The 123,212-nt window shown below is 35.9% G+C and overlaps 2 protein-coding genes and 1 non-coding gene across 7 annotated transcripts; all 3 read left to right on the forward strand.

The window, feature by feature from the left end:
• Positions 1-2,606: 2,606 nt before the first annotated feature.
• On the forward strand, positions 2,607-2,680 carry TRNAF-AAA (transfer RNA phenylalanine (anticodon AAA)). Its single transcript has one exon. It is a non-coding gene; the product is annotated as a tRNA-Phe (tRNA).
• Positions 2,681-21,583: 18,903 nt separating this feature from the next.
• On the forward strand, positions 21,584-22,540 carry LOC134364133 (C1GALT1-specific chaperone 1-like). The gene has a single exon (XM_063080058.1). It carries the CDS (start codon positions 21,584-21,586, stop codon positions 22,538-22,540), a length of 957 nt encoding a protein of 318 aa, XP_062936128.1.
• Positions 22,541-29,136: 6,596 nt separating this feature from the next.
• On the forward strand, positions 29,137-120,927 carry GLS (glutaminase). 5 transcript variants are annotated; one of them, XM_063093453.1, is made up of 18 exons: positions 29,137-29,740; positions 42,704-42,800; positions 43,159-43,280; positions 48,108-48,237; positions 48,545-48,624; positions 50,985-51,148; positions 60,941-60,999; positions 69,003-69,035; positions 69,124-69,182; positions 73,268-73,334; positions 73,895-73,945; positions 76,485-76,661; positions 81,242-81,373; positions 82,361-82,453; positions 114,615-114,676; positions 115,539-115,615; positions 115,706-115,769; positions 118,293-120,927. In XM_063093453.1, the coding sequence occupies exons 1-18, from the start codon at positions 29,355-29,357 to the stop codon at positions 118,447-118,449; spliced, it is 2,010 nt and encodes a 669-aa protein (XP_062949523.1). In that variant the 5' UTR covers positions 29,137-29,354; the 3' UTR covers positions 118,450-120,927. The 5 variants fall into 5 exon arrangements, with proteins under 5 accessions (XP_062949523.1, XP_062949545.1, XP_062949535.1 ...); XM_063093475.1 differs by lacking the exons at positions 114,615-114,676; positions 115,539-115,615; positions 115,706-115,769; positions 118,293-120,927 and adding an exon at positions 100,559-100,717; XM_063093465.1 differs by lacking the exons at positions 114,615-114,676; positions 115,539-115,615; positions 115,706-115,769; positions 118,293-120,927 and adding an exon at positions 86,005-86,112.
• The last annotated feature ends 2,285 nt before the right edge of the window (positions 120,928-123,212 follow it).

Below are 123,212 nucleotides of genomic sequence, written 5' to 3' on the forward strand. Positions count from 1 at the left end.
GTCTCAGAAGAACCACACCCAGTCTGAACCAAGGATGTGCATAGAAGACAAACCAGTCTTACCTGCCTGTCTTGTGACCAAATATACAGCAGCAGGTTGGGCTCACTGCATTTATACGTAAGAATTCCACTCCCTCCACTGCCAAAGTGTATTGAGGACAGTGAGTCCTTATAGCTCTGTGAGGCAGGTAGTATTATTATCCTCATATTTCACCAATGAGAAAACTGTATTTCAGGTCTTTTTAAGCACCAGTTGGGGAATCGGCTGACTGCCTGAGTGAGTCATAGTCCAGATGCTCAATCCTGCAGCCACAAGAGCCCAAGACAATTACCCAACGTTTCTGGCACTCCTTGCTTTAACTGTGCCCAGCACACACCCTGAATATTTGATAATATATGCTTAAAAAATAACTCCATATTGTACTGATTATCATACAAATATCTGTGTTAATGAATGTTTCTTTTCAGAATCTGAATCATGAACTCTCATTTCAGTGGTGATTTTCACCTTGGCCTTTTGTGCCAAACTAAGGAAGAATAAGCACAGATATTGGAAGGGGCCAATTCATTCACCCTACAGGACCATCCTCCCCACACAAATTAGCCAAACACCAAAATCTGCTGTCACCTCATCTTTTAAAATGAAAGCTAGAATTGAGGAAAGCTACCACTGGGGGGCAGTAAATATCTTATCACATGGTAGAACCAGGGACAACAAATTGGTGGCCAGCAGCCATCTTTTGTTTGATTCAAATGGTTTGTTGGCTCATTCATTTAAAATCTGAGCCAACATTTAATAATCAGGAGAGTCCACATAAAAATATGGGGTATGAGTTTTTCTTGAAAAGTTAGAAGATCTAGCAATTACTGGCTTTGCATTTCCTCAAGGTAACAATTGGCTGTATCTGAATCTACCTGCCCCATTTGGCACTCTCCATAGCTCCACGGTTCACATAATATATGCACTTGAGCTTACACCCAGCCTGCTGCAGGTTACCTGCCTCGGTGGCATTTTGAGTTTGTAAGCCCCTCATCTAAACAATCAGGCTATGGCAGGAAGTATAGTTACAAGAATTGTATGCATTGTTATTCTAGACTTCCTTAAGTAAAAATGTTAACTTTGTTATTAAAAAACAACATGGCACCAAGGAATACAATAATTAAACGTTAATACAGAGATCAAAGTATTTAAAAATGAACAAATTTTTGGTATACTTTGATATATTCTTTGCTAATGCTTAACTACTTTTTTTTTTTTTTTTGACAACTTGCTGGTAAGGGGAAACCAACCCTTGACCTTGGTGTTACAAGGCAGCGCTCTAACCAATTGAACTAACCGGCCAGCCTGATGCTTAACTACTTGAAATCAACATATTCTCACTCTGTTGTTATCCTCTGATTGATATAGAGATTTGTATATTCATCCTGAATCCACATCCTGGAGAATTCAGGACCCTCCTAGAGACGCTATATATTTACTTATCTCAAACCATTTGGGCATCTGGTCATTGTCTCAGCTGCAGGTAAAATGATAAATTGTACATCTTCCGGGAGGAGCTTGCGTAGACACAGTTTCTCAACTTCTTATCTATTTCATTCTCTAGCAGGTGGTAGAAACTGCTGGAGGGGTAAGAAAGAGAGCATCCTTTTCCTATTTCCTTCTCGCTCTTCTCTGAGTTCACTCACAATCAGAAGCAAGCACAGAGAGCAAGTGATGGCCTCCAAGGTCAAGGATGGCCTCCAAGGTCAAGGATGGCCTTGGTGGGGAGGGTACTTCTCTTGCCAGACTCCTAGATTGTCCTACTGTTTAGGGTCAGACAAATTTCTGGTTGCAAAGAGAAGTTACTATTGCTCTATAGAGGTAGTTTGGGGTGGAAGAAAGCTCAAGCTCTGAGTCAGAAAAGTTTGGCTTCAGTTTTTACTCTGTTATTTACTGACTATCCCAGGACAAATAATTCTTGGATGCTGAGGTTCAGTTTTCTTGATGATAAAATACAGATAATAGTGTTTACTATTAGTATTTCTCCATGTAAAGAAACATGTTGTTGTAAATAAAATAATACATATGATGAAAACAAAGTGCAGAACACCTTATAATAAAGGGAGTTACAATTTGAAAAATGCCTTGGAGGCAAATTGACCTAAAATGGCCACTTTTCTAGTCCTGAGGATTTAGTAATTTAGGATGTGGATGAACAAGGTCCTCATCCTCATAGTGAAAGAATTTTAAGCAAGAATTAGCAAGTCCTTAAAATTCTGCCAATTATTTGGTCTTAACTTTATTGGACATACACAGTGAAATGCACCAAACCATAGGACTCCTTTGTCATATGGAATCTTTCATTGATCAGTAATCGAGCAGGCAAGTTGAACTTCAGAAATATGGCTTTTTAAGTACAATCTCTATCATCAGCTCAACTATAACCAGACTTAAAACTTGGATGTTGTAAAGTGAAAGACAATGGTTTAGAATTATAAAGATAATCAGTCTTCCAAATTTAGAATGTTTCTTAGTTAAAATTTTGACCAGATAAATATAGCTTTTCTTGCATTGTATTAAATATATAATCATAACTTTAAGGATTTCTATATAAAACCATAGTTGATGGCTGGTTAGCTCAGTTGGTTAGAGTGTGGTGCCAAAAACACCAAGGTCCAGGGTTTGATCCCTGCACCAGCCAGCTGTTGAACAAACAAACAAGAAAACAAAACCCATAGCAAAATACATTATGTTGCATTGCTGGGAATCAGTAATTACCCTCTCACCCTTCCCCATTTTAAACATGTAAGGAGACTGAAACATGCCATCTCATGATAGAGTAAAATATAATGGTGTGTCATAAAAAAGTCCTGTTGCCAAAGGCTGATATCTAAAAGTTATTGCTGAGATATTTAAAATCTTGATTTTCCAGAATCCAGGAAGCCTGCCAGCTTCTGGGAAAATGTGTAAATTTAAACCCAAAAAATTTCATTCTTTTTGGAATCCAAATCTTTTTGGACATTCAAAATACCAAAAAGCTCTTTCATATTGGTGAGGCATCAAAAGGAGACAGGCAAACCAATGTGTTGGAGGATTTGCCCTTACCTCTCTGGGTCCAATGTCCCCTCTATCCCCTCCTTGGTGACATTGAGAACTGGGGAAGGGAGAAGCCTGCCTTGCTGGCAGCTTCCTTGACGGATGTTTACTGTAGCTCAGACTTTTCTGCCTTGCTTGAAACTACCTCTCAAGAGAGTGATAAAGGTAAAAATAAAATATCAGCATTTCACATCTGATTCATTTTTCTAGTAAAACTGAAATTGTTATTGTAACCTTGGTTGATCAAGTCTTGAAATTGGTTTATATTTTCCATTTATGTTGTTGATCTGATTCTCCTTTCCCCCTCATTCTTCATATCCAATCAATCAGCAAGTCCTTCTGATTCATGCTTCAACATGTACCAAGTGTGTCCATCTTTCTCCATTTTCACTCTTGCCACCTTAATCCAGTCCGTCACCATCTTTCACTGGGACTTCAGCAGTAACCTCCTAAGTAGAGTCCTTGATTCTACTTTTTTGCCCTTTGCAACACATTCTTCTTCCAGGAGATCCATCGGATCACATGACTCTCCTGCTGAAAGTCCTCCGGGGGCTTCCCATCCTGCAACTGCTCACCAGGGCCTCTTCCTCTCCCCTGCTGCTATGAGTCAAATGTGTCCCCGAAAAGTTCATATATTGGAAACGGGATCTCCATTGTAACAGTGTCAAGAGGATGGGAAATCCAATTAAGGTATTTGGAAATTGAGGCTGTTAATTGGTGATTAGATTATGAGGACTGTGCCCCCATGAATGCATTAATCCATTCGTGGAGTGATGGATGTGGTTCTGGTGGCTTTAAAAGGAGAGCAAATGAGAAGGTTAGTTCTCTTGCTCAGCCCGTTCTCACCATATGATACCCTGGTCACCATGGGACTCTGCAGAGAGTTCCCACACAGAAGGCCCTCACCAGATGTGTTCCCTGGACCTTGGACTTCCCAGTCTCCAAAACTGTAAGAAATAAATTTTATTTCTTTATAAATTACCCAGTCTAAGGTGTTCTGTGATAAGCAACAGAAATGGACTAATATACTTGCTTATTGTGTTCTGGCCACACTCACCTTACTTCCGCTACTGAAGTATACCGAGCTGGTGCCTGTCTTTCACTTGCTGTCCCCCTGCCGAGAGCATTCTTTGTGTGGTATCTCCTTCACATCATCCCAGGTCTCACTTTAATGTCGTCCACTCAAAGACCATTCTCTTGTGTTCAGTCTAAAGTGATGCTCTCCCACCCTGAGTACCCACCATCATGGTTCATTTTCATCATGAAATTACTTTGTTGATTTCTTTGTGTACATATCCATCAGTGTTTCTGCCTCCATATGGTGTGAGCTTGATGAAAGAGGGATCTTCCTCTTTTGTTCACATCTGTTTCTTCAGCACATGTGACATACTAGTACATGGTATAGATTCAAAAATCATTTGCTGAGTGAATAATGAAAACTAAATTTTATTGTTTTCAAGATGCAATATCTCTCAATTTAATCCAAAAATGAAAGGCTGAATGTCTTTGAATTGTCACCTTGTTCTATCTTCCTGAGTTTAGGGGGTAGAAAAAAAATCATTTTGTAGATCACATTCCATATTTTGGGAATAGTTCACAGATCCAGGCTCTACAGAAAATTTATTATCAACCACCTTCTCTTTTAACTTATTATTTTCAAACCTATAAAAGAGTTGAAAGAAAAATACAAGGCACACCCATATACACTTCACTTAGATTCAACAATTATTAACACTTTGCCACATTTGCATACTTTATCTCTCTTTCCTCTCTCTATACACACACACACACTTCTCTACATCGATTATTACAATGATGAATTTAAATGGTAATTTTTCTGTTTAGAAATCATTCTTTCCATATTTCTTAGCTGACATTATTCATAACCAATGAATATTTTTGACACTGGAGCATATGGAGGTAGGTTTGTATTAACAATGAAGTGTATTCGGCAAAAATCCTTCTAGTGGTCTTGATGTACATTTGAATCAACCCCATTAGTGCAGTCCCCAAACAGAGCTAGTACATGGAGCTCAAAGCCTTGAGTACTGAAATTCACCACTGTTTAGAAAAACTGAAATTCTGAAATAACCATTTTTCTTCTTTCAGTATAACAAATATAAAAGTGTCCCTAAATTATTGTTCTTATTCTAATCATTCCATCTGGTCTGTAGACATTTTAAGCTATTTTCTTATTAATATTACAAACATTACAGGGAAGAAATCGATAATATGTGTTTGAGATAAGAAAAACACTTTGAAACAGAGAAAAAAACAACAACTAATTTTAAATTTTAAAAACACTTTCAAATGATCCAGAGAACTGAAGAGGAAAATTCAGAGTCAACATTTCATTATTGCCACTAATGCAGTCCAGATATTTCCAACAGGCCGATGATCCACACATAATATTTTTAGTTATAGAATGTTAAGTAGAATATTTTCCCCTGGAAGGTTTGATTAACTAGTTATATATTTTTTTGCATGGGTTAGTATTAGAATTAGTTTGACTGAGGAAGTTATCTGGAAAAAGAGTCAAGATTAGCCAACCTGGAACTTGAAATCCTCTACAGATAGTTTATAAGACTGATAGTATAGAAATTACTTCTTTTCAGGGATTTTTAATACTGGATTTGCCACTTATCAAATGACATACACTTGTTTGCTTAACCAGTGAGATAATTACAAATAGTTCTAAAATGTATTTATTCATTCATTCATTCATCTAACATGAATGGAGTTCTTCTACTATACCAGTTACTAACTAGGTAATGGGAATAGCAGAACACCCTGGTTCCTGCCACCAAGGGCCCATCAGTCTCCTCTGGCTATAAGGAAATCTCTCCCTAAGAAAGCAGGATGGGGTAGAGTTGAGAGTGTAGGAAGTGATTAAAAAGAGGGCAGAAAAAGAATGCTAACAAGTCAACAAAGAGTCTATAAGGATTAATAGAAAATGCAGATTGACCTTAAAAGTGAGAAGACTTGGACCATGAGATGTAAGAAGCTAGGGGGACTGAAACCCAGACCTAATTTCGCTTGTCAGACCTCATGTCCTAGACGGGGAAGGGGAGCCTTATTTGCCACTACACACAGGCACCTTTTTCCAATTCGCAGAAATACACTGCATCAGATATATCTGTGTCCCTGGATCCACAGGTGTGCCTTTAAAACTAGAAAATTAAGGAAAGTGATGGTGGATAGTGCTTGTTTTAGTCTGTTTGTGTTGCTATAACAGAAATACCTGAGACTGGGTAATTTATAAAGAAGAGAGGTTAATTTGGCTTACAATTCTGGGACAGCTGCATTTGGCACGGGCCTCAGGCTGCTTCTACTCATGGCGGAAAGTGGCAGGCAGCCAGCGGGTACAAGCAGATCACATGGCCAGAGGAAGCAAGAGAGAGAGAGAGAAGGTGCCAGGGTCTTTTTAAGCAATGAGCTCTCACGGGAACTAATGGAGCGAGAATTCACTCATTACTTCCCCCTCCCCCAGGGAGAGCATTAATCCATTCATGAGGGATCCACCCCCATGCCTCAATCAGTTTCCAACACTGCCACATTGGGGATCAAATTTCCACATGAGTTCTGGAGAGGACAACACATCCAAACTCCGTCAGTGCTGATACTCTGCACTCCATCAAAGGTCTTCTTGACAAATTTCTCACATGTACAGAATTCAAGAGTACATTTTCAAGACTTCCAAGTGTACATTTTGTGTTTTATAATAAGATATAGCAATAGGTTTTTAACATGGAGCTTAAATTCTTCATCTACCTTAATGGCTCAATATTTGATGATGAAACAAAATACTCATGTCTCATTCACCTTTGCATCATAACATCTTAAGAATCATCTTGTTATCATCACTATATAATATACAAGAAAAAACCAAGTTCCAGTGTAATCCATGGTCATTTGTTATTTGAATAAGATTATTTTTATTTACTTTGATTCAAATCTTAAAATTTATGGTTCTACATAAAATAACAGAAAGCGGCCTAATCTTTTCAAGTACAAAGTGCCGATATGGAGTTTAAAGTCCACTTCATTTTCATCCAGGTTCGATTTCCCCTGAAACACTTCATGTTCACCTCATGTTCAGGCTCATGTTGTAAAAATTGCACTGGGAACCTAAAACACAAAACAAACCACGTGTGAGTGTGCATTTTATTGAACTTAGAATTTGATAGCTTTCTGGCAAGCCTATCTAAGACACAGTATTGTTGTGATTCCTGAACTGTCAAAATGTATTTAAGTGTTCATTGTGCAAAGCATTGTGGAATTAAGCAGATAAAAGAAAAGGTGCTATTTCTGTCTTCAAAAGAAGAAGGTTATTTTGACATTGAAATATTTCTTTTCAGAAAGCTCACAATGTTTATTTTCAGAGAGAGACAGTATGGGTAGAATATGGGCAAAATTGCGTAGCTCCCCTCTTCTGTTTTGGTATCTCTTTTCAACACCCAATAGCCTTTCCCGGTCTCTCAGACTCCTTCATGACTCACCTCCAGAAGTTTTCCTCATCCCAATTCCTACTTTTATTAGCTCTTATCAAAATTACTTGCTTATAATCTATTTTCTTAGAGACCAGTTGCCAAAGTGACGGCTAGCTAGTCTGGTGAACTAATCCATGCTAAGGCACGTTCTACTCATGATTTTATCCTTTTGAGTAACATATTACATTTTAACCGTGTTTTCAGAGACGATATCTTAATACATAAGAATGACTCTAATAGTGGGGATTTTCACATGCATGATGGGTCTTTTGGTGTCCCTCAAGTACATCAGTTGAGGGGCTGTCAACATTGTCTCCAACCACTAAATCCCAATAGCATCTCCCCTCCCCCATCCCCACTGCTCAGTCACTGTGACAACCAACATACCTCCCACACGTTTCCAAATGTGTGTAACAGCCCTAATGAGAACTATTAGCCAACTCTTTTAAAGACAGTTAAAACCTTCTCTATGGGAAGCACAATTTGCCCCATCAGCCTCACCTTCAAAGGGACTGAGTGACCTTGAACCTCCAGTGACCAAATCTTGGTTCAAGAGTACAGTGTATTTGTGGGAAAAGGCAGACAAGAACTTTCCTTCTCACATCCACATCCTCTAGCTAATTCAAGCCTACTATCTTACCATGAGTCAGAAATTCAGACTAAAAGAACAAGAAATGTGTCTGAAAGTAAAGGCTTTTTTAGGATGGCAGCTTCGTGAGGAGCAGTTTCATGGTTTGACATTGATCTTTCTAATATTGTGACAGCATCCTTTAAAGAAACTGTTCCCTTCGGGAGTAGCACAACTTCAGAATTCCATCTAAAGTTGAAGTCATATCTGTCTCATGATCAAAAGATCATTTGTAAAGGATCATACATAAAGAAAAATCACAATGGAAGTATTATGTTTCACATGTCACAGTAACACACTAAAATATTTATTTTAAAAAATTCCTTGCTTGATGATTTTTAGTGAGTCAATTTGTATTTATTTTCACATCCTGGAATTAAATACTTTTAAGATACTGGTGTGAATAAGAACTACATATCATCATAACAGAATGCCTTGATCATTTATGGTGAGTAAGTCAAAGTTTCAGAGGCCATAAAGAGTTTCATTGAAGGAATAAAGTCCTTTTGTTTTCCTTTAGATAAGATATATGTGTAGACTGTCAACATTGCTATTTTATTAAATAATGCTCAAAAAAACATGATTAACAAAAATAGCATATAGAGAATAATGTTAAAACAATTTATTTAAAAAGTAAAATATACAATATCTATGGGAGCTTTGAGTGGATGGAAGGTGATATGCTTTTGAGCATATCAATATGTTTCAGAAATATTAATGGGTTATTCCTAAAGTAAGGATTAAGTTTGGCTTCCATTTTAAATATTACACATTTGGTACATAATGATATTGATCTGGTATGCAATAAGTGGTTAAATTGTTAGTTATTTTGATAATAAAGTCAATTATATTTCTTCCCTAATGATCTATGTCAGATGCCAATTTAGGAAAATAAACTCACTTTATTGTGAGTTTCAGGAATGCAGAGGCTGTCCAGATATTGCTCTCTTTATTCTACATTTCTGAGCACAGTGCCTAGCATGTAGAAGGCCCTCAAAGGGATGAATAAGTTGGAAAGTATTCACTCCTTTCTTCTAGTGCAACAGCCACAGTCCTTAGTGATTCTCCCACTGAACCACACTCAATACAACAAACCCTGACTGCTAACAATCACAGCTCTCATCATTATGCTTATTATATGCCAGGCACATAATGGCCATGAGTTCATTTAATTATTAAATCGATCTCATGATATAAGCATTATTATCAACATTTTCAGATGAAGATACAGAGTATTAGAGGGGTCAATAATTTGCTCGAGACAACATGGTACCAAAATGCAAATCCAGGTCTCTAAGATCTGGGTCTGTCTATGGAGTGCTTATTCTGAGGGAGGCACTGCACTAGGAGGGAGGGCTAGAGACTTCCAGAAGATTAGCCTCTGCCCTCTAGTGAGGGAGAGGGCCATGTAAACAGTCATTCCATTCACTATTAAATGGGCTATAAGAGAGGAAGTAACAAGGCAGCAACTAGCAGAACTTAATAAGGAGGGAGGAGCAATTACCTGAATTTAGAGACATTGCTAATCCTACAACGATGGGAGAACGATAGGGTTTATATGTTGGTCTCCCTGGATTTCTAGAGGCAGGTAAGTTATGCAAAGTGAGCAAAACCATCCCAACTGGGTGTAAAACAATCCTGTCTCCAGGTCCTAGTTTTCTTCAGGTGATTTTGCACTGCTCACGACTGTTCAGCGGGCTAGCAAGTGTGTATTGGACTGTGTTGTTGAGCCTATACAATGTTGACCTTGAATGTCCCCAACACAATTCTTGCATGATGGATGTACTTCACTCCCATTGATTTGGAATGCTTCTCTCTGTTATTTCTGAGAGTCACAGAAGGGGTGCCTCGTATGTAGAGACAAGTCAATTCTTTATTCTACTACTTGGATTCCCTCTTGCCTATGTCCACTGCAGAGGAAGCTTCCTTAAAGAACCTACTGCCACTGCTGTGTAGTATAAATCTGTTAAGCAGTGTATTATCCATGCCAAGGATGCCCACTCCTAATTCTGCCAAAGCAGCTTTTACCCAGCAGAGCCTCAGGAGGTGGGGGCTCCTTCCACGTCCTCCCTGTGTGGTCAACTGGGCTCCAAGACCCTGTTGCTACTACCTAGTGTCTCTCACTAGATTTTCCTCTCCTCTTCATCATCTTTAAGCAAAAACTTCTCCCAGCATTAAGAAGTGGCAGTTCTCTGTGTGTTCTATCTCTTGTTTATACACCCAAGAAAAAAATGTTTTCTTTTCCTACTATTAAAATACAAGTAAACACACATACACACTCATAACAGGGGACATGGAGACAGAAGTCTGGCCCAAAACTACACAGCCATTTCCATTACCAAACCAGAATAAAACCCTGTTTTGATTAATGGTACTTGCCTTGTACTTGTGTAACTAAAAGAAACCATTCTGGCGGATTTTTTTTCTAAAACAAAGATACAGTTTACATTAAAGATGAATAAATATTCATTTGTCGAGACCAAAAACAGAAAAAGAAAAAAATCACAAGTTTTAAAGTTCAGTCTTAGCCTAGACACCCTATTACATATAGGTGAAGAAATTGAGAGTTGGAATATTAAATTTGGTGGTTAAAATCATACAGGTAGTATAGAGTCAGGGTTAGAATCTAGGTTTTCTGATTCCCAGTCTAAAGTTCTTTCTTGGGGGAGGGAGTAGGGGAGGTCAAGAGAGGTGTAGTCTGATACTTTTTCCCCTGCAGGAGAAAGAAGAATGGATTTCTCTGTCCTTGGTTAGTTTTTGGTCATTTTCTAGGTATGTGTCATTTCTGGCTCTTGCATTTTCAACACAGCCAACTCTTGCACACTGAGCTCAGTGTCTCTGTGGTTTTCTGGAATGCTCAACATGGGCCTCTTTCAAAGGGAGAATTGCACAGGCTGCTAAACATTGCACAGCCTGCCTCATTCTAAAAATATGCTGTCTGGTTTGAAATGGTTAAATTTTTATTAAGACTCCTTCTATTGTAGCTTGAATTGTATCAATTCCTTTCACTGTTTTCAACTTCCTGTGTTCTGATTCATCTTCCTACCTTCATGTTTTCATCTTTCAACTAACTGTTGTATGCTCCCTATAGCCTAGAATTATTTACCTATGCTTCGTAATAAATCAATTTCTCCAGATTTTCATTACTGTTCAAACCCTTTCCCTTAGTGTGGTTGCCTAGATATATTGCCAGAGGGCCTGGAACATGGCTTTGCCAGTACCAAGTGCAATATTAATATTCTCCGCCTCCTCCCTCTCTCTGGTCTAGGGACGGGCTCTTTCCCCTCATCTTCATTGGGGAGCAGAAACCTATACATCTGCCAGTTTCAGTAATGCTCTTGGCTGCTCTGAGTGTGATGTGGAAAAAAATGTTGGGGGGAGGTTTGTAGCAGCTGTTTTACCACATTCCCGTAAAAATGCCTGCAAGCACAGACTGCTCCTCTCAAGGCACAAGAAGGCCTTCTCCTGTCCTGCTAAATCTGGGGAGGAATTCTGTCTACTCACTGCCTAGGCTGATCCTGTTAGTACACAGGGTCTCAGACATTCGTATGGATGAGAACCACATGGGAGGGCAGTTTTGGATTGAAGCCCCAGGCTCCAGGACTCTTTTTTTCTGGGGCACAGCTCAAGAACCCTTCAGCAGCATTCCAGGTGATTCTGATGAAAGATATCTGCAGAACATTCTTTGAGGAATACTAATTAAGGCTTTATTATTAGTAATATTATCCTTTAAAAAATCTTTTTCTTTTTCTTTTAGACTGTGGCTGGCTAGCCAGTTTTAAAGAATGTTACAGAGATTAATAGATGAGAAAGTGGACCGGATTTCTCAAGTCCGTTCCTTTCCATCTTTATGATTCTATGATTCTGCACTTTTTAAGACTATATATAGTACATGTGAATCCATGGAATTTAGGATTTCTTGGTATCTTTCTCTCCTTACTGAAGATCCTGCAAGATGAAGGGTTATGCTAAAATACAGAATATGTGGGAATAGAAGTTTGGTAACTTCCTAGAGATATTCTTTGCTAACTAAACAAAATCATAGTTTATAGTCTATGATCCCTCCCTGTTGTCAGCTTCTGGGAATAGTTTGCTTGGTTTTACAAGATTAGGAGTGAAGCTTGTAGTTTCTGTAAATAGGAGAAGAGGAGGAATGTGCCCTGAGAGTTGAGGCAAGCCATTGAAATTAAAGGAGAGGATTTGGAACATAGATACAGGGCAGGGCTCCCTCTTATGGGTTGAGCCAGCAGATCTTATGTAGTGTGACTGTGGAGGAGGCTGGACACTTCTGTATGAAATTCCTTTACAGAGGTTAAGGTGTGAGGAGGAGTGACAAAGCCTCAAATTCTATAAAGATGAAAACTTAAGATATATGCATGGAAGATGGTTTCTTCAATTCACAGTATCATATATAAGGGATTCCCATAAAAATTTCCAGAAAGCTATTTTTAATGTGGAGGGGAAATTGCCATAGAAAGTTGGAGTGAAGGGAGAAAAGAACGCACATGAACTAGGGAGTATAAAAATAAGTCTTTTTCATTGTGAACTGTTGCAACTGTTCTTATTCTGTTTACCTTATTCAGGAGGCAAGACACAGAAGAATTCTAGAGAAAAAGATCTGATTATGTGGCAACCTCAACTAACAGAAGGATAGAAATTCTGAATAACCACACACAATGAATTATCTCACAGTGGCCCCCGGACAAAGCAGATGCCACTTCCTTCTCAGACCTCAGAGACAGCCTTAGGTCTTGCTATTAGACAGCAAATATACGTTCAAGTACATGACAAAATCTCTCCACAAACTTCCTCATGAGTTACATTTTACAGGCAAATAGAAAATTGTGGATTTCTGAACAAGGATATTCTAAAGGAGAATGAGATACTGGGCTGGGGAGAGGAATCTTTAAGAAAAATCAAAGCCAGATAGGAAGGAAGAATCAAAGTGGACAAGAAAATTCAAGAGAAATTCTCTATCTAGACAGTCTACAAAGGCAGAGAATGCAAAAGAGATGGCATGCAGCACAGTGCCTGGCACTTAGGGACATTTCATAAGCATTCATGGAAGGAAGAGAGGAAGGACAGGGTTTCCTAGTAAAACTTCCTATGTTGTTGGAAGAGGTGGCTACAAAATAAGCACTGTTGTGATTAAAAGGCAGATGAGACAAAACTTAGAATCCAAACAGAAAAAGATATTGATACTTCCTTTCAGAGATGAAGCATGACTCAGGACAGGAAAGTAAAGCAGGCAGCTCATCACACTGGTGAACGATCCAGAGGCACATGCAACAGAACAGAAGTGTGCTGCAAAGACTTGCCCGGCAGGGACATCTCTGCTGAGAGCCTAGTAGAGTGAATGCCTTGAGCATATACATGTGTTTTATTTCTTCTGATCCTTCTTTTTCAAGTTAGTTCTCTCATGCCCCTTCCCTTCTCTCAAATCCCTCTTTCTAACATAAAGTTTAGTTTTGCTCCAGAACCATCCATGTATGTTGAAATGCAGTGGACAGGGTGGAAGAAAGGAAGTGAGTTAAAACATTTCTTTCTCTTTTGCTCCTGGATTTTGGCTTCAGACAGACCCCCAAAATTTTTCATCAGATTGGCTGGGACAGTGTCTCCAATTTTTCATATGGGAGGCAAATCTTTGGCTATATATATGCTGGTGGACTTTACTCGTTGGAAAATCTTAAGCTCCAGCAATGAGCATTTCCTGCCTGCTTTCTCTATGGCAGACTGTGGCATTGAGAGCAACAGCCACAGTATCCTTGCCTTTGCAAATCTTACAGCCCCCTGAGAGAAATGGTCACACAGAATTATTCATTTGCTTGAAAGAAAAGGACCGGGTGCTCTGAGAGTTCTTAACAAGGAAGCATATATGCAGAGGTGACATTTAAGCTGAGACCTGAGGAGCGAGTAAGATCTCGCCAGTAGCAAAGAGGAAAGATGAGGGTTTCAGACAAAACGAACAGCACGTACAGAAGCAGTGACAGTTTCCAAATGACAATTTAAGAGGGTCTTAGAGGCAGCAATTTGACCGAGTGATGAAGCTGTTTTTGCATAGCATTTCATATAAGATTTATAAAATATTAATTGTGCATATCAAAGAAAGGATGGGCTTGATGCATGCTATAAGATAAGAGAGAAAGCTCCCTAAATCTCCTCTTGTGCTGCTACTACGCAGGAGCCATGAGATAGGTCTGGCATATTTGAAGATTTGAAAAAAAGGCAATTATGGCCAGAACATAGAACTTCAGTGGGAGACCGGCTGAAGATAAAGCTAAACTTTAGGCAGAGGCAGAGAGGCTTTGTAGAGTAGGGTTATGAATTTTTAATTTTATCCGAAGTGTAATGGGAAGCCATTAAGGGTTTTAAGCTGGAGAGTAACATGATCCGATTTATGTATAAGAAGATCACTTTGGCTCCTGAATAGAAATGGATTGCTAGGGACAGGGAGCCAACATCTGTTGAGTTCTGTGTGTGCTTGTCCCTGAACAATATACATGAATTACTTCATCTAATTCTCACACTAGTTTTGGGAAGTGTGTGCTGTTGTTATTTTCACTTTATAAGTGAGGAAGCTTTGACCCTTTGAGGTTATATAAATTGCCCAGAGTAAAACGGGGGAAGCAAGGAAATGAGTACAATTCCTTCTATTATTATTGTGCAGTTAATACATGGGGCATGCTGTACATCCAGTAAAATCTCAGTGACTGTTCTGTTGTAAAATTCTGTAGGTAGGTGACGGTCATATTCAGAATGCAGTGATCAGGGGAGAGTTAGTACATATTTTTTCAGCAAGGAAGTTCATGATCCCGGCTGCTCATATGAGAGATACTGAATTTAGCCATTATGATCGAAACCATTATAGAATTTTGCTCTTAAAACCTCTCTTATCATTGTTACATGTGTGAAAGAACTCTTTCCATTGTTTTGATCTTTTTCTTAGGTTTTTTGTTTGTTTGTTTTCAAGAGGTGGTTGCTAGGAGCGAGAGTTTTATTATTTAGCGATAAGTGGAACCTAGAGATCCTGTTCCCTTAAAAAGAACAAAACAAAGAGACAAAAACACCTCTTATAGTAATTGACTTGAAAATTATTTTTTTTGACACCGTTTATATGGTCCACCTGCTTTCTGTTTACTTGTGGTTATCTCCTTTTTCTAATGACTCTCTGAAAGCACACACTAAAGTTTGCACCAAAACACTGTCCTGGAGACTGTTGGAGGAATCTGACCGCCAGGGTTCCTCAGAGCCAACAGCTGTCTCTAATGACGGTGAGCACGTGCACTCTCAGTGGCTACAGAGTGCCTTGCCATCGGTGTGAGTGATAGCCGGGTACAGAGCGCATGAATTACTCTCACATACAGTTGCTTTTATATTCTCATAATGTCTACCACTGGGGGGAAATCCACCAAGATTGAAGTTTTACCAGACAAGCTACAGAGACTGTTCCATACCCCGGGACAAGTTTCCACCCAGGACCGGAGGTTCTTGATAGTTTTGGGCCCCTTGGCTGTGTATCCCTTTGCCCTCTCATAATGTTTCTTAACATTGTCTTTGACTATTAACATAAAAGTGTTTACCCTTTACTGCTCTTGCAAAGCTGCCATATGCTAGGCTGTTTACAGCTTTTGTCTAGTCACTGCATTTAAAATATTCTTTAACACTGTTTGGTATTGCCAGTGTGACACCTACAATTTCCACGGTGTCTGTTAGGAAAAAAAAATAGATGAGAGTTCATCAATGAGTGTCTAATAATCTCCAGATAAAAGCCACAACTGCATGTAACCAGTGCTCAGAATCACAGGCAGCACCTTTGAGGTCACTTAGGCCACGCTTCCATTTTACAGTTGTGGGAACTGAGGCAGTGACAGGTCCAGGGATTTGCCCAGGTCAACCAGCTAGGTAATAGTCAGGCTGGAGCTAGAAGTCCAGTCTCCTGACTTCCCATTCAGATAATTTTTAGAGAATATTGTACATTATTAAACTTTTAAATAAACACATAAAAATTTACTCTTTGGAATTGGACTTAAAATTTAACTGGAATTCTCTGTGTACTAGGACTTGATTTTCCTCCTGACATTTGGGCAGATCCTAGCAAGTGTAAACATTCAAGTTACTTCTCTTGGCTCACTTCACAAATTATTGAGGAAAAACTGTGAGTGTGAATGAGATTAAGTTTATCTCCAGAATCACCATGTTTGCTTCCATCCTCTCTTCTTCCTTTCTTCAGTGTTTCTCTCAAGTTTCTGGTATCTTAAGAGATGCATCCCAATCTGTTCATGGGCCCTTGGCCTTACTTGCTTACAATTTAGGACAACCCTTCATGTCCAGACCTTTCCGTACATCATTTCCTCCTCTGCCTACATAAACTTACCTACCCAGGCTGGCAGGTTAGATCAGTTGGTTAGAGTGTAGCCTTGTAACACCAAGGTCAAGTGTTCAGTCCCCATACTGGCAAGCCACCAAAAAACCCCCAAAATGTAAACTTAGCCATACAGTATATACTACCTATACAGTATACACTATCCCCTTAGCTTCTCTTCTCAGGAGGATGTTAGTAAAGGAAATCTCCTGTTGTAGTGGGTTGAATGTTCCCCCAAACTCACTGAGGCTTGAATTGTGTCCTTCAAGTTTTATGTATTAGAAACTTGGTCCCCACTGTGACTGTTGGGAGGGTGGGAAATCCAATTATGGTAACTGAAAGGTTGGGCCTTGGGGAGGTGATTAGGTTGTAGAACCATGCTGTAGTGAATGGATTAAAAATGGTGATCGTGGGAGTGGTTTGGAGGGCTTAAAAAGAGAGTAAATGAGGAGGTTATTCTCTGGCTCTCTCTGCTCCACCATTTTTGCAATGTGATATTCTGCTGTCACTGTCACCACCACCAAGGCTCTCACCAGGTGTGTCCCTGGACTTTGGACTTCCAGCCTCTGAAACTGTCAGCAATAAGTTTCATTTTCTTACAAACTACCCAGTTCCAGATATTCTGTTATAGGCAACAGAAACAGACTAATACACCTGTTTTTGCCTATCATGGGATGTCAGGTTCTCACTATTGCAGTCACTGTCTTGGATTAAGACATTATTTCTAGAAACCTCTGTTAAAATGCAATCACTGTTAGCTGGGAAGTAAAATGCATGAAGGCAGTACTTCCTGCTGGAATTCAAACCTAAACCCTACTCACTTCAGATTGTAAGCATTTTCCTTTGTATCATGCCTCTTCAAATGGAAATGTAATAGCATCTAGTGCCCAATACCAAGTCTAGCCAATATCTACAGAGGCTGTAGATGCCTCTGGATAATTTTATCTCTCTCTGGAACACATGGGTCAGTGGCTATGTTACTGTCAGGTTAAATAAAGGATGGATATGAAGAGATCTTTTTCTTTACTCAAATTACATTTGTCAACTTTAACAGTTAGTCAGAAATGGCATTCAATAGAGAAAAGCATAAAATTTGTTTACTTGAATTCACTGATTCAAATATTTTGAACACACACTTTTAGGTAAGTGGTCATTTTATGGGCTCATCTTTTTACATACTGCCAATAGTTCTGGCTTCTCTCTGATCCAAGGCTCTTTCTCCTACCTTCCTCTCATATTAGATACATTGGTTGGTATAGGATACATTTTGCTGTTGTAACAAATAACCTCAAAATCCCAGAAGCTTAAAATGGCAGTTTCTTTCTTCGTACTCAGGGACCCAAGCAGACAGGGCAGACACTAGCTGTAGGCATTAACAGTTATAGTGGCAACAGGAAAGAGAAAGCAGAAAATTATGCATTGGCTTTTAAAGCTTATAATGACATTTCCTGGCCAAAGCAAGTTGCATGGGTACATCCAACTTCAAGGGAGCTGAGACGTGCAGTCCTACGCAGGAGGAGACTGGAAATGTTTAGTGAATAGTGCTAATAATACCACATCAGATCACTTGTAATTTCCTGAATCCATTTAACTTGACTCATTTTTGTTCTTGAAAGAGTGCCCTTGAAATCCCTATACAACTGGATTTCAACCTAGCAAATGTCACTTCCTTTTTGGACTATTTCCTAATATCCCTGAAAGAATTCATTTTCATATCATTTTATCCATTGAATATACATATATAGGTAATGATTATAGCATCCAGAATGCTGTATTTTAATTAGGAGTTTATATATCTGTGTCTTGTCTACCTCCTCAGACCTAGAGACTGTATCACTCATCTGTGCAATTTTAGATCCTACCATGGTGGCTGGCACAGGTAGACAGTCACTAAAAACGAGGTGTCCAAAAAGTCCTTTTGCAGTTTGAATTTTTAATAAATTTCCTCCTTTTTAAAAATGCAATAGAGAAGGAATTTACTCGATTCAAATAAAATTGTGAAAGGTTTTTTCTAATACATTTCTTCCATTTTCCAGTTAATAAACTCTTATGTTACATTAAACAGCCTCAATTATGTTACTTTTCATGTTTGACTTTTCAAGTCAAAGAATTTTATTTACTTTTAAAAATCACACTTGTGGATCATCTTGAATAATCCAAAGGTTTAGCTAACTGTGCCTGCATTCTCACTAAGCTAAAAATGGCTGGAATGGATTAGTTACTTTAGACAGAGCATTGCAACTCCAATTTACTAGATCCTCATTATTTCCTAATGTTTTACACCTGGTCTGCTTTATTCAGGTAGCCCTCCTAGTCCCACACTTGGGGAAATTACTCCTAAAGATTAATTTTTAAGAGCCTTTGGGTGTGTTTGCACCTATAAACATGTCTCTCATAGGCATTTCTCCGATAGTTAAAAAAAAATGTGGGCAAGGGCCAGATCTAGCTGAAGGGTGTGTCTTCACCAACTCTATTAATTAGCTGCGTGACCTTATTAACTTATGATTTCTCTAGCCACAAAATTTAGCAATTGACACCTGTCCCCAACAAGGATGTTACAAAGATTAATAGCTTCTTTAACCTCAGAGGAAGGAAGGATATATTTTTTATCCATATTTTATTAGTGAAGAAGTTGCTTTCATATTTATGTTTGAGATAGCAAAGAACCAAATAATTCTTTTCTATAAGTTTTTCAGTTAAATGTAAGCCATTCCTATCCTTTGTAAAACCTTTAGTTCAAGGACAGTGTCTGTTGAATTACCTCTTGAAAAATATTTACAAGATAGCCGTATTGTTTACTAGTGCTATCATCCAGCACTGGTTTGGCAAAATTAAAGTTTAAAAAGAGCCATTAAAAATTTAGTAATATATTTCTAATATTTTCTACACATAATAATTTTTAGAAAACTATAATGGCTTTCGACATTTATAAAGCTTCTTTTCATTTACCACGAAATATTTCAGAGAAAAAGAGAGAATATAACAAACCATATTTGCAATATTTGCCTCAGATTTTTAAAAGATTTAAAAAATTACTATTTGAAGAAATTAATCATTATATAGTAGACTTCTGAGTACAACTCTTCAATCCCATTCCTCGTTATATATATCCAGAGATAATAAACCACTACATTGGATTTAATGTTGATCATTCCTATGTACGTTTTAAACTTTTAAACCATATATGTATAAATCTATAAATAATATATTGCTTTGCATATTCTAAAATTTTATAATCATGGTATTATTATATATATATCCATCTGTAACTTTTTTTCCCTCAACATTGTTTCTGAGACTTATGCTCTTTAATACATGAAACTAGGGATCATTAATTTTAAATAATGAATAATGTGTGTTACTCTGTTATGTAGAAATATTGTTATTTTAATCCATTGTCTTACTGATAAACATTTAGGTTGTTTTTACAGAGTTTTTTAACATATCACACTGTTTGTTGTACTATCTAGGGTCCACATGAATAAAGCTCTGCCTCAGAACACTCCACATCGTGTTGTACCTATAAGAAGCAGCTAAATTACAAATCAACCCTTGTATTTTGTAGAGTTGTTTCTAGTACCTTATAATTAGACAGAGGAAACCAGAAGCTTACCGTAAATGTCAGATGCTTGAAAAGTGAAGATATAGTTTGAAGGAACCAGTGCTTTCCAGAGGATGAATACTGATTCCTCTTTACCCTGGTACATCAATCTACATTATTGTGGATACTGAATTCTGGATTTAGGTACAGAATAATTTCAGTGGAGTTCAGTAACTGGTTTCTGAGTTTGTAATATAATCTTACCATAGGATGAGTATAAATAGATAAAAGTCCTGGCTCATTTTTATTTTTTTTTTTCAGGACTTGGAAAATGTGACAAATTTTAGATGTTGAACCAACATTAGATTTCTTACTATAAAGCCAACCACAGCATAATTGATATGGGCCTTATACGTCAAACCACTGCTAATCTTCTCCACTTAAAGTGTCCAAATACATATGGTATATTGAAATATCAATTAAATGTTTCCTACCTGGACTTTGGTTGTAATTGACCCTGAAAGAGAATGCCGATTCGGACAGACAGTCCTCTCTATCTGCTCAATGAATTCAGTTTCAACTGCTCTGTAGATCAACTGCTTATCTTTTAGAGTTCTCAAATAGTTTTTATAATGCATACTGGTCTCCTGACTGCTACATCTTTTTTACTCAAGGTAGATGATACATCAGTCGGCTTAAGCTAAGTCATTCTGTGGTAATAACCCCCATATCTAAATGACTTAAAATAAGGTTTATTTCTTTTCATATCATTTGTCAATCACAGTCATCTTTAGCTTTGTTCCATCATTTTGGGACTCAGGTAAAGAAGAATCCCCTCTCTGGGACATGTCATTCTTGTCCCAAAAGGCAAAGATAGATGACAGAACGAAGTGATGACTCAAATTTCTGCTCAGCAGTGGCATATCACTTCCTTTCACATTTCATTAAACAAATCAATGCCAACTCTGCCATCAAACAAGGAAAGAAGGTAAAGTCCTTCCAGTGGGAGAGACAAAAATATTCGGGTATAGTAATACAATCCGCCACAGAGGCTGTTTTTATTAAGCAGGTATGCTTTTGACTTTTGGACTGTTTACAAAATCAAATTATTTTTAGGTTTTGCTAATACAACAATTAAGACTTCCTATCTCTGGGATGGTGCTTAGTCTGATTTAATTTTTTCTATGAATCCACAGAAAAATAAGAATTAAAATCACTTTGAAAAATTAACAATGTTACTGTTTTTGTGTTTCCTCTCGCCATGTGATCTGCTTGTACCCGCCGGCTGCCTGCCACTTTTCCGCCATGAACAGAAGCAGCCTGAGGCCCGTGCCAGATGCAGCTAGCTGTCCCAGAATCCGAGGCCAACGAGAGGACACCGCCTGAGTCTAGAGCAGCCCGGCGTAACCGAGTGGCGCGCGAATGTGACGGGAAAGCTGTGCGCGGCTGCGCTTTCCTGCCCCCCAGACGTTCTAGCCGCGGGAAAAATGCTTTCTGAAAGCAGCTCCTTTTTGAAGGGTGTGATGCTTGGAAGCATTTCCTGTGCTTTGATCACTATGCTAGGACACGTTAGGATGGGTCATGGAGATAGAATGCACCACCATGAGCATCATCACCTCCAAGCTCCTAACAAAGAAGATATCTTGAAAATTTCAGAGGATGAACGCGTGGAGCACAGTAAGAATTTTCGAGTATACTGCATCATCCTTGTAAAACCCAAAGATGTGAGTCTTTGGGCTGCAGTGAAGGAGACTTGGACCAAACACTGTGACAAAGCAGAGTTCTTCAGTTCTGAAAACGTGAAAGTGTTTGAGTCAGTTAATATGGAAACAAATGACATGTGGTTAATGATGAGAAAATCTTATAAATATGCCTTTGATAAGTATAGAGACCAGTACAACTGGTTCTTCCTCGCACGCCCCACTACGTTTGCTATTCTTGAAAACCTAAAATATTTTTTATTAAAAAAAGACCCATCACAGCCTTTCTATCTAGGTCACACTATAAAATCTGGAGACCTTGAATATGTGAATGTGGAAGGAGGAATTGTCTTAAGTATAGAATCAATGAAAAGACTTGACAGCCTTCTCAATATCCCTGAAAAGTGTCCTGAACAAGGAGGGATGATTTGGAAGATATCTGAAGATAAGCAGCTAGCGGTCTGCCTGAAATATGCTGGAGTGTTTGCAGAAAATGCAGAAGATGCTGATGGAAAAGATGTGTTTAATACCAAATCTGTTGGGCTTTTTATTAAAGAGGCAATGACTAATCACCCCAACGAGGTAGTAGAGGGATGTTGTTCAGATATGGCGGTTACTTTTAATGGACTGACTCCTAATCAGATGCATGTGATGATGTACGGGGTATACCGTCTCAGGGCCTTTGGGCATATTTTCAATGATGCATTTGTTTTCTTACCTCCAAATGGTTCTGACAATGACTGAGAGGTAAAACAAGAGCATGTATATGATCACCATGTAGTACATGTGTTGTCATTATTTGTAGTAATGACCACGTAGCCAACATAATGGTATGTTTTTTGTTTGTTTTTGTTTTCTAATTTGGTGGCACTGGTATAATCACACATTAAAGTTTAGTAATACATTTTTTAATGGGGTGGTATTTTTTTCTTCAAACATATTAAAATTTTAAATGTGTTGGAACAAAATGTTTTAATAATAATACTTTTGCAAATAAAGGATATATTTATAAATACTACATTTATGTGATAAATTCCAAGTTATGAACATTAGAAATTTGTGTGGCACATATTTTTACTGATTGGTTAAAAAATTTAACATGTCCTTTTAGCTTTCTAAGATATTCAAATTAAATATCTAGTTGTGAATTTGTGATTAAAGTAGAACTTTTAACCACGTGTTTCTTTACTTCTAGTGTTGATTTATGTTCTAAGCCTCCCCAAGTGCCAATGGATGTCTTCTCAAAATATACAACCAAGCAACTGAGGAAATGACCCTAACCAGTGTTAAAGGTGAAATCTCTCCCTGAGAGAAAAAGTGAAAATTACTTATACAGGCTAAGTAATTTTCCTGGGAGCTGATTTAGTGGCATTCTACAGCATACACAATTTCAGTGTAACTCTGTGCTTCCATATGCAGATACTGAAATTGGAGTGGTGACTATGAAGAATGTAATGTCATTTAACTGTTGTTTCCCAGTTAATCAAGCTCCCAGCTGCAACTTGAGTAAAAATGTATCAGTTGAGATTTATTTACTCCTGCTGGGTAAATGAGTTAGGTGGAAATCTCCTTTGAAGAATTTGTTTTAGCCAGCTGGCAGTATTCACTTACCTGAGTTGTCTGTCCTGGTTTTTGTTTACTTGTTCAACTTCTGAGATTTTTTTCCATGTTCATGGTTGCACCACATCTAACTGTTTTTGGTGTGGAAGCCCTAACTTCACCATCCACCTTGGATTACCATACTATTTGCTTAATTTTAGCGGCTACCCCAAAACTTTACCCAGTGGTGGATGCAATAGTTCCTGTGCTTATAAACATGTGAAATACTTAGAGCTGACTTGTCCTATAATCTGGCCAGTACCTGCAGTATTAAGTCAGATCCATAAGCCCCCATAGGGTGTGAGACCGTGATATTTTAGAGACCAGTGTTTCCTGTAACTGGCCTCATGATGTTAATGGTCTCCCATAGCTTTAGCAAGCCAGAAAGATAATTTGCTCAAGAGGGCCTTGTGCTTCAACTTACTGATCCTCAGAGTAGTATGTAAAACCCTTTGTTTTAATTTATCTGATTTTCTTCATTGGGGCTTTTGGTTAAGATGAAGGTTGTTAATTTTGAAGAAATTAGGGTTATTAGTGCGCAGTCTATGCAGTATAATTTTCTGTGTATATACTGAGTATCTATGAGCCCAACACTAGGCCTGGTGCCTTGTGGAAAGCAAAAGGACGCCAAACTCATGTTTCATTACAGGGAGACAAATAATCATTTCGTAAGCTTTGCATGAGCAATAAGACAAACCATAGTTTATTATTAGAATATGGTGGTCCTTTTGCCTTAAAATTCCTGGATTTGATAAATGCTATTTCTTTTAACCTACATAATTACCATTTCTTTGGTAGTTTTCATTGATTCCACACAAGAATAGCCACACTGCTTATGCCATTCCCTTGGCAATTTGGCAAAAGCCCTGGTAGAAAAAGGACTTAATAAGACTGATTTTAGAACCCCCCCCCCCGCTGCCCACAACCAGGCACACCGCCAGTGCCTCGGGGCCCACCTGGGGACCCAGGGCATGGAGCCAGGGATTGGACCCCCCCACACACAACCAGGCACACCACCAGCGCCAAGGAACATGCCAAAAACATCACATCCATGTGGGTGGCCCACCACAACCACCGCAGTAACCACAGTGGCCGTGAAAGTGGCTAGATGTCACAACCACCACACAGATGGTTCACCAGCCACTGGAGTGCATTGACACAAGGAGAGTCACCAGCAGAGACCAAAGAAAGGAAGAGGATGTCTCTTTCCACAAAGCCCATTCCAGAGTGACAGAAGAAGCATCTGCTCTATGATAATATTGGGGGACCAGAACACACCTTTCACCATTGGATAGATCATCTAGGCAACAGATCAACAGAGTAACCATTACTCTTTCAGAGGGAGAGAAGAAATCTAGGGTGGTGGGAGAGGGGAAGGAGAGGGGGATAGGGAGAGATTGAACAAGGGGCATAAAGAATAAGTACAATTTGTAACAATATACATACTAGTAATACTGATTTGATCAACATATGTCAACATTGAATCCCAAAATATGTATAATCAATTATGATTCAATAAAATATAATTGTAAACATTAAAAGAATTACCAATATTTGGAAGCCACATGAATATAATTGTGGTCTAAGTACAAACAATATTAACTTACGAACTCATTGAACTGAAATCTTTACCATATCACTCTGAATGTAGGAAATAACTGATTCCCTCCTTACCCCCATTCCGGCCATCAGGGGATCCTCAAAAAGAACTTCATATAGTTAGTATTTTAAGCCAGATCATTCAAATATGCTGCTGAAATTTGATAAAAATCTCATCATTTCTGTGTCATGTCACAACGAACAGATGTTTAATTTATTTACATAGATGGCAAGTAATAGATGTTTAGATTTAATTGCTATATGTTAGGATATTTGTATATAATGTAAACCAAGGCCTTCTTTTCCCCCCGTGGTGATTCTTCCTCTTTTAATACTTTTTGAAATTTATTTGTAAATAGCTGGTACCTTGGGTACTGAGCTCAGGTTTCTTAATCTTTCTTTGCAGTAGGCAGGCCCTTTCTATTTTAAGATACTTTGGAAATTTTTGGTTTGTTTTCTAAAAATGAGGTAAATAATCTCATTTTGGGGTGCTTGCTTTTTATTAAATGGTATTTTATCATTAGGTGGTTTAAAACAATCCCCAGTTTGGCTTTGCAATAATGGAAATGATAAATGATTACACTGAATAACAAAATGTACTCACCCGTGGGAGGGTGATAATAATTGCTGACACCTATGGAGTGCTATGGCTGTTGTTCTAAGTGCTTTTATTTACATGTACTGTTCATTCAATCCTCACAATAACTCTTCGAGATAAGTACCAATATTATCCCTATTTTATAGATGAGGGATTTACAATACTTGTTTCAATACACATCTAAATTTTGTAAAAAAAATAAGTCATGTTTGGCAAGGTTTATCAGTGAGGCTAGGAAGTTGACCAATTAAAGCAGGAAACTAAAAGAAGAAAGGAAAATAGTAGCAGAAGCTTGTTTAGAGGTTTCCTGAACCTTACTCTATTCTCCAAATGGAAGAATTTCAAGCAAAAAAGGCTTAGACAGTTCTTTTAAGCCATTAGTCAAAGAAGAATTACTGTCCGTTTAGCTCTAGGTCAACAAATAATAATCTTTCAGTTTTTGTGAAGGATAAGATCTGAAATTTATGTATGGGTTAATTATGATTTTGAAACATTATCCTTTCCTAATGTTCAAAAGAATATAGAAGCTCATAAACATAGAAGCTCGGGGATCATTCTTCTACTTAGAATAGAAACAAAGTGCATCAGTTCCAATTTTTCCTTATGATGGTTGATTACCTCACAATAGCTATGAGACTACAACCCATTGTAGGATTGCTGCACTGAGTAGCAAAGAGGAAGTTGCAGAGTAGCTCTGATAACCCAGCCACATGTTAAACTGGAGAGCCTTTTTCCATTTGTATATATTTTGGTGGACTATTGCATAAAATGTTTTTCTATAGTGATAGAGTCTGTTTTATATGATGATATGATTCAATTTAACATAACTGAAACTCCAATTCATGGTTCCAAAATTGTGTGATTAAAACATCATTTAAAAAATTATGTAAGGGTGCCAGACCATGGCTTACTCGGGAGAGTGTGGTGCTGATAACACCAAGGCCATGGGTTCAGATCCCAAATAGGGATGGCCGGTTAGCTCACTGGGTGAGCGTGGTGCTGACAACACCAAGTCAAGGGTTAAGATCCCCTTACCAGTCATCTTTAAAAAGAAAAAAAAAGAAAGAAAAAAAAAAAAAGAATTTCCATAGGAAAATTAGAGAAACTAAGAAAAAAAAACTGTGAGGATAACAATAACTGGATTTGTCAGTAGCTTGGATATGGTTGAGAAAAAGGAGGCAGCAAAATTGGTAACTAGCTGTATCTAAGAGATGGGACAATTTTAAGGTTTGCAAGTCATTGATGTAAGGGTTAGGTAGGGTTAGGCAGTATTTGTTACCTTTCCTCCAAAACTTGATGTTCATATATCATTAGCTTGACTCATCAGTGTTTTTGTGACAAGTAACATTAAGTAGTAATAAAAGCCATCTGGGACTGACTGGGTAGCTTAGTTGATTAGAGCGCAGAGTTCTTAACACCAAAGTCAAGGGTTTGGATCCCCACACAGGCCAGCCCCCCTCCCCCTGCAAAAAAAAGTAAAGTAAAAGCCATCTAAGGAATTTGCAATTTTCTGCTTTTTTTAAAAAAAAGGTGATTGAGTGCTTTACACATGATAGCTTTTCCCATGTTCTTCTAATTAAAGAGTAGATAGAAAAAAACTTAAACACGGCAAGGCTGTGACGTGCCAAAAGTCACTTAACCTGTAGGTACAGCCAGATTTCCTAATTATGAATCTAATACAATATTTTAAGATTCATTAGATAACTAAACTTAGTAATCAATTAATGACGCATCTGATGTAGGCCCTTCCCTTTTCATAAAAATTATCCCATTAACCTTCGTAGATCTATGCATTTAAACCTAATTATTTCAGGAAATCGTCTAAAAACGTTTTTGTCCTGGAGTGGAATGCATATGTAGGCTCAAGGAATAACTCAGTTTATCAGATTCTTGGTCCTTTTTCCACAGATCCAAAAAGATAAATGGATAAAGTGATGCTGAGATGAAATGCTTTAGAGAACAATTACTCATTCTGATGCTCCTATTTTGAAACAATGAGGCAGTTGGTATTTTATTTTATTTTATTTTAAAGTTGGGTGGCCCTTATTTTCAAAGAAGGAAACATGTTTAAGTTACAAAAATATGCTTTTCTTTATCATAGTGAAACCACTGACTTTAAAATGGTGTGTCACTCTTATGAAAAGAGTGGAAGAAGATATTATGCAGAAATGAACATGTTTGTATAGTTTCTGAGATTATGGTAATTTAAAATTTTTTACATTTTTTCTTTAATGCTGTCATATCATCTTTCCAAGAATATATATATATATTCAAACACCCTCCTTTCCTTGACTTAGTCTGAATTAGAAAATTGATCTGGTCTAGCCTTTGATTAACTATATCATGTCTTACTTATCACATAGCTTAAATCCAGGTGTTACCTGGAAACGTTTTACAACTTGTCTTACCACAAAAGAATTCCTCTGACTTTGTTTCCTAAAGTCTCCCCCAAAGCAGTTTACATTCTAAGATGTTGTTGTGGAGCAGATGAGCGGGAGGAGGAGAGGGGAAAGGGGAAGGAAATAGGGTGTGAGAAGGAGGAAGGAGCGGGGGCTTGTTTGATGAGCATGGCACCCGCCACCTCATTCATGCAGGGGAGACAAGGGGGCTTCCAGCCGTGGCTCGGTGGTCGTCGCTGGGCTGGTTGCGTGGGGCGAGGGGGGAGGGGTGGCTGGGGCCCGGAGCGTGAAGCAGATTTTAAGATGGAAATTCTAACATATTTTTTTCCAAGCCAACCAGCGTTAACGGAATCATAGCCGTTCAAAATATTTAAGAAGTATCAGTGTGCTTTTTTTTTTTTTTTTTTTTTTTTTTTAATATTTTTAAGAAAGGAAAGCCACCGAATTCTGGATAGCCTCCCTCCCGCCCCCCCATGGTTAAGTCGCATAGCTGAAAGGATTTTGCTCAGTTTTTCCAAAACACTTCACATCTGGGTAGTAGCCAGCCATGGAAAGTTTCAAGCAAATGTTGTATTTGGCAGAGGGATGAAGCTCGTCCGAGGCTACCTTCGCGGGACCGCGGCCCTCGGAGGAGTCGCCACCCGGCCTGACCAGATAGCTGGCGGCCAGCTGCAAGCTTGGACCAGCCGAGCTCGGACCTCCCGGCCAGAGGCCAGCCCGGCCAACCATGCTGACCGCCCCCCTTGGCTGCAGGGGCTCTCGCCCAGTAGCTTCCCCGATGGCTCGAGGCCCGAATCCAGAAAAAGTCCACCCGCTTCATAAATGACTAGTCCCCTGCATCCACTAAGGTAGCCTCGGGGTTGCCCGGCTTGAGGGAAAGTGCTATTCTGGAGTCCGGCCAGCACCCGGCCTCACACGTCAGCTTGACTCCTCCCCCCGCTCCCCACCAGTTCCCCGCCCTACTCTCCCCGCACCCGGCGCCCAGAGAAATTTGACAGCCTCAATCTCCAATCAGGAGAGAGGTCGAGAGTCTGAGCCAATCGGAGCTGGTAGAGGGGGCAGGTCGCCGGCTTCCTCCCGCCCCCGGGTGGGTGAGAGCTGAATGTCTCCAGCCCCCCCCTTCGCTTCAGCCTCAGTGCGGAGCCCTCGGCTGTGTGAGGAAAAGTAGACCTGGGCAGCCGGGAGTGCAGTAGCAGGGGCGGCTGCGGGAGCCAGAGCCGGAGCTGGAACTCCACCCTCGTCGCTGCCCTTTCCTCTTCTGTCATCTTGCCACCCAGCGGGAGACCGCGCTCCCCTAGGCAAGCGGCCGCCCACACCAGAAGCATCCTCCGCCGCTCCAGCCGGCGCTGACGGACCCGGCGGCATGATGCGGCTACGTGGCTCGGCGATGCTGCGGGACCTTCTCTTGCGCCCATCCGCCGCCGTCAGCGCGGCTCTGAGGCGGGCACAGCCCCTCGTCACCTTGTGCCGGCGCCCTTGGGGCGGGGAACGGCCGGCCGCGGGCCCGGCGGCCGCCGCTCGGCTCCACCCATGGTGGGGCGGGGGCGGCCGGCCAGTGGGGCCCCTCGCGCGGGGCCTGTCCAGCTCTCCCTCGGAGATCTTGCAGGAGCTGGGCAAGGGGGGCACTCAGCCGCAGCCCGGGGCGTCGCCACCCGCCGCCCCGCCGGCGCCGGGCCCCAAGGACGGCCCCGGGGAGACTGACGCGTTCGGCAACAGCGAGGGCAAAGAGCTGGTGGCCGCAGGCGAAAAGTGAGTGTCTCCGCGAGGCGGAGGAGATCTCGTTCCGCCAGGGACCCTGGCCCCGGGGGGGCCTGCGGTGGGGCGGGATGGGAGCGGAGGTTCGAGAAAGGAAGAAAGAGATGCAGGGCGGCCTGCGCCGTCTGCGCCACGTGATGAGGCCCGGCCTCGTCCGTGCCGCTCCTCCGGCCCGCGCTTCCCTTCCTCGCCCCAGGCGCGGGACTCCCGGGTGGGGCCGCAGTGGAGCCCGAGGGGCTCGCCTGCCCGGCTCCTCGGCCCGGAGGGGCATTTGCCGAGCCTGCGCCGCGTGCTCCGCCACCCGGCTCACGGCTGTAGCGCCCGTCTGCCCTCCCAGCCCTTCGTAGGTGATGCCGCAAGAACATCACCGAATGACATTTAGCAGTCGGGCGTTGAGCAGAGCCTGTACCTTCTGACTCGTCGCTTTTCCATGCGCGAGTTTCCGCGCTGCCTGCCCTCTCTCGGTCTCGCCACCATCCCATTGGAAGCCAGATGTGACCGAGTGTTCTTAATATTTCTTAGGTGGCTCCTTCAGGCGTATGTAGAGCCATCTGGGGCCCCGGAAGCAATGTTTAAGAAATGAGATTAGGAGGAATAGGGTCATGTGGCCGAGAAGATGAGGCACGCAGTACAGACCACCTGTTTCCACACGGGACCAGCTTTGGCCTGCCCTGATGTCTTCCATGAGATGGACAGGTTTTTAAAAAATAAAAGTCAAGTAGCCAAGACGAAATGTGACATAGAACTCAATTCAGTGAAAAATCTGAGTTGAGTAGGTTTGTGACTTAATTGTGATGGGATATTGACTCATCCTATATGGTTATAGCACAGTAGTTTAGTCTCAAAACAAAATTGGTTTTTCTTAAACAAGATACGAAGCAGTTTCCTGAATATTTTTGTCTTGTGTAATGTAAGTGGGCAAACTTTGTTTTCGCAGTATGGGTAAAAATTTACCTGTCTTCTTTCTGTATACCCTACTGTTTTTCAGACGTTGTGCTGACATTATGTGACCCGTTTTGCCTCCCTTTTACTTCTGTTGCTATTTCCAACCCTAGGGTACCTTAAGTCAAACTGAAAGTGTCATTCTTATAATTTCAATTTCGGGCCTGCTTGATATTTCCTGTAATTGAAGTAGGGACCTTCCTAAAACATTCCAAGTTAAAGTTGTTTTCTCAGACTGAAAAATATATTTAAAAAATCACTTGGTGATGGGCAGAATTTGTGGTATTCTGTGATAATGGTTTTGTGCCACAAAGTAGCCTTATGACCACGGGCAGGTCATTTAACATCTTGGATTAAATGGTCAAATCCCTTCAAGTTCTAAAAAGTTAGGCTCTTGTTAAATTTGTACCTCTCTCTAATGTTTTAGGGCCTAGAATGTGTACGTTTAATCTTATTTGGGACTCGTTTACCTTAATAGCGGTTTAACAGGCATGTAACAAGAGTTTAAATACAGGTACCCAGAGTTACAGAATTGCAAAATGCAATCACTACCATTTAGAAGTTAACCTTAAAAGCTACAGGGTGGGAACTGCTTTCTATTGAAAATATGTCTTCAGATATGTGTCTCTTCAGTGGCTCTAGTGTCCTTTTTTTCCTCTTTTGTCAAATAAGAAATTGAGCTTTGTAATTTACTTGTTTCCCAGAAGTTTCTGGTTTCATTGCCTTCTTAATAAGAAATCATCTCTTAGCAATGTCCCCAAGGTTATGAGAAAAGCATTTTAATTTGCTTAAAGTTTCTATTATCTGAATGATCTGGTTTCCAAATGTAACTTTCCTCCTTTGTTTTCCATTTTGCCTTTCTGTGACAAACATTTCTCTTATCCTGGGAGGCTTCCAGTTGATCCTGTTATTTTTTCTAATGCTCAGCCTCCAAAGCATAGGTCATCCCTCAATCAGCAGTCCACTTGGAATGCCAGCACTCATTCAGTACTCTGCCAGATTTTATAGAATATTTTAAAAGAAATAGTCAAGTGAAAATTAAACTGAGTTAACATTTTGTAAAAGGCTTAAAACAATATTTGGCATGTGTTAAAAGCTGCATAACTGCTTATTAAATAAATGAGAAGAAATTGCTTCATTTATTGTAAAGCCTGTCAACAACATTGGCCTTTGAATTTCAGGCTCACACATGAGAATTTTTTTATTTTTAGTTTTCAGAAAAAGTTTTTCTTGAGAAATTATTGTACATATCTCATATGAAACTATGTGATTTGCTCTGCTTACCTTTTTTTTGCACTGCTAGTTAGTAAGGTCGGAGTGAATTTAATACTTAACCACAGCAATTTCATTAGTTCATATGGCTGGGATATTTGCTTTTCCTCCTTTCCTTGTTTTGAGTTTTCTCTATATTTTATTAGCCTTACCTTATATTCTGGAAAGAGGTGGGATATAAGCAAGTTATCTGCATATCTTTTTTCCACAAACTGAACCAGTGCCACCCTAGACTATTCCATCTCCTTCACACAATGTCAATCAAGTTTAGGTTTAGATTCTATGATTAATATTTTAATATCATATGGAAAAATGTAATGATCTTTGCTCAGTTTTCCTTGTAGTGGTCTTACTAAGTTTTATCATTCATTCCATCATTCTGGAAACCAACTTTGCTTCGGCTCTCTTCATTTTTTAAATTATTCCCTCTGCTTTTCTGGCTCTTTTTGGATTTCCTTACTGGGTAAACCCTGAGGTCTTTGTTCCTTTCCTACTATCTGCCTTCTCAACAGCATATCATTTCTTTCAGCTTTGACTCTCATCTTTGTGTAGGTAATATTTAATCTCTTAATCCAAACCCTCTTTTCATATTTATCTTCATGTATCTGATAACTTCAGATTTAAAGTCTGTACCCCCATATCCAGTCTTTTCTCTAACTTATTTTGCATAATGTGAGATTAAGTGTAGAGTTTTAATTTTGAAATATCATTTTCCTTTCAGAACACTAACAAGGACTGGAATGAGCATTATATCAAAGTCACAAACTATATTGTGGCATTCAAGAGCTCTGATTGACCTTTATGCCAATTCTTGTCCAACATGGACATTTTTACTAGACTTGTCTCTTCTCTGTCAAGCATGCCATGCTTGATTTCTGTAAAGCCCAGAACAACTGTATATCCTATCTTAGTGAAGAGTCCTGGGAAGGGTCAGTGGGATGGGGGTGAAGGGGCATTGTTAAGTTACTTTTTATTTGGGCATTTTATTTTTTAATTAGAAAGGAAAAGATATATAACAGAGATTAGGCTGGAAAAATATCAGCATGTTGTATGCTCATTAGAAAATAGATAATTCATACAAGGTGCAATATTGAAAGTGTTCCATAAAAACAGTAAGATCGTTTTTCCCCTATCAGTTTGGCAGATGTTAAATCAAGTAATCCAGAAGGTGTGGGAAATAGGAACTCTTGTATTGCTGGTAGAAGTATAAATTAGTTTAGCTATTTTGGAGGGCTGTTTGGTAGTTTCTGTTAAAAACTGCATCTCCATGCAGTAATTTCATGTTTACATATCTACGCAAAGTCATGGCATTGAAAAAAAATAAAATTTTAATTATATGAGAATAATTTAGAGTATATTTAAATTTAAAAATAAAAGTGCAAGCTAAAATTATTTCAGCTTCAGATAGCATGGCTTTATATTTTGGTAGTTCATATTTTTATTAAGTGTAAAGTGAAGGGCAAAGAAAGTCATATTGTATATTGTGAGAATTGAGTTTCAAAATAAGGTGAAATGCTTATGCATTTCAGCAAACATTGGATAGGGTCAATTGAACAATACTGATGATGAAATTGAGACAGTATTTGGCAAATATAGGTAATATTTTGGAATTGAAAGACTACCCTTGTTGAAATAGATAGCAAATGCTTTTATGATCCTTTAGTACTGTATTTGCTCTTAATTTGTAAAAGTTTACATATTTACAATTCACTTAAATATACTTTCAATCTTGTTTTAGTTTAATTTTTTGTGTGGGCTTCTCAGTCAACCCCTCAGTTATACTATTTGTGATTTCGTCAGTATTAAAAAATTTTTTCCAGGTCATGGTTATCAGTGAGTTTTAGTTTTGTTTTAATGGCAAGTGAAAAAAGTGCTGGTTAAACTATATATCATAACATTTTTTGCAGCCTAATATTTACATTAAACCATATGCATCCATTAGCCATTCATAAATTTGTTCTTGATCTGTAATTAACAAACTGCGTGCTGCTGATTTTATGTGTATCTAGATAACGTTCACTGAAAGACCAAGAATTAGATCTTGAAGTTTCATCTCCTTGAGTTTTACCTTCTTGTTTATAGACTACTGTTTTATAGAGAAGTCTCCCTATCTCAAAGTCAGCTAACTGAGGAAATGACTACCAAATAGAATTCAACCTTTTTCATGAGGCGATATGTAGACAAAGAAGTGGGGTGGGGGTGGGGGCAATGTTTCCATCTGAAAAAGGTAAATGTCACCTTGAAGAGAAATTTGCTGAAAATATTTGTGAGTTTCTTTGAATTTAAAAAAATTATTTGAAGAAATCAGTAAGAGGCTGTACTACTTCTTTGTGATATTTGAAGCGAAGAAAAATCATGGCTGTAGAAACTGAAAGTCTAATTGTAGGATTTGCATTTTTTAAGAAGCTCAATCATATTAAACCCTGTATAAAGCAAGGTTATATTTTATAGTTGTCTGTCTGTACCTTTTCACCTTTTAAGTCATTTGCTAGTAAGAGGAATGCTTAAGAAAACTGTGAACAGACATATTTATAAACATAGATACTAATTATTGATATCTCTAAGTGAGGTACATAACTTGAAGGTAGAGACACTATTACCACAATTTTACCCTGGAATCTACTCTGGTGTATAATTGCTTTGGTTATGAAACACACTGCATATGACTGATTACAGCACTTGGTGATTTTCTGACCACCTACAAAGTAGTAGAAGCAAAATGTTAATGTGCCTTGGCTTCCTTTGGCAAGTATCCTCTGCTTGGTATGTAACATTCATTATTGTTTACTGATTTCTAAAGAAATGTTTGTAGTGAAACCACTGCTTTCAAAACATAGAACTGTTGATGTTGTGTGATAAAAAAAGATTGATAGCTTTAGGATTTAGAAATATATTTTTGCCTACTACTTTCTAGTACAGGCTTCTAAAGATGATTATAACATTGTCATCTTGATAGGGATATTTTGAGTGACACAGGAATTTTGATTTTTGGTGGGAGTTGTACACATTTTCTGAAGAGCAATTTTTAAGCTGTGTGAATAACATAAAATATTCATTCCTTTTTAGGAATCTAGGCTAACAAAATAAACTGAAGTGCAGGAAGATTTATTCCCTAATATTTTTGGTCCATTATGCATATTACAGGAAAATGGAGAAAACTTGTTTTAAACATTAGTGAGATGGTTAAGTAAATTATGGTTCATCCACAGGAGAGTCTCTTATTTAGTTATTTAAAATGTATACAGATACTTTCTAGGGATTTAAGAAAATGTAATGTTAAGCCAAAAGTTAGAATACAGAATTTTCTGTGCAGTATGATCTCAAGTGATCTTAAGCTTTCAAAAAAAGCTTAGAAAAAGTAATAGAAGGAAGTAAGCCAAAATGACATTAGTATTTGTGATTTATGAGAATGGGCCTTGTTTTTCCTGTCTCCTAATAGTTACTTTTAAGATTTCCCATTATGAGTGGGAAACTTCTAAAACAGTGGAAAACATTATATAACATCGAAAATCAGAGGAACCACATCTGTTAAATTTTGAACTTGTAAATCTCTACTTAGCTGCCTAGTCTGCTACCCTAATATTGAAAAAAATTATGAAAAAAGATGAATGGATTTTTACAGCTCCTATTTTTCAGCATCATCCAATCATATTCACTATTGTCCTCAAACAACAAACTTCTAAAATTCTGAACTATGCTTGATCCTTAGAAAATGTTGCATATTTCTCTGCCATATTAAACATTATAATGAATAGAGTCTAACACTTCCTGTTCAACTTATGTTTCTTATAAGGAAGCATTACTATACTGTGTTAATACAGTGATGCTCTAAGACAAATGCTGGCAAACTTTTTATCTTAAAGGCCAAATAGTAAACATTTTTGGCTTTTTGGGCTCTCTGGTCTCTGTTATAACTACTGAGGTCAGCTGTGGTAGCAAAGCAGCCACAGAAAATAGGTATATGAATGGGTGTGGCTGCCTTTCAATAAAACTTTATTTACAAAATGGGTGGCCCCTGCTGTAGTTTGCCCATCCCTGCAATAAAGAGTGTTTAGTTGTAAGGGGTTCCCATATACCTTGATTGGTTCTTCTTTGAACGAGTTTATTCTTACTTGAATTTTTGTGTCATGTATCAGTTACTCCATGTTATTCCTGTCCTTCATGTCTTCACCGTAGCAGTCCTTCCTCAATTTTACTGTCTGTACCCAATTCCCCTTAGCTTTTTTTCCGAATTGTGGTAAAATATACATAACATTAAATTTACCGTGTTAGCCATTTTTAAGTGTACAGTTCAGTGGCATTAAGTGTAAGTACGTAGGTCCCGAGTGAGTTAAGTTTATGATCTCATATTAGTTTAGGGATTTAGGAGGACATCTATTTTTAGCAACTCAAAAACTGAGAATCAGAGTTGGAAGTGACTTTAAAGAACATCTAATTCCACCTCATTTTGCATATTTTGTAAGCTCCCCACAGATATTAAGTGAACCAAATTCGTACAGTATTAGGACTTTTTTTTTGTCTGTTGCTAGCAGATTAATAAAATACTTTATTGAATTAGTTACTTTTTTAGGTTCAGAACTAGAAGAGAACTTAACCCATTTCTCCAGCTGCTGTTTTTTCTTTTGTTATACTCCCTACAAGTTGCTGTTCTCCTCTACTGGAATCCTTCCTGGACAAGAGTTCACTCCTCAGAGGGCAGCCCATTCCATTTTCAATGCTGTTTTTTTTTTTCCTTATGTGTAGCTGAAGTTTGCCTTTCATTGACTTCTACTTATATATTTTAGTTATTCAAAACAAGTCATCTGTAGTGGTATCAAAGTGATTGCAGTGACAGAATTCACATAATACCTTGTAGTTTTCCTACTAGAATGATTTATTAAAAATCACTTTGCTAAGGAATGTGTTATTGGGAAGACTAACAGAGTTGGACATTATAGACTAGATCTGGCCAGTTTCTAGTCTTCCTGCCTGAAACAGGCAGACTGCCTCCTGGGTTAAATAAACTTCAAAAGTTGTGCACATGTGGACAAATTGCCACCAGCTGATATGGACAGCCTTAGTGCTTCCTCATGGCTTCTGTGCTTTTTACTTTGGCTTGCTCTTGAATAAATTTCTTCAGTAAAGTTCAATCAAAACAGCAGCCCTAATTTAATATAATCTCATCCTCACTTTTTACGGGATGCGGTTTCAACAAGGCAGAACAAAAATTTAGTCATCTAACATAAGTAATTCCCTTATTAGCATTATGGTTAGAAATTCTTCAATAGGTAAGGAGCCTCATCTTTCGTTATTCTTAATGAACTCCAAATATTACTCCTAAAATGGAGTGGTAGCAGCTGAGCACAGTTGGGATGGCAGAGCAGGAAGAGTCTGGGACTAGGAACAAAGGACCAGCTTTATAGAGCTAATTCTAGTCCAGCCACTTAAGCAACATGTTTATTGTCACAACTTGACTTTGAGACTGTCTTTATCTGTAAATTGGGGACAATTAACCCCTTAATTTACCTCATAGGGTTTTAAGATAAGGCAACAGAAAATGTTAACAATAAAGCCTTAAAAGTTGTAAGTTTTTATTTTTAAATTCCACCAATAATTAGCCTTTGGGCAAAATGACTTGGAAGATAAACAGAATTTGTCACTTTATGAGACTTACATTCATTGTGATATACTCACAGGTGTTATGTGGTCAGTCATCATCAATTCACCTTTCAACCTGACAGGTTTAATCTGCTAATTTGCTGGTATTGGCATATATTTGCTATCAATCAGATCACTCTAAATTCCAAATGTTAAATTGATTTAAATACAACCCTAAATATCTTGTTAAGGATAATTTTTAAATGAAGACATAAAAAGACCAGTGCATTCTTTTGCATTCTGTTAGTAGGCCTCATTTTTTTAAAGCCCACTTGGGAAAACTATAGTAGTTTTTGATTATGTGTTTTAAGAGTTACATGGAAAAAAAAAAAAAAAAGAGTTACATGGGGTTGCAAAAAAAAAAAAAAAAGAAAGAAAAAGAAAAGAAATAAGAAAGTCATTGCCAGGCCAGCCCGTGGCTCACTCGGGAGACTGTGGTGTTGATAACACCAAGGCTGTGGGTTTGGATCCCATATAGGGATGGCTGGTTAGCTCATTGGGTGAGCATGGTGCTGACACCACCAAGTCAAGGGTTAAGATCCCCTTACCGGTCATCTTTTTAAAAAAAAAAAAAAAAGAAAGTCATTGCCCATTTTGAAAGGTTAAGCTTTGAAGAGGTCAGATGATATTAAATGTTATTTAACAAAATAAAGATGTACAGTTGGTTTCAATTTTTTCTTTGTTTTTTATTTTCCTCCTTTCATGTGATAGAGTTTTTTATTTATAAAATTTTGAACTGATGAAGATGAGTTTGCATTATTGCTCCTAATTATAAAACTCCTAATTAGAAACTTTCTTGATTTCCCCCACCCATTAAAGCAAAATTAAATGCTTTATTTGTACTTCCTGATACTTTTTGATATTTCTACCATAGTATTTGCCACATTGCTGTCGTCTTATCTCTCTTTCTAGACAGCAACCTTATTTTATTCACCTTTATATTCCCAATGCTTGACACATAACTATATAAGCAAAGTGCAAAAGCAAGTGAGTGCTAAAAAGAATATAGAAAATCTGGTTGGGCAGAGTCCTGTGAAACAATAGGAATGGTCATTTATACCTTAAAGGTTTAGGGAAAGGAAGGTTCTAAACAGAAGGCACGATAGGTAAAAAGTAAAGGTTAGATAGCAGGACTTACTTACAAGTCAAATGAGTTTAGTCAGTTACGTTGGGGAATTTTAAGGGATAAGTTAGGAATAGATAGTGCGAAGCTAAATTACAGAGAACCAAATACCAGACTGAGGAGTCTGAATTGTCCTTTGGTATTGGGAAACTGGTTGATCACTAGAGCAAGCAAAGACAGTGCCTGTTCATGTTGCAGAAGTTGGCCCTGAATTTAAACTCCATGTGTATATTTTTTTGGGTCGTCTCCTCATTTATCAGTTGACTTATATAGATCTCTCTCAATGCTAAAAATTAGCTCTTTATATAATAGCGTATAGGTAGAAACAGGCACCTTAATTCTTATATCCTATGCTGTAGCTGTTTGCTGTTCTTTGTTAAGCACCCCCAAAAAAGACCAAAGGGATGAAGGTAAGCCTTTTGCCAGAAATTTCCTTGTGTTGCCGTGCTTCTAGCTCCTACCCATCCTTCAAGTTTAGCTCAAATTGCACCTCTTCTAAAAAAGTTTTACCTTATTAGTCCTCAGTGAAGTAATTTTCTAATGATTGGATCCCATAGTTTGTTTCTTATAATTTTTTGTTATGTCCTTCTAGAATGTAAACAATGCCTGACATGGTGCTGTACATGTCATAGTTAAATACAGGGAATTTTTCTTTTTCATTTTAAAAAAATTGTTTCTTTTTTTTAGGCAGTTATTATGTGAGGCTAATGTAGGGGAAGGAATGGGTAAAAGAAGGAATAATATGGTGAAAGGATCCTAAAGGCAGAAATTAGAAAGGAAATGAGAGAGAATGAAAGTAGGGAAGGAATAAAAAGATGTGAAAGAAGGATTTTTCTTTGGATTTACTTTTCTTCTATATATCCTGTTTTAACTGCTGGGTGTTATAACCATTTTATGTTTTTCCTTCCAGGGAATCTGGAAGGCTTAAGTTGGGTTTATCAATAATTGTTGATGATGATTTGAAATCCTGCAATAATCTGTTTTTTGTAATTAGAACTGAAATGCTTCTCAAGGATTTTGTAGTTACTATAAAGTTACTGAAAACCATAGTTTTTAGCTTTTGAATTTTAATAGCAAAATGTGTTATTGTGAAATTGCTGTAAAGACTTTAAATTTGAGGAGAGAAAGCGGGTAAAGCAAGAAAGATGTTTGGAATAATTTCTACCTTTCTGAAAATTTGGGGAGAATATTTGTATTTGTTTTTTCACTAGACTGTTGAAGCTAACTAATTCTCAGATTAGAGTCTGAGCTTTTAAATGCTAAGATAAGTAGTAATTTATTTCTATCAATTTTGACAGTTTATTTTGTGAGCACGTTTTTTAGGGATGGCTTAAATTGTTTCTCCTGTGGATAAAAATTAGTTTCTTTTTAAAAGCAAGTACATATTTACCTTTTTTGCTAGCTATGACAATAACATGGGCATTTTAATTTTTTTGCACTATGTACCATAAGTCTATATTTTATGTTATTTACATAGCTTTTAAGCAAAGCAAATACCATTTACTGGTGTGATAAATACATAGAAAGCTTATTCTGCAGTTTTTAAAAGTGATCAACTACCACTATCTGAAGTTTATCTGACAAACCATTTTCTGTAAATAATTGGTATGTTGTTATTCACTGATTTTTTGACAGCTGGTTCAATTTTTCTTTAAATATGAGATCATCAGTATTGTTGAACTCTGTTTAATGGTATTAGATCAGGTTAAGACCTAGAGAACTTGTTTGTACCTCATAAAAGCCAGTAAGTTAGAGACCCAGTATAGTGTAATTGTAAATAGTTTGAACTCTGGATTCAGAGAAACGGGATTTAAGTCCATCTCAGCCATTGTGCAACCTTGGGAAGTTTCTTAACCTATTTGTGAAATCCCATCTGTGAAATGGGAATCAAGTTATTCATTTTTTTCAACAAGTAATAAGTTTGTTGAGCTTCTGCTATATACCAGGAACCATACTATATTTTGTATAATAATAGTATCTCTGTCATAAGATCATTGTAGGATTAAATTATAATGCATATAAAACACTTAGCACAGTATCTAGAATATAAATGATCGATAAGTTTTAGCTACTAAGTTGTCTAAGAGGAAAAATAGGTTCAGGAAATAATTATATATTTAGAATATGTCATTAAAATTTTATGATAATCCTATGTGATAGTTTTTTAAAAACATTGCTGTGAAGTTAATATATTTTAAGGTTGACTTTAGAAACTAAAAGTTGGTGTAACAGTTTTGAAAACAAATATAAATGATATTAATGCCAATATTAATATTTCTTTTAGGAGGAATTTTATATATGTATATTTTAAGGTTGACTTTAGTAACTAAAAGTTGGTGTAACAGTTTTGAAAACGAATATAAACGATATTAATGCCAATATTAATGTTTCTTTTAGGAGGAATTTTATATGTGTGTATGTAAATATATATTCTTTGTCAACCAACTCTATTGTCTTTTAAGGTAGAAATATATGTACGATTAATAGTAGTTTGGGAAGTAATTATATTAGGAAATAATTAAATACATATGGTGTTATTAAAGTATAGAACAATTAAATAATCTTTGGGTAATCCAGAAAATATTGAGATATCTTCTAGATGTTTTTCCTAAACTTTTCTAAGCTCTCTTCAACAGTATAAAACACAATTTTGAATAGACTTCTGCTGTGTGACAGTTTTTTTTTTTTAAGCAAAAGTAATGTTTATAATTTTCCTATGAAACTTGCCATTATACTTATGGCTAATACAGAATTGACTATATTAAGTTCTGAATTAATTTTAAGAAAATGAGTATTTCCTCCTTTTCTGTCTCTTATATTCTCTCTTGCTTTCTTGAAATACAGGTAAGGTTCTTTCCTGAATATTTTATATGGACGTATGTACATACATATATATTTACACACATACACACATGTCTATTATGTATTTCCCCCTGCCATTTTAATAAATAGTGATAGGTGGAGAGGGAGTTCGTCTGCCTTAGGTTTGTAATCCTAATAACATCACTTATAATACTTACACAATCATTGATATTCAGAATAATGAAATTTGTTATTTTCAGTGTCAGAGCCAAAACAGTAAGACCTTTAATAGGCTTACCATAATTTACTTGAAAGCTTTTCAGTGGATAGGAAGAAATTCCTTTCTTGTTGAAAAGTTTGGTTAATCATAGCATATTATTATACTATTTTAGTTAAGATTTTAATGGTAAAATTTTTCTAATAATCTCTATGATTTTTGGAATTTGATCTGTGTATTTTTTCCTGGATGACTTTAGAAATAATAGCTACAACTACCATCAATTGCGTATTTACTCTCTGCCAGGCAGCATTCTGCAGGTGTTGAGTATATTGAGTCAACTGATCCTCACAACCCTGTGAGGTAGGCGCTATTATCCCCCTTTCTCAGATGAGGTAACTGAATCACAGAAAGGTTAATTAATTTACCCAAGTTTACAGGCTAGTATTACAGTCAGGATTCAAGAACTTGTGCACTTGATCTTAATCACCACTGTCCACTGACTAATTGCTGTTTCTCCCAGATTTTACAGTCAGGTTAACTATTTGAATAATATATATAGTCATCATATTAAAAAAAAAATGAAAACAGCCTAACAAAGTGTTGACTCTTACCTGAACATTTGCTGAGCTCTATGGTTAATATTGGGTGATTGCACTAGGCTGTATAATAAGATCTCACCAAACATGACTAGGCATTAGCACAACTAGAGTTGATAACCAAGATTTCAAAACCTGGGATTTTAAAAATATCTATGCATTAATGAGTCGTTTTTTACTTGTTTTGCATCGTGGTTTCTAGTAGTACTGATTTGATTTTGATAAATCAGCATTTATTATGACTATAGCCTTGAGTACATCAGCTCAGTTGTAGTCTGGTTCAATGATTATTTAAAAAGGGATTTAGTTAAAATCCATTAGAATGTTCACACAAGGATTAATTTTGTATTCTTTCTCCCCTTTAGTAAAATAAAACAGGGTCTGTTACCTAGTTTGGAGGATTTGCTGTTCTATACAATTGCTGAAGGACAAGAGAAAATACCTGTTCATAAATTTATTACAGTAAGTTTTTATATTTTTCTATCTTAACTTTTATAAAATTGGTAATACTAAATCAATAATACAGTATTAATTGAAATGTAGTCTTAAAGGTCATCTTATATGTAGATTCTGACTGACATTGTTTCTCTTATTATGTTTTCAAATTTTTATCATGCTCATTTCAAGGTAATCAGTGAAAGAGAAAGAAACAATGAGAAACTTGTCCAGAAAGTGGGTAATAGTCACACTAAAAAATGCCATATACATGTTCAAGGCTTGAGTAGAAATTTTTATATACAGGAATAAAAACTTGTATTTGGAATAAGCATATACATTATTTGCACTATATATTTACAAACTCTTATTTTTTTAAAAACAGGCACTCAAATCTACAGGATTGCGAACGTCTGATCCCAGGTTGAAAGAGTGTATGGATATGTTAAGATTAACTCTTCAAACAACATCAGATGGTGTCATGCTAGACAAAGATCTTTTTAAAAAGTAAAAATTTCTGCCAAACTTTTAATGGTGATTTGCTATGCGATATGGTGAATTTGCTTTTAAAACAAAATTTCATCTTTGAAGGCCAGTGCTTCCTGTGTAACTGAAAAAGGGGACTTAAAACATTTAAACATTCTTTTGAAGATCTTGGTGCACATTAAGGTTCTCTAATACACTGGGCCAAGAGTATGCTTTCTTTTATCTGTTTTATGGAAATTTATACACAGATATTTCTAATTTACAATACCTGTTGATTGCACTCAATTTGAATAGAGCACACCCTTTGTCCTGTCATTGCTTGTATTGATTCCCCCATTCATCTACATATCTTACAGGCTTTCTCAACATAGTTCTTTCCTACAAGGTGATTTAGATGACATCATAAAATGTTAGGGGTTCAGACAGTTTTGTATTCCTCATGTTTACATATCTGCATTGTCTTGTTTTCTCTTCATTCAGGCATAGTAATACGTAGGCTTTTAACTATTTTTCATTTCCCTTAAAACAGTTATGAACTAAAGACAACTTTGGATAGTAAAGCCTTGATTTGATTGAATGAGAATATTTATTTTGACATTTCTATATTCGCATATTTGTTTATGATTTATCTTCATTAATGTGTTCCTACTGATTTGATTACTTAAAAATTTAATGGACAACATGTTTGTAATGGATCCCAAAGAGTCAAGTTGTATTTTAAACTACTAATAGTTAAGAGGAATCTAGTATAAAACTGTAAACACTACTATAAGATATTGGCTTTTTTGAGACAATAGGCTTAGGTGAAGTAGATCCAGAGAATTTCTACATTTACTTTGAAAGTTTATTTGTATGTATATATGTATTTACTCTAATTTTGTTTTGGGGGTTGGATGATTTGTTCTAGATATTTCCTGGGAATATCCTGGAATATTAAATCTTTGAAGGTATAAGTATTTAACTGAAGTTCTGTGAAGTTTCCTGGCATGCTGTAAAGCACTGCTGACAGTTTTGGATTCTTGACTTTTCACTGGGAGGTTCTTGGTTTTGTTAACTCAGCTGACCTTAAAGTGTAGGTTTTAGGTCTGTGTTGCAATTGGTTGCAATCATTGCAATTAGAAATTTTGAGTCACCAGCACCTGTTTCATTGTGGAGGGAAGAAAATTATTTCTAGACTTATTTGTGCCTTTGCAGTTGTGATTATTTTTAGTGTTCATGGACTATCTGTGCAAGGTACTACTTGATTATGGTGCTTTCTGGGGAGTTATTTTGGTGTATCTGTGAATAAAGTTGTCAGAGAGATGGCAGGTAGATCTGTTGATAAGATAATAGGAATGCTTTGGAACTTTAAGTGGAAGCAGTATCTTACACATTTTTTTAATACTTTTAAAAATGTTTTGAAAAATAAAAAGTGTTTTGTGCTTTATAAACATAATGCTGTGTTGAAATATGAAATTAAAAGGAATGTAAATGGTCTGATAATGAAGCCAGGATATAATCATAATATTTTCTACCAACAATGATATTAAGGGATAATAATTATCATTATTTTAAACACTAATCCAATTATAAATATCTATGATTGTAAAGGCAGTTCCCAACTTGACAAATGCTTAATGGTCCATATGAGCAGGCAGTGGAAAAGTATGAATTATAGGTGTAATGATTTCTGTTTCATCCCTAGAATGAGGTGATTCAGAACCTCTGATTATTAAACTTTTTAGGTCACCCGGGAAGGTGATTCTTCCAGAGTTCTTTCTCTCTTTTCAAATATAAGAAGTTATCTAGTTAGTGTTGCTGGAAGTAAACCTTCATGCAGCTGGGGAGATGTTAAAACATGGAATTTATTTTCTCAGAGAAATAATTTATAAAAGTTGGTAGGTTTGGTTGAAGTCAATGTATTGATATTTTACCTAAAATGTATTGTGGGTTAATATAGTTAGCCTTTGTAGGTAATTTGAGAAACAACTATTACGTATGAATTTTTTTTTAATGAGAGAAAATGAGTTCTAAGCATACTTTTTGGAGTAATATATATGAAAGTTGGAGACTGCCTGTACCCGTCTAGATAGTCAATTGTTTTTGATACTAGTAATCCTTAAAACTAGTAATAGAAAAAAAAATTTTTGTGTTGAAAACTAATCCATTTATTCATGTATTTTTTAACCTTATAGATATTAGAATTATTTTTATGTGCAGTAGTAATTTTTTGGTCTTTTTGGTTTTGGAGAAAGTGAATGGTAGTCTATGCATTTGTATATTGTTTGATTTTCTAAAAACTTTCATATCTACTATGTTATTTTAGTAGTGAAAAATTATGTCAGAAATATTTTGTAAAACATTGTTGTGCATTACAGTTGTCTGTCATAAATGCTTAAAGAAGGGGGAGCAATAATCAGCCAAAATGTATATCGACAAAATAAAATTAAAAAAAAAAAATAAATAAATGCTTAAAGAAGGAAAGAAAGTGATTATTCCCAGCTTACAAATAAGAAAACGGAAAAAAGCAAAAGATGTAATGTTCTGAAAAGCTTAAGCACTTCCTCAGAGTTCATTTGTATGACTTCTAATTTTCTGGTTAGACTCACGACATTTTATTAAAATAGTCCCAAGAAAAGCCTTTCTATTTGGAATTCTCATCAGTATGCATTTAGACATTGTTCTAGTGGTAGGATTGCTTTTGTTAGCCATGGTGATTTAGCAGCAAAGGCTATTGCCACAGTTTTACCAGCATCTTGTGCTAGAGCAAAATAACCCCAAAGTTTCACTGATTGTACAATTTTATTAATTATAAATCCTCCTTTTAAAGGAACTATTAATTTAAAATAAATAGTCGTAGTAGGTTAATAATTTAAGTTTGTTCAGGAATTATCGTAATTTTTTTCCTCTGAGAATGGTGTTCTTTGATATATATCTCTTGCAACTCTGATATTTGCAAGTTGAATTCCAGAAGCCATTGGAAACGTTTTAAATATTAAAGCAATTGTAATTTTTTTTGAGATTAATGTTGAAACTATCAGAAAACTACCAAAATATTAAAGTAAACATCTGTTAGCTCTGGGATGTCAATTAATACTATGTCTATAGGTTAATAATGGAAATTAGGACTATAATTTTTTATGTTGTAATAGGGGAATCCCTATCACTGAAACAATAGCTATTTCTATTAGGATTTTATTTTGAACCCATGTGTTTATTTTACATTGATCAAGTGAATATATATTTTGAATTTTGTTAATAGTTGAAATGTGGAACCTGGTTTCTCATTTTAATTTGATGTTTCATCTAGAACAACTTGAATTAAAATGTTGAAATTTTAAAATTTCTTATTTACCACAGATCAAACAAATACTAAGCATGGCTACATCTTCATTTCTCCATTTATGATTAGTGCAAATTCCTTAGCGTCTTAGGGTCTCATTTTCTTATCTGTAAAGTGGGGAAATCCTTCTCAAAGTGTCGATGTTTTGAGGATTAATCAGGATGACTAATCCTGGAAGTTTAGTAGTTACTTTTTTAAAAAATGCCAATTTTTTTTCTTCTCCAAAGAAGATGCTAATATAGTACTACATATCCATGAGGAATTCAGTTACATAAATAACTTCCCATAGTAATAGTTTGACTTTAATACTTCAACTGTCAGCTTTTTTTTTTTTTTTGTCTTTTTCGTGACCGACACTCAGCCAGTGAGTGCACCGGCCATTCCCATATAGGATCTGAACCCGCGGCGGGAGCGTCGCTGCGCTCCCAGCGCCGCACTCTCCCGAGTGCTCCACGGGCTGGGCCCTCAACTGTCAGCTTTTGATTTTATGTCTGATAAGGGCTTACCCTTAAGATTTATTATAGTTTATATTATGGCTTGATGTCCATGTCTATCTGCTCTTCCTTTATCAGTTAAATATTCTATTACTGAGTTACTAAGACTGTCTTAAGAAGACTATCTTCAGAAACTCTGAGTATATGGTTGGCTGAAATCTATTTACAAAACTCGTCTTTAAGGTTACATTAATACGTTGATTTTCTGGCTTAAGTCCTTTGTAGAACAAAGCAAAATATTGGTTCAAATCACTGGATTTTATGCCCTCTTATCCACATGGTTTATCATGTCTTTTAAATGGTTTTTAACAGTGAAACATTTTTATTCTACAATTCTACAATTCTTACATAAATGGAATAATGGAATTGAACATTTTTGTTGACTCAGTAATATAAAATTAATTATTACTTTATGAGAAATTTTATTTAAAATTATATATATATTTTTTACAAGCATTTTAATAAATTTTTCATTTAAGAGATAAATTAATCTGTCTAAACAAAGTTGATTTTATCTCCAATTTGTGTAACTTAGAAATGCAAATTTTTCAAAATGTAATTCAGGAAAAATATGTTATAATGCAAAATGTTTATTTATTTATTTTTTGGTGCACTGCTAGAGATAGTTATAGAGGAAATAAGAGGTATATTTCTGAAGATCTCAACAATGACATATTAAAGTCTAATTTTTGTTAACCTAGTGTCATGCTGAATGTTTATCAACTCTGGTAGGGTAATAAACTTGTTTCAGATAGTCTTAATACTTAAACCTGGTGGAATGCTCTGTCATTTAAATTTTTGACACAGTTTTTGGGCACATCTGATTTATTTCTCTAACCTGTTCAACAGCTTACAAGCAACTACATGAAAGACTGCTGGAAGGAAAGAAAATAATGTAGAATGTAGTTTTATAAGACCATGAATTTTTCTCTTAAGTATGGGGTTAATATTCTCCTAATTAGTACTCTTAATATCAAATACTGATATTTGAAAGGCTCTCAGTTTATTAATTTTTTTCCTCACATTCCACAGATGTGTTCAGAGCAACATTGTTTTGTTGACACAAGCCTTTAGAAGAAAGTTTGTCATTCCTGACTTTATGTCTTTTACCTCACACATCGATGAGCTGTATGAAAGTGCTAAAAAGCAGTCTGGAGGAAAGGTAACATTTTTGATGTGTCTATTTCCTAACCCAATCACTTAGTAAATTCAGCTCAACTTGAAGTATAGAGAGTAAAATAGTGTAGTTTTCTTGTGTTTTGTTAATTTAAAAATTTGAGTTAAATGAAGCCACTGGATTTAGTGCTTTTAAAATATTTTAAATATTTAACTTGGACTGCAAAGCCATTGAGTGTTACAAAATAATAGTCATTGGTAGAAGTTAAATTGAGATAAGAATTTTTTGGGAGAAGAAAATGTATTATTTGGCTGTATTATATATGTTAATTTATTTCCAATATTTTGGATAGGTTGCAGATTATATTCCTCAACTGGCGAAGTTCAGTCCTGATTTGTGGGGTGTGTCTGTTTGCACAGTTGATGGACAGAGGTAAGTTTATTTTAAATTCCTGAAAACCAACTCTAAGCATTAAGTCTTTCATAATAGTGAGCATGAGGTAGAGAGGACCACCTTTTATAATGGAAATTAGTTATGACATAATTTCAAGGAGGTAAATAAATTGAAATTTTAATATATATATATTATTATTTTTCTTTTAAAGATGACTGGTAAGGGGATTTTAACCCTTGACTTGGAGGTGTCAGCACCATGTTCACCCAGTGAACTAACCAGCCATCCCTATATGGGATCCGAACCCATGGCCTTGGTATTATCAGCACCACACTCTCCCGAGTAAGCCACGGGCTGGCACTGAAATATAATCTTAAAAAACTCATCTGAAACAGTAACCTTATACTAAGTTTTATGAGGCATTTCATTTATCTTATTTAGTTGTATTCTTGTTATTTGAGTTTTATTCAAGTACCTGCAGTTACGAATTTGCTTAGGATAAGCAAACTTGTGAAAACATGACATTATCCTCTAGTGCACTGATTGCTAATAAAATGAGTCCTCATTTCTTAGCTTAACATTGGTTACCCTTCCTGTCATTATCTTTATTCCTTATTTTCCTGATATGATTAGCATTAGATTTAACTCAATGCAACATGACATATTCCAACATCGGTCATTTGCAAAGTGAAAAGTCAAGTGCAAAGCATGTAGGATTTCATGAAGTTCATAAAAGTGATATTTGGGAAATGCTCAAATTGCAGGCACAGGCACAAACTAATTAGGAAGTTGGAGAATTATAAAAAGGATAATGATGTGAGGGTGCTTTAAAGAGAATGATTTCTTTTAAAAATCAAGGAATTAAAAGACGCCCTTGTAAAATATGGTAAAGTTTTGGAATATCTTTTCAAGAATGACCCTTATTATTGTACTGGAAGTCAGACATAAAGATTTATAATCATGTTATAATTTGTTTTTTTCAGAAAAATTATGCCAAAAGAGAAAATTCAACATTCTTTTTTCCCTCATTTGAAGACTTAGCTCAGAGATGTAACTTTTTGTTTTTATTTTATTAAAGTATCTCTTTCTTTTTTTATTAAAATATAACTTACACATGAACTTTTAGAAAGGGAGAGTAGAACTGTGGTTACTAGAGGTGGGAAAGGAGAGGGGGGAGGGGGAAAGTGAGAGGTTGGTTAATGGGCACAAAATTAAAGCTAGAAAGGAAAAATAAGTTGTGATGTATAGGCAAGCTAGGCATCTATAATTAATAATAATTTACTGCATGTTATTGAATGGCTAGAAGAGAGGAGATCAAACGTTCCCATCACAAAAAATTAAGTTTTACAATGATGTGCTAATTACCCTGATTTGATCATAACATATTGTATACATGTATTGAAATAAACTCTGTATCCCATAAATATGTATAATCATAAATTTGACAGGAGAAATATTATATGCTTTTGCTATGTATACATATGTGTTTATATTCTATTATAGACTTAGAAGTGAGGTGGCCATACGTTCCTGTTTTACCTCTGACATCTCCATTAACCTCTGCCTGGGGTAATCATTAATAGTGCCCAGTCTTACTATGATTGAGTTTCACTCTGAAAGAATGAGTACCTGTGATGTGTTGGGGCATTGTTCACGGCACCTGCGATAAACTAGTGAATAAGACAAAGATCTCTGCTTTTATAAGCTTGCATTATAATTGGGTTGGCCAGAATTTTTTCATTCTCATATCTTCTCTCTACTTCCTGTACCTCACAGTTTGGTAACATATAAAGCTTTCTTTTTGTTCTCTTGTTTGTTTACGTGGTGATGATGACTGCCTGCTGGAACTTAATGACAGCTCTATCACATTTATAAAACTGGATGCTGTTTCTTTTAATGGGGTTGGAATTATGAGTAGATATGGTTCACAAGATGAAGCATTTATGGACAGGGTCTCGGAGAATAGTACTCATATTGAATCTAAACTGTGCTCTATTTAACTCTAACCATGTATTAGCCATGGCTTAAGGCTATGAGTACAAAAAAATAGTGAATAATTTTTAAAAGGGCTAGTTCATTTTATGTGATTGAATACCGGTGGGGAGTAAGGAAGGGCGCACCCTCTTGCCCTCAGAGGAAAATTTCTACATTACTTAATTATTTATTATCTTAATTTAGAACCATCATTTATTGTCTAAGTGTTTTTAAGCTTTTACCTTTTTTTACAGTGTCTTTTTTAAAATAAACATTTATTCTTTAATATTGAAGTAAACTTCTGTGGCTGAATTATGGGAAAGTTTTTGTAAATTGGAATTAACCTGTAAAAAGAATAACTCTAATTAGGCAGTTACTGTGTTTCCAGTTGATGTTAATTATTTTTTCAATCTACTTTTAAATAGGCATTCTATTGGAGATACCAAAGTTCCCTTTTGTCTTCAGTCCTGTGTAAAACCTTTGAAATATGCCATTGCTGTTAATGATCTTGGAACTGAATATGTACATCGATATGTTGGGAAAGAGCCAAGTGGATTAAGGTTCAACAAACTATTTTTAAATGAAGATGGTAAGAATTACGTAAAAATTGGTTGGAAAAAGAAATGCCTTATTTTCCTATTTAAATCTAAGTTGTTAAATTTCTTTTGAAGAAAATTGCAAGTGTTCATACTCTTTTTCACTTGTAGTGGGATTTCTGTGAAAATCCATAGAGATAATTTAATCATCTACTTTTTTTTTTTTTCTTTTTGTGACCAGTAAGGGGATCGCAACCCTTGGCTGGGTGTCACCCGCACCATGCTCAGCCAGTGAGCACACCGGCCATCCCTATATAGGATCCGAACCTGTGGCGGGAGCGCCGTGCTGTGCTCCCAGTGCCACACTCTCCTGAGTGAGCCATGGGAAAAAATGGTTACTTTAGGCATCTCATTCCACTGGGGAATGGGCTAGAGAGAAGATAGGAGCAGGAAGTAAGATTTTTCTCTTTATAACCACCTACAGGGAATATCTTGTAGTAAAATCTCAAAATGTGCAGGATTTCCTTAAAAATAATTCAATGGAGACAGCTGGGAGTGCTGGCTATAATTATTACTATCTGTTGGTAATTATTGCAGCTAAGTGATGGGTATATAGATGTTCATATACTATTTTTTCTGCGTTTGTATATTGTGTATAGTATTTGAAAACTTTCATAGTAAGAAGTTTTTATGGTGGCCTAGTTGAGATTTTTTTTTTTTTTAGTGGGTGTTTTGCTTTTTCTCCTTCAATACATTTAATATTTGAAAGAAATATCTTGTGTTAAATAGGTGGATAACTAACAAGTCTTATTACTTTAGAGGAATTCAAAAGGAAAGGGAAGACAAAGGTAGTTAGTACTTTGATCTGATAGAGATTTTAAATCTAAATACCTGTAGCTGAATCTGCACATGTAGGTTAAACTTTATTCCTATGAGTTGGTTTCTGTTTTTTAATCTTTCAGTCATATACTAGGTTTCTGATTGAGTTAAGATACAGAATTGAAGAAGGTAAGAGTGGAGGTTACAGTGATACTTGTATTTCTTTCTCTGTGTTGGATAAAAAATATAATGTACCTTACAGTTATTATTGTTTTGTTAATTTTTAAAATGAAGTTATAAGACTGGTATTTTCTTATACTTCTATTTGTATTTGTTTTGAGAACAATTACGTTTTCTTACCTATTTTACAATAATTTTTCTATCCTCATGCCACATTTGATTTTATGAGTGTTACCATAAATTAACATCTTCAGTAAGGACATCATATGCAGAAGCACTGTATTTATTAAGCTCATTGACATCCAGATTTAATATTGAAAGAATTAATGTTATTCTAGTAAGATTAAACATTTTGTAAGAAAAATTAATACTTTCCTATGAAAATCAAAGAATAGTCTAGGTGTTCCTGGTGAATTTATTGACTTTGAGGGAGGTATATAAAGTATAGAAAATAAATATAGGAATTTGAATGCTAATAAGTATTTCGGAAACAAAAATTAAATAAAATGGACTTGGAGTAAATGAACTTAACATTATAAATAATACATTTTTTGCCATGTATATTTACTGTTTTATAAATTATAATATTGATACTGAAGTCTATATAAAAAAATCATGATAAGAACTCAGAAATTTAGCACTGATTTATAAGAAGAACTGAAATATGAAGTTTAACAAGAGGTTTTACCTTGATATTCTTAGACTTTTTCCAAGCCTGAGCCAACACCAGGAGACTTGTAAGCAATGGTATACCATTCCCTCCTGAGTTCTGAATAGATTTTGTGCTCTTGAGTCTTGGTTTAGACCAGAGCCAGCAAAAAACAATTTGAAGGGTTTTTTTCATATTTTAAATTTCAAGGGTGGCTTTATCATGAAACTATACACTTTGTGTATGTGCATGTGTGTCTGTGTATCTAGCATTACAAAATTTAAAAAAATAAATTTGTTAATACTTTCCTAGCTTTATAAGATTAATATGAATATAAGGAATAGATAAAGAAATTGTAGTAGTTTTTAATAACTAGTTTTCAAATGCTTACAGCATAAAAAATTTTGCTCCTGTGGCTGGGGCTGGCTGATATTTTCTATCACTATAAATGAGGAAACAAGGTACTTTATGGAGATGTCAGTTTTGGAGACCACCATCTCCTGGGGAAGTCATTTTTTTCTACCTTATAGTGATTAAGTCAACAAATTATTTGTTTAGCCTTCCTTGTCTATATTATTAACAGCTCTGGAGACTACTTGGGCCTTGGTTCTTGGAGTAAGTTATCTAGCTAATACTACAGGATACAGAAAGCAATGACACACCTCTAATACATGGTAGGCGTATTAGTCCGTTTTGTTGCTTATAACAAAATACATGGAACTGGGTGATTTATAAAGAAAAATGGAATTTATTGCTTACAGTGACCCTGGAGTCTCACATTACAAGACGATGGAAGCAGAGAGAGCAGAGAGAGAGACATACAGACTCTCCTCTTCTTTTAAAGCCCTCAGAACCATGCCCTTGACCACCATTTTTAATCCGTTCATTTTGCACAGTCCTACAATCCAATCACCTCTTCAAGGCCCACCTTTCAATTACAATAATAGGATTTCCCACCCTCTTAACAGTTACAATGGGGATCAAGTTTCTAATACGTAATACTTGGGGGGCACGATTCAAGCATAATGAGTTTTAGGGGACATAATTCAACCCACTGCAGTGGGAGAAGACAAACTTAAGCATTGTGTACTGCTAACTATTTTTTCTTACAAGTATGTAATTGACAGGTGCCAAAATGTATGTGTTGGTTATGCAAGGGTACCTCAAAAAGTTTGTGGAAAGATAGAATTAAAAGATAATGTAAATATTTCCATGAGCTTTTTGAAGACCCCTCATGTGGGTAGAGGATTTAAGAAAGAAGAGGAGTTGAGTTAATTTACATGAGGAAGACACAACTGGATTGTATAGAAAGGATGAAGTTTGGGTGGTTGGGAAGAATATGAGTGGATACTGCAGAATTAAACCATATGTAATGTATATTGCAAACGTGTTATGGGGTAAAATTAGGTTTCTTTAACTCCAATTTTTATATGGCACTGTAAAATTCCAGTGTAATACCTAAAATATAAATATCCAAATTAAGCTGAACATGCTTTTTAATAGTTTTTATTTGATATATGCATTAGCAAACTTAGATTTTGTAAGATTCATATGCTTAGCAGTTTGAAAAGCTTCTAATATAATATGAAAGAACTCTCCATGTTTTATTGCCTTAGAGAGAATAAACACTTGTTAAAATCGATCTATTATGTACATTCTAGTTAAAAATGTGTCCATCAATTTCAGATGTTACCCGTGTCCATTTTGTCAGTGTACCATTACTTCAAGTGGTAGCCTTTATTAAATTAGTGTGTTATGAACTGCTGTTCATATTTTTTAATAAAGTGAGAATTCTAAAATGAACCCCTCAACTTTGTCTTTTTCACAGCTGAGAAGAAAACAAGTAGATTTCACAGTCATAGGTCTTAGACTGAGATTTTATACTGCAATTAGGGTGGTGTTATATTATCTCTGGTGGATTTCCAAATGTTCAGATGTCTGTCTTGAGCCAGAGGCAGAGTGAGCAGTTGATTACATCTGAGAATTGTGCTGTCATGCCATGAAATTATTTAGTGTTTTTGAAACATCTTGAATATAGTTTATGTAGTAATTGTAGAATATTTATTCCCCCATTTATGTGATACCTTATGGAATACATACATTAGCTGACTCCTAGGGCCGTAGGGGTCGGAAGCTGATAATGTCAAAAAACTCTGAAATGATAGACACATGAACATCTACACAAATATAAGTAGAAAGTAATTTAGCACAGCCTACTTTCTATATTCTGCTTTCTGTGTGCATAAGGTTTGTTTTTTTTTTTGCAGGTGGATAATATTTAGAAAATTTTTGTTCCTTGGCACTCTCTTGCCATATAATATTCTTCCAGGACAGCCTTGCTCTCTCATTTTGTGTGGTCTAAGAGAAAGCAAACTTCTCAGCATAATTTGGAATAGGCAAGATCTTGATTGTAATACTCAGATATAACACCAAGATTTTATTTTAACTTTTGGAACGGGTCATTATCATGAGTAATTCAAAATGCACAGTATTTTTTTCTTCCTTATTTTTTAATTGACAAATAAAAATCGTATATATTTATGGTAAACAACATGATGTTTTGAAATATGTATGTATTGTAGAATGGCTAAATCAAGCTAATTAACATAAGTATTACCTCACCTACTTATCATTTATTTGCTAGAACACATAAAATCTGCTTTCTTAGCAATTTTCAAGTATACAATATATTGTTATTAACTATAGTCATCATGTTGTACAATAGATCTCTTGAATTTATTCCTCCTAACTTAAATTTTGTAGCCTTTGACCAACATCACCCCAATTCCTTCTCTCCACACTCCCCCCTCCACTCTACAGTCTCTGGTAACTACCTTTGAGTTTTCCGCTTCTATGAGTTCAGCTTTTTAGATTCCAGATGCAGGTTGAGCATACTTAATTGGAAAATCCAAAATCTGAAATGTTCCAAAATCCGAAGCTTTTTTTTTTTTTTCAATTTTTTATTTTATTTTATTATTTATTTTTTCTTAATTTTATTTTGTCCATATACAATGTGGTTGATTATTGTGGCCCATTACCGAAACCTCCCTCCCTCCTCCCTCTCCCCCCTCCCTCCCAACAATGTCCTTTCTCTTTGCTTGTCCTATCAACTTCAAGGAATTATAGTTGTTATGTCTCCCCCCCCACCCCCCAGTTTGTGTGTGTGTGTGTGAATTTATTTATTTATTTTTAGCTCCCACCAATAAGTAAGAACATGTGGTATTTCTCTTTCTGTGCCTGACTTGTTTCACTTAATATAATTCTCTCAGGGTCCATCCATGTTGTTGCAAATGGCAGTATTTCATTCGCTTTTATAGCTGAGGAGGATTCCAGTGTGTAGATATACCACATTTTCCGTATCTACTCATCCGATGATGGACATTTGGGCTGGTTTTAACTCTTGGCTATTGTAAAGAGTGCTGCAATGAACATTGGGGAACAGGTATACCTTCGACTTGATGATTTCCATTCCTCTGGGTATATTCCCAGCAGTGGGATAGCTGGGTCATATGGTAGATCTATCTGCAATTGTTTGAGGACCCTCCATACCAATTTCCATAGAGGCTGCACCATTTTGCAGTCCCACCAACAATGTATGAGAGTTCCTTTTTCTCCACAACCTCGCCAGCATTTATTGTTCAGAGTCTTTTGGACTTTAGCCATCCTAACTGGGGTGAGATGGTATCTCAGTGTAGTTTTGATTTGCATTTCCTGGATGCTGAGTGATGTTGAGCATTTTTTCATGTGTCTGTTGGCCATTTGTATATCTTCCTTAGGGAAATGCCTTCTTAGCTCTTTTGCCCTTTTTCTAATTGGGTTGCTTGTTTTTTTCTTGTAAAGTTGTTTGAGTTCCTTGTATATTCTGGATATTAATGCTTTGTCAGATATATATTTTGCAAATATTTTCTCCCACTCTGTTGGTTGTCTTTTAACTCTGTTAATTGTTTCTTTTGCTGTGCAGAAGCTCTTTAGTTTGATATAATCCCATTTGTTTATTTTTCGTTTGGTTGCCCGTGCTTTTGGGGTCGTATTCATGAAGTCTCTGTCCAGTCCTATTTCCTGAAGTGTCTCTCCTATGTTTTCTTTAAGAAGTTTTATTGTTTCAGGGTTTATATTTAATTCTTTAATCCATTTTGAGTTGACTTTAGTGTATGGGGAAAGATGTGGGTCTAGTTTCATTCTCCTGCATATTGATATCCAGTTCTCCCAGCACCATTTGCTAAAGAGGCAGTCTCTTTCCCAGTGTATAGGCTTGGTGCCTTTGTCAAAGATCAGATAGCTGTAGGTGTGTGGGTTGATTTCTGGATTCTCTATTCAATTGGTCAGTGTGTCTATTTTTATGCCAGTACCATTCTGTTTTGGTTATTATAGCTTTGTAGTATAGTTTAAAGTCAGGTAGTGTTATGCCTCCAGCTTTATTTTTTTTGCTCAGCATTGCTTTGGCTATGCGTGGTCTTTTGTTATTCCATATAAATGTCTGGATAGTTCTTTCCATTTCTGAGAAAAATGTCATTGGAATTTTGATGGGGATTGCATTAAATTTGTATATCACTTTGGGTAGTATGGACATTTTCACTATGTTGATTCTTCCAATCCAAGAGCATGGGGTATCTTTCCATCTTCTTGTATCCTCTCTAATTTCTCTCAGCAGTGGTTTGTAGTTCTCATTATAGAGATTTTTCACCTCCTTGGTTAACTCAATTCCTTAGTATTTTATTTTTTTGTTGGCTATTGTAAATGGGCAGGCTTTCTTGATTTCTCGTTCTGCATGTTCACTATTGGAGAATAGAAATGCTGCTGATTTTTGTGTGTTGATTTTGTATCCTGCTACTGTGCTGAAGTCATTTATCACCTCCAAGAGTTTTTTTGTAGAGTCTTTAGGCTGTTCAATATATAGGATCATGTCATCTGCAAACAGGGACAGTTTGACTTCATCTTTTCCAACCTGGATGCCCTTTATTTCCTTCTCTTCTCTGATTGCTCTGGCTAGTACTTCCAACACTATGTTGAATATGGGTGGTGAGAGTGGGCATCCTTGTCTAGTTCCTGTTCTTAAAGGAAAAGCTTTCAGCTTTTCCCCATTCAGGATGATATTGGCAGTGGGTTTATCATATATGGCTTTAATTATGTTGAGATACTTTCCGTCTATACCTAACTTATAGAGGGTCTTTGTCATAAATGAGTGTTGAATTTTATCAAATGCTTTTTCAGCATCTATAGAGATGATCATATGGTCCTTGTGTTTGATTTTATTAATATGGTGTATCACATTTATTGATTTGCGTATGTTGAACCAAACTTGCATCCCTGGGATGAATCCCACTTGATCGTGGTGAATAATTTTACGTATGTGTTGCTGTATTCTGTTTGCTAGTATTTTAGTGAGGATTTTTGCATGTATATTCATCAAGGATATCAGCCTGTAGTTTTCTTTTTTGTTTATATCTTTACCTGGTTTTGGCATCAGGATGATGTTTGCTTCATAGAAAGAGTTTGGGAGACTTGCGTCTGTTTCAGTCTTTTGGAATAGTTTGTAAAGAATTGGTGTCAATTCCTCTTTGAATGTTTGGTAAAATTCTGCTGTGAATCCATCTGGTCCTGGGCTTTTCTTTGTTGGGAGCTTTCTGATAAGAGCTTCAATCTTCTTTATTGTTATTGGTCTGTTCAGATTTTCTATATCTTCATGGCTCAGTTTTGGGAGCTTGTATGTGTCCAGAAATTTATCCATTTCCTCCAGATTTTCAAACTTGTTGGCGTATAGTTGTTTATAGTAGTCTCGAATGATTCCTTGTAAAATCCGAAGTTTTTTAAATGTCGACATGACACTCAAAGGAAATGCTCATTGGAGCATTTCAGATTTCAGATTTTTGGATTAGGGATGCTCAACTGGTAAGTATAATGCAGATTTTCTGAAGTCTGAAAAATTCTGAAATCTAAAAAACTTTTGGTTCCAAGCATTTCAGATAAAGGATACTCAACATGTATAAGTGAGATCATGTACCTAGCGTAATGTTCTCTAGGTTCATCCCTATTGTTGCAAATGACAGGATTTCCTTCTATGTCAGGCTGAATAGTATTTCATTGTGTATAAATATCACATTTTCTTTATTCATTCATCCATTGATGGATGAGTAAGTTGATTCCATATCTTGGGCTGTTGTGAATAATGCCACAGTGAATATGTGAGTGTAGCTATCTGACATACTGATTTCATTTCCTTTAGATATATACCCAGTAGTGGGATTGCATAATTTTAAAAGCAGTACTACTAAATCACATTGTTAATATTCCATTGAGAGAGACTGGTAGACTGTAATTTACCCAATCAATTTTTTTGTCACTTGATTTTTTTTAATTAAAAAATTTTTTAACAGTTTTATTGAGATATACTTTACAAACCATACAATTCACCCATTTAAAGTGTACAATTCAGTAGCATTTAGTATATTCACAGAGTTTACAACCATTATGACAATCAATTTTAGAACAGTTTCATCACCCCCAAAATAAATCCCATATCCATTAGCTGTCATTTCCTGTGCCCCCTACCTCTGGCAACTATAATCTACTTTCTGTTTCAATAGATTTGCCTATTTAGGAAATTTCATATAAATGGAATCATACAGTATTTGGTCTTTGATGACTGGCTTATTTTACTTAGCATAATGTTTTAAGGTTCATTCATGTTGTAGTTTTATTATTTTTTATAATATTCCATCGTATGAGTAATATCACAGTATTTATCCATTTAACAGTTGATGAGATATTTGGGTTGTCTTCACGTTAGGACTTTTATCGATAATGCTGCTGTGAACATTTGTGTACAAGTTTTTTTTTTTTTTTTTTTTTTTTTAAAGATGACTGGTAAGGGGATCTCAACCCTTGGCTTGGTGGTGTCAGCACCATGCTCAGCCAGTGAGCCAACCGGCCATCCCTATATAGGATCGAACCAGTGGCCTTGGTGTTATCAGCACCGCACTCTCCCGAGTGAGCCACGGGCCGGCCCTTGTGTACAAGTTTTTTTGTGAACATATGTTTTTGTTTTTCTTGGTTACATATCTGGGAGTGGAAGTGCTGGGTTGTACGGTAACTGTTTAACATTTTGAGGAACTGATAGACTGTTCCCTAGAACTCATTCATTTAGTTTAGAGGCTTGTCTTACAAAATGTACCTTGCTTAAAATTCAAGAAGACTAATAATATAGCAATAACTTAATGCACTGTGCTAGATTTGTCAAGTTAGGTAAGAAACTTGTTCCCGAAGACATAAATCACTACTACCAATAGATAAATTAGGAAGTATGCTTACAAATAGATGTTTTCACTGTCTGCAGTTTTGTGTTTGTCATTTGTGCCATGCAGTGAATGGGAATATAATCAATTGAAATTTGAAATTCTATTTATTGTAAGAATTAGGAGAAAATTTAAAATTTTAAATAACTTAAAATTATGTAAGAAATACATCCTTATTGTCAGGAAATAAAGAAATAATAGAGAATATAGTTTAAATCTCCTGTAACCTTATTATTCTATATATATCACTTGTTAGTGTTTGTGTTCTGTTCTGCGTATGTATGTGTTTATGCATAAGTGCAAAAACACTTTAAAAATGCAAAATTGGATTCATGCTAGATGTGCTTTTTCCAAGGTTATTTTTAATATAGTAGTAATATTTGAGTGCTTAAGTGCTGCCAGATGCTGCCAGTATGGATCTGGCCATCACATCTTAGGCACGAGTGGTGACAATTTGCTTTGTACCCCATGAATACTCATAACCAAAAAAAAAAAGTATGTGCCAGGCACTTTCTAAACTTTTCATATGTTTTAATCATTACATCTTGCTGATGTGCAAGTGCCATTATTACCTCATTTACGGATGGGAAAATTGAGACACAGTAAGGGTCAGTTACTTGCCCAGGTTCACATAGCTAGTAAATGGCAGTTAGGAGATTTGAGTGTGCTCTTACATTACTCTACTGTCTCTCTGTACATGAGTCCTTGTCTGAGTATATGATTATTAGAGGAGCATCCTGGAAATGAATTATATGTATCTGACTTAAACACCCCCTCCCTTCAAAAAAAGATCTGTTAACAATGGCTTACATTAAAATAAAAGTTCATGTGTTCAGAAGTACCTATGCATCAGAGAAAATGGTACCAGGTATTTGAAATAATACTATTGCTTTCATATTTTACAGATAAACCACATAATCCTATGGTAAATGCTGGAGCTATTGTTATAACTTCATTAATAAAGGTAAAATGTTGACATTTCCTTTTAACCTAGTAAACTTTTTAAATAATTAAGTCATAATATGAATTTTGAATTGTTTATGTAAAACTATGAAAGGTTTTCTCTTGGTGTTAAAAATTAGTCTTGCGGTATAGGATTAGAATTTTTATTTATTTCAAAATAAATGATGTAGTCATTTCAAGGCCAAAATTAAAAACAGATGGCTTATTGTAAATTCCAGCAGTTAGTTACTCTTGAATTGAAGATATGGCAAATATTTAAAAAGAAGTCTGCTGAACAATAAGCATAGAGGTTTTGCTCTTTAAAGTTTTGATATTTTTTCTTTCTCTTCCTTTTGGCTTTTCTAGAGTGAACAGATATAAACAGAATCAAAAGCATTTTACTATATAATATTTGTTATCAACATATGTAGGAACAGACGTTCTAGTACTTTGTGTTTAAGACAAAGTACATTTACTCTTATTCTCAAGTCTTTTATGCTCTCATGAGTTGTAGTCACAGTTTTCAATTGAACTTGTTTCATTTGTTTTACTTGTGTCATGTCATAATTAAAATAAATGAGGCTTATTCCAATTATTAAGTTATATTATTTTTCTTATGCTTTGAAGTTTGCATTGTATGTGGGGTTTTTTTGTTTTTTTTTTTTTAATGTTTGGTTTACCTTAATAATTGGAAGCTCTCATGTTGTTTTGAAACAAGTATTTGAAAATGGTTCTATTCTGATAGATTCTTATATCTATCACAGAATTTTAGATTTTTTATGTTTTAATTAAGATTTTTAATATCGAATTATAAATTTAATTTATATTAAAATAAATGTTATTTGTGTTTGGAACATTTATATACATTCTTCAATAAGTCGGTGCCTATCTATTCCAAGTTAGAGTAAAACATAACTACATGGCTTTGTAGTTGCATTACTGTGGATGGGGTGTACCCTGGTCACACAAAGAACATTTGAGTATAAATTATACCCTTCGCCCGGTTTACAAAAATCTATCTAATTTGTATAATAGCAGTTCTCTTAACTTTCATGAATTTCATATCTTCATAAGAAAAAGCTTTTAAGATGAAGTCTACTGTCTTAAGAATATATATATTTAGTTGTTATTTTGGGGCAAATGCTTGGTAAACATTGACCCACTTAATTCTTCTACTTTAAAGAAGTAGATATTATAGCCAAGTATTTTTTAATATAACTAATTTCAATAGGCTATAGAAATGTTCATTTTCCCCCATTATAACATCTAGTTATTTATGGCTATTTTATATAGGAGGAAGTTGTCAGTTCGAGGTGAAAGAAACTGCTTATTGTAGGAAATGATAATGCAGTTATATGCTTGGTACAGTTCTGCCTTTAGGTAGCTTACATTGTAGAGTGGGATATATGCAGAAGTAAGTGGGCCCTTATAACGAAATTTAATATGTGCTGGGATGAGAGAAGAGTCTCGTTAGTAATTGTTCAGATTTGAACAAATAACAACTTAGAAGTAAAGAAAGCTACTATAAGACAATAACATGTATATTATGTTATAATACAATAGCATGTATATATTATTGCTTGATGAGAAGAATACTAGAATTTGGGTTTTCCCAGAAAAATAACCACGTACCATGCATGATTTTACTTAAACTTCAGGGAATGGTTCATGGACCCTTTGAAACTCATCTATAGATCCCAGTTCAAGCACTCTTAAACTGGGGCAAGATTAACATGGTTCACCAATAGTGTTCTTAAAAAAGGGCATATGTAAATAATTAATAGAAGACTTCCTTAACTGTGTGCAGTTAAAAGTCTTTTGTTTAATGATTCACTGGTTTAATAAACTACACTGAAATGCTGCATGTGGGAATTGCATGTCTGGTCATATGACAATATCATTTCATTATTTTCACTTACCATGTTCAGTAGTAAGCTGTAAACTATACATTGAACCACATTATTATGAGCAATTAGATACAGAGTTGAAAACACACCAAGTGTGGATCAGTGTCCAACATTGCAAAAGTTTAACTGAGGCATATTGTGTTTACAAATTTGATCAGTGATTTAAAATTTTTAAAAATTTTAAATTTACTAGCAAAGTTGGAAATGAGCTCTGGGGTATGATTCATATTTAGGGTCACTTGCTTTGAGTTTTTGTTTTGTTTTTAGTGTGTGTTTCATAGTTTTTTTTTTGTTGTTTGTTTGTTTATGTTTATACAAATCTTGGAGGGGTAAGCCTGATATAACCCTGTGTAAAAATGACTGCCCCAGAATGTAATACTTTTCTTAGGATCTCCTTAAGAAATGACTAAAAGTTCACATAAGTATGTATATGCAATCTCTGCAATTTGTATGTTTATAAATTGGTAATGGTTTGAAATTGAGGTAATAAAAACACAGCCAAAGGGCTTACAGAAATTGTCAAGACTCTTACTTTACATAGCTGAGAAAATTATGCCTGGGTAGATTGTAGCAACAGTATAATTGCACATGAGCTAAATCTCCTGATATTCTGTTTGTTGTTCATTGTAATTCATTCTGCCATATTTAGGGTAGGTGTTTGCTGCTTCCTGTGATGATGTCTTTGACTTTATCTAGCATACCTATATTGTCCAAAAGCAGAAATAATATTTTCTTAATTTTAACATACAAAAGATACTGAATTATTGGCTTAAAAGTCACATCTATTTTTTAGTGGGTGTATATAGACATTCTTTGGACATTAGTCAGTGCCTGTTGTCTGTAAGGAAACAGACTCATTGCCAAGGTCTTGCATTTGAGTACCCAAAGCATGGCTATTTTACCATGGCTACTATATTTGAATTCTGTTTTTTAGCTCTTTTTTCAGTTGATGACCTTAAAGCTATTTGTGATTTTTTTTTCTGTCAAAATTCAGGACTTTATTATGGTGACATTAAAACAATTCTTGTCATGTTATCCCCCCACCCCAAAATTAAGTAGAGTCTTTAGTAAGACTCTTTATTTCATAATTTTGTAGTATTGATATTTTTTCCTTGTAGGATTGGTGGTGATCCTCAGGAAATGGGGGAAGAGGCAGAGCAAATGTTCAAAAGGATTAGCAGATTGTGGAAAAAAGGAGGATTTGGACAGAAGGAACCTGTTGCATAAATTCTTAACTACTAAGCTTATAGGAAAACTTCAATATTTAAAATTTTAAACAAAGCTATATAGGTAAATACCTTTTTGAAAACAAATGTCGTTTTATATTTAAAATGCACATAATTAAAAAACATAAGGGTACTATACTTTCTTTTTGTCTGTGCTAGCTACTAATGTTAAAGGAGTACTTTTTGTTGCAGTCTGTTATATTTGATGATGATAATGTATGATTGCTTGACTTAAAGGAAAGAAGAAAAATAAATATGAAAGGAACACAGTTATTTCTAGATAAAACAGCAGTATCATTAAGTAATTTTTTTTCTTTTTAGTGGTAAGAATTTCACCTAGTTTTCCTTTAAAAGTTAAGATCTGGTGATAACTTAAGGGTTAGGATGGAAAAATGAGGGCAACTTACTGCAAAATAATTGCCACACTTTCGCTTTTTCATTTAAGAAACAGAAACACTGTCTTCTATGTTTATGTCTCTTTATTCTAGTGGTAGGTTCCAGTTTTTGTCATTCGAAGAAATTTTCTTATTTTTAAATCAAATGTATTTTTGAATTTAAAAAAGTTGGGATTTTCCTCTCTCTTTAAACGATTTAATCATGCTCCATGAAAGTCAAGACACGTTTACATTAATGTATGTGTAATGCTCAATTTAGTCATGTTAACAATAACCTATTAGATTTGCTTATAAGCCACGTTTTTAAGGCAGTTTCTGACTCTGGGGAGTAATGGATGATGCCCTGGACTTTGTAACATTCAGAAGAGAGAATTATATTGGTTTATCTACGTCATGTTTATGTCAGTTGATGCATTTGCGGTTTTTTTAATGAAAGATAGATTATTGCCAACTGAATTCCCTGTTCTGTTACCTTTATGTTTAGGGTTAATTTATGAAAATACTAGATCTAGAACAACATTAGTTTTTACCAGTAATATCTATTTTTAATTCTCCTAGAATACTCAGCTTTAAAGCATTTTTTGTGGAACTAAAAATTTTATAAACTAAGAATATTTTGTAAAATCATTTTCAGTTACCGCTTTTTGCCTCTTTCCTGTGTGTTCTCTTAAGTTTTAATTGGCTTGCACCTCCATACTGTATGAATGGAATAAAGTGAGTTATTTACAAAATAACTCTGATTAATGCATTTACTTTAAACAAGCCATTTATATATTATGTTTATTGGCAGATGTCTTTGTAATGAATCAATTCATGAATATTTGTAAAAGCAAAGTATAAAAATACTCCAATGTAATTAAATTAATTCTTTTAATAGACAGTGTTAAAACTCAGTGCCTCTGTCAAATTTTCATTTATATAGTTTTCTTCAAAGCTTGTAAATTTTGGAACTTGATAGGCATGTTTATAGAAAAATATGTTCGGATAAGTTTTTTGTAGCAGGATCTGATTACCCTTTTCAAACAAACCACATGGTTTGCTTTTAAAAGTTATTTGGTGAATGGATTAGAAATTTGGTAAATATATTTCACCCAATTTGATTTCTTTAAAACATGTTCCTCCCCATCCTCAGAAAAATAAATGTGTTACTACTGTATGTACTACAAATTATTGTAACTTTTTCACAATTAAGATAACATGAGATCTAAAAGTACTTGTACAGTGAAGCATGTACAATGCTTCAAACTGGGATAAACATATCCCTGGGTACATGAATTATTTCAAAGGGATAAAGGAACATTGATCGTTTTAAGACAATCAATTTCCAGATTTGTTTCTGTGTGTACTTTTCTTAAAATTAATCTGCCTTTGGTCCAGCTGCCCTTGCATTTTTCAAAAGAGAGGCAGACTAATCATGTGTCTCATATTTCATTATGGTGTACTGGTTCAGGTTGCAAAAACCTCCTGGGCACCAACAAAAGAGAACATTTTGAGATATTGGAGTTAGTGGTATTAAGGGTATAAATCACTGTAATGACTGGTAAAAAGTCCTATTGTATACCAGGTTGTTTCTAGTTCTTTGGTTTTCACAGAATTGAAAGAGGATCTAAGCAAGTTGTCAATAAGAGCATTAGCATAATTTTGAGGATAGATTACTGTGTGACTTTTGGCATATAATGAGGTAGAGGCATGTAGAGAACTGAGTGACATTGCTATAATAAAATTTTTTCTATTTTAGTTTATTCATCTGTTGTAAGCAAGGTTTCTCAACTCATACATTTGTAAAAATTAAAAATATGAAGAGAATTAATCCTCATCTCATTCTAGCAGTAGAAAATGTCCACTGATACATGAACTAAAAATCAATTACTATTTTTTTTTTTTCTAAAAAGATGACCGGTAAGGGGATCTTAACCCTCGACTTGGTGTTTGTTGTCAGTACCACGCTCAGCCAGTGAGCTAACCGGCCATCCCTATATGGGATCTGAACCTGGGGCCTTGGTGTTATCAGCACCACACTCTCCCGAGTGAGCCACGGGCCGACCCTACTATTTTAAAGGAGAGAGAAAATGCTAAAAAGGGGAATCTTGCAAATTAGTGTGGGAAATTATTAGCAAATACACATTTTTCTTTTAATTTTTTATTATGAAAAGTTCAAATATATATAAAATAAACAAAATAATATGAACAGTACTATGAATATGAATAATACTCATTCCCAGCTTCAATTTTTGTAGCATATATTCTACCACCCGTCTTACCCTAATACTCCATAATGATGATAATGGCTTTTTGCAGTTTTTGTTTTTGCTTTTTGGGGGCAGGGGGATTTACTCTAACTTATTTTGTATATGTATGTGTGGTTTTTTTCCTAAGAGGTTTGCAAATAAGCTTTTTACTACAACTTTTTTAAAATTAAAGTAACATGACATTTTAATGATTTTAAGATTCCATATATCCCAGGAATACTGAATACTGAAAACTTTAGAAGAAATATAAGAGCAAATATATTTTATTGACTTAAGTTAAATGCCGTTTCCAGGGTACATAGTGAGAACAAATATTAATCAAATGCCTTTACATTTAAATGGGGAAGTTTTGGAGAGAGACATTCTTAAGTCAGCATAGTCACTCAATCTCTTATTTTGCCCTGTTTACATGATCAGTCTATAGCATTTCAAGCAGGTTACCCAAAATGTTATATAATGACAGGCATTGTACCTCAGTTGTTTCTTAGAAGCAACGTAAAAGTAAACTTTATTGTGCTTTACTTCTGCAAGCCACAAAATAGACCAAGTATGGAACCACAGTCAAGAATTGAAATGGGTTTTTTTTTTTTTATATTAAACATGATAGCTAAATAAGGAAAACCTGTATTAGTCTTACAGAGAGCAGTTTACGTTAGGGAATGAAAGTTCAATACAACTTGTTTATTTTACATTGATTAATTGTACAACCGGTAATTATTCATGTGACATCCCAATGCCAATGGTGACATCCTTTTCCGAAAGAGTTGTTTTTTTTGTGCATTTTCGAAGGTTAAAAAGGTTTTTGTGGTTTAAATGTTGTTACATATTTTACAGCATTAGGATCTATGGAATATTTTGACAACTGCAACAGTTCAATGAAGTTGGTAATTTCTTCTTTTAATTATTTTTCATTGAACAGCTTTGGAGTTACATTTCTACATTTTGATTTTTTGGTGTATTATAAGGAAAGAAAACTTAAAATATGTCAAAGGATGCTTTAGAGAAAATACATAGATAGTGATTACAATATGGCTGTAGCTAAATTACCCTTATCTTGGTTAAGTTTTGTTAATACCTGATTTTGATGAAATAGTGTGGTGTTCTTTCCAGTACTGATTGTATATGTGTGACTGCACATTTTTCTTAAATAAGTTGATTTCTATATTTTCACAATTATCAGCCACACCCTAATGCTCTTGTTAAATGGAGAATGAACCTGACTTTATTCAGTTAAATAATATTCTGGTACAGGTTTTCCCCCATAACAACTTTAAAGTATAATGTTTTGGATTTTTTTGAGGATAAAGTTAAAAAATATGTTTTTTAAAACTTTAGTTGTCAAATTATTTTATTTTAAGCCTGTTTTAGAAATTAGAGGTGTATTGTTTCTATTGGGTGCATATCACCAATTAATACGTTTGATTTCAGATCTACAGCTTACTGCTTTGTAAACTTCGCCGAGGTAAAATGAAACCATTTGGCTACTTGAACTGATCTACATTACATAGGTTTTTCCTATTGACATTTGCATTAGATAACATGTCAGAAATAGAAGCAATAAAACAATACATCTTCCGTACTCTGAATTGGCATAATGCTAAATACAGTCACAGCTAATCTTTTAGAGACTATTCAAATATATTTTTTTAGTTCAATTATTATTATAACAAGTGAGAGATATTAAGGGTAGAGCCTTCTCTACACTAATAATATGTATCAATAATGTCTGCATATATTAGAATTATAAAAGATTAGTTTTGCAACATAACTCATTTTTCTAATGCTAATATTAGTTTAAGAGTTTTAAAAATATGTAAGTAGATTGTTCTTAATTGAAAAATCACAATTTATGTATACTTAATTCTTTTTTAAGGGTGAAACTTTGTTTTTTAAAATATGAAATTAAATAAATAACATACATTTTAGCATATTATGTGCTGTCATGAGAGATAAGGGATTCAAGATAACTTGTATTTAAAATTCTGTAACTTTGGGTTAGATAAAGCTATGCTTAAAATAAAGCATTCTCTTTCTAATTCTGATCCATTCTCAACATGTGGGTGTTAAAGAACATGCAAAAAAAGTTTATATAAATAAGTTACTTTAGAAGCATTTACTAGATTTCAAAGTACTAATGCCATCTATTAATTATAATGGTAGCTGCTTGAAATTTTGATGTTACACTAGCTTATAACTTAGTTGTGGTGGTGACTATATTAACATATTTATGTCTCTTATTCCTTTGCAGCAAGGAGTAAATAATGCTGAAAAATTTGACTATGTAAGTACAACATAGAATTTAGTTTTCATGCTACATTGTTTATGTATTTGTTCTTTGGTTACTAATACTTCCTAATTTTGGTTTATAGGTGATGCAGTTTTTGAATAAGATGGCTGGTAATGAATATGTTGGATTCAGTAATGCAACGTGAGTCTGATTTGTGACTTTGGTTTTTACTGTGGGTCAAGCCTCTTTAAATTAAATTTGAAAATCTAGATTATAGAATTTTATCTTAAATACTGTTTTGTTACTTTACATATATATATATATACATGTGTATATATATATATACTGTATATATATATATACTGTATTTATAATTAATCTGCTCTCTCGTTGGTCTTAGGACTTCAGTGAATAAATGATTACTTAAAATTTGGGCATTAGAGAAAAATGAATTATTTCTAAATTACATAATAGAAACACTTAGAAATGCTTTAAGTAGTTTAAATCAACTTTTTATAAGTAATCATACAATCAGAAGGGACCCCAAATTTACCTCAAATTACTGGTGCGTATTCAGTTTTCTCTTTGCCTATATAATACCTGTCTTATCTCTCTCTGCCTGGCTAACTTGATCTTTACCCCAGTTTTTCATTTTGAAATTTGCAAGTCTACAGAAAAGTTGAAAGAATAAACAATGAATATCTAGAATATTTCACTTACAGTCTCTGATTGATATTTTGTCTCGTTTGATTTTTCTTAACCTCTCTTTAGATAGATAAAAATACAAGTATATATGTAAATCTGTACGTATATAGGTAAATATACACATACATAGTTTTTTTTTTTTTGCTAAACTATTTGAAATCAAGTTGTAGACATCATGACACCTTGCCCTTAAATAACTCACAATGTATTTCCTAAGAATAAGGATATTCTCCTGCATAACCACCATACCATTAACATACTTAAGAACATTAATTTTTTTTAAATTTAGGAACTAATCAAGGTTCATGCATTGCATTTGTTATTATATCTGTTTTTTCTCCTTAAAATGGAGCAATCTCCCTGCTCTAAATCCTTGTTTAAAAAATTTTATTAAATGGCTTTTTTTGAAGAGTGCAGGACACTTGTTTTATAGAGCTGGGATTGACTGATTTTTTTCTTTGAAGAACCAGACAGTAAATATTTTAGACTTGTAGGCCATATGGTCTCTGTTGCATTCGATTCTGCTTTTTTAGTAGGAAAGCAGCCATGGACAATATCAAGCTGTGTTCTAGAAAAACTTGATTTATAAAAATAAGCAGCAGGCCAGATCTGCCCCATGGGCTACATTGGATATTCCCATTTGAATTTGTCTGATTGTTCCCTTCCGATTAGAAAAATGTTAAAACAGTTTTAATGTGAATACAAACTGCTATTTTATTCTTATTTTGTACTCACTGCTTCCCATTTCAGGGCCAAAGTTTTCAGGTTATCTTCCTTACTGTTAATTCATTAGCTTCGGTATCTTTTCTGGGAAGTTTTCCATGAATCTCATCTTGTCTCTTTTCTGTGCTCTCATATTACCATATTTTATTGAACTTATTTTGTGTCTGTCTTTGCCACATGACGACTGTTAGACTCTGACCTCCTTAAGACGTGGAGTGTTGTGTCTTCCAATTAATTTATGTGTCCTTGTTATCAGGCAGATAATAGGCACTTGAGATAGTATTTGATGAGCTGAACTATGTGCCAGGCACTGTGATAATTGCTGAGGAGTAAGTCCTTTATCTATCTTTTGTTGATTTAAAAAAAAATCAAAACTATGGCAAGTTGGCAAGAATTTTTCCATATCCAAATAGTATTTTTCTGACCATAGAAATGTTAAGATGTGCAGTTGGAAGGGACCGTCTACCTCAGAAACATGAGGGGACTTCAGAAAGTTCATGGAGAAATGGAATTAAAAGATAAAAATTAAAATACAACTTTATTTTTCAACATAAGCTCCATCAAATTCAGGAAACTTCTGTAAGCAATGATGCCTGCCATTTAGTCCATCCCTAAAGAACTGAGGGTCCTGGAAATTTAATTGTGTTAATGCAGTCCTTTTTAAAACGATTTTTTAAGATTAGGAAAGAAAAAAGTCAGAGCCAAATCAGGACTATAAGGGGGATGCTTAATTAATGATGTTGCATTGAAACTCGCAAAATTGCCCTTGTTTGATGAGAGGAATGAGCAGGAGCACTGATGTGGTGGAGAAGAACTCTCTGGTGAAGCTTTCCCTGGTGTTTTTCTGCTAAAGTTTGGCTAACTTTTTCAAAACACTCTCATCATAAGCAGATATTATCATTCTTTGGCCCTCCAGAAAGTCAACAAGCAACATGTCTTCAGCATCACAAAAAACTGTTGCCATGACCTTTGTTCTTGACTGGTCTGCTTCTGCTTTGACTGGACCACTTCCACCTCCTTGTAGCCATGGCTTTGATTGTGCTTTGTCTTCTAGATTGTATGGGTAAAGCCATGTTTCATCTCCTGTTATAATTCTTTGAAGAAATGCTTCAGGATCTTGATCCCACTTGTTTAAAATTTCCATTGAAAGCTCTGCTCTTGTCTGCAGCTGATCTGGGTGCAACAGTTTTGGCACCCATGGAGCAGAAAGTTTTCTCAACTGTAATTTTTCACTCAGAAACCTGTAAGCTAAACCAGTTAAGGTGTCTGTGGCGTTGACTATTTTTTTTGCTGTTAATCATTGGTCCTCTTCAGTTAGGACATGAACAAGATTAATTTTTCCTCACAGATTGATGTGGATGGTCTGCCACTGTGGGCTTCACCTTCAATGTTGTCTCATCCCTTCTTAAAACAAGCTATCCATTTGTAAACTGCTGATTTCTTTCAGGCATTGTCCCCATAAACTTAGTAAAGCATCAGTGATTTCACCATTCTTCCACCCAAGATTCACTATCAATTTGATGTTTGTTCTTGCTTCAATTTTAACAGAATTTATGTTGCTTTGAATAGGAGATCTTTTCAAACTGTTTTCTTATAGTGCATTATACAAGATCCTGTTCAGACATGTTATAACAAGTTAATACGACTTTATTTTGTTGCCCCCCAATTTTGCAATCCATGCATAGTCTTTTTTATAATACTCATTTTCCATGAACTTTTTGAAGATCTCATACAAAGAGTGTCACACACAGTTCCGCCCCTATCAGCAGCCTTCGGAACACTTGTAGATTGATCTCTCAAATGTGTACTGCTAATTAAATCTGTTTAAATCAAAATTGTCTTTCTTCCCAAATTGCTCTTTGCTTTAGGGATTCCTGTGTCAGTTAATATTATCATCCTCTCAGAAGGTCATGTTAGAAATCCAGGCTTTGTACCAGACTTTATCCTGTCTCTCTTCTTTCCCATCAGATTGGAAGGCTTATTCAACTGCTCGCATATTTGATCATACCCGTCCTTCCATTCCTATTACTGCTGCCTAAGTTCAGTCATTCCGTAGCTCTCATTACAGTAGTCTCTTAATATATCACTCATCCTTTCTTTTTCCCCTTTCCCAAACTGATGTCAGAGTTATCCTCTAAAATGTAACTCTGACAGGATAACTTTTTTGAAAGCCTTCAGGCTTTTGTTTTGTGGGCAACAGGAACCATTACATTCTTTGGCATTTATTGATCTTGATAATTTGATCCAAGTCTCCTTTGTTACCTCGGTGTTTCTCTGTTCTTCTCCATGTTCCACACAGTTTCCCAGATATATCAGATATTTGCCGTTCTTCAATGAAGTCCCTATCTTTCACGCTTTTATAACTTTGTTCATGCTGCATGGAATTTACCACTGTTTAGGCTCCCCCCGAAATCTATTAATCCAGTGAGTCCTGCAAGATCCATTTTAAGTGTCCCTCTCTCAGTGAAATTTCCATGATTCCTTCTGTTGGAATTGACTATTTACTGTACTTTTGGACAGCCAGAGGATTCTGCAAATTTTCACTTTATTTTAATGGTGGAATATTTGAGAATTTAAAAATTAGCTTCTTTGTTCACAAAATAGGAAGAGTAGAATAGCCTTAGTTCATTCAGTCCTTTCACAGTTGAGAAAGGTAAGACTGAAAGAATTATCACTTACATGAGTTGCCCCAGGCCACATAACTACTAGCCTGTTGACAGAATTGAGACTGGAGCTCAGCAACCCCAAATCTTAGTTTAGTGTTCTTTTATACTGTACTTTGCTATAAAAATTAAACTGAAGAACAATTTCATTTTTGCAGAAAGTAAATAAATAGAACAAAATTTTTTTTCTTCTAGGTTTCAGTCTGAAAGAGAAAGTGGAGACCGAAATTTCGCAATAGGATATTACTTGAAAGAAAAAAAGGTTTTTCAATTTTTGTTCTTATTTCAAATTATCTTTTATTTGATAAAATACTTGAAGATGTATGCTAAGAATTCAGCAATAGCTGTTAAGCAACTACGTATTATTTAAGGTGCAGAAGTTTTTGGGAAACACTCTTGAGTCAATGTTACCAAGTTGTTAATATTATTAAACTGATTTGTATCTGGCAGCATTCAAATATTCAATTATATTAATGTAAATCCTGCTAGAAGTTTAGTCTATTTTTTCAGAAGAATAATACTTGATTAGTGTTGATTGACCTTGAATTTTAAATTTTAAGTGGCTGGTCCAATAACTTAGTTATGAAATCAGCGTATCATTTTCAGTTAAACTAGTATCTAGAAATTTATGTGATATGGTATAATTTTTCTTTATTGTTCTTTGTTATTTTATGTTTATACTCTTTTATAGGTTACATGCTGTATTCTCAAAATGAAACATTTATTTACATTTTAAATTTAATCTTAATGTATTCTTTTACTTATGTGCATTTTCTTTCCCCCGTGTGCCTATATTTTTAATTGCCTTTGTGTTTTTTTCAGTGTTTTCCAGAAGGCACAGACATGGTTGGTATATTAGACTTCTATTTCCAGGTAATTTAATTGTATGAACTGTGTATATAAATTGGTATGTCACCTTTTCCAAAATATAGGTGTCTCTGAGATCTTGGCTATAGGCTATAGGAAAATACATTTTACATTGGCTTCCAAAAAATGTAGTCATGAAAGGCAGTCTCATGTCTATATGTCCTAAAAATTCATGCCTCAAAATGTAATAGGGAAAAATATAATGTTTTCAGTAAAAACTAGGAAGTGCCAAAAATAATGTATAGTCTCAGAAATTGGTTTCTCCTGATTGTAAATTGAGCTCTGTTTTCTTAGCTTCTCCCAAACAATGCAAAATCTATTTGTTTCTTTATCAGAGAGCTCATATTCGGCATTTTAAAGTGTCAGTTTCTCAGCTGACTTGATATCTTTTGTAATTTCTGTTACTACTCTACCCTGGCTTAACTGGTGAGAGGAGAAAAAATTGTTTAGTTCGCTTCAGCAGTGTCACATAGTGGGTTTTCTTCTAAGTTAGAGGTTGTTGATTCGTCATGGGAATGGGATCACAAACATAACCTGCTATGGTATAGAACTCAATTTAGGACAGCCTCACTGGAGATCCTCCCTTCCCCCATATTTTTAGTTCAGTTTATTCTTACAGATTTAACATTGGTGCCACTGATGTAGCTGTAATGTGAAGCTACATTATTGTTAAATTCTAATTTACCTGTCTTTACTTTTGAAGGTGCTTTAATTTTAACCTTTTAATAATCTTATAGAATTTATAAGGGAGGTTGATAATGAAGTAGATTTTGATGAAAGTCCAGGTCACAGTCTGTCATCTGCCCAATGTGAAAAAATTGAGTTGGGAATCAAGAATATAAATATAAAATTCAAGGTCTAGCCTGCCCACTCATTAGCCATGTGACCTAATTTCGTTTACTGAGCCCTAGTTCATTATGTGTAGCATATGCCTTACCTAACTTGCTGTATTATACTGACCATAACATGAGGTATGTGTGAAATTGCTTTGAACTATAAAGTGTTATGTGAAATATAGTATTATTTTTACTCTTTTATCCAATAGTCTCTATTTTTTCCTGGTCCATATGGATTTTTTCTATAAGTTAAAATTTCTTTTTCTTTGGAATACATATTTAACTTTGGCTATTATAGGTTAGGTGCTACTAACCTACTGTGAAATTTCTGCACATAAGGGCAAAAAATCAAGAGACAGCCATAGGAGCCTTACTCTTTTTTTTTGTGACCTCACCGCTTACTAACTCTTTTGGAGAAGGGCTACATCTAATTGAATATCCATCAGGTTATCAGGAGAGTATTTTTAAGTTGGCATTTGTCACATTAGGCATATGTTGCCTTATGACAAAATTCCAATTAATATTAAGTATAAATTAGGAAGTTATCATTGGGATTTAAATATTATTTTTTATAGAAAGCCTTTCATGATTAAATCAATCTTACTGTATATCATTGCTGTATGTGGCAGTATAGTAAGTAGATTCTATAGCTTTGGAGAAATAGGGAAGAGATTTTAATATAAATGAGCAAAAGTGAAAGGTGATCAAAAAGTGACACCCAATCAACGTTATACAGTGTTCTAATTCACTGTAGTTAATTAGCATCCTTCTTGCTACTTCCACACCCTTTTGTGCCTCTTGTACATACTGAAGTATGACTGAGAAAAGCTTACAAGTTAAGGATCCAGTCTTCTCCTCCTCCTTCTTCCCACTTTCTCTTTCTCCCCCTGTACCTCACCCCAATTTTGGTTGCTGTTAATTAAAAACAAAATATGGAAGACTTATTATTTTAGTTTTATGAGTAAATTTGGGTTTGATGTGGTAAACTATTTTCATTATTTTAATTATATTTAATGTGAAAATTTCATCTTAGGGTACCTGAGTTTTCTCTTTTTTCGTTCATCATGGTATATCTAGCCCCACAGTAAATATCAAGTAAATATTAATAAATTGTCTAAAAAGTGATTTTTTGTTTTAGGCTCACAGAGCACCCAATCTAGAGCTGCCTTAGGTTTTTCTTCCCCTTTGTCCTTTGCATTTTGCCATATAAATGGAAATGCTGAACTTTGTTACAGGTGAAATGTTAGGCATTTTAGCACTTTTTTTCCTAAAGTGGTAGTTTCTCATGCAGACACTATCATAATGCTGATGTATGTTGCTTTATCTTAAAAATATACTATGGCTCATTTTTTCTTGTTCATTTAAAAATAATTATGCTTGGGTGTTCTACAGGAAGCATTAATATATAAGCAAATTTGAATATCACATAGTGCAATAACAAATCTTAGTGCTTAGGGGCTTGGCTCTTCCTAGCCTAGTTCTGCCATTAAAAGACAGAATAACTTTTGGCAAATCAGGATAAACCTTAAGGGGGCTAGAATTTTGGTCATTAAAATCTTTGGAATGCCATCAAGTTATATTGAAATAATTTTTTGGAAGAAATATTTCAGTTCTATATGAAATACCAGATAAAATAGATTATCTTAGAAGTCGACTGTAATACTGAAAGTAATAGCCTTAACTTGAACTCAGTTTTTTCTTTGTTTTAGCTGTGCTCCATTGAAGTGACTTGTGAGTCAGCCAGTGTGATGGCTGCAACACTGGCTAATGGTGGTTTCTGCCCGATTACTGGTGAAAGAGTACTGAGCCCTGAAGCAGTTCGAAATACACTGAGTTTGATGCATTCCTGCGGCATGTATGATTTTTCTGGGCAGTTTGCTTTCCATGTAAGTAATTGTTTAATCTTAATTTTCTCTGGCAAGAAACTAGTCTGGGCTGGTTCTTTTAAAAATGTAGTTTGAACTTTGCTACTAAAGCTGTACATTAATTCTTGAGAGAGAGAGGCTTGTTTTCAAGGTTAATTTGTTACAGAATTAGTAAGGAATAGAGTTAAATAGTCTACCAGATGTTCTTATGAACTTAGAAGTTTAATTTATAGAACCTCATCACTTCTGCTTTTAAGGCATTCCATTGTACAAGATTAGTACTGACTTTCTTTACTTTCAGTTGTTAATGTTTAGCGTTATGGTGATTACATACCTAAAGAATTTCTTAAGTTCCGAAAGAGTGCATAGATGCAATGTATACTGTCTTTGGCTATAGCCATAGATGTTTAAAAGGACTTAAAATATGTTAAAGTTAAAACTTAACAAAAATGTGCTTCTTTAAACTCTGGTGTACATTTGCCACTTGTGAAATGTATAGAGTTTTCTTATTTCATTCTGCTCATGTCAAGTCATAATGCCCTTCTTTTTTTTTTTTTTTTTTTTTTTTAAAAGATGACCGGTAAGGGGATCTTAACCCTTGACTTGGTGTTGTCAGCACCACGCTCAGCCAGTGAGCAACCGGCCATCCCTATATGGGATCCGAACCCATGGCCTTGGTGTTATCAGCACCACACTCTCCCGAGTGAGCCACGGGCCGGCCCCATAATGCCCTTCTAAAAATTTTTTTTATTTTGGAAATTTTCAAACATATAAGAATAGAGAGATGCATTTAATGTTACCCATCACTCAGCTTTAATAATTGTGAATGCATGACCAATCTTGTTTCATCTGTATGTACATCTACTTCCTCCATCTTTGTCATATTTCTAATATGTAATTCTAAATAAGGACCCTTAACAAAACATAACAGTATCATTATTACATATAAACACTTAAATATTACCTTAAAAACTTTAATATCATCATTAATTTAAATCACCATTAAATATAATATTATAAAATATTTAGTCAGTGTTCAGTTTTCCTGAATTATCTCATAAATTATTATTATTTTACAGTTTTTTTGACTTGGGATGCAAATAAGGACCATACATTAAGATTGGTTTTGTTATCCTTTTTCTTTTAGTCTGTAAGTGTCCTTTTGGCTTCTTTCTTTTTTTTGTTTTTAGTTGAAACAACTGGCTTGTTTATCCTGTACAATTTCCCACAGTCTATTAGTCTGTTTTTGCTGCTTATAACACAATAACTGGGTAATTTATAAAGAAAAATGACATTTATTGTTTATAGTTTCTGAAGCTGGGAAGTCCAAAGTCCATCTGGTGGTGGCGACAGTGACCCAGGGGTTTCACATTGCAAGATGGTGGAAGCAGAAAGAGAGAGAGAGAGAGAGAGAGAGAGAGAGAGAGAGTGAGAGACAGATAGACAGACTCTTCTCTTCTTTTAAAGCTCTCAGAACCATGCCCCTGACCATCATTTTTAATCTTTTCACTACTGCACAGTCCTATAATCCCATCACCTCTTCAGGGCTCCACCTTTCAATTACCATAATAGGATTTCCCACCCTCTTAACAATCACAGTGGGGGCTAAGTTTCTAATACAAACTTGGGGAACACAATTCAAGCTTCAGTGAGTTTTGGGGGGACATAATTCAATCCACTACATTCCACCCCTGGCCCCCCAAAACTCATGTCCTTTTCACATGCAAATAAACTCATTTCATCCCCAAAGTCTCAACTTATTTCAACTCAAAAGTCCAAAGTTCAAAGTCCCATCTGTGAAACCAACATGAGTTATCTACTGCCAAGATATGATGGTGGTACAAACATAGGGCACATATTCCCATTCCAAAAGAAAGAAATAGTCCAAAAGAAAGGGGTAACAGGTCCCAAACAAGTCTGAAACCCAGCAGGGCAGGCATTAAATCTCAAAGCTGGCAAATCAGATACCTTGATTCCGTGTTTGACCTCCTCTCCACTCCTCTGGTGTGGGGATTGGGTCCCCAAGTCCTTGGGCAACTCCCCTCCTGCGGTTTTCCTGGTCTTAGGCCACACTTCAGCACTCCCAGGCTGGTGTTCCATTCTGGTAGCTCCACAAATCTGGGGTCTCCATGGCAGCCCTGCTCTCACAGCTCCACTAGACATGGCACTATTGGGGCTTCTCTGCTACAGCTCTGACCCCACATTTCTGTTCGGCATTGTTCTCGAGAAGGCTGTCTGCAGTGATTCCACCCCTGCGACAGATCAATTCCTGGGACCCCAGACTTTTCCATACATCCTTTGAAGTCTGGGTGGACTTCCAAGCCTTCCCACCTCTGGCATTCTGCAAGCCTGCAGACCTAACATCACATGGATGTAGCCAAGGCTTCCAGCTTGTATTTTCCAAAGCTGCATGTCCAGCCACACCCGGGGCAAATTTAGCCACAGCTGGAGTAGCCAAAGCATCCGGGGTGCTGGTGCTCGAAGCAGTTTCTGGAGGTGGTCCTGAGCAGTGAGGCTGTGGAGGGTGCCTCAGGCCTGTTCTCCAAGACCATTTTGTCTCCCTAGGCCATTGGGCCTGAAGGGGAAGGGTTGGCCCCAGAAGCTTCTCAGTGCCTTCAGGGTCTTTTCGCCCTTCTCTTGATAATCCTATACTTTTCTGTTAATCTTCTTAGTACCATTGCATTTTTCTTCTGAAAATGCTCTCTGCTTCTCTACCACATGGCCAGGCCACAAATTTTACAAATCTTTGTGTTCTGCTTCTCTTTTAAATTCTGGCTTTATGTCATCCCTTTGTCACCATAACTTAGCACAGGCTGTTACAAGTAGCCATGCAGCTTCTTTAGTGCTTTGCTTCTTAAAAATTTTTTCTGCTGAGTACTCTGGTTCACAACTCTTAAGTTCCAACTTCCACAAAGTCTTAGGGCATGGTAGAATGCAGCCAAATTCCTCGCCAGTTCACAGCAAGGATGATCCTTGCCCCAGTTTCCAATAAATTCCTTATTTCTATCTGAGACCTCACTAGAATGGTCTTTACAGTCCATATTTCTATCGGCATTCTGGTCAGTACCATTTAACCAATCTCTAAGACATTCCAAACTTTCTCTTGTCTTTTTGTCTTCTGAGTCCTCCAAACTCCCCCAACCTTTCCTCAACACCCAGTTCAAAGCCATTTCCACATTTTCAAGTATCTATTATAAGCAACACCCCACTCTCAGTACCAATTTTCTGTATTAGTCCATTTTCGCTGCTTATAACAAAATACTTGGGACTGGGTAGTTTATAAAGAAAAACGACATTTATTGCTTACAGTTTCTGAGGCTGGGAAGTCCAAAGTCCATCTGGTGGTGGTGATGATAGTGACCCAGGGGTCTCACATCGCAAGATGATGGAAGCAGAGAGACCAGAGAGACAGACTCTCTTCTTCTTCTAAAGCTTTCAGAACCACGCCCCTGACCACTATTTTTAATCTTCACTACTACACGGTCCTACAATCCAATCACCTCTTCAAGGCTCCACCTTTCAATTACCATAATAGGATTTCCCACCCTCTTGACAGTCACAGTGGGGGCTAAGTTTCTAATACAAAGCTTGGGGAACACGATTTAAGCTTCAATGAGTTTTGGAACATAATTCAATCCACTACAGCCTAGATATTGCTGATTACATGCATTCCACTGTCCCTTGAATTTCTTATAAAATTGGTAGATCTGATTCAGGTGTTCTTTTGTTTGCTTGTTTTGTTTAGTTTGTGCAAGATTACCTCATCGGTGTACTTCTATCAAGAGACACAATGTCTGAATTTTAGTAAACCGTTAATGAACACTGTCCTGATGACATTAATTTTGTCTTTTATCATAGTCATTTTCAGGTTTGCATAATGTAAACTTAAGTTTTTGAAGAGAATTAGTTTGAATTACCATTTCATCTCTATTCCTTAAATATTTCTCTGACAGAATACCATGGAAAATCTTTTAAGAAGATATAATTTCTTATTGTTTTCTAGCTGTAAAATATTTTTTGAAAATAACTTTTTATATTTAAAAGCAATACATGTTTATTTTAGAACAGTTAGAAAATACAGTCATGGCATTGCTTTAGCAATGGGAATGTGTTCTGAGGAATGCGTTGTTAGGGATTTCATCATTGTGTGAATACCATAGAGCGTATTTACACAAATCTGTATAGTATAGCCTACCACACACCTAGGCTATATGGTATACCCATTGCAGTCTTATGGGACCACCATCATATATGTGGTCCGTCGTTGACCGAAACATCACTTTGTGACACATGACTGTATGTTTAAGAAGAATAATATAAAAACATTCATAGTCCCACAATTTAGATGTAACTACTTTAACTCTTCAGAGTGTATCTTTAAAAAAATTTGCTATAGACAGATCTATCCCAGACTGTTTTATAGCTGTCCTTCTCATTTACTGTATTATAAACATGTTGACAAATATTTATCTACATTTTTAATGTTGAAATTCTATTGTATGGATATATACCATAATTTTAAAACCAATTTCCCTATTGTTGGACATGTTTTTTATTTTAAAATGTTTACATGAATGTCTATTTTATCGAATTATTTTCAGGTTGGTCTTCCCGCAAAATCAGGAGTTGCTGGGGGCATTCTTTTAGTTGTTCCCAACGTCATGGGCATGATGTGCTGGTCTCCTCCTCTGGATAAGATGGGCAACAGTGTTAAGGGAATTCACTTCTGTCACGTAAGCATATTTTCTTAATGAAAATAATAATCATATGAGTATAAGTTGATTTTATGCTTTTTTACCCATTTGTTATAGTTGATTGACTCTTGACACTCTGCCTGCTTGTGTGCCAGTACTGGCTAGCCATGGAGATACTCTTAGAGGAGCTTCATTTTGTCTCTACCAAACAACTCCCATTTAATTATTCTCATAGAAAATTACATTTGTTTGGGTTTTTTTAATTTTCGTAGTTATAATTAGTCTTCAGTTTTCAAAAGCTCAACAAAAGATATTAAACTTGGTGGAGTAATTCAAATCCCAACATATTTTAAGAATTATTATAGTTTATTGTGTTATCTTTAATCTGCATGGTTGAATATATATATCTACTATTTTTTTTTTGAGGAAGTAAGCACTTCAAATTTTAAAAATAAAAAATTTTTAAAAATTGTTCCTATTCTTGATTAGTTCAGTATTTTGTTGTCACCCAATTTTTGCTAATATTTCAGCTTCTGGTTTTATTTATACTTATTACTAGAATACATGTTAAGTACCATACTCAATTATAATTCTGATTTAATTTTCAGTCTTTTATGTTTTACAAAAACTGGAGAATGGCATTGGATTGCATATAAAGTAAATTATAGTAGATTGTAACCAGAATACTTATTTATATTTTTATGGAAAATTGCTTTACAGTTTTTTGGTAGAATTATTTTATGTTGCCTGTTATTATAAACCCCATTTTATAGAAGATGAAAGTTAGACAATTTGAGTGGCTGAGCTCTAAGGTCATGCTAGTAAGCAGTGTTCTCAAAACTTGTATCTGTATCTTATTTCTGATTTTAATCTTCTTCTTGATGTATCATGCTGCTTTATTAGCATGCAGTGATTGTTTCTATGAAATAGTTAAGCTGGACAGTATGAGCATAGTTTGTTAAAATATGAATAAACACAGCCAGTAAATAGCCAATTTCTTATACCTGTTCTGTATACTATTTACAGGATCTTGTTTCTCTTTGTAATTTCCATAACTATGATAATTTGAGACACTTTGCAAAAAAACTTGATCCTCGAAGAGAAGGTGGTGATCAAAGGGTAAGCAAAATTATTTAGATTATTATGTATTTTTTTTAAGAGAGAGAAAATGAGATTTGCCTGTTTAAATAAAACTAAAGTTTAATTGTCCTCATATATTTCCTAATCATAAATGACTGTAAACAAATTGTTGTCATATTTATCCTGGATCCGTAGTACATAGATATTAAATATTGCTATTTTGTTACGTAAATTGGAACTAGATAGCCTAGTGGCTGGGTTTTACCCTCTGGTTTTCTGGTATTTTAAGCAAGATTTTAAAAATTCATTGTGTTAAAAGACATTGGAAAGTGCTATATGCTATAAATCTAACTAAAAAGAAAGCCTTATTTTTTACTTGATATTTGTCAGTTATAGTCCTGAATTGAAGTTTATTTCAACTCCTTGCCTACTGTGTAATTGGATATGTAAATGGGGAAGAGACTAATAACATTAGAGACTTTTGAAGCCTCACAGTAAGCTTTATAGGCCACTGTAGATGAAATATTTCTTAAAAGACTGTTTAATGTAATATTCCTTATACCCTTAAAGTCCTATTTGTTTATTATCAGTGTGTTTTGCTTCATAGTATTGCACATATGTGTTCGTTTTTTAGAGCTAGTATAAGAGTCAGGTCTTAAATTTTTAGTCTATGTAGTTTCTCACATAGACCGAGAGACTTGTGTTGAAAATTTTAATTCAGTTTCTTTGCATCTCACATAGAAAATGTTTATAGTAAAATTACCAAAGTAGACTTGAACATGAAGCACTTGTAAGCAGAAAATATTTTTAATACATACTAAGTAAATTTTCATTAGTTAGTGCCAAACTAAATTTTTGTTAGTTCTGATCAAGGTTAACTTCTGAATAATATATGAGATTAAGCAAAGACAATAGAATAGAAACATCCATGGGAGTTGAAATGGGTGACATGGAACAAAATGTCAGATGATGGTGGGTAAAATGTTCACAGATTTTATTAACATTCATTGAAAAATACCATTTTATAGCTTGGACCTTTCTTCACTCAAGTGCACTAATAAATTATATGTGTTGCTTGAACAACTAGCATTCCTTTGGACCATTGGACTATGAAAGTCTCCAACAAGAACTTGCTTTAAAAGAGACAGTATGGAAAAAAGTGTCACCTGAGTCAAATGAGGACATCTCTACAACTGTAGTATATAGAATGGAAAGTCTGGGAGAGAAAAGCTAAAGAAATGGGTTCTAGTTTCAGAATGTTTCTTCATTTAATCTTTCAAGTATCTTTAGCTTTTTTGCAAACTATAAATATTTATTTGAGTTTTTGTGTTCTCAATCTTGGGTGCTGGAGCCATAGAGCTTTTTCTTTTTTTTGTCTTTTAATCTTTGTGTAAAGATAATAGATTAAAATATGGATTTATTGGTCTTTAAAAAAAGTATTTACGAGTAAATAAAGCAATTTGCTTTATTTTTAAAAAATACAAAAAGGAAAATTTTCTTTTAAGATTTTCTTGATGTAATTAAAATTTTAATTATATAGTCAGATAATTCCACTTTAAAATAGTAATAGAAAATTGTAATTTCTCAGTTCTAAAACCCACAAATTGAACTTGTACATTTTGTTGCATTTTGTTTTTTCTTCAGTCTAAAAGTGACATGATGTCTATAGAGGCAAAGTACTTTTATGCTGAATACAAAACTAAAAGGGCAAAATAATGGGTCCCAAATTATTTTACTTAAAATAGAAGTAGATTATAAAATTAGCTTACCTTTACATTTATGCCATTTTTACTGATAGAATGGCTTTAAATTTTTAAAAATTCATTCAAAATTTTATCAATCACTTTAAAATGTCTTCTTAATTTTCTTTGCAACTCCTATGTTCTGTCAGAATTGTCAATGTACAGGAATGTCTTATAGTACTAAAACATTCCAGCCAAAGATTTCAGATATGAGATAACGACATGTTTCATTGTTAAAAAGCTATAATGGTTAGTTACTCAGAGAGACAGAGAGTGTTTTCAAGTGAAATGTTCACTTATACAATTTTATTTTCGTATTATCCACATAATATGTTTTATTTAAGTATGAATGGCAAATATTGGTTTTTAGCTTTTAATAATTTTATTCTAATAATTTCATAAGTGCTAATGAATAATTACTTTTGTGATAAGTTATAACATCTGATAAAGTTTATTCTATTTGAACTCTTTTAGAGTGCTTAGGAAATGAATTTAGTCTGAAGGCAGTAAGTATCCTACTAAAGTATCTGTTAGATCTGAATCCTTTGTTCAGTTATAAAAATGCAATATTGAGAATCTTGTTTTTAAGAGAAGAACTATGGGTTTTATACAACCTGATTTCAAATGATAATTCATAGTATTCAAAGTCTGTCTTGGCAAAGTGATTGTAAAATTCTGTAGGACCTATTCACACTTCTACCTTCTTCCATATACAACTCTGATTTTCCCCACAGTTCCCCATAGTTTCAAATTTGTTGGTTTGTTTTCCAGTTATTTTCTGAAGTTGTAAATTTGGGTGTGGAGTGAGGTTTATAAGGAAAACTTGATGGTTTCTTAGCATGATGGCTTATATGTGGTAAGGCAAAGTCTGTAAAAATAAATTGAATGTAGCAAAAAAGATTTCACTGAGTAATTTAGTGAATACTAAATTTACTAGTATGCTAGTGAATACTAGGTGCAATATAGATAGAGAAAATATTAATCATATGTCTTGAGTTTGGGAACTGTGATATTAGGGAAAAGAAGTTCTCTCCCACAGTTGCTGGTCAGAATCCTTCTGGGCTACATTAATTATTAAATTTACTTTTTAATGCTTGTATATTAAGGTTTAGAGGATTTTACTAAGGATTCTATGGTTACTTTAATGTTCTTCTAATGTTCAAATACTTATCCTAATTGGATGTTCTCAGGACCTTGCCACTGCAGCACATTTGTGTTCGTTCCACTAGAGCCATTTATAGTTTGGGCCACTGAATGCCTTAATTTGAAAAAGGCTTAATTTATTTCCCCTATGCTCTAAATTATTACATGTTACTACTTCATTTGGAGGTTGATTTTACTTCATAAAATGAAGATTAATTTTCATATTGTGTGCATATTTGTATAGATTTCAAAATTAGGGTATTAATTTGTGGCACTTACTACTTTGTTGGTAAGGCTTAAATGCACACTTAGGAATGAAGTAGAGTTATCTAAGCTACTGTGTTTAGAGACTGTTGTTAAGACCAAGCATCCAGAAATTTTTAAAGGAAGGTTTTAATGGAAGAAGAGGTAAGATATTGTGAATAGGCTCTCAAACTTAAAAAAGGAAAGACAAGAAAAGCTTTGCCAGTTTTAAGGACATGTTTTGATTCTTTGAGTGTTGTTAATAACTTTTCAAATAAAGTTCTTGAAAAGTACCCTATTCTTGGGTTTAATGTTTCATGCCATTACTGATTCTTGATATTCAAGCATTTACAAAATAGCATATTCATTTTTCTTTATTTCTTTCTCTCTCTCTTTTTTTTTTTTGGCATCATTAACATTTCATTTGAAATGCATATTCTTCCTGAAATACTTTGTTTTTAGCATAAATGTTGTGCATTTTATCTTAGTGTTTGGATTAAAACATTTGTGTTGTTTAGCTTTCTTTCATTTGCTTTGTATATTTAATAATGTACATCTTTATTTTCTAGTATGCCTACTTTTTGTATTGTACAATAAATTTATTTTAAGCTGATTTTATTGGTTTTTTTGTTTTTTTATTTTTTTAATAAAAGTAACTACAGTATTTTAAGTCCAAAAACAGTTGGGATTTTACCTTAGAAAAAAATTATCTTTTATGAAGATTCTGTTAAAGTGAGAAGTGAAACTGGAAATACTGAAAAGGGCTTTTTTGATTTTTTTTTTCTTTTTTTAATGCAGTATAGTGTTGGTGGGTTTTATGGGGAGAGGATGTTTCCTATTGGTTGTACTAGAAGTATTGAATAAAGACTTTCCTCCAATTTTTTTGTTGTTTTTCCATTTGATAACTTAAAATAATACATCCCTAATTGCAGGTTCTTTCTTCTGAGGAAGAATATCATTGATGTTATTGACTATGTTATTCTCATTTTATCTGTTGCCTAAAGAATAGGACAAATATTGCTAAATCAAATGAAGAGTATCATAATATTGCTTTAGAATAAAACTGTTCATCTCAGTAGAATTTATATTGAGTGTAATGATTATAATATAGAAATTTACATTAACTACTTTCTTAAGGGATTTGATTTTCAGAAGGAACTTAGTATATTTCTATAGCATGGTCCAAATTATAGTCCACATTACAGAGGCTTCATGTGTTGTAGGTTAAATACAGTACTTGAAATTTTTCTGTTTGATTAAATCTGCCATTCATATTCCAGAGAGTTCCCAAATAACAATATATTGTAGAAGTTTTAAAACTATTTGAAATCAGAAATATCTTTGCTTACATGCTTACATGAATTTGTATTAATCTGTGGGGTTTTTTTTCATAATGTTCTTTTAGAACTAGTTAATAAGGAGTTCCAGTATAATGGTATATTCAGTACATGTAAGAGTTTATGATCAATTGTTTTTAAAAGATGCATTTAAAAGATACATTTTTTAAAAAAAAATTATTTATTTTTTTGTCTTTTTCGTGACCAGTACTCAGCCAGTGAGTGCCTCGGCCATTCCTATATAGGATCCGAACCCGCGGCGGGAGCGTCGTTGCGCTCCCAGTGCCGCACTCTCCCGAGTACGCCATGGGCTCGGCCTAAAAGATACATTTTTTAAAACCCACTTGAAGCAAGGAGAGAAGTAGGGCTTCAAAATGCTTGGATCTTGATCTGACAGTGTAGCATTTCGTAGGCATATATGTATGTGGAAAGAATTGCTGGTATATACTGATATGTCAGTCTGTATCCTGGTAATTTATGTATAATGTGTTTGTGTTGTATATGTATGTTTGTGTGTATATATGTGTCATCTGCCTATCTACCTAAATGTTTGAAAATGACCAGCAGTTCTTTCCACATAGTGTACGGTGGTCTTCAAAAAGTTCCTGGAAAGATTCATATTATCTCTTGTTTTGTGTTTTGGGGGTTTTTTTTGTGTGTCTGGCCAGTAGGTAGTATTATCTTTTAATTTCATTTTTCCATGAACTTTTTGAGGTACTCTCGTATTATGTATAAATTGCCCATTGGTCAATTATGTTTCTATTCCATATAGAAGCTTTGCCATAAAAGAAGTCCTAACATTTTGCTGCCCTAGAATTTATAAAATATAACATTTTACTTATTCAATTTGACTTTGAAGATTTGTGGTGTCTGTTGTTGCTACTCTCATTTACTCCCAGCACTGTTCAGGGTAAGAGAATAACAATATTGGGGAACTCCAAAAAAGTGAAAGCAGGAACATCAGATTCATGTGGAGCTTGACTTTAAAGCATTTACCAAAATGTATTATGAAGGATCATAGTCAACTTAAAAATAAGTCATGTACTTCTCACGTTCAACAGTATATTTTATGGAATAGTTTTATTTTGTTCACTTTGTATAATTTTAAGTCTTAAGAATCTACTATTTACTTTTTAAAATTTTGGTTTTTCTCCTCAATGGCCTTGAAAATGCTAGAATGTATTTTTAAAAAGATTAATGATCAGTCTACTTAATTTGTGATTTCTTCTCAATTCTTTCTCTGCCATTTTATATTAAATTTTATATTTTCATTGCATAATAAACTCAAAACCAGATGTTGGAGATGCAGGATAAATGGAAATGTGTTATAATGCATCATGGTCCTACACTGAGATTTTTATTTATTCAGAGTGGACTTTATCTTGCTCAGTTCATTCTCTGTCATGGAGTTCAAGGACAAAATTATATGTGAATATGCATTCAAGTATATCCAAATTCACCCATTTTTTCCTTTATTTTAAATCGTAACACAGTTAAAAAGTTTATTTCTTACATTGCTTAGAAATGGAAGGAGTTTAATTGGCTGGGGGTGGTTCTTTTATCCCTCCTACCCACCCTGACCCAGTAGTTTGTTAATGTGAATACCATAAAATGCAGATAACCTGAAATTTAGAAAACTGCTGTAAGGGCATCTGACACAAAATGTATCCAACATAAAACAGAGCTGGCAAAACTTGATGTTTTTTAGAGTTCTTATCTATTTAAATAGTAATAGAAAGGGTACTGATTTTTAAAACAGAATGTTAAGTGGACTGATCATAAGAGTTTATTTAATGAATTTATTTTGTTACTGTGGTCTTTAAATTTTCTATTTATATTTTGTGAGAGTATGAAATGAAGGAAATTTAAGATTGGCTTTCTTTACCATTTTTGTTTTGCAGACTATAGATCTACTTTAGTAATTTTTATAAGTTGTAACTGATAGAGATTTTAAAAATATGCCCTGTATATAAAGCCTATTTTGATTAAAACTTATAAAGGCTTCCTAACCATTAACCTTTAACCTAAAATAAATAAAATACTAATTAGCACTTAAATGCATTGTTTTTATAGTGGTGTCTGTGGTATTTTTGTATAAATTACATTCAACAATAAATTACAGAACACTTATTATTGAAAACTGTCATGTATTGCTTAAATTAAAAAAAAAGTTATGATCTTGCCCTTCAAGCATTTATATCAGAACAGGTGGGCTGGTGCGGAGTGCTTCTGGCAATTGATCTCATGGTATTAGACTTTTAACTGTTAATCTTAATACTATTTCTGAAATATTTTTGTTAAAATTTTGTAAACCAGATCTCAGTGGCAAAGAACAATTTAGTATACTTATGTTTAAGCCAAGTTTTAATATCAGAGAACATGATTTTTCTAGACACAGTATTATTAAAATTAATGGTCTGTTTTTTTCAGTAGGTATTTACCTTGCTGAAATACCTTCAATCCTAATACCTCAGATGATTAAAGTGATCTATTTGGTAGAAGGCTTAGCTTTTGAAAAGAAACATTCTTACCTGAAATAGTTTTTGAATTTCTGTTTTTATATTACATTTTTGGTGATTTTATATATACAATGAAAATCTTCTCTGCCTCGTAATTACACTTGGAACCCTGAGCTATAATTAAATTCGTATTCTGTAAACAATAGAAGGGTTTCTTTTCTTTATTTATTTCTGGCAGCTGGTCTGTAAGGCGATACAAATTCTTTTATTTTTAAAACATAGTTCAGCCTTTCTCGATTATCGATGTACTTTAATTTGTATTTTTTTCAGAATTACAGAATTGACCTTGAAGTAATCGTAAGAGTTATCTGGTGCAAGCTCCCACTCCAGTCCCTTTTCCACATTCCTTAGCACCTTGCTTTCTCTGTTATCATATTTATAATCTCTCTCTCTCTCTCTCTCTTTTTTTTTTTTTGTAGCTGGCCAGAATAGGGATCTGAACTCTTGAGCTTGGTCAAGCACCAAGCTCTAACCAAGTGAGCTAACTAGTCAGCCCTCTCTCATTTTTTGATGGGGTTGGTCTGTTATGTGTTTTGTTTGGACGTTTTGTTATTTATTTTTAACAAGAAGCATAATTTGCAGTAGTTAATGTGACTACAAGTTGTTAGCAGACTGATTGTACCATCAGTGTTTATTAAAACTACTTAATTGTATTTTTTTTTTTTTAGTAAGTAGTCATATGTCACAGTTACTAAAAACTATAGTAAAGTTAGAAGTGAATGTTAAGATTATACAGTAGTTCTAAAAATAAAACATTACCAGGAATCTTTGAAAGAAAGTAAGTGTAGCAGAAATGTGACTCTAAAAATAAACGTTGCATCACTGGCTTTTTAAAATAAAAGGATTCCTTTGGGGTTAGATTAAATATATAAGTACAAATATTTTAAATAAGCAAAAGGCTATTCAAATTCTAAACAAATATTTTCTGAAGAAAAAAATTTTTTTCTTTGCATGTTAGCTTTTTCCAGACACATGCAAAATATCCAGCTACTTCTCTTGTTTTTATTTTCAACATTTGTGTCTGAGTAGCCTCTGAACAAGGTTCCCAATTTGTCTATTTACTCTGTCTACAGTGCATATTGTTCAATATCAATCTCTATTTTATAGTTCTGGGATTTTTATTTTTATTTATGAAAGAAAATGTTACATATTGTGCCCTTGAAAAGCATTAATTTTTTAAAGCCGATGACTTATAAAATGTTAAGATTTAAATATTGTTACTCTCAAAAAAGTATTGGTTTCTTATTCTCAAAATTTAAACTTTCCTGGGTAACTCATCTCCCCAAAAGTTTATAAAAATGAGAACCTCAACTTTTAAGAGACTGACACTTAACATAAATTCTGCTTGCTTTCATATTATGCATACTGAAATAAGAATGATGCTAAAATATTAACATCAATTATGCAAGTCTAAGTACTCATATTTGAACTCTATTACATTGTAAAATCCAAATTGAAATCATCATCAGTCTCTTGTTTATTCACTTTAGTCCTAGGGTACAATGACCAGTTTTCATTATTTTGTATGTGCCTTTCACAAATTACCACTAAGGGGTAATTTACAAAGTATCTTTTTTTTGAGGGGACAACATAAAACTTGATCCTTAAGTCTTGATGATGTTCTGCTAAATGATATTAATGATGTTGTATAAACCATGGTATAAATTAATTGAACTCCACCCAAGTTCTCTTGTTTTGTTCTTTCTCACAGTCACTCAGATTGAGATCCTAATTGAAAAACTCAAAATATATTAATTTCAAGTATTCTGCTTTTTCATCCTTTCATAGCATATTTAATTTTCATCTAAAAATGAGAAAATTTAAAAAATTATATCAAAGTTACTCATTCAATGAGATTTTGTTTCCAAATCTTCATATCACTGATATGTTAACTTCCAAATCTTTTTATAATGATTACATTGGCCATTCTAGTTTTATTTTCTTTAAAAGGTTAAAAAACACACGAAATGTAAAAGTTCTAACTTTTTTCCTTTAGTATAATAAAGCTTATTTTTTACTTATTATTTTATATAAAGTCTTGAGTACATGCATCTTGGGTCCAGATCTATCCACCAGATTTATAGTTTAAATTAAAAAATGAGCTAAAGAATATTGTTTGAGATAAGTATTTGAATTGAGATGAATAAATGTTATGTTTTCTGTACAATGAAACTTCACTGACATCTTGATGAAAGTGATTTTATTAAAATTCTATGGGGACTAATACTATTAACCTTCTTTAATCATATTAATATTCTTTTCACTGGAAAGAGAAACTTTAGAGAATGGTCTTATGGAGGAGGATCAGTAAAGCTCAGCCTTCTAAATTATATGTTTACTAAGTTTTTCAACTAAAACATGCTATTTCAACAAAACAGAACATATGGCTTTTTTTTCTTCTCACCTGAAGGAGAACAAAGGAGAAAGAAAACTAGTTTGCTATGTTTTTAGCTAAGTAATAAAAACTTGAGAAGCTTTAGTTTGTTAGGGTTTTTTTTTTTTTTTTTATTAGTTTCTGTTCTGTAGTTTTATGACCATCGTATATGTCTGTCACAGAATCACCATTGTTTATTTGGCATCTCTTACATGTTTGGCTTTGTCATGTAATTGTTCACTTATTCATATATTAGTACATCTACCCTATACTTGGGAGCTCTGGATAGAGGGCTGCTGTTCAGTCTGCATATCGTGTTCTGTAGCATTTGCTTTGCAGAAAGTTTTATTTAATGTCATTGTGAGGTATGGGATTTTTGTTGTTAAAAATTTAGGATCTTCTGCAAAGTTCTTAATACAGTGAAGCTTTTAGTTTACCTAGAGCTTTTACGACTTAAATAACATCAGTGGGTAGGCAAAAGATCTGGGTGGGTAGCCCAATATGATGTATCATGGGCATGAATGTCCACATCTTGTTTTCTACCTTAAAAATCCATGTAAGTTTTATTCTACTTCATAATACCTATTTTAATATTTCAAAAACATAGTATTTATTAGTTCTATGACTAGAATTTTCCTTCTCCAGTCTTGGAGTAAAATTGACTTCATGAGGAGGTACCATATTTATCATGATAACTTCTCATTCATCATGACATTTGAGAGAAACCATAACAGTTAATCCATAAACAATCACAGGTTTGAAATGACCATATGTACCTAAAATTGGCAGCAATTTAAAATGGAAAAGAGTATCCCATCCATGCCTATTGCCTGTGACAAAGATCTTGGAAGTCTAGTTTCTTTGCCAGTCCCTTATCAGATGACGCTTTGCAATGTGCATACTAGAACTAAGTATACAGTGATCAGTCTTCAAAGATAACAGGTTTGCTCAGGCAATTCAGTTTGCTAATGTGAAAGATCCTGTGGTTTGTAGATTTCCCCTTTGCTTGTAATGTCAACATATTACACCATCCCCAGAAACATAGTAACATCAAAATTTGAAACAGCACATCTTTTAGGATCATTTATTGTGACTTACTGTGGGTCCACCACCAGTGTAAAAACGTGTTTTGAGAAATCTTAATCCTCATAAAAGCTATGAAGGTAGGTACTGTTATTACCTCTGCAGATTCAGGTCGATCATGTAAGTTTCCTAATGTCACACAACTTTGTGGTGTGTAGAGCTAAGATTTGCACCCAGGCAGTTTTGGTTACAGAGCCCATCCTCTTGACCATAGACCATACTGTTTCCCATTGCAAAATGTAAGGAGCAATTTATGTCACTTTAATAGAATTGAAGTATTCCATGAAAATTAAAGGACGAACAATTTCTTTCTTTCTTTCTTTTTTTTTAAAAGATGACCAGTAAGGGGATCTTAACCCTTGACTTGGTGTTGTCAGCACCACGCTCAGTCAGTGAGCGAACTGGCCATCCCTATATGGTATCCGAACCCGGGGCCTTGGTGTTATCAGCACCGCACTCTCCCGAGTGAGCCATGGGCCGGCCCAAGGACGAACAATTTCAAAGTGCCTTGGCAGACCAAGAATTCACAGAAATTCATATTAAACAAGATTATTCTGTAATAAGTTCATTTTTCACTGTAATTTATGTAATGCGAGCAGTGTCTATATCCAAGATAACTAGTATCCTATGATTTTAGTATATGTGTATGTGTACAGGTATTTTCCTCATAGAAAAGAAATTCCTATCTCCAAAGATCCTTGTACTGAAAATTAAGTGTGATGGGAAACCATGGGGTTTTCAGCAGGCATGATCAGTCATGATCTGAAATAATCGGATTTATGTTCTAAAGTATTGATCTAGGTGGGAAAATTAACTCCAATATTACTTGATTGTAGAAAGTAAAAAGTCAGCCCTAAATCCTAAATCCATTAAATTCAGTTCCTTAGCTCTGTTGTAGACGCTTTTTATTACTTAAAATTCCTTGTCTATTTCTATAGCATTAAACCTAAAGTATATGTAGCACTAAAAGCTGATGTTTATTGTAATTCTTACAACTTATTTTAGAAGATGCATTCTAAAATCCTTTTGTTTGTCTCCTCTAAATGTCTGTCAGCCAAACTTAATTAAAATTTTTATCAAGCCTGATTCTTAGAGCTTTTTGTAGAAATCAAAGTAGAATTTTTATTTGTCCTATTTATATATATAACAGTTCTTGATTATGATCTGGAACTTTATTATCTAAGAATGAATGTATCTTTGTTCACATCTGCACTTGTTTTTAGGATATGATATTTTTGGGAAACCAACAAAACGAGAATGATTCAGTGGTGAAGATGAAATTTTCTATATGTGCCTAGAGCTATTACAGTTTGTATGTTTGGTTTTGACTTTAATGACTTAATGTTAAACATAAGAAAATCACAACACAGATATTCTATGTATATTGGACTGCAAAGAAACAATTCTGCTGTTAAAGTATATCTAAAGAAATAACTTCTATCTCACTGCCCTTACTCTTGACAAGTTAGCAGTTATATTATAAATGTACCTACTTTTCATTTAAATTGCTCTCCTTTTCTTTTAGTATTGCTTTTGTAATAAATGTAATATGGTGCAAGAGTGGTCAAATAGCTCATTCCTTTTATGAAATTGCTTTCCCATTTGTATAACTGTAAGAAACTGGCTAAAGGCCAGGACTCTGGGTTCCTGGTGTCCAGGTTTCCATTTCATTATTCTCAATCCCTATTTTACTTAGTTACCATGCAATTTTTCCTCCCTCTATGTAGCAGAAGTTTTGCTTTCCTCTTGTGTTTTTTCTCCTCTTCATTTCTGGTCCTACATATAGGTCCCCCACCAATGACTAAGATTAGATCCCTCCATACAAATGAAAATGTATAACCTTTAAAATTATTTTATTTCCTTTTCTTTAGGTCTGTTTTCTACCAAGTAAGAACTACAGGGTTATTATTCCTCTCTTGGCATTTCACTAGGTTTTGTTCAAACAGCACACAAACAGAATTAGTTCAAGATACTTAGTTAATTTGATGGAGTATTTCAGGTCTATATAAATTAATCTTAGCATTATTTCTCTCCATTATCCATTCACTGATTAGTTCTTCATTCAACTGGTATTTATTCCTTGCCTATTATGTTTCAGAAACTGCAAGGTGCTTAGGATATGCAGTGGTGAATGAGAGAAGTGTGATCCAGGTCGTAGAAGAGGGTAGAGATGCTGAATAAATAATTACTAAAAGAATTAAAATGTTGATAAGTGATTTGTTAATCCTGCTGCATGTAGATCTAGATCATTTTAATTGTTATAAAGGAAGTGAGTTACAAAATGGTATATACCATATTATGCCATTTTTGTACATCTGTAACAGTTTATGAGACACAAATGATGTAGTTAAAAGTATAAGAACATCAACACCAGACGTCAAATAAAGCTTACCTCTGGGATGGAGGGGAATGGATGCATGGAGAATGGTTAGCTGTATCTTAACGTTTTATGTATTTAAAAAAAATATTTAAGCAAATAATAATAAAAAATAATGGAAAAGTAAAAAGTGCCAGGAGAGGGTATAACAAGAAGATCTCATTTAGTGTGGGTAGTTAGGTATGGTTGGTTTTCTCTGAAATGTAATATTTAAGTTCTGAAGAGAGTAGAGGAAGAGTACAGTAGGATCAATAGTCTGGCTTGCAGGCCCCCAAATGGGGCGGAGTTTAGCACAGTTGAGAAGGTGAAAGAAGGCAAATGTGATGAACAGAGTGACGTGAGGTGGATGGAGATTGTCCCTGATGAGTCTTAGATATAGGACCATACATATTATGTAGAGTGGACCTTCTCATATTTGAATGTGGGTCAGAATGGTGTGTCTTAATTTTAAAATGAAACTTCCTGGGGCCTAACCCTACAGTTTTATTCAAGAATCTAAATTTTTAATATGCACCCAACTTCTGCTACAGGTGCTCCTCTGGACACAGTTTGGGAAACATTTATGCAGGGTCATATATGCCATATTAGGAGCTGGATTTTATTCGAAGTGTGATATGAAACTTGGAAGGCTTTTAAGAAGGGAGATGTCATGATTTGGTTTTTAAACCCTGCTCTGTGGAGAATGGATTAGAGGGAGACAAAGTTGAGGTTATGGACTTGAGATGAGATATGATGGTGGCTTGGACTAGAGATGAGAGAGACAGGTCGATAGGAGATGTGTTTAAGAGAGGATTGGCAGCACTTGGTAGTATTTGGTGGGTGAAAAAGAACGAGATATCAAGTTGATTACCAGGTTTTTAGTATGAACAACAAGGCCGCAGCTGCTGCATTTACTGAATTAGAGAACACTGGAGAAACAACCTTGGAAGTATGAAAAGAAATTAGTTTGATTTTGGCTATTGTAACAATTAAGAATTGATTAACAGGAGTTTAAACAAATGGGGGTTGTTTTTCTAATATAAGAAAATGTCTGGGTGGTAGACATTCTAGTACTAGTGCCATCACTAAGGTAAGCTTCTCCATCAGTCTTAGTGTGTGGGCCTTAGACCTCGTGCCTGCATCTTACATGAGGGTACTTCAAAAGTTTTGTGGAAAAATAGAATTAAGAGATAATACTAATATTTCCATGAACTTTCTGAAGTACCCTCATAGTTGCAAGGTGAATGTTCCACCATTAGCTTCACCTGTATGGCCAAAGTGGAAGGAGGAGAGATAAGAGTAATACTAAATCAGGAAAAAGAAGCTTTCCCAGAAATTCACCTGACACTCACTGGCCAGACTAGCTGCAAGGGAATTTGGGAAAGTATTTTTAGCTGAGCACATTACTACCCCTGACAAATAGAGATTCTGTTAGTGTGAAAGTGGTGGGGAGTGGATAATGGGTAGGCAATTAGCAGTGTGCAGAAACTAACTTCTGTTTGAGATGTCTATGTTTGTGTGATATCCAACTAGTGATGTTGAGTAAGCAGTCAGATACAGGCCCAAAACTTAGGAGAGTGGTGTAAGCTGGGGATATAATTTTGTGTGTTCAGCATGAAGAGAATATTATTTGAAGTCCCATTTTAAAAATAGGATAGAGTAGAAGAGGCTTCCACTAGGGAAAAATGGCCAGAGAGGAGAAAATTCAGAGAGTGTCACATGATGAGTCAAGGAAAAAGTATTTGAAGGAGTTTGGAGCATTGAGCTGTGCCAAAGCATACAGAAGTAAGATGAGAGCTTTCCATTTACATGATATCCTTCCTAATTTTTTGTATTTTGGTGTTAAAATATCTTTTTATTTGGAAAATGGTGATAATAGTAGATGGTAGGGTTGTTTTAATTGTTTGCATTTGGAAAATAAAAAACTGGCAGCTCATTTTGGTAAACTTTTTCCCCTCCCCTTTAAAAAAGTTTTTTATTGGATTTGAGATCTAAAGGTCAGGGAACTATTGGACTAGACCAGGTTTGGCTGCTAATAGAAAAGATCCAGTAAAGAATGAGAACTTGACATAGATACAAGAGAGAGGCAATGGCCAATAAGGCAAGGCCCCTGGGAGGAGATGGGGCTCTCAGCCCAAGTGGAGGATTCATTTTCATGAGAGGAAGAGCACCTCCTTCAATAAAGCAGAACACAGAGAAGCAGTACGTAGGTTTGCTGAGATGATGGGTGAAAGTGGAGGGAGTTTCTGTCCATTGGCTTCCATTTTCCTGAAGAATACGAAGTGAGGCTTTCTGCTGAGAATGGGTTGTGTGGTTGGAGGGAGACTGCTAGGTTTCAGGGCATAGAGAAGATAGGAAATGTTTGCTAGTGGGAGAGAGAGCAGAGGGAAGCATGGCAATGTTCTCTGAATACTATTGAGGATAGTAACCATGGATTTATAGCGATGGCAATCTGCCTTCTTATTTTCCCCACCAGTATTCTACGGCTGCATCCTGAATTTGGATTTAGGCAGGTAGCAGCTGCAGAAGATCAGGCAAGGGATTTTAACAATAGGCTTTGGAATCTGCTTTAGAACCTCTTGATGTAGAAGGCATGCTTTTAGAGTTGTTTTTTTTTTCCTTTTAGAATTTGGTTCTACTTACAGACCTTTCAACTAATATAAATTACACTAACAAGTGTGTTTTGGTATATGACTGTGCCATGCCTAACCTTGCTTCATAGAATAAAATATTACTGATAAAAATTGTAAATGCTAGAACAAAGATAGATGCTAAGCAGTCTCATAAGGCCCTGAGAATGGTGCTGGAGTGATTTTATACATATATAGCTATGTAAATTTTGAGAGATACATGTATAGACACATGAGGGTACTTCAGAAAGTTCATGGAAAAATAGAATTGAAAGATAATGCAAATCTTTCCATGAACTTTTTGAAGTAACCTTGTATATAAACTCTACATTGCTTTATTTTTGAGGGTCTTAAAAATATCCTTTTCTCCAGCAGCTTCCTGTATTATATGTTGGAGGAACTTGCTATCATAACTGGAGCAGTAATCAAATTAGAATAGCTATGAAAATGCTTTGAAAAGTATATAGCACTACCAAAACATTATTACACCTTTTCTTTGTGTGATCAATAAAGTACACATGTTGGGTTTTTAACACGGGAACTGTAAAATAAACATTAAAGAACAGAGAGAGTTAAGTATGGCTCTCTGGAGACCAGTGAAAATGAGGGATTTCTTTCTAACATCAAAGCAGTCAGTAAGGATGTACTCTGGTTGGAATAACTATAGAAAACTCATGTCTGTGTGTCTTGCTCTGTTATAGTAACAGGATTTAGGGCATGCTAAGAGAGATGGGCCCTTAAGCCCTGAATTGAAACCCTAATTCTGCCTATATCACTACCAAGACTTTGTTTGGTTTCTCAGCACAGAGAGAACCCCATCTCTTTTCAGGGATCTTGTTTGTATTTATTTAATTTACACAGGACAGTGTCTTTGCAAGACTCTTTTGATTCTAATAGGCCTGATTTTTTATTTTTCTTTAAAGTAATATGTATAAGTATTTGGTGACCAATTTTTTCCTCTTCCTATCTTATCTTTGCCTTTAGGTTCTTTGGGGTTTTATGTACTTGCTTTTTAATTACAATAACAATAGTAAACATAAAACTTTATCATTCCAGAAGTGTGGCACCTTGTCCTCTATCTGAACATGTTAATGTGATATGAATTAAAATGAAGTTTTACAAATATTTGTTTAAGACAGGGAAGACCAGGAAGATGGTGAATGCAAAACTTTGATAGTTGTCAGTGCAACACGAATACTCACAGGTCTGCCACGTGAAAAATGCAGTTTAGTTTCCTCTAAATGTATTTTTAGAGGAATAGCAGCCTTTGCCCTTGCTCATTTTTATTTTGTTTTTCAGACCACACAAAGATACATTGCCAGCTACTTTTATAATCAAGTAGAAAAGGAGGAACGCTTATGGGCCCATTGGTATCTTTTTAGACCATTCATTGGCATTTACTGGAATAATAAGAACCACTAAGATAAGAAGCTGTTTATTTGCTGCCAATACTGTAGCAGCTATATTTGCTTTTATTCACATTAACCCAAACTCACATTTCATTTTTAGAGATTTAAATGTAAAAAATAAAGATACTATCTTTAACATTTTTTCCATTTGTTGTTTGTGGTATCAAATAGAATCATTTGTTCCTTTATTTTCTCATTATTTGAAAAAAACACCTTTGGTTAGCACCTCAGTATAAAATTAGTATCTTTGATTTCCCTATAAATTGATTCTTAGTTGTTATTTTATGATTTCCTATCACAACATATTTTCATCTTGGTACTGTATTGTTCAGGAAGTCCCAGGTTTTGTTAGGAAATCTCTTGGCCCAATAGATAGGTAGTGATTGCAAGTGCTGACCCTTGCGTCAGGCAGTGAGCCCTCAATCTGCTACTTACCAGCCCTGATACCTTGCTCAAGTTATTTAAACATTCTGGTCTTTAGATTCCTATCCTTTGAGTAATAACAGGGATAATAATACTTAAAGTACTTAGCTCGGTCAAGGGAGAGTAGGTGCTTCACGTTAACTATTTGTTGAAAATAATATATAACCTTAATTTTTCTCTTCATGGGCTGTCAGATTTGTTTGATATGATTATGACTTAGTTTGCAAATAAGTGAAATTATTTCAAGCTAATTTTCTCATTGAGAAATTTTGAATATGGTATGCGTAATAGAGTATTCTTTAGCTAAAATAAGCAGCATGCAGTGTTTGGAGCTGCTGTGTTGAGGTTGTATTTTTTCAGTGAATTTTATATAAAATAGAAATTATCTCCTTCAGAATAAAATTCACTGATAAATTTATTCTTTTCTATTGTAATTACCATATGAGAACCTCCTGCATTTGTGTAAAAATTTGGAAATAGGGTCATGAAATTGCTGAATTGCTATTCCCATAAAGGATTTTTTCCAATCCTCTGATTATGTCAGTTTGTATTACTTTTATCTATATATAGTATATTAATAACTGTGTCTGAATAAGTCATTGGAAAGCTTAGGAACATGTGACCTCATACTCAAGACTGTCTAATTATGAAAGTACCATAATTTTGTTTTATACATCCTTACGAATATTAAGGAAAGGGGAAATATCTTTCATCATGCATACATTGTACGGGTTTATTTTTCTACCCCTGTCAGCAAGACAATTAATTTACATATGCTGACAACTAAAAATTTTTCTTTAGCTACACTACCATAGGTTTATGTTTTAAGCTGACCTTAAGAAAAATATTTATAAAAGAAGACTGAAAGCTTATTTTCATTTATAGGCTATAAATGGCCAAGTTAGAGTGAAGCTTTTAAAACAACATTGGATCTGGAGTCATGATGGTTTATTTAACAGATGAAGAAGATATCCATTGCACGGCAACGGATACCGTAGTGAGCTGGAAACGAGAGAGCAGCGTACGTCAGACCAGAGGTGGTAGTAACAGAAGGAGCGTTTTTCAGTTGCCTGCTTTTGTTTTCATTAAACTGTTCCCAAAGGGTTGAATTAGTCTTTTTTGTGAAGACAGAAACTAAGGATGAAAAACAAGGGAAGCCTTGGTTTTGCACTCGGTAATAGAGTCGGAAACAAAATATTTGGAATAAAGTATAAAACCAATGAATCGATCTTTCCTCATTCTCTTCCCTCCCTCCATTCATTCTTCTCCCTTTCTTTTCTTCTCTCCCTTCACTTCCCCTTTCCTCCCGTCCCCCATCCCCTTCCTTACAATATTTAGCAAAGGATATTTATGGATTAGAGCTAAATTGCTATTTAATCCTTTGGTTTCCTTCTATCCTTTGGATAACAATCAGAGCTCTATTAAGGACTCACATTCTCATGGTCTAGTTGTACAGAATTGGGAATCCAGATACAGGAGTTCTATCCCAGCTGCATTACTAATTCATATGTTAAGTGACCTTGGGCCAAGGCCCTTAATCTCAGTGGTAGTAATAAATAAAATATATCTATCAATGTATTCCATGACCAGCCTGTCAGGGATTTTTTTTTTTTTTTTTTTTTGACCGGTAAGGGGATCGCAACCCTTGGCTTGGTGTCGTCTGCACCACGCTCAGCCAGTGAGCGCACCGGCCATCCCTGTATAGGATCCGAACCCATGGCCTCGGTGCTATCAGCACCGTACTCTCCCAAGTGAGCCATGGGGCTGGCCCATGTCAGGGATTTTTAAAAACAAACATACCTGTTTAAATTTTTGAGTTTTTCTGGGTCATTCACAATATAAATACAAAGTTATATGATTATGTAATTTTAATAATTACTACTTCAAACTACAGAGTTAGGTCATTTGGGAGGAGGAGACGAAAGTCACATAATTCAACTTTTAAGCAACTCGTAATGAATAGGAGAATGATAGGATCGAAGACTTAGCAGTGTTATGTTTTAGACTTGTAAAATTGATAGAATCTCCACCTGCTTCTAGTTGTTTTGGGGGAAAAATAGTGAGCTTTTGATATGCCAAGCATGCCAATGTTAAATGAACTAACGTGAACTGTAATATTTTTGTCCCAATGTTGTCATAACTTTGTATAAATAAACTAAGATAAGGTTGTCTGGTTCTGACAGGTTCTGACAGAGATTTGATAAGGAAAATGTACTCAAAAGTCTGCATGATGGAGGGAATACTGTTAACATTTAATTTATAAATTTTTAATGACTACCTGCCCAAGTGGAGTTTCTCTTTACTATAGGGAGGCATACATTAAACATCAGAGCCCTTAATTTTTATAGGCTGCTGTTGCTGCTGTGAATAGTCTGTTTCTTCGCATTGAGGAATGATTCATTCCAGTGATTCATCAAAACACAGTTTCCATGCCTCTGGCAGTTACTGTTAACCAATTATTTTCTGGACCTTAGCTTTCTTGACAAGTATTGTAAAATGAACGTAATTCAAGTACACAGTGGGGAATTAGCAGAATGAGCCTTGATCAATGGTTAGCACACCTATATCCTTTGCACAAGTAGGCTTGGAGGTGGATCAGACATCTTTTAGAGTGCCCTCTCTTTCTGTTTGTTTGCTATGGGCATGTCGATTTAGTTGGGAGAATTTGTTAAAAAAGACTAGGAAGTGGCAAGATGGCGGCGGCTGCGGCGGCTGCGGCGGCTGGCGCGGAGTAGCTGAGGTGGAAAAGGTGGCCACTGGGCCTCAGGCAGCCGGGAAACTTGTGGACCTTCCTCTGGCCATCTCTTAAGGGAGGACTGCTGCTGCTGGCCGGTCGTGGGGGCTCAACGCCACTTTGCCCCCGGCAGGAGAGGCTGCCTCATTTACAGGCAACAGCTTTGAAGTGTGGAGCAGGAAAAGAACTGATTCTTAGCTGCAAAAGTGAGTCTTGAAACAGGGAACACGGCGCCAGGGCTGCTGTGGATGCAGCCAGGATCCCGGAGGCCGGGGCGCGCTGAAGGCGGCCAGCTGCCCTATCCAGGATTCGAGGTTTCAGGCCGGCATTAAAGAAGACTCCTGGGAGCGCCCGAGCGGCGCCGCGACTGAACAGCCCGAGGCGGCAGCGCCGAGAACACGGAAGGCAACAAACCAGAGACAGAGCGAGCGCCCGACCTGGCACAGCACTGTGAGTGATCCCTGGCACAGCTCTGTTCGGGGGGTGGATGCCCACGAGGCTCCCCGCCTGCACCACCAGGCCACTCACTGCCCCGGTGCTGCCTCCATTTTCCCAGGTGCGGGCAGCTCCGCCCTGCTCGGCCATCACTGAGCCCATTTGCTTGGCCTGGCGCGGGGCTTTCCGGACCCTGCGGGCCGACCTCCTCTCCCACTCCCTCCACGGTTCTCTGGCAGGGCTGGGGGTGTGGGGCGTCCCGACCAGTTTTGGGAGGGCTAGGAAGTACGGGCGGGCCGACTGTCACTCCACCACACCCTGGACTCCGGCCCCGGTAAACTTCCTGTTACTGGGAGGCAGATACCATCTCTGCGACCACCAGTTTGGAAAAAAGCCTAACGAATTTCTGGTTGGGAATAGTGTGGTAGGAGAGTTCCCAGGTCCGCTTGAACCTGCCGGAGAGCAGGCTGCAGGCGGGCACTAGACTCGGTTTATACCGGGGGGATACAAAGGTGATCAAGACCCGAGAAAGATCTACACAGTGCTACAAAGGCACCCAGAGAGACCGGTCGTCTGTGCCTAGCAGAAACCTGGTAGACTTCCTGGGCGAGGCGGTGCTGAGCAGGGTCTTGAAGGCCCAGCTGATAGACGAGGGGTGCAGAAGACACGCCCCAACCCAGCACAGTGTGCACAGAGGGGGGAGACGTGCGGCCAGGGAGGCGGAGACTCGACAGAAACCACACACCCGGTGGGGTCGCCACTGCACGATCTAACAGCCTGGGCCAGAGCACACGGAACGGGGTGAAGTCCTGTACAGAAAGTGAAAGCTCAACAGAGATCACACACCCTGTGGTACGTGATCCACCAGCCCAGCAGAGTCCAAGCTGACCAGAAAGGTGGATCCCCGGAGAAGCCCAAGACCCGAGGCAACCACACACACAAGACACTAGAGGCCAACTGAGCAGTCACGGCGGGAGCCATACCAAATTGGCAACCACAGCAACATCCTAGTTAGTCATTAGTCTTAAACCGGTGGACTGTGAAACCCCCTGCCACAATGAATAAACACCAAAAAAAAGACACCAGAAATACAAAAAATCAAGAAAGTACACCACCAAAAGTTAATAAATCTCATACTCTAGATCCTATAGAACAAGAAGCCCTTGAAATAACTGACAAGGAATTTCGAGTGATAATGCTAAGGAAACTGAATGAGATACAAGAAAACTCAGCTAGACATCATGATGAAATGAGGAAAAGTATACAGGATCTGAAAGAGGAAATATACAAGGAAATCAATGTCCTGAAAAAAAATGTAGCAGAACTTGCTGAACTGAAGAAGTTATTCAGCGAAATAAAAAACACAACGGAGAGTTTAACCAACAGGCTTGTCGAAGTTGAAGAGAGAACCTCTGAACTTGAAGATGGGCTGTTTGAAATAACACAAGCAGACAAAAAGAAAGAAAAAAGAATCAAGGACATGGAAGAAAATCTGAGAGAGATATCAGACAACCTCAAGCGCTCAAATATCCGAGTCATGGGTATTCCAGAAGGGGAGGAAAATGGAGATTCCATTGAAAACATATTCAACAAAATAGTGGCAGAAAACTTCCCAGGTATAGGAAAAATCACAGATCTTCAGATCCAGGAAGCTCAACGATCTCCAAACGTATTCAACCCAAAAAGGCCTTCTCCAAGACATGTCATAGTCAAATTGGCAAAACTCAGAGACAAAGAGAGAATCTTAAAAACTGCAAGAGAGAAGCGTCAAATCACCTATAAGGGAGCCCCAATCAGGTTAACATCAGACTTTTCATCACAAACCCTAAAAGCTAGAAAGGAATGGGATGATATTTTCAAAATACTAAAAGACAAAGATTGCCAGCCAAGAATACTCTACCCTGCAAGGCTATCCTTCCGAAATGAGGGGCAAATAGTATATTTCTCAGACAAACAAAAACTGCGGGAGTTCACTACCACAAGACCACCCTTACAAGAAATCCTCAAGGGAGTACTGGGTTTGGTTCCTGAAAAATAACTACCACTGCCATAAAAACCTAAGAAAAATCTAAACCCGCTAGTACAATAAAAATGGCATTCATGAAGAGAAAACAAGCTAACAAAAACACTATCTACAACCTAAGGAACCAACAAACAAAGAAACCAAACAGTAAATCAGAAAGCAAGGAACAAAAGACACCTAAGACAACCAAACAACCAATAAAATGCTAGGAATAAATCAACACCTTTCAATAACAACTCTTAATGTTAAAGGCTTAAATTCCCCAATTAAAAGACACAGACTGGCTGACTGGATCAAAAAGCAGGACCCAACTATATGCTGCCTACAAGAGACCCACCTCACCCATAAAGATTCACACAGACTAAGAGTGAAAGGATGGAAAAAGATTTACCATGCAAACAGAAAAGAAAAACGAGCTGGAGTGGCTATTCTTATATCTGACAAAACAGACTTTAAACTAAAAACCATAAAAAGAGACAATGAGGGACACTACTTAATGATAAAAGGACTGATCCATCAAGAAGACATAACAATCATAAATATGTACGCACCCAATGTTGGAGCAGCCAGATTTATAAAACAAACTCTATTAGACCTAAAGAAGGAAATAGACACTAATACCATAATAGCAGGGGACCTGAACACTCCACTGTCAATATTAGACAGATCATCTAGGCAAAGAATCAGTAGAGAAACACAAGATCTAAACAAGACTCTAGACCAATTGGAATTGGCAGATATCTACAGAACATTCCACCCAACAACCTCAGAATATTCATTCTTCTCATCAGCACATGGATCATTCTCCAAGATAGATCACATATTAGGTCACAAATCAAGTCTCAATAAATTCAAAAAAATTGGAATTATCCCATGTATCTTCTCAGACCACAATGGATTAAAACTAGAAATTAATAACAAACAAAACTCTGGAAACTATACAAACACATGGAAATTAAACAGCATTCTACTTAATGACATATGGGTCCAAGAAGAAATCAAGCAGGAAATCAAAAAATTTATTGAAACTAATGAAAACAATGATACATCATACCAAAACCTGTGGGATACTGCAAAAGCAGTATTGAGGGGAAAATTTATTGCATTAAACGCTCACTTCAGAAGAATGGAAAGATGGCAAGTGAACAACCTAACACTTCACCTTAAAGAACTAGAAAAACAAGAACAATCCAATCCTAAAGTTAGCAGACGGAAAGAAATCATTAAGATCAGAGCAGAACTGAATGAAATTGAAAACCAAAAAACAATTCAAAAGATCAACGAATCAAAAAGTTGGTTTTTTGAAAAGATAAATAAAATTGACAAACCATTAGCATGGCTAACAAAAAAAAGAAGAGAGAAGACTCAAATAACAAAAATTAGAAATGAAAAAGGCGATATTACAACTGATTCATCTGAAATACAAGGAATCATTCGAGACTACTATAAACAACTATACGCCAACAAATTTGAAAATCTGGAGGAAATGGATAAATTTCTGGACACACACAAGCTCCCAAAACTGAACCGTGAAGACGTAGAAAATTTGAACAGACCAATAACAATAAAGGAGATTGAAGCTGTTATCAGAAGGCTCCCAACAAAGAAAAGCCCAGGACCAGATGGATTCACAGCAGAATTTTACCAAACATTCAAAGAGGAATTGACACCGATTCTTTACAAACTATTCCAAAAGATTGAAACGGACGCAAATCTCCCAAACTCATTCTATGAAGCAAGCATCATCCTGATACCAAAACCAGGTAAAGATATAACCAAAAAAGAAAACTACAGGCCGATATCCTTGATGAATATAGATGCAAAAATCCTCACTAAAATACTAGCAAACAGAATACAGCAACACATACGAAAAATTATTCATCACGATCAAGTGGGATTCATCCCAGGGATGCAAGGTTGGTTCAACATACGCAAATCAATAAATGTGATACACCATATTAATAAACTCAAACACAAGGACCATATGATCATCTCTATAGATGCTGAAAAAGCATTTGATAAAGTTCAGCACTCATTCATGACAAAGACGCTCTATAAGTTAGGTATAGAGGGAAAGTATCTCAACATAATTAAAGCCATATATGCCAAACCCACTGCCAATATCATCCTGAATGGGGAAAAGCTGAAAGCTTTTCCTTTAAGAACAGGCACTAGACAAGGATGCCCACTCTCACCACTCCTATTCAACATAGTGTTGGAAGTACTAGCCAGAGCAATCAGAGAAGAGAAGGAAATAAAGGGCATCCAGATTGGAAAAGATGAAGTCAAACTGTCCCTGTTTGCAGATGACATGATCCTATACATCGAACAGCCTAAAACCTCTACAAAAAAACTGTTGGAATTGATAAATGATTTCAGCACAGTAGCAGGATACAAAATCAACACACAAAAATCAGTAGCATTTCTTTTCTCCAATAGTGAACATGCAGAAGGAGAAATCAAGAAAGCCTGCCCATTTACAATAGCCACCAAAAAAATAAAATACTTAGGAATTGAGTTAACCAAGGAGGTGAAAAATCTCTATAATGAGAACTACAAACCACTGCTGAGAGAAATTAGAGAGGATACAAGAAGATGGAAAGATATTCCATGCTCTTGGATTGGAAGAATCAACATAGTGAAAATGTCCATACTACCCAAAGTGATATACAAATTCAATGCAATCCCCATCAAAATTCCAAAGACATTTTTCTCAGAAATGGAAAAAACTATTCAGACATTTATATGGAACAATAAAAGACCACGAATAGCCAAAGCAATGCTCAGCAAAAAAAATAAAGCTGGAGGCATAACACTACCTGACTTTAAGCTATACTACAAAGCTATAATAACCAAAACAGTATGGTACTGGCATAAAAACAGACACACTGACCAATGGAATAGAATAGAGAATCCAGAAATCAACCCTCACACTTACTGCCATCTGATCTTGGACAAAGGCACCAAGCCTATTCACTGGGGAAGGGACTGCCTCTTCAGCAAGTGGTGCTGGGATAACTGGATATCGATATGCAGGAGAATGAAACTAGATCCATACCTCTCACCGTATACTAAAATCAACTCAAAATGGATTAAGGATTTAAATATACATCCTGAGACAATAAAACTTCTTAAAGAAAATATAGGGGAAACACTTCAGGAAATAGGACTGGGCACAGACTTCATGAATACGACCCCAAAAGCACGGGCAACCAAAGGAAAAATAAACAAATGGGATTATATCAAACTAAAAAGCTTCTGCACAGCAAAAGAAACAATTAAAAGAGTTAAAAGACAACCAACAGAGTGGGAGAAAATATTTGCAAAATATACATCTGACAAAGGATTAATATCCAGAATATATAAGGAACTCAAACAACTTTACAAGAAGAAAACAAGCAACCCAATTAAAAAATGGGCAAAAGAGCTAAGTAGGCATTTCTCTAAGGAAGATATCCAAATGGCCAACAGACATATGAAAAAATGCTCAACATCACTCAGCATCCGGGAAATGCAAATCAAAACCACATTGAGATACCATCTAACCCCAGTTAGGATGGCTAAAATCCAAAAGACTATGAACGATAAATGCTGGCGAGGCTGCGGAGAAAAAGGAACTCTCATACATTGTTGGTGGGACTGCAAAATGGTGCAGCCTCTATGGAAAATGGTATGGAGGTTCCTTAAACAATTGCAAATAGATCTACCATACGACCCAGCCATCCCACTGCTGGGAATATACCCAGAGGAATGGAAATCATCAAGTCGAAGGTATACCTGTTCCCCAATGTTCATCGCAGCACTCTTTACAATAGCCAAGAGTTGGAACCAGCCCAAATGCCCATCATCAGATGAGTGGATACGGAAAATGTGGTACATCTACACAATGGAATACTACTCAGCTATAAAAACGAATGAAATACTGCCATTTGCAACAACATGGATGGACCTCGAGAGAATTATATTAAGTGAAACAAGTCAGGCACAGAAAGAGAAATACCACATGTTCTCACTTATTGGTGGGAGCTAAAAATTAATATATAAATTCACACACACACATACACACATACACACACAAACCGGGGGGGGGGGGGGGAAGAAGATATAACAACCACAATTATTTGAAGTTGATACAACAAACAAACAGAAAGGACATGGTTCGGGGGGAGGGGGGAGGGAGAAGGGAGGGAGGTTTTGGTGATGGGGAGCATTAATCAGCTACAATGTATATCGACAAAATAAAATTTAAAAAAAAAAAAAAAAAAAAAAAAAAAGACTAGGAAGTGAACTGTCCCTAGGTGATGTAATATCCAATCTCTTGTCCCAAAACTGTTAAACCAGTTTCATTTTCTTTCTTGGCATTCTACTCATAGCTCATTTCACGATTTATGCCAACTTAAAAAATATAAGTGGCTATTTTGCTGGAATGAAGAGGCATTCGTGGTTTTACTTTCAAATGATGCATGTGCTGCCTCCTAGTGCTTTTCTGTCTTGGAGAAAATGACTCTCATTTTGTGACCAAGCTCCTATCTTCTGGTTTGGACTAAATTCAGCCCCGAGCTAGCCTTTTGTTTTATGGAAAGAATACCAAACTTCCATGTTACTCTTTAATAATTTTTGTTAAGGCAAGCTAATGTTTTTCCCTCCTGATTAGCCATAAAGTCTTTGTACATTAAAGTTTTCAGATTTATTCTCATTTTATATTTATCTCTGAGCTGAAACATGTTTGTGAATAAAGTGTTAGTTTACTCTGAATAAAATGATTATATTCTAAAATCAGCTTTTCTTGGGCCTTATTAATAAGAAATTTTCTTTTAGAACTTTTGAAATATTGAATAATTAAGTGACTAAGTGATATACACAAACTATTTAAAAATCTCTTCAGACTAGCTTGGTCTAAATTCAGAATTTTAAAAAGAGATATAGTTCATACATACAGTCACTGAAACAGATGAGGATTTATTGCATAGAAGGACTAATATATTTTTAAAAGTAAGAACTATAGGTAATTAATATATTAATGGAATGTACAAGGGTACTTCAAAAAGTTCATGGAAAAATGGAATTAAAAGATAAATCGAAGGGCTGGCCCCGTGGCTCACTCGGGAGAGTGCGGCGCTACGCCGCTGGTTCGGATCCTATATAGGGATGGCCGGTGCGCTCACTGGCTGAGCGTGGTGTGGACCACACCATGCCGAGGGTTTCGATCCCCTTACCAGTCAAAAAAAAAAAAGAAAACAAACAAACAAAGATAAATCGAATATTTCACTGAACTTTATGAGGACTTGTATATCAGCATCTGGATTTTTCTTCAGTAGTGGGGGAGATAAGATACACAAGTAAATATGCCATATGGTCGTGTGTGATAATGCCATAGAAAGGCAAATGTAGGAGCAGATTACTTCTGATTTAAGAAATTGGAGTAGAGTATAAAGAATAACATTTCAGTGAGAAATGGATGGAGAAAAGATGCTTTCAGGAAATAGTACTGTGGCTTAGAAGGAGCAGAAGGTAAATTCAGGGTTATAGTGAGACAGGAGGTATCTAATTGATGACTCTGTCCCTGGCACATGCTGTCACTAGGCACTATGTGGGCAACTGGTGACAGAAATGTGGATAATGAGTGCTGGGATGGGATGGCCTGGGGTTGGGTGGCAGCAGGGAAGGGGCTTTCAGATTTGATTAGGAATCTGGGTGTTCTCAAATGGACAGAAGAGCATTGACACCAAGACAAAAACAAGGGTAGTAAGAAAGACCAATTTTGCTCTATTGAGGTTGAGAGAGAAAAATAAGTTAGCCAGACTGAAGAACCTTGAATGCAAGGCTAAAGAATTTAAATTATCAGAAGTGATTGGGGAGTTTCTTGACAGTCTCCTGCTTAGAACCCATTAGTGATCAAAACAGTGTTTTGAGAAGATTATTCGAAGTATGTGGAAAGGTTTTAGAGGGTGGAAGAAGGACTATAAACCGGGTCAGAAGGATTGAATGCATCGGGTAACGCTATTTGAAAATGCAAAAGTTAGAGAGGTGGAGGAATTAATAATGACTACAATTTAACCTCCAAATAGTGGTAACAAATTAAAGTTTTGCTGTTTTGGGAGAGAATGTTCGTTTAGTCAGTCAACAGATATTTAACAAGCACTTATTATCTGTGGTGGGCACTGGGGTCACAGTGGGGAACAGAAAAGACAAGTGATTTCTGCCCACATGGAGCTTACATTTAACAGGAGAAAGAGACATGTTTAAAATATATAGAGAGTCAGATAATGACAAATGCCCTGAAGATAAAAAAGCAAAGTAAGGGATAAGGAGTGATGGAAAGAGGGGAGTGTATTAGAATCAGTAAGATAACATTTGAATGGAGAGCTGAATGAAGGGAAGGAGGGAGCCTCCTCCCTGCACAGGGAAGAGCAGTCCAGCAGCATGCGGAGGCCCCTGAGTGCCCCAAACCAGCAAGAAGACCTTCGGGCTGGAGTAGAGCCACAGGGGAAAAGTGGTAGGGAATGAGATATGCAATGTAACTGGGGAGTGGAACATTTGGGGACCTGAAAGCCATGGTAGAGAGAATTTTACTCTAGGTATGACGTTAAGTCACTCTGTGCCAGCAGAGTTGGGTTTGGCTGTCAGTTCTCCAGGTGAGGTAAGATAATGGCTCAGACAAGGCCTAGGGAAACAGTGATAGAGGTGGTGAGAAGTCGTGGGACTCCAAACATATTTTGGAAGTACAGAAAAGAGGATTTGTTGATGAGCTAGACATGGGTTGTGAGACAAAAAATAGAGTTAAGGAATACCACCAGCGTCTATATGGTAGATTTGTGTGAATTAGAAAAAGCTAATTCTGCCTCTGGATGGAAGCAGATCCTCTCAGCACCTTTGGGTGATGAAGCCTCCCTTCCTGTCAGCAGGTGCACCTGGGTGCTAGGATACCTTGATGGGAAGAGCATGGGCGGGGACCCTTAGCCCTGTGGCCATGCGTCCTTGTGTAGGACTCAATCTGTATAAGCAAATGCAGCAGCCTTAAATGACTCCTGGGTTTTTGGCCTGAGCAACTGGCTGAATTGTAGTGTCATCTCGAGACGGTAGAGACTGGAAGAGGAGCTGACTATGGTGGGGGAAGGCAGAGGAAATCAAGGTCTGTTTTGGATATGATAAGTCTGAGATGCCTAGTAAACATCCTGGAGGCAATGTCAAGTAGGCAGATAGATATGGACTTCAGGAGCAAGGGTGGGAAGCCATCAGGACTATTACTGTTTTTGGTTCTGAAAAGACAGTGTGGCACTCAAGTGGAGCTTTAGGGATAGGGCTTAGAAACAAAGATTTAGATTAAATATATAGATTGGGAAGTCATTCTACCCAGAGGAATTCATGAAATTGAGGGACATTATGTTGAGAAACAAGAAGGATGGAGATTACCTTTGGAGTATTATTAGGCAGTGCAAAGTGGGCAAAGAATCTGCAAAACAGCACACAGGAGGAAGATCAGGGTGATGCAGTAGCGTGGAAGGCATGTGGTGGGAGGGTGGGGAGTGCTGGGGAGATGAGAAGGCTGCCGGAGCTTCTGAGAGTACTGTTTACAGGTGGCGGCGAGGGCAAGGTGTTTTGCAAGGGTTTAAACACATAAACTACTTTCAGAATATAGGATGATGTTGTGTCTGTATCAAAGCAGAGATAAGGGAACCAGTGAAGGAAAAGTTGAAGATGTCTAAACACGGAAGATAAGTAAAGGAGCAAGGTTATGGGATCTGGAGGACAGATGTTTGAAAGAATAGGTGAACTGTCTCAAAAATGAGAAAGGATAGATACTTTTTGATTTGAGGCTTGGAGGGAAGGAGGAGAGATTAGGTATTAGAAGCAGATATTTCACTTAAGAGTGAGTTGGGGGAGAGATTGGGACAGTTTCAGTTAAGCTGTACTTAGGATCTTTGTCTGTTTCAGGGGTTACCATTGGTATTAAAGACCTGAAAAAAGCATAAAGGGAACCAATAATAAGAAAAAAAAATTGTCAAGCAGTGATGAAAGACCAGTTGGGAATATAGAAAATAATCTGTAGTAGCCAGTTTTCTGTGGTTTCTGTGGCTCAAGATCACAAAAGGAATTAGGATTCAGAATTGATCCCAATAAAAAAGAAAGAAGTTAAGGTCACCTGGAACAGTGGTTCATAACCCAGAAGAAGGCATATCAAAGTCAGCTGAAGACTTAAAAAAAAAAAAAAACTTCTATGCATTTATCTCCTTTCCCTAAAAGGTGTCAAATTGAAGGGTAAGAGTTGGACAACTAGAAATGGGAGGAAAGATGCTTATGTATGCTTTTAGAACATTCTGGGTGAAGCTCTTTCTCCTACCCTTATTGAGAAAACTGTTTTGGACTGTCAGGGTTGTAGGGGATTGACTGTTGTAGATCCTGAGCAGGAGAGTAGTAAAGAATGACTGGAAGGGAACCCAATGAACTGAAGGAGTAAGAAGTTTTTTGAAATGATATCAACACTAATAGGAAGTACTGTAGTAGTATTTTGGGGCTGTGCTCAGCTAGTTAGACAGGTTCCTGTACTGCAGAACTTTACAGAGTCTTTCATATGCTCATGAGTCTCCAAGAAGGGGATTTAATATTTTAAGAACATATCTGACCATAGGATCCTTTTCATGGAGCATCTTGAGGACTAGTGCCTGTGAAACACACTTTGAAAATGCTGAATTAGAGAAGTCCAGCAGTGGCCAGTTCCAGTTAGTTTTAAAAGTTCACAGGTTGTCTGAAAGGGATGCCATAGTGGAAAGGGGAATGTCTAGTTTAAGATCCTGGGTTCATGGAGAGCTGGGTTCCATCCCTCCAATTATACTTCTGTTTTCTAACACTGAATCCAGTATCAGTTGGGTCATTAAAATGAATGTTGAAGTTGCAAAATATAAAATAAAATTGAGAATTTGTGAAGTATTTACAAACAACATGTCAGTACTTTAGTTTCTCATAAACAGGGTTATAAGTCTTTATGGAAGCAGACCAAAATCTAATGGGTTTTAGGATAGTTAGCCTTTTCCTTTTAACTGTAAGAACAAGAAAATGGTAACTGTCAAAAGGAGATACACTTTGAAGTCTTGGAACACTCAATAACAGTGACTAAATATTTTGGGAGTTTACCCACCTTTTAAGTAGCGGCAGTGTCGTAGATTCTGAGAAACCCCCAATTTGTACTGCCTAGACATTGAACTGAAGACTATCTTTCCAATGAATTATGGACCTATTCTTAAGTTTAAGATGACAATGAACACTTTTGTCTCAAGATTTGCAAATGTCAGTGATTGGTAAGGACAGTGATTTTGGGCAGGGATTAGACATTTACATAGCATGATGTAGTTTTTAATAGTGATGTGATCTGAATTTCATCGGTATACATACTTGCCCGTAGTTTTGAGGCGTACTAAATGAGAAGGGTTCTGCACAATCTTCAGTTGCCCCAGCTATGTGAGTTTCACAGCTCACAAACTTCCATTCTTTTGTGCCAATTGATATTATTATTCCATTTCTTCCCTCATGCATCTTATCTTTATTGTTGAATTTTCTCTCACAATGCTCTATTAAAAGAAGAAAAATACCACCCACGTGCATTCTTTTGGCTGTAGAAGTGTACTTGAGGAAACTTTTTGGGTATGATCCAGCTGGTGTTCAAAGCACATGGAAATCACTTACTGGTGACGGTTGGACAGTGTATGTGTTTATTTTCCCCTGTGGCTGCCTAAACTTTCATTTCTTCACAGGTAAAGTCAGTGATAAACCTTTTGTTTGCTGCGTATACTGGAGATGTGTCTGCACTTCGAAGGTATGTTAACAAGGTGGATTAGCATGTGGCTCACATATGTATGAAGTTGCTTCTGGGCGAGCAGCCATTTTAAGCTAAGGTCTCACTTCCATTTCCCTCTAAGAAAAATGACCCAACCAAAATCTATGTTAAATCTCCACTTCCAGTGCCTTGGCTTGCTGTCCCATCTTGTTCTTTTCTACCTCCTATAAAAGTCCAGGTCTGTTTTCCCAAGTGTAACTATTAAGTAATCTGGCTCATTAGTGGTTTACTGGAACTGGACAACGCCTTCTCGCTCCCCATCTTTGGTTGGGGTCAGGGGAGGGACATTAGGGGCATTTGGTGTCCTGCAGATCACCAGGATTAGATAGGCTATATACTAGTGTATACCTAACAGTCTCTTGTATAGAGTTGCAACTGATCTTTAAAGTGGAAAAATGCCTATACCTAATTTGATCCTTGTTTTAAAGACTTATTAGTACTTGTAAACTGTAGACTGTAAAATGTTAAAGAATGGAGTCTTAGTGAAAACATATATCTTTACTATAGGTATTAATTTCTTGCTCTTCTGAGACATAAACTTTGGTATAGCTGTGTCATTATTCTTGAGTTTTGAACAATATTTGTAATAAAGCTTAATTTTGTAAGAGATGGTTAATGTTGCACTTTACCCAAAAAGGCAAAGCTAAGGAAGAGAGGTGAAGTGGCATTTACCCAAGACACCACCAGTATACTGGTCGAACAGGGTCTCTAGTTCCCATTAGTGAGCCCAGTTAAGAATGGCACCTGACAGGAGCTTAGACTGAACTAATGGAGTAAATGTTACTAGTGTGAATTAAACTTATTTCATATGTAATGAATAGCTATGCTTACGAATTCTCAGATTTGCTTTGTCAGCGATGGACATGGAACAGCGGGACTACGATTCTAGAACAGCACTCCATGTAGCTGCTGCAGAGGGTAATATGTGAACCATTCAATTATTTTTTTTCCAGATTTAATTTCTACTCAATACTAAAATCTGCTTCCTTTTTGGGGGGTGGTATATAGGTCACGTTGAAGTTGTTAAGTTTTTGTTGGAAGCCTGCAAAGTGAATCCTTTCCCCAAGGACAGGTGAGCACTTATGTTATCTTCTAATACAACTGGCAAGTCTGTATTTTATTACACAGTTTATAAAGTGATGGTATATTTAAGTCCACTAAGACATTCTTGAACCTGCTATGGTGTCCTTTAAGAATAACAAACAAAACCTTGTTCATGCTATTTAGGTTACTGTCTCTCATATCCTATTTCTTATCTAAGAATGGTATCTTATTTAGAAATGTTCAAGTTATTTTGACTATTAGTACACAGTATGAAGAAAACAATTCTTTGTGTTTGTGGAAAGAAAATGGGCATTTCCTCTGTGTGAGGCTTTTAATTACAGGGTAGATGAGATAACCATTTGCTGAAGCATATAAAAATGTGTAAAAAAACCTTTTGTTAAAGAACTCTAAAATGAACATATTGTAGTTTGTTGAAATTCCTGTATTTGGGTGGAATGAGTTTTAGAAGGCTTCATGGAAGTTGAATTTTAATCAGTTCTTTGAGGAAGAGAGGAGATTTGAAGGCATGGAATGAAAAGTACATTCTAACTATAGTGGGAGAAATCTGCCTGGAGTATATTCTTCTCTTCTTGCCCTCCTGGTCCATGTGACAAACTGCTATTCACCCTGCAGCTAGTGCTGTCCAACAGGGTGGTCAAGGCAGGGATAAGAATGCAGTTTACGAATCTACACACACATGTATAGGAAACTCTGTATTCATATACCTGGACATTATATATTGGAGTAGAGTGGATGAGTCAGTAATGAGAATAAAGGTTTAGAAAAAAAGGAAGGAAAAAATACGTGAGAGGTTTGATAAATATGATAAGGAGTTTGGATTTCACATTTGAGGACTGGGAGTGGTATAAAGTTTAAAACATGCTCATTACTGTAGCTTTTAGATTTTTCCGTTTACTAAGCTTTAACTTTTTTTAAAATTAGGGATTAAGTTTTATTGGTTCAGGTTGCAAGGAATGCAGAAAAGTTATGTCAGTGTCTGAAAATTCTTGGCAGTTTTGTAAGTGTAGTAATGCTTCAGTTACCTAACTTTATTCCTATAGTTGTTAAAAAGCATTGTGATTAAAATGATCTTTATTGGTAGTATTCTAAAACCTTATGTTAGGGTGAAAATCTTCCATTTTATCCCCAAATGTAATGCCCATCCCACCTCTTTCTAGAGCAAGAAACTCCCCCGTGTTTATAATCCCAACTAAAACACTAACACATGCTGTAAATACTTACTGTGCATTGTATATTTAAGCATTGAATTTTTTTGTATGTGCCCAAAATTGGCCTGTAGGAATGCGGACAGTTGACATTCAATTTTTCCAAAAAGGCAGATAATTACATGCTGTAGAGAATGATTGAAATGTCCATTTAGAGCCACTGACTTCCTAAACTAATGAAGGGCCTTTATAGAAGTAAAAAGCCACTTAATACAGCTGTTTTTGAGAAACACAAAGATACATGTAAAGTGTTACTTACCTGATTTTAAAAATTAAGAACAGGCTACTAAACTTTATCCAAAAATATTTTTTAAATGAGGCTATTTAAAAATCTTTTGGTTTCATATTGTGACCCCATCGAGAAAGTAAAAGGTTCAGGATAGAAATGGAAAGGAAATGGAAAGAAGCAAAGCCAGAAGAAAGTGGTGACGATCGCACATAAGTAGGTGGAGTAAGAGAGACTGGCAGCCATGGAGAAGTTAGCGATGTAAGTAGAGAGAGGGTAGGAAGGGAGGTTCATAGTAAAGTGCTAGGAAATAATGATCATACCCTGTCATTTACTGGACCTGTGAGTTTTATAGTGCTGTTTCCTCTTGCAAAAGGCTTAGCTGATTAACCACTGCTAGTAGCAACTGTTCGTTTTTTACCCTCTAATCTTCATCCACGTCATTGTAAATAGCCCTGCTCCAGAAGGACACTTAGTATGGAGAGGAGAGCTATTCTTCTGGTTACGGAGTAGTCTGATTGAGTGCATGGCTTCCCATCCTTACTAGAGATGATGAAAATGTCAATTCGACTGGACCTGCTCTTCCAGGACCTTGCTCCTCCAGTGTGTGTTTGAGCCCTAATGAGGTCGTGGTTATTTCTAGACTTCTGAGATTTATTGTGATTCTGAATTGACAGGAGCACAAGTTTTCTGTCAAAGGCTAGTGATGGATGTTATATACCTGAATTTTCTTTGAACATTTTCTTTAAAAAGTGCTACTTTGGGCTTTTCATGAAGTTAAAATTTGGGAAACTTTTGGTGTCTGTGTTGTATGCCAACACTAGACTTCCCTTATAAAAGTCCCTTCATAAGCACTTGGATGTGTAAACAAGGTCCTCTTATAGAAGATCTTTTTCTCTTCCCATATCCCAACTTGTCTCTGAGACTACATTTTGAATTATAAATACCTTTCTGCACTTCTATTTTTATTTGTAATATTGCTAAAACGGCCAAATGTGAATGGCCATTTAACCTGTATTTAAAATTTAGGAATGTTGGATGATCATTTTTGTAGAGAAGTTACCTAATGACCCCATCCCCCACTGTGCTACCTGTTTAGGTGGAATAACACTCCCATGGATGAAGCGCTGCACTTCGGACATCACGATGTATTTAAAATCCTCCAGGAATACCAAGTCCAGTACACACCTCAAGGAGATTCCGATGATGGAAAGGAAAATCAAACTGTCCATAAGAATCTTGATGGCTTGTTATAATGCTCTTAAATCAAAATATTTAAATCAACTTACCTATTTAATTGTGGAAAATGATTATGAAGAACGTGTGTATTTCTATCTGGTAGTGATGTATATTTTACATTTGTCATTTCAGTGTTACTGGAGTTTTCTTCATTGTGCACACAGGACAAATATGATCTCTTTGGGAAAAAATAGAATTAAAACAATCTCCCTCCATAATGTGAGCAATATTTACCTCGTGCACTGTATATGATGTAAAAGAAATAGTTATCAGTGCTAGCTAACTATGTGGTCTTCATGATTTATTTGTGTGTTTTGTGAATTTTCAATTTATGGTGATGATCTGCTGATATGCATTTCTAAATTAAGCTCTGTTGTACAGTCTGTCCAAATGGGTCAAGGCTGCCTTTAGAAGCAAATAGTGTAATTTTCAAAACTTCCAATATAGATTTAGTTTGGAGTGTTTGAACAACTATATGCACTTATGGTTGTGTGTTCTAAATGTCTGCAATCTCCCTAGCCTCACATGTGACTCTTTAAAAATTATAATACTTAACTGTTAGGACAGACCAATTCTGATTAGACTTTATCAGGGAATCTGTTTAAGATACGTTTGGTGACCAAAATATGTGTGTGAATGTAGTTACAATACTTTTGAAAAAATTTCCTTTTTCTATATCCCCCTTAGTCCAGCCTCTCTTCTCATTTAGCTATCTGCCTCTTTTCCTTCAGCTGGGAAAGCGAGTGCTGGCATACTATGCAGTTTTCATGTTTTCCACAGTAAGTCAGAAAATGCCTCATATAGTTGGCCTTGGTGATATAATTTTGCCATTTGTCTATAGAAGATGAACCAGAGACAAAATTATTAACCTAAGTATAAATTAGTCAAATTTATCAGTCTAAAAAATGAAGGGATGTACTACTGCAGCTCTTTAAGGTATTTTTTAGCTTCTAGTATACAGATAAATTCAGAAATTCACTCTGAATTTACCAAAGTTACTCTGATAGTATTGGGAACTGCTATAAATATTTTTTAAATCTGTCATTAAAAGTCTGCATCAAGCTATTTGTCCTCTTTGGGAGGACACTGGATTTCTTCTGATTATCTACTGCAGAATTTTTGGTGGGCTCTATAGTTCAATAATAAGAAAAGGCCATTTCATTTTAAATTGAGGAGGTAATTCATGATTAATTTGGAAGGTAGGTAAAAGGGGCTTCAAAACTGGAAAAACAGAATTTTCTAGGAATTGCACATACATTTTATTCTATTATACCTCTAAGAGTTAAAGAGGTATGATAGCGAGGATTTCTGATATTAAGCACACACACGCACACATGCATACACACAAATGGACTTCTTTGAAGCTGTGTGGAGTGAAATGAGCAGAATTCTCAACTACACAAATGCTAGTTGTTACCACATTAATATAGCAATTTCCTTATTTTTATTTCCTATCAGTACACACTGCTGCTTCCAAGCTTTATTATGCCTGATGGCATCTTACGCCAGCAGCCTCCAGGTACTTTGACTTTTGCTTCCACTCTAAGTCCTCCTGTTACCCAGACAGCACCTCCTTTGGTGAAACCATGGCTAGCGTTCCTGAGCTGCATAAAGCACGAGGTTGCTCCCATGTTCAAGCTTCTGTGGGGAGGATGGTGGGTGGGCGACCAGCACTGCTGCTTCGTTCCTGCCCCCACAGATCCACCAAGCTATGCAGACAGGAAGAATTTACAAGAAGCTGCAGAGGAGCAGCATTGCCCCCAAAGATATTATGGGGTAGACACATTTTAATCAAAATCAATTGATAAGTTTGCTCCAACAGAAGCTTGCTTTGTGTGATTAAAATGAAACATTAAGATGGTTCAGTTACGTGGCTTGAAGATTACCAGTGATAGTGAGACTCTTCTCTAATAAGGAGGTTCAAACTATTATTTGGGAACAAAGAGTTTTCATCTTTTCCCAGATCAAAACTATTTTGTAAAATCTTTGTTGTGTGCTCTTATCTACCCCTGATGTTATTTATGATTATATGCTGGTTCCTGCACTGGCTGTTTGCTGTTGGCTGGTAACACTGAGTGCATTTGGTTTAAATGCTTGTTGACTATGGTATGAACTGCTGCCATCAGTAAATCCAAAGATCTTTTTGTTTTGGCTTTAGGATTCTACGTGCTTTTTCTGTATCATGAGAGTGCTATATAGTCATGTTAATTAAAGCTTTGTATACACTGTATTTGCTGCTGGTCTCCTCTTTGGTAATATGCTGTACCCCACTGCTGCCCCACACTGCCCTTTGGCTGCAGAGCTGGATTAGCTGTTGATCATTTGATGCTGTTGTATGTCTGGCAGGGACTGAATGACCTAATGCTGGATTTAGATTCTCCTGGGGATTACACAGCTATGAATGTATTTGCTTCCAAAACCTCCCAAAGTGAATCTAATCTTAAAACTATAAGTTTTAAGTATTCTGAAATTGGGGAAATGTATCTTAAATGAAATCAGGTAGTGTTGCTTTTTACAGTGTAATAAATACATGTATCAAAAACAAAAAAACTGTGTGAAAAATGAATTTTCTTAAAACAACTAAGGTTTTCTCTTATGTCACTGGGTTGGGAACTCCGTTGAGCATAGGGACTATGTCTAGTTGGTTCAAATCCATTTCGAATGCTTACTATGAGCAACGCACTATGCAAGGTGCCAGGCGGGGTTACCACAATGATAAAGAAGAGAATCCTTGAGGAGTTCATCCTTGAAGGTGAGGGGATGGGCAGGCATGTTTCTAGTCCTCTAGAACCTAACACTATCCTTTCACAGTCAGGAAGTGCTCATTAAGTATTTGCTGAATTGAACCATTAAACACAGCCTGAATGATAGGAGAGGTAATTTTCACAAAGTCTTGAAATCTATTCGGAGAGTTGAACAGTGTTGCCACACTAGGTCTGAGCTGGACGAGCTGGCAAACCTCAGCTCCTGACCCCTTCATTGTATGTGGGCACAGCCTTCACTTCCAATGCCAGAAACCTCTGTCCTCAGAGCACTCTTTCCTTTCAGGGTTAGGGTTAGTGCACGGTTTTCTAATTATAGACAAGGTCCATGAACACCATGGCTGTTATATTTTCATCTATCAAAGTTATTTGTCACAAAGTAAGTGGCTTTGCTATGGTAGTCACAGTGTTATGCTATCTGTATTACTGATATTGCAGACCTGGAAGATATATCAGAAATACTCTAACCTGACCCACTCATAAAAATGAAGCTGAGACCCAAGAATGGGCTATGATATAGAACTCTTGGTCCCATTCTCTTTCCCTACACCCTGCCATACTGATTGTGCCCTCTATGGATAGAATACACATATTAGCTATTCATATTAGTTAAGGCCTCTCCTCTGCTGAGTTTAAGGAGAGGCATAAGTGCTACAATGTTAAGAATAAGTTATTGACAGCCTTCTACCTTTTAGGTAGCTTTATGTTCTCTGTATACCTGAAAAAACCTTTAACAAATAAGTTTTACATTGCTTCAAATATGGTTTTGTTTTTTTTTAAACAATAAATTAAGTAAAGTGTTTAATTTCTCAGTGAGTATAGCAAACACACAGCCCAAAGTTAGTTCACCAAAACTTGGAAAGCTGAGTAATATTGAGTCAATATCAGTTAAGACCTATAAAAGCTCATCTTAGAAGGCTCTAAAAACAATGTTATCTTTAGCCTTCCTGAACTGGCTTAAATGTGATTTCTTTGAAACTGTATATATTTTTATATAACATATGCATTATTTGTAGCTTTTGGCTATGTTTGGTTCACAAAATATTTCTTAAGTTTTAGTAAGTAAGGTGATTGCACTAGAATATATGATCTAATCTCTTAGAACATCTTAACTTTCATGAGAGCAGAGATCTTTGCTTTTGTTTACCAATGTTTCCGAAACATCTAGTATAGTGCCTGGCTCATGCAGGTGCTCGTATATATCTGATGAGTTAACAAATGAATGCATCTTAACTAACCAAAAGAAGCCACTCAAGTAAATATCCCTTACTTTGGAAACAGCACCCCAGGTCAAGAGGTAGGCACAAGTGTTTTCAAAACACTTTCTAGCTTTTTCCTGTCCTTTCCCTGGGACAGTCAGATGTGACAGACGACTGCTTTGCCTTCATGTTCCACTTCAACTTTCAGGCAGTAAACAGGCTTCACTTATTTAATGCCATCTCAGAAAACTCTCTTTCCTTAAAAATAAGAAATTTGTCCCAAGTGATACATATAAGCTCTATGCTTATAAAACAGCTTTCAAACCTACAAACACCATTCCAGAAATACTAAAACATACACAAACATCCCTTAAGCCAGGATCTAGCCAGTGACTTCGTATAATGGTCAGCTACATAAAAATACAAACTTACACTAGCTAGCCAGGGCATATCTACTGTACTCCCTGGAAAAATATAGCTCTCAGTGTTCATTATGAAGAAACCTTATGTTTCCTAAATGCAAATACTGTAGGTTTGGAGATGAGAATGATATTTGTTATGATGCCAGAATTCAAGCATATACCACTATTCCCTGATAATAGTTATATCAAACTTGCCAGATTATGTTTAAGTTGGTGATTATGTCTCTTCTCATACTATTTTTTTCTAGCACACAGTGAGCTTTACTTTGAGAAGGAAACAGCTTTCTAGCTTATGACATTTTTGGAGAAAAATGGAACCTTATTGTGTGGGTACAATAACTTCTCAGTAATAACTCAACTAATCATGGGAGTGTGGATTTTAGATGACTGCCTTGGA

Source organism: Cynocephalus volans, chromosome 1, assembly GCF_027409185.1.
Source record: "Cynocephalus volans isolate mCynVol1 chromosome 1, mCynVol1.pri, whole genome shotgun sequence".
Taxonomy (NCBI): Eukaryota; Metazoa; Chordata; class Mammalia; order Dermoptera; family Cynocephalidae; genus Cynocephalus; species Cynocephalus volans.

Bases quoted from the DNA above. Each gene is read 5' to 3' on its own strand.
- LOC134364133 (XM_063080058.1), top strand. From the start codon at position 21,584: ATGCTTTCTGAAAGCAGCTCCTTTTTGAAGGGTGTGATGCTTGGAAGC.
- GLS (XM_063093453.1), top strand. From the start codon at position 29,355: ATGATGCGGCTACGTGGCTCGGCGATGCTGCGGGACCTTCTCTTGCGC. The intron at 29,741-42,703 runs GTGAGTGTCTCC...TCTCCCCTTTAG, and splicing joins CTGGTGGCCGCAGGCGAAAA to TAAAATAAAACAGGGTCTGT. The intron at 82,454-114,614 runs GTAAGCAAAATT...ATTTCTTCACAG, and splicing joins GAGAAGGTGGTGATCAAAGG to GTAAAGTCAGTGATAAACCT.